The sequence below is a fragment of the Chamaea fasciata genome, unplaced genomic scaffold (assembly GCF_029207755.1).
Source record: "Chamaea fasciata isolate MVZ Bird 193981 ecotype frontalis unplaced genomic scaffold, bChaFas1.0.hap1 SCAF_1, whole genome shotgun sequence".
In the NCBI taxonomy this organism is placed as follows: Eukaryota; Metazoa; Chordata; class Aves; order Passeriformes; family Sylviidae; genus Chamaea; species Chamaea fasciata.
The window spans coordinates 75,180,232-75,294,816 of NW_027094086.1; the positions used below are offsets into that span (position 1 = coordinate 75,180,232).

Here is a 114,585-nt window from a genome sequence, read left to right on the forward strand (position 1 = left end):
CCATTTTTCCCTCTCTTCCTTTTGTTTGTCAGCAAAAGTTCAGTAAGTGACATGGCTTTGGAAAGGCTATAAAAAGAAGATAAAAATGTCAACACAGAAATGGAATGACTTCTTAGTGACAGAAAAAAAAAGAAAGATGTGACTGTAGAGAATAATAGACTGCTTTAAGAAGGTCAATCTCTTCTACCTAATCTTGCCTGAAATAAATATATAACATGACTCTTAAAAGGAAACACATCTGACATGAATCAGAATAATTTTTTTTCACACATATGTAATTATCTTGGAGAGCTGATTGTGAGTGGGTATTTCACAGACGTGAGTTTTTCAATGCATCACCTGTTTGCCTGTCTGCCAACAGCTACTGGCACGGTGGCTAAAACAGAATTACGAAGGTTATTGATTCCTGTGCTTCAGAGAGCATTGGAATTGTTTGACATGCTGGGGGTGGGAGGAGATGCCAACAAAAGAGCAGAAGGGGTGGAGAACATTCTGTAACACAGCCTCCAACCGAAGCAGTGTTCAGCCTTCTGCTGAGCGAGAGAGGAGGACTGGAGCCAAAATCCAAAGATTGAAACAGAAAGAAGAAAAATTTAAAGCAAGAAAGCATAATTCACTTCATAACAGCAGTAGTGTGGGTGGTTGGGAGAAAGAAAAAAAGAGAAGCTGCAACCAGGAAAGAATTAATTTGTGATTAGGACAGTGAACTGGAGCTTATGAGATTTACATTGAAGCACAGCTTTGCTATGCATTTCTTGAACAACCTTGAACAAATGACCTCAAGTGGGCTGAACAGAGGCGTCTGGTTGCCAAAACACAGGCTACTCTTCGCACTCCCAGACGTGTGTCCAACAGACTCCACAGGACTGTGGCTGTCACATCTGCTGTCTCTTTTGGGAACAGTGGGACATTCAAGCCAGCACTAGACTCCCAGATGTGAGAACAACTCCCTTAGTTTGGCTTATTCTCTACAGAAAACTGAAACAATAATGTCCGCTTTCTCTGTTCTTGTTCCTACCTCTTTCATTATAATATGCAACATTTTACTGGCAGATTCAGGCCATATTTGTACAGTCTTGATCTTGGCAGAAGTATCTAGACATTATAACAAGACAAATAATAAGGAACAGTGATATGGATAAAAATAACAACAAAGTAATAAGATTGTGGGACAGTGAAATGAATTGCATTTCCAGCAGGCAATGGAACAGGCAGGAGAAGTACAAACACTGAGGGAACAGAACTTGTTGCACCTCTGTTTAGCTCTGTTCTGCTCCAGGTATATTCTTTTCTCCACTACACCGCTCAGCACTGTGCAATATTTTCCTCCAAATAAAATGATGGAAAGTCATGCCATTTCTTTTACCTGAGAAGAGTCAGCTGTAGGTAGAACATCCAGGAACAAAAAAATATGGGGAAGGTTTGAATGAATGGAGGAGAAATGTTCAGGGAATAAACAGAATAGGGGATAATTTTTGGTTGTTTTGGGGCTTTTTTAAAATTATATATCAAGATAAACACTTCATGAAAATCTTTATGTACAGAAGAGGTTACACAGGAACAAGGTGTGCAGGTAATAAACTACTCAATGGGTTATAGGAATGGAAGCACTCTGTTACTGCACATTGAAAAGCCAAACACTGCTCTTCTTTATTTTCTCAAAAAATTTCCGTAACGCATTGACCTGTACCATAAATAGAGGAACAAAACAGCTCAATGACTAGTTTCTTCCTTTTTGCGGCTTCCTGTACCTCTGAGGAAAACAAGATGATATAGTCCTAAAATATTAATAAGGGAGCAAAGGGAGTAATTGCCAGTATATTACATTCAAAACAAAATACTAATTAGATAGTAGAAAGTTAAGTAGAAAGTTACTTAAATAGTAATACAGGCACATCATTCTATTTGCTGAATACCATATGTACACACCTTTCACAATGAATCTCAGGTTGGCAGACTTCACCTGTAAATAAAAATAAGGCATTTTGGCTGTAAGCAGATGTTTAATTTTAAATACATTCTGCATGTTTAATGCAACATAAAACATGCTCCTTAGTAATAAGGCCATTTGCCACATTTCCATGTCCAGATTTATTACACTAAAAGATCCCTGCAGATGGTTAATAGCTGTGGTAGTGACAGTGGATTATTTGCTGGTTCACTGAATGTGCCTGATTTTTGGTATGAACACACACACTCATCCTTCAGAGGAAGATTTTACAGTTATGTCAACCAATTCAAATCTCATGCAGGCAGAAACCACTTGTCCAATGAGAATCTTTGTTTTCACACTGCTCTCTTGTATTTTTTGGAAATGCATACCTAGTTTCCTATCCAACCCAGTATTGCGCAATACTGATACATCCCTACATAGGCAGAAGCATCCAGTCTCAGCGGAAGACTGAGGCGTTTCTCAAACTTCCATACATGTTGGGGGTCTGAGTGCATTTCCCTACCACGGAGGAAACATGGAAATTTTTGGAAATACGAAAACATCCCCTTCCTTCTGTGGCTGGGGATGCTGGGGTAGCCACAGCCCTATTTTGTGGGAGCTGCTTTAGAGCTGAGATTCTGCTGCTTGGCCCTGACCTGAGCCAGCTCCCACCATGCCTGGCCAGTGCCAGCCTCACCCCAGGGCTGCGGCTGCGCCAGTGCCCGAGGGATGCCCTGACTGCCAGATCCTACCATCACACACCTGGAGACCTCTCAGCACTCCTGGAACAGGAGCCTGTGGTGCCCTGACAGATCTCTGTAGGGCTTTTTGTTTGCATTGTCCAAGAAATGATGGTTGGCATTCTTTTCCTTTCCTTCACTAATTATTTCAGCATGCTTTCAGAGGCTTACCTGGATGATGATATAAAAGTTCTGAATTTTGATTATAATATATTTTTTTTCTTGAAATGCTATCATACCAATCATAATTGCTATGTTTTCCTGCTGGAATTCCTGTCTTAATTGCCAGTACACGTTTTTGTCAAAGGTGCTGAGTTATTTTTAAAACATTTGAAACTACCTATGATTACTTTTTCCCAGCCATGATCTTCCCGTGACATAGAGTCTCCTTTTTGATCTTTAACTGTTTGAAAATATTTTCTTAACATTTTCTCTTGTACCAGTTGATGAGGATGGAAAAAAGGCTTAGCATGGATTCCAGAATGAGGTAATCTTTGTTTGCAAATAAAATTAGCTACTTGGTTTATTTTGGAAATAGATCAGCTGTCAGGAATTCTAGAGGGCGGCATCAGTGAGTTCAGTTAATTGAAACAGAAATGACAGAACGTCAATTAGCTTTTCCATTAGATGTTATATGAGCAAAAGCTAGTGTACAAGGCCAAAGTGAATTCATTTTAGTATCAGCCGTACAGATCCTTTTTTATATGTTTACCAAAAAAATCCCACCTTTTTTTTTAAAAAAAAACAAAACCACTTTCTTTGTATTTCCTTGTCTGTTAAGCATCAGAATGACTGTAATATGTAGTACAGGCATCTATAAAATGCAGTGCAGGCAACATCAAACCTTGAGAAGTAGTGGTGAGACATCAAAAGTAATGTAACCGCTTCCCAAATCCCTACAGTTGTCCTCTAGTCTATTCAATATGTCTCCAGCCTACGTCTGACAACTTGAAAAACTGCAAACTGTCCAATGTTTGTAGCAAGGCAGTGAAATGCAGCTTTTTCTATGGAAACACCTTCTGGGGGATCCCACCATCAGCCGAACCCTGGTGTGGTCCAGCTCCTCAGTACACACAGGGCAGGGTGAGAACTTCACAACAGAGACTTTGTGACAGTGGGAACTGGAATTTGTCATACTTACACCGTGATGTCAAAACTCAAGTCAAGATACCCATTTAGGGAGAATGAAAATTTTCCTTGATAAACCAAACCACAAAGGGCAATTAAGTAAGTATTTTGCTGACACACTTTACTGCTGTTTACATGCTGAAAGGAAAAGGGCATCCACTCAGGTCTGAGATGTTAATTCCTGCCTGAAGAAGCACTGCTCTGGTTATTTCTCACACCACAGGTAGGTCTGTTTTGTCTTCAAGGGATTATTCTCAATTAAAAATTAAAAATACATGCTCCTATTATTTGAAAAAAAGACCAAGTCCTCCATCCTTGATGCAGCAGCAGTTGTTGCAGCCTGTGTGGTCTCAGCCATAGAATGTGTCACAGCTAAGATGAATCAGCGTAACCTAAACAATTACCTAATCTAGCATTTTCTGAGAAACTGTGGCAGAAAAATTGCAAGCTGACAGATTTTCCTCTGGTTGGACTGAGAGTTTTCGAGCTCTGCCAGAAGTGACCAGTGGAAGCTATCGGTTGTCTGTTATTTAACTCCTAAAAAAGAGAACAGCTCCTGCAGATGTGACTTTCCTTCCAAAACATTAGTGACATTCAAAAGAAGAGCTGGAGACAGACTTTATAATTTCAAGGATGTAGCTTGAGTGTGCTTTTCTGTGAAATTATCTCTTGTCCTCTATATCTTTCTACCTCCCAGCCCTCCCAAAAAAGAATTTAAAAAAAAAGAAAAAAGAAAAAAGAAAAAAGAAAAAAGAAAAAAGAAAAAAGAAAAAAGAAAAAAGAAAAAAGAAAAAAAAAGAAAAAAAGAAAAAAGAAAAAAGAAAAAAGAAAAAAGAAAAAAGAAAAAAGAAAAAAGAAAAAAGAAAAAAGAAAAAAGAAAAAAGAAAAAAGAAAATGCTATTTTATGAGACTGTCCATGTGTACTGGGAGCCAAAGTTCTCCTTCTTGTGATAAATTTGTAAGAAAATAAATAAAAACCACCACAGGCCACATTGGATGAGATTAGGGAGGTGTTACATCACTGAAGAGGATCTTCTAGTTCTTACAAAATCCACTGTATTTCCTAATTAAATAATATTATTTCAGAAAGACTTGTTTTGGAAAGTCATATAAACCAGAAGTGACATCTTTTGTGCTTCTTAAAGGAGAAACAGTAAATACTCCATTCTCACTGATGCCAGATTCCTGCCAGATGACTGAGATGTTGTCTAAGTTGGTTATTTAGGGATTTTTTAGTTAATTTTCTTCCACTGAAGACCCTTGCAAAAAGGCGAGGTAATGCAGGACCATGTTATCTGGTGTGGGAAAGGAAAAGAAAATGGTTGGTGAAAGCTCATGAGTGTTTAATCAAGGTCTGAAATTGATAGTAAAGGAAATGTAGGATTTTCTGTACCTTGTTAGGAGGTGATTCCTGGAGGTGGGTATTGAGTAGGGGTTTATGCAAGCTGAAGGATAGTTTTTAGGAAAGATTATTTATGGCTCTGTGATACCTTCCAAGCGAGGTAGGACAGGGCAGAGACAGAAAAGAGAACCATGGAAATGCCTACAGTGCAATAAAATCCAGGGCTGGCCTGTGGCAATATGTCTTTCATTGACATGACATCCCAACACACCAAGTACACAAAGGGTTGAGCACAAATCCATGGGATACCTACTTCCTTCATTGCACACCATGTTCACTGCAGGAAGGCATGCTAGGGATGAGTGTTCCACTACCAGATGTAGCTTCACACTTGGAGTTTGCACGGCCACTGAGCTTACTGCAAACTTGAACCTGAACACTCAGTTGAATAAAATCTCCTGCAGAGATGAAGGCATATGTTACTGACATGTGACCCTTTTGAAGAACAGCTGCAGGAAAAAGATAGACTGTGGGATTGTCCTGCAAGCAGTTTGAATAGGCCCAGACTGTTAAAACTGCAAAATATAACTTGCCTGTGTTATCCTAGACAGTGGAGGAACTGGGGCAGGAGTGGCTTCAGCCTCAGTGGCAGACACTTCAGTGAAAACTTTAAGTGTATTCATCTGAAATCTGTGTTCTCTGGATACAAGATGTGATTGCATTCACACTGAGCTTGCAGATAGGCCACAGGACCTGTAGGAAATCCGTGCCTTTCTAGGGTAGCATCTGGAGATCAGGCAGGATACATAAGGGCATTCAAAATGGAACCAAATGTGTACGCAACTACATAAAAACTTAATCACCTCAGAAATAGGAGTGGGGAAAAGTCAGACTGCATTTAAATACATCTCAGCCTCTCACTTTTTCTCTAGACTTCTCAAGAACTAAAGCATTACCACTCCCACTTCTGTTTTGTCACAGTTCCTCTTCTGCCTCTGTCATTTGGGGTGATGGCGGAGAAACAGATACATGGAAAACACTAAATTGGATGAACAGATCCTGGATACAACTGCAAAATTTTCCCAGTTTAAGCCTACTGCTAATCATGAATATACAATTTGTGAACTTGACCCTTGTTCTTGAGGTAACAAACTCTTCTTTCTGAAACAATTGCTTAGAACAGCAAGCAATTACTTTCTTCTGTACACTTGATTACTAATTTCTTACCAGAACAATAAAAAACAAGTAACTTCTCTTCTAGTCCTCACATTATAATTTTATTCCTGCTGCCAAAGCGTGCCTGGCTGCTGCTTTGTATATTTGATGTGCAGCTGTGGTCGGAAGCCACAAATAGCAGCATGGCATCTTGAAGAGCTGTGCTGCCAAGGGTAAAAGGACCCTGCAGGGCATCTCTTCTCAGGGAGCCATACTAACTATTTGGAAAATAGCAAATCATGTTGTGGTGAAGAAGACGCAGAATTAACTAGAAAACTGTTCTTTTCCCAACCTTCTCCATTGCAGGAAAGAAAGTGGCTTTTGGCCAGCATACACTAAAGAAATGGGTATCCTTTCTCACTGGTTTGAAAGGCTGCCATGTGCTGCTCTGCCTGGGTTATATATTTATGGAGGCATGGCACAGGAGGGAAGTATTTTACCATAGATGGCTGTTTGGTTTTTTTCACCTGCTGTAGTAGATGAGGGGTACTTAAAAAGCAATCAATCTGTAGGATGCCTCAGGATTAACTAAAAGGCTTTTTTCATCATTTACGGTAAGTATGTGCCTTTTACACTCAAGAAAGGAAGGGGAGCCTCGTGAAATTGTGCATAGTATAAACTAATTGCTACTTTTTATGGAATTAAAATGCATGAATATGCATGGGTGGTTGTGTCTGTCTTCAGGTAAAATAGGGCAGCCTTTATAAATCTTCCATGACTGGCTGTGAACTTCTCAAATTCTGCAGGTCCCAGAGACTCCTAGCTCTTTTTAGCCAAGTGCTGGGAGCATAGCACTACTTGAAAGATAAACCTGGGTGTTTAATTAAAATCTGAAGAAAGATTTTTGAACATATTACCTTAAATTTCATCCCTGTATCTATTTTCTTCTCATAGATGCTTCTCCTGATAGTATCACCTCTTTTGAAATTGGTCTGTCCTTTATTTATAATACACATTCCAGGTTATCTCTTGATAATAATGCAACGAATCATTCAGAGAGTGGGGTTAGATGGTTTCGTCCAAAGTGAAAAGTAATATTCAGTGATTTTTGTCTTTTTATGTCTGGATCATGTTCCTCTGAATCACAGGGAAAAGTTTTACCTTGTTTAATACGAAATGTTCCCTAGCAAAGCATCCCCAATGTGCAATGTTACACAGCTGATACACATAAGCTAAGTCATCAGATAACCTTAATTAGCACTTTAAAGCTGTAGGTCCTGGGAACAAAGTTCAGCAGTCCAACTAACTGATCATTCTGCCTATTTATGTACTTTATCTCCTCATGCCCATATACGTTCACTAGTAACTTTGTTTTCAAACAAACAAACAAACAAACCAAAACAAACAAAAGAACCCTGCATACATTCTTGTCCAATTGAATGCCATTATTGAATTTTTATCAAATTTGATATTGTGTTCTGAATAAACACGAAACTGCAGCATAAAAATCCCTAGGGGATTTGGAAGCAAGAAAATGAACAGAAGCCTGTGGTAATTTCAGATGTTCATGGGAGCATAGGTCTCAACAAACCGGAAAAGATCAAGGGTATAAATGATGAAATGTCCTGCCTCCTGCGATAGTCTGTAATTAACTTTCAAAGAAAGTTCACATGGCCTATTTCCATACTGAGTCAAGCCTACCTGAAATTTATGTTCAAATCCTAGTCGCAGGGGTGTTCAACTTGTGCCCTAAAGCATTTGATTTGCTTTCCTAAACCATTCTAGTATGACTTTGCTCTTCTTATTGCCCCCACACACTGCTCCTTTAATCTCATCTTTGATACTTAAGAGAGAAGTCAATACAAAAAATGAGATTCCTTTACCTAAGTGTTTCCATCTTATTTCCCCCTTTTTTTTTTCATTAATACACTGGCTTCACTATAGGACATGAAAAATTCTACTGACATAGAGTTTAATTTCTGTACTTTTTCTCAAGGGATCTTCATTGTAATCTGTATCACTACAATTACTACCTTAAGTAATAACTAAAAGAGGTCATGTTCTAAGTTAATAGCCTGCAGCTGCAATGAAGAGAAGTCTGCAGTACTAAATGCAGCTATCCAAATAAGCTAGATATAGCTAATAGTGCTATACAATGATGGGAAGTATTTTCACACAGATGTTGACATTAATCTGAAATGCCAGTTCATTTCACTCTGCTTGAGCTTATTGTAGTTGCAGCTACACTGAAAAAAAGAAATAGGGTTTGGAAACAACTTGACCAAATAATTCTTTCAAGCTGAGGAGTTTCTGAAGGTGTCCAGCTAGAGAGAAAGATTTTCAAAGTAACGATTTACAGGGGGTTTCAATCATCTTAACAGTTTTCACTTCAAATGCTTTTACACTCACTATCAAAACTGACTTTGTGAAGACTTCTTCACCTGTGCGTTTGATGGAAAATAAATCACAAATCCTACATTGACTTCAACAATACTTTCAGATTTTTAATAGGGACACTGACAGTGTCCAAAATTATGTTATGCTCAGTACTTGTAGAGTTCAGTAGCCAGTTTCGATTCCCTTGCATGTCAAATCTAATAGTCAAATATCTGCATACATCTGCTCAACTATCAGGAGGGGGCTTACAGTGAGAACTTGACAGAATCAAAGGATCATCCTCCTATTTCTAACATGCTCAGTCCAAACAGTCTCATAATCCCTAGCTTGCACCTTCACAATTCATTATTATAACTCAAATACTGTTTGCAACCAACTGATGTGTCTGTCCTGTTTTTTTCCTTTCCTTACGGAAATTAAGAGCCAACAAAACTATGATTGTCTTCCACCAAAAAAAATATAACAAAAATCACCCCAATTTTGAAATTGGCAGTATCCTATTTGGCAAATGTTGGTAAGGAGCAAACACTACAAGAGACTGTTTTTGTGGCATGCTAAGTAATCTAGTAAGCAATGATGGAGACTAACACAGTAGATGAGATTTTATTCAAGTACAGGCAAGAATTCTCCTTGTCTGAGAAGTTCAGAAATGCAGACAAGAGAATAAGATATCAAGAGTTTCGTTTTCCTGAGTGAAGCACATACAATTGCAGTGGATTAAAATAATTTTATCTGGCACAGAAATTAAAACATATGGCATTGCAAATTCCCCTTGCCCCCTAGATTCTAGTGTAATCTTATTTATATGAGTACATTCTGGTTGTACAAATTAGCCTGTCAATTTCCAGAATTTTCACCATATGGAAAGAATCACTTAGAACTACAGATGTTGCACAGAGCACAGATGATCAGAACAGCAGGGTGCACATTTTGAAAGTTAAAGGTGCAATGGTGGCATTTCCAAAGTACCCTCTGTTTGAAATTCCTCAGTCCATGGATAAATGAAACTCAGTCTGGCTCCATGGATCTTCTCCATCATCAGACAGCTGATTGACTTACTACTATTAATTAGCTTGGTTAGTGGAGTGGTCAGTGCCAAGGCAAGGATGGCACCTTTATGTCCTAGGACACATCTTGAACTGGCTGAGGAAATTTCAGTTACTGAAAATCACTTTTGACAATACATGGATAATAAGTGGCATTTCATCCAATGGGAAGAGTAAACATGTTGTGAGCTTTAAAAAGACTGAAAGAACATGCAGCCAATCAGCAAAGCTTCTGTTTCTGGAAACAAAAGTAATGGAACAAGTAACTATTGGACTACCTGGAGGATAACACACAGAGAGTAAAAAACAATGTAATTTTGTGTGTGAGTGTTTGAGATGAGACTATATCAGAATAATCCACTTTTATTCCATAATGGGTAACAGAGGCTGCAGACAAAGGAGAAGCAATTTCTATTGTATTATTTTACTTTAGAAAGACTTTTGATGGTGGTGGTCATGACATCAATCTTGGAAAATTAAAACACATGATGTAGATGAGTCTAGAACAGAACAGTCACAACCCACACTGGAAAGAGAGACAAACAGACTACTGAGGTGCACAGTCAGTGTGGGTGTTTGTTTTGAATGGGTTCTATGCAGGTCCAGCAGTATTCAAGTGATACTCTGCAGCAAGGTACTGCAAATCAGTTCTCTGGGAAATCTTCCCTGGCAAGGCTGAGAATAAAGACTCTAAATGCCTTTCAGGCAAGTGACATTCTCCTTAACTGAGTTTCTAAATAACAAACTAGGAAAAAAAACATGCTGAAAGTATGCAAGTAAGACACTGACTATGACAACCTCTCGACATCCATTTTAAGTGTCTGCTTTGATACTCAAAGATGTGAACAAATACATCTCAGACACTCTTAAAGGTTCATTAACTCAATGCTCAGACTCTAACCATAAAAACAAGACAAACACAGACTAATGCAAAGTCCCTGTATATGCCTCTGTTGGAGTTTCCAAATTTCTGTGAGCTGTTTAAAGTCTCTTTAAGGGTTTCTAGAGCTGACGGCTTCTAATGCACTCATGGATTTTCCAAGGCTCTCATCAACCTGCTTGTAGTCTTAGGCTGACATCAAGCAGCATTATTGAAATCTACTGTGTAGTCGTGTGTAAAAAATTATTTCTTTTTGTTTAATTTTAAAACTTCTGCCCCATACTTTTTACTGAAGTAATTTAAACCTTGTCATACACAGTGAGTAATAGAGCCATGACTTACCTCAGGCAGAGGCACTGGAGTTACTGTTACATACCCCAGACTGGCAAGGAGAGAACATCCTTTGTGTCGTTTTTGTTCAACCTTTCAAGAAATCTAAGTGCACACCTGATGGCAAATGTCATAACATCAGCTAAAATTAGCCCTATTTTTTCCATCTCACTGTTTGCATTTCTTACTCTTGTCTCACAGTTCTTGGCCCAGTGTTTGTTCAGATCGAGGTGTTACTGTTCTATGCTGCAGCTGCCTTCCTGCCTGCACTCCTGGGTCTTTGCAAAGGAAACCAGACATATGGGACAGGAAAGATATCACCCATGGCTCGTCCTGAGAGGGAATGGGGTTACTACTGAGGAGTTCACCTTGTATACCTGCCCCACATTGTCAGCACCAGTGTTTGAGGTGATGTAAGCACTACTTGCCACATGAGACAGCACGGTCTGTATGGCTGAAAGTCTTCCATCATCTACAGACAGCAGTACCCACAGTGTAGCCAGAGCCATAGCTTTTGCTCACAACACATCAGTTTGCCACATCTACGATGATCTCTTTGCATGTTTTGTACCTTGTCTTCATTGTACGTCTAGATTAAGCCTAAGCAATGTGTCTCACAATCGCACAAATGCTTCTATACATCCCCTGGAAATGCCCTTTTTCACAATGCTAAGCTGGTGTACAAAACAGTGCCTGTGCAGCTGCACATTATCATTTCTTGCAAGTAATTTCAGCAGAGCTGTACAATGGACTTCAGGCTGAGCCTCAGCCTGGTGTTTTGCTGCTGTGCCAGACGATGGGAGGCAGACATTCACATCAGTAATGCTTTGCCAGAGGCTGATATCACTCCATGTATTTTCCTAAACCATGAATTATGACAATATGTGGCAGATGTAGGACTGGTCCTATTTATATTTGTCATAACTTTTAGCTAAGTGCTAACAAACCACTATCATAATATCAAAATTTTACATTCCAGAAATTCTTTCCTGCTTGTAAGAATACAGTGTTATAATATTCAATCATGCATAAATAATCTTTATTTCTTTTTAAAAAGCTAAATTTTGCCACTGCTTCAATGAGTAGATGCTTTTCTAACAATGGTCCTCTTTGGCCTAATTTTCATGATTTTTTTCTTTAATGCTGATGGAAAAAATGTGACTCAACAGTCTTAGGAATATAAGATCACCTGGATCACTATAACTGGTAAAAAAGTCTAAGTTTATTAGAAAAACTATAATCTAGACTTGGTATCAATATAGAATTTCTCCAAGCTAATATACACTGAAAATCTCAGTGCTACTGACATTAAGAAAAATTGTACGTTTCATTGTTCCTGCATCCTTAGACACTAGTTTTGTGGAAGGGTCCCTTATAGATAGAAGAAGTTTTCCTGCACATGTGTAACATGGCTGGGTAGAGTGCTGGAGATCCTGTGTTATTGTATGGACACCCAGCTCTTAGGCATTACACCACAAAATCAGGTATTTCAGCCTAGTAGCATGAGCTACTAGCATTAAAAAGACATTACATTACTTCAATTGTTTTGGATCAGCTCTCCTTGTTAATCATCATCTGACTAAACCAGCACTATCTGCTTTACACAGCTGCTGCAGGACTAGCACTTTGAAGACTGCTGTTGTCAAATGCTGTTCCCAGACAACACGGAATAATTCAGGGAGAAATTACGGCTGAATGCCAGATGACATAAAGTGTCAATGATTTTTTATTTCAGTCTTTGTATCATGTGTTAATTGCAAAAAGATGTGTAAAATTGGTGAAAATGAGGAAAATGCAGTCTGGTGTGCTGTTCTGTACACTGGTAAAATCTATATAGAACCAAGACATGTGTCTCCATTTAATCTTGTAATTACCAAAGTCAGTTCATAGGGCCTTTTCAATTCTTTTCACTCCTCTCACAAAATTCATGACTGAAAAACCTTGCATGCTTTCTTTTCTGTCAGTTACAGAAAGACTTGTGGAACTTTCATGTTATGACTAGCAATATCATCTCATGTTACACCAAGCTACAACAGTTATTAATGCTAGAAGAATGTTCTACTGTCAGATTTTGTCCTGATTGAACTATAGATGTTGGCATGCCAAAGTGCAAGGGTGAGTTCTTCCCATTTGACACATTTGTGTCAAAAGACTTAGATTTAAAAGCTACCATTCTGGCCTGGCAGTATTTTACACAGGCAGCAAGGACTGAGGTAAGCTTGGTCTGAGCTCTGCATTCATAAGTTTTTCGCCTGGGAAGTTTTCACCCAGTTTTAGGATAACTGGAAATTAGTACAGTAATGAAGATCAAATCAGGTATCTAAGCCCGACCGGAGCAGAACAAGGTGCAGAGCAGTGGAAATCTGTGGCAAAAGTAAAAACTTTTATTTCTCCTCAATTTAGTCCTCTTAATCATCTCACTGAAAAGCTCTTCTCATATGTTTGCAGGATCTTTTTCTTTAAAGTTCTGTACCACTGACCCTTTGAAATCTGTTGTTAAATATGGTTTCAGATGAACACGAAGGATTTGCCTGGGAAAACACTGTGGGCTTTTTAATTAAAAAAAAAGAAAAAAAAAAATCTTATATCTCCTTCATCTTGTGTTTAAGTTCTATGACCTGCTGCCACCTTCTCTAGTGCTGCTTCTACAGCATGAACCATGTGTCTTTCTTATCTCTGGCACTTGCTGCTTCCTTTAATGCTTTCATAGTCAATATAATGAAGAAATGGCCAGTCTGAAAGCAGCGAGCCCCAGGAGATCACTCAAGCACGCAGACAGTGCTGTTTGGGAAATCACAGAGAAGGTAGAGAAGTGGCATCTGATCTCATGAAATCAACCACATGAGAAAATATTTCTCAGTAGTCCTTGTGGACAGAGTCTCTCCAGTTCTTTTTGCCTCCCTTTAGAGCTGCTGGCAGTATTTTTGACCATTCACAGGCTCCTACATTTTTCATTCTCACTCCAAGAACCAGGTGATTTAGTATCTAGAGCACATAGATGCTCCTGCAGTCTCCCATTCTGCCTCCCTTGATGGGCCCTCAAGCAGAATTCACTTTCTCAAGTGAGATTGAAAGCAAGGGACTGTTTTGGAATCCTAACTATGTCAGCCTGGCCTGGGATTCTTACCGAGTCACTCAATGGCTGAGGTTGGAAATGTCCTCTGGAGGTTCTTTGGTCAAGTCCCTGCTGCTCAAGCAAGTGACACCCTGAGCTGGTTGCCCAGGACTATCTCCAGACAGCTTTTGAGTATCTCCAAGGATGGAGACTCCACAACACTCCTGAACAGTCTGTGCCAGTGCTTGATCACCTTCACAGTGAAAAAGTGTTTTCTTCATTTCAGAGTGAACCTCCTGTATTTGAGTATATGCCCATTGCCTCTGGTTCTCTCACTGGGCACCCCTGAAGAGAGCCTTGCTCTGTCCTCTTTGCATCCTCCCTTCGGATACTTACCACATTCAGAAAATCCCCCTGAGCCTTCTCTTTTCCAGGCTGAACAGCCATAGCTCTCTCATCTTTTCCTTATAGACAGATAGTCCAGCCCCTCTGTTGTATTTGTGGCCCTTCATTAGATTCTCCCCACTATGTCTTAGGGCCTCTTGTACTGAGGATCCCCAGATCTGGACAGAGCACACAAGGAAAGGCCTTCCCAGTGCTAAGCAGAAGGGGCAATCACTTCCCTGGACCTGCTGGCAGCACATTTCCTGATGCAGCCCAGGATACCATTAGCTGGTCCACGCACTGCTGGCTTGTGTTTGATCCAGGTCCTGTTCTGTAAAGCATCTTTTCAGCTGGGCATCCCCCAGCATATATTGGTGCCTGGGGCTGCTCCCTCCCAGGTGCAGGACTTTATACTTCCCCTTGTTGAACTTCATGATGTTCCCATTAGCCCATTTCTCCAGCTTGCCCAGATCCCTCTGGATGGCAACACAACCCTCTGGGTGTGTCAGCCACTCTTCCCAGTTTGTGTCATCAGCAAACTGGCTGAAGGTACACTCTTTAGAATATGCCCGTCTGGATACTTCTCACCTTATCCAGAGATGATAAAAGAAGATGAAAGATATCAGAGTCCTTGAAACTGTTCCCTGACTTACATGTAATTTTGCAGCTGCTTTGATCAGTAGTTATCCTTCCCCATATTACAGCTCATTAGATCCTGACCATGGTTCCTCCCTCAAATGGAGAAGGAAATTTGGTCCTCTTATGACATTCCTTTTTCCCATTCGGTTTCTTTAAAATGCAAAAAACCCCTTTTATCTACAAAAGTACAGGCTTTATCCATGTATCATGGATAAAGGAATCCATATCCATGTATCTGTCTAAAAACTCAGTATGTAAACATGCTCTCTGAAAAGTACAAGAGTAACTTCTTAAAGCTTAAGAGACAATGTTAGGGCCTCTGCTAAAGCACTTCAATTTCAGTATGTAAGATTAGAAGAATAACTGTACTGATGGTGAAAATTAGTAAATCATATGACAATTTCTACGTATTTGCTATATGCCACCCTGCTTAATTCAGTCTAAGAGTAACATAAACAATTCTGTTAAGCACAGCTTAGCAGATGTCTAATATTTTTTCTCAGAGCAGTGTTTTGTAGAGGGGCTGTGTATTCCAGAAAGGAAAACCAATATTATTAGTTTAAGATTTGTAACTCTCTCTGCTACTTGGCTTTAAATTGCCACAATTTACTGAAGAAATAAAAGCATGTGTGGCTTCCTCAGCTTTTCTTCCAAGTTTTCCTCACCTAAAAGGAGAGACCACCATCATGATCAGTTCACCCACATCCTGAGACATGGCATCATCCTGCCAGGAAACAAACAATTTCACATTAATTATAACTGATCCCATTGTTCAGATAATAAAATCTCAAGTACTTTTCTGCAACTACTCCAAGAACAATAGGAGGAAGTAGGAAGCAGTGTAATGGACAACTCTCCCTGGATGTGACCTCTGATGGAGCTGGTCACTCAAAGGTGGCTTTTTCATGGTTAGCAATGGGTGAAACACTCCCATAGGGAAACCAGTCACTTTGAGAAGAATGAGACTAAATTAATGTAGTTTGTTAGCATTCATTATAAATAATTTGCTCTGGTCAAACCATGGTTTTACTGGTGCCTCTTGTTAGATCTATTAGAATACTGAGTTGATGAGTGCAGCACAGAGGAAGCAGTATGCCTGATTTTATTTGTAAAATAAATGCTTTCCAAAGCTCTGTATGCAAATTCTGGAAAAGAATGGTTTTGATTTTCCCTTGAGAAATGAGCTGATGCATTTTTGTCAATAGGCATTCTTTTCAGATATAAATCAAATTCATTGTGGCCCTGCTGAATGGTTCAGAGCCATATACTCTGGCAGCAATAATACTGTCAGATTTCTCTGATATTGAATTCACACTTGAGGAGCAGTAGATGATGAATTTTAGATTTCTCTAATCCTTGATGCTACTTTCAGGATTTGAGCAAACTAATGCAAAACCTGCTTGCCAAAAAAAGATGAATAAAGAGTCTGTAAATAAGGGTCTGAGCCTGGAGGTCATACACTGAAACATCAAAAAAATTACATGTATTTTTTTAATATATACATTTCAGAAATCCTCAAAACCAGCTGATGTTAGGATCGATTAAATAAGCCAAGTAGAGATCAGGACAAATAAGGTATTGAAGTAAACTTCAGTTGTAACTGTAAATTTTAGAAAAATGTATCTTTCTCTAGTCTAATATGTAATGATCTTGGGAGGAAGAGGAGAGGCAGGAAATTTTAGTGCTATGCATGTTTATACAATATCATGAACATTTAAAGAGGAAGACGTGTCCATTCAAGATGCAAACATGATTTCTTTACACAGCAGCCTTGAGCTCTGTATTTAATTTTGTGGAGAAAGCATCAGAATGAAAATCAACAAACAGAAGCTTGTTATCCAAGTAGGAACTAGCATGGCAAGCACAGCATTTCTGGAAGGAGACAGAAAAGCAAGGAAAGGACAATTCTGGAGCAAAAAAATCCGGCTCAAACTCAGTTCAGAAAAAGATATTTCAGAGAGGAATTGGTATCCTGTTTGATGCTTTTTTCTAGTGAGTATTGGCATGACACTACTAGTCCCTACAGAGCCTTTCTAGCTCAGATCGTACAAATACTCTCGCAAGTGTAACTTGGATGAGAAAACAGATAATCCCATTCATCAAGGCAAGCAGAAAGAAAAGACACATTGAGAACATACGGTTACTTTCGGTCCTGCTCAGCAACACACTTTTGTGTCCATTCTCAATACATGCCAGAAACTCTCCCAAACATTTATTATATGACTTCATCTCATCTGTCCATCAGAGATTTTTTTCAGAATGGAGCATTGCAATTTTTTACTGGGGAACAAACTTCCATCCTTGCCCCAACATAGGAACCTAGCTGGATCTCAAGCAGTTTCTACCTAGATGTTTTACTTTCCTCCTTAGGCTTCTTTCTTTTCCTAGAGATATCCTCTGTTCCTGATTAACTGGATCCAGAATTTAGGCAGAGTTCACTTTAAAGTCATTATGATGAATGGCAAAAAAAATGGTAGGCTTTAGATTGCCAATTAAGCCTAAATTGAAAAACCTTATAATAGCCACTATTTAATATGGCTTGTACAAGAGAAGACAGAAATAATTATGACAGCATCATTGTAGCATGACCGTGGAGAGAGTTATATGATTTGTTTCTGTTTTGAGGAAATTAGACTCAGTGGGAGAAGAAAAAAGCACCAGGCATAAGAACCAGCTGCAGCATTTAGACACTGACAATAAAATCCTGATTTAAAAAATACTCTGAAACATGTGGGGAGATGTTTCTTTGTCATTCAGGAAGGGAGAGTTGTACATATTTATTTGTATATCAGGAACTCCTCTGAAACGGTCTACTTTGAACCTGAAATAGGCAGAATGGATGCTTCACATGATGTTCTGGACATCAATCTATATCTTTCCTTTTACAATACTCAGTCCAAGGTATGATGCTACTTCCAGAATCACAAATCCAACATGTATCTACCCATTTTAGCCCTGACACCACAGAACCTGTCTCCTCACCAGGGTGTCAGAAATATCTGCAAGTACTGCTGAAAGATACAATGATTATTTGTACAAGACATTAAAATGGAAAACACTGCAATTCACTCAACAGAATGTAAAAAGTACACAGAGAAGACTTTCCTCAAAGCACCAGATTCAGGTAGCCATAAGCTAACCCCAAGCACTGAAGAATATCTTAAACCTGGTAGCAGCCAGGTAAAGATGCAGAGAGTAGAATCAGTTGTGTACATGCTGCACTTTCAAATCCAATAGAAGTCCTTCCCACACCCAATAAGGAAAAAAGTGCAGGGAAAAAGAAAAAACCAGAACAGGTTCCTATACACTGAGATGGCCCTAAGCAGCACCAAATGTAGGGAACTTTTAAATTTATTTTCACACTTGAGTGCTCAAGGTTTGTCACTGATATTTTTAGTACTTGGACATCAAAAAGATGAGTTTCCTGTCACGTTTAAGGTACTCCTAAAAAGCAGTGACATATAGGTACCCTGGACTAAACTGGTGAAATGCATCATTCCAGGACCAGCCATCACTACTGCACAGTGATAAAGAGTACAAACACATTGAATCATAGCTCCTGCTGGGCATTTTACAACATGATCACTCATTCCCTCTGAAGGCAATATATTTTAGCTTAATATTCCTTCTGTGAAAACAGAGGACCAGAGATTCTCGGTGACTTTCTGGAAATGAGGTCAGTCATTTGTTGGTAGGAAATCTACTCATATTCCTCAATCAGGCAAAGTAAGGCTGATGAGACAAGTATCAATAGAGACACCAGAATATATTTTGGGAGAATAATATGTCCCTGCATAGAAATTTTTCTTTCTCATTGTTTTTTCCTTCCTGGAATATTATTCTGTTTGGCATCCTTAACTCATTCCCTCTTCTCAGCCTGACTAGAGACAGACATGGAGCAGTATCAGGACAATACTAACACAACAGTTGGCTCTTGTTTTGTGGTTTTCTCCCTCTCCACATTTTAGCAGTATGTGGCTGTTTCTGTTATTTCCTGATCTGAGTCCTCTGTGTGTGTGGAGATCTTGCTAATGGCTAATTGCATTTGTGAAATTCTAGAAGGGAATGCATTTCAGCATGAAATACACTGTATATTCTTCATTTATTCTTAATTAGGAAGCTCAGCTTCTAAGGAAGTGTGCTGATACATCTTCTTTATTTTTATGTCTGGCACCTTAAAAAAAAGAAAAAAAATAAATGATTGGCAAGACCACAGTCTTTACTAGACAGAGGATTTAACTCTTTCAGAGCCTTGTGTTAAGGAAGGATGAATGAGTCTGAATAGGAGAGGCATCCTCATCCTTCATGCTGTACTTGTGGAGAAATCTGGTAGCTCTCTGGAGGTAGAATTTCAGAGCGATGGTACTCCTGATTTCAAATGCCAGCAGAAATTTGATTTCAAATGCCAGTAGGAATTTGAAAATGCAGATATCACCAGCCCACTCAAAACTGAGAGCCTGTATTGAAGGATTCTGTAATGTGCCAGCTAGATTCCTGATCACGAGAACATCAGTTGCCATGCTGAATTTGATCCAAATCTCCACGTCTCTTGGAGTAGAGAGATGCACATGAGAGAGGTGCACATGAACTGAGGAAACCCATTCTCAGCCTTCTCAAATCATTGAATCTTAAGAATTTCAGTGAAGCTATGCCACCAAATACCAGTTTGGAGGCCTCTGCTGAGAGGAGTGTTTCAAAATCAGCAGATGTTGTTATGCATGATGACATTACGCATCACTGTTGCCTGGTAAATAACTCAAAAACAAGCAAAAAAATAGCCAAGCATATCCGAAAATGTACTCTGCATCCAGAGTTAAAACAAATACTTAACTCACCCTGATCACAAAGAGTGTCTCATGAGAGTGAATTTCTTAAGGCTACTCTATTGTGTAACAAGTAGCCTGTTACCAAAGAGGGGCCAAGAGGTAAAAATGTGTATTAGAATAGAGAGTCATAAATTTAATGCTGAAAATCCTGAAGAGTTTTGTTTATGTTTCTCAGAGAGGAAAACTCTCATTTTATGAAGTCATGCAGAGTGGCAGCCAGAAGGGTTTTCAGGAAAAGATACTAACAAAATAAAGGTACAAATAATATATGCTAATTTTTTAAGACTTTCTTTAAAAAAATAGGGAAAATGCTCTTTTCAAAACTTATATACACTACATATAAATTCCAAGAAAAATACTTTGGGAACAGTAACATTCTGCAGAATGATGGAAACAACTCAGAAAATGGCCTAGTTTGGTCTGTAGTTCAAACTGTAACTCAGACCTGGAATGTGTGTGGGAATACATATGCAACTTTGCATGTACACCCAGCTGCATATAGTGCCGAACCAGAGATGCAAACTGACTGAAAACCTCTAGGGACTGGAAAGGGGGGAGATGTAACATACAGTGTTCCAGTGGAAGCCACTCCCTCAGCTGAGAAAATAACAGAAGGACATCAAGGCTCTGTCTGCCCCAGAAAAACATCTCACAACATACCTTGAGATCTTTCAACACTTAGAAGAAAATAATGGAGACATAGGAAGCAACGGCTACTTCCCTTCCACTCAGTTATGTCAGGAGAATAACTGAGCCATTCCCTTCTGACTACCCAACAGTACCGTTTCCACTGGGTGATTGGCCATGCTCCAGTAAAGCAGTCACCTTGGCTATACATGATGAGGCATTGTCACCAACTCCTCTCAAGGCACACATTTGGGGGTGGTGGGCAGGGGAGAACATTTAGACTGGACAAGTACCTGCATACAGGTACAAACTGTTCTCATAGCTGCTCCTAAAAGACAACCACAGCTCAAGATAATCTATGCTTTGGCTGATAATCTTGGTAGTATTTATGGGAATTGCTGTGTAAAGTTACACATGGTGCTCCTTGCCAAAGGATTGATTTAATGTTCTGCCCTGAAGGTGCATCAGTTGTCTGAATAGTTTCCTCTTTATGGATTTAGGCAATATGAGACTGCATTTTCAGATATTCCTGGCTGGGATCCAATCCAGGATTCACAAATAACATTGCTTCAGAGAAGGAAATGAAGGAGATGGGGAGGAACGGGGGTAAGTACAGAGCTTGATAGTCTGTGTCAGACAGATTGAATCACACTTCTATTACCTGCATTGGAGGGATTGTATAAAGCAAAGATTGGTTTAAGAAATGGCTCTGAATCATTGAGCTCTGTTTCTAAGTAACCAAGAAGCTTACATTTCTGTGATGTTCATTGACCTTTTAAAATTCTCCTTTAGAAATATGGTTGTGTTTACTACTCACCAGATAAGTACTTGTCAAAGTGAATCCAGACTGAGTATTGGAGCAGGTTCCCTTCTTCTCCCCATCCCACCCTTTCCAAGTATTGGTTTCATTCCTTAGTATTTTGGATCAGTTAATGTACTTCTAACTTCTTCCTTGGGATCTGGAATTCTGGTTTTTACATTTGCTCCACCTGAGGTAGTGCCAAGCTTGTATGTCTCCACTGAAGCCAATTTACTGTCTTCACTTTTCCCCTGTAAGTCTTTATTCAGCTAAGATTGGGATATCCAGTCTGATTTCCATCATTTGCACAGTGCCCACAGAGCTGCAACAAGAACAACAAAATTATTTTCAAATTAATAAAATTTACAAATTAATATGCTGTTATGCGCAAGATAGTGGCAGGGATGGGAGACAATTAATAGCTGCTAGACCATAAACAAGTCCAGCTAGGTGTGCTCAGAGACAGACATGGTGCCTATTCTTTCAGATAGAAATACTTTCTGTAGATTATTTCACTGGAATTTGTTAGGAATTCTGCTAGAAACCTGTCTCTGCTAGAACCTCACTGTTCTTCTGCCCAGCTTCTGTGTCTACCTCTTTGTTGGTAGGCATGGGGAGAATGGAAATGCCTGATTCTCAGTGCCCTGAGATCCAAAGTAAATTTTGTGACCATAAATCTAGGGTTTTATTTCCTTTCACAAAAGGAGAAACAGCATTTAATGGAGGCATATTGATGATGTTCATCTCTGCACAGGATCACCCAGATTCACTGTTACTCAGATCCTCATCAGATGCAGAAATTAGTTCTCTCAGCTCAGCTCCCCACTGTGTCTCACGTCTAGCTCTTCAAAATGTGAAAAAAAAAAAACAAACCAGAATTAGATGCTTTCTGCTTAGGAAGATGGGAATTCACAGCCAACCCGCTCAAGAATTTTGTATTAGTAAGGCAGAAATAAAGAAAAAACCCAACACGCCAGCTGTTGCAAAATGGCCTGTGGAAAAATGAAACCTTCAGACATGTTTGTGAGATGCAACTGAGCTATCTGTAATATATACCACACACTGCCTGACATAGTGTCAAGGTTTTAAAGAGTCCTTTGAAAATTTAAGATGATGCTTTTCTGTTTTTCTAATTCTTTTCTCACCATGTTTCATTGCAGATCAGGTTTCATAGCAGACCAGTTGATAACTTTATCCACAGTATTTGTTCCCTTAGTTCTGCTTACATCTGTATTGATGTTGCTTAACTAAAAAAAGGTACCTTGCAGATAAACACGTGCATATTTCTTGTCTGACTAATTGTTGTTTCCACCAGGTCAGTATATCCACCTTCTTCTGGAAACTGAACTGTCATTAAATTTAATCTTGTGGAACTTGATCTGCACTGTGGCTTCTGGGAGGAAAGAAACAGCTGTAAGGTGGAAAGGGGAGGACAATGATAAATAAAAATGTTTATAAACTCAAGGCCCACCTTCAGCCATATGAGCACAAAGCAGAAAGTGTTCTTCTTTCAGAAAATAAATTACAGAATCCTCTCTTTGAATGCAGTTGTTACATGTGTCTGCCATTAACTGGAATAAGCAGAATGGGACGAGTTACATAAGTTCTATGTACTGATTGCACAGTACCCCAGAAGCCACTGGGGTGGAAAAGCTGCCAGGGGGTGTAGGTGGAGGGTAGGGAGATGTGGTGAAGGAGAAAGAGAACTAGAAAAGTTATTTTTGACCAAAAAATGTTCCTATCTGTTGTTGGAGGCTCCATTTCTGGCCTGTTGTTACTGAATTTCATGAATGTAAATGTGTACTTTCACTTGTTGCTGAGTATCCTGTCTGTCAGTCCAAAGGAACTTGCTCCCTCAAGGATGATGGGCAGTCTCTGGGAGACTGCAATAGGTTCATGCCAATCTCTTCAGTAACAAGCTCAACCTGAGACATTTGAAGCCTATCTCTGAAACTGCCAATAATTTAGTGCTTCACTAACTTGGCCACGTTATCAGTGATAGTTCCATCCACTAAAGCATCTGATAATGTCCTCAGGGTGAACAAACACTTTCAGGTTTCTTTCAACTAGCAGCACTACTGCGTGCAGAAATGCTTTCTGGGCTATTTTCCTATTCCCAGCCATCTGTTACAATGCCATTCAGGCAACTCAGAAATCCTTGGGTTTGTTTCATTGGTGCATATATGCCAATGTAATACTAATAATACTAATAGGTTGACACAGGCAGACTGTCAAAATCCTTCAGGGGCCACTTCTGTCAAAAGTCTCAAGGAAAAAACTGCCAACCACGTGCCTTATTTCTCTGTAAGGCACTTTGGTACCATGGTGATGAATGCACAGAGAGGATCAAACATTGCTTTGTTATCAGATGAGAAATCAGAATTCTTTAAAGAAAGGAAAATAAAAAGTTCCACACCATTAAAACACTTATAAAGTACAAGAACATCTTTTCATTGCACAGCCCATGAAGCCCATCTACTATTATTCCTTATTTTATTTGCCAGATTAACTTCTCTAAATTCTATAGTTGTATTAAAATCCCCCCAAAATTCCTGCCAAGACTCCTCTGCAAGAGCAGGACATCAAGGACAATGACCACAGGAAAAGCACTTAATAAAGTAAGAAGGTAAGAAGAACTCTGCTTTATAAAATAGGTTCTCAGAACACAGGAATACAACCAGCTGGGAAAGAACCAGCAAAGCTTCCATAATGGAGAACCTCTGGTCCAGCCTTCTGGGCATCAGTGGGGGTGTCAATAGGCACATGAATACAGGAGATCCAGTCAACCTCATTCACTCGGGTTTTTAAAAATTGTTTTATAATTTTCCATGTGGATGGTATTCAAGGGTGTAATGAAGAAAAGCTCCTTCTTTGGATTTAAAGGATAGAATGCAGATGGTTGGCTTAATGGTGACTTCTTAGGATGTGGACTGCTGAAGGGCTCACCTAAGAACCAGTCCTGAGATCAGTCATTTTCAATGTCTTAATCAATTCCCTGGAAAAGGAACACTGAAATCTTCACAATGGGGAGGCAGTTGGAATCTTTCCAGCAGCAAAATGCCCACCTGATGACAAAGAACATGTAAAAAAGTGTCTATGTGGTGGAAGTGGGGATAGATGAGCTTCAGGATCAGAAAATATATGTCATGCATTTTGGAGGGAAAAATAATCTAATCCTACATGTACATGATGCTGAACTTAGAACCTGCAGCTATAACTCAAAAGGGGCTTTGGAGTTACCACTGACAGCTCCTGAAACTGTTTTTCACTGACCGCTGCACATTTAGCCAACAAAATGTGGGGAATCATCAGAAAAGAGCAAGAATTTTGGCCCTAAAAAGACTTTGCATAACCACAATGATCTTAAGTACAGTCTACTGTCCTGTTCACTGCATCTAAAGAAAGGGAGTAAAGCTGGAGAAGGTTTAGTAAAAAGCCAAGTGAATAAGCATGTGCCTTTGAAAGAAGACACTTACAGAGGCTGGACCTTCAGTTTGGAGATGGGGAGGTTATTCCCAGGACCTCTGGAACTCACTATAGGCAGCTTTTGGAGACACACTGGATCAGTAGGCTCAAGGACAAACTCATCGACCATGGAGAGATGCTAAAGGAAAAAAGCAGGAATGCATCTTCAGCGCCGCTATTAATATAGGTATGACTGTCGAGGGTACATGAGGAGGGATAATTGAAAATGGCCAGGTTCACAGACTCTTGATAGTGCCTCCTTTTGCCTTTGCAGGCTCCATGGATGGATTTTCCACAGCATTATGGCTGCTGCTGGAAACAGGATAATAGACTAAGTGCCTTTTCATCAGATCCAGTACAGATATTCTCTTGTTCCTAGTGAGCTGGAAAATCAAGAAAAAACATGTAAAAGCCATTGTCCAGATAAGACCAGTCTGAACAAATCCAATTGCTTCTGCCTGAGGACTCCCACAAAGAAATGCTGTGATTCACTGCTCTGAGGAGATGGGGACATGAAGAAAAACTTAGCAGAGGAGAATGTGCACTGTTTGTAAGACACTAATTCTACAGCCAACCTCACTGAGAAAAGCCAGGTCAGAGGGCGAACTCAGAAAACAGAGCACTGGATGAAAACTATTGCCCCAGCTTTATGAAGGAGCCTGCAAAGAGTCAAACTCAACTTGACCACAGTCAGACAAGGGAGGATGTAACATCTGAGTCCTCTGCCTAAGGCTATCATCATTATTCAGCTGCTTCTAAAACAGACCTTGGACACTGAGGTAAGGTGCTGAGCAAGAGAAGGAGGTCTGATCTGCGTTACAGAGTGTGAACTAAACGACTGTCTTTGCCTTAGTGTGCAGGAGTCTCAAACAGGACACAGCAGGAAGCAATACAAGTGCTATAGTCTAGCACAAGCAGCTGGCCTTAGAAAACTAGCCTTAGAAACCTCCAAAAAATTGCCCTTGGAAATGTGACCTGCTTATAGGGTATCACTAAACTATTGGACTGGGGGAAAGGAAATCTGTGCTGAGCAGCTACAGGGGAACTCACTCTTTTGAAAACAAAACAAGAAAAGTGTATGAAGTACACTTAAGAAGCTGAAGTCAAAGCTGCCAGAGTTTAAAGCCTTGAGGCTTTTAAAAGGTTTTCCATTAATTCTGTTCTCTCCTTCAATGTCTTGTGGAGTCTGTCCTTACCTTAGAGATGATGCCATTTCCAGTTATAAACTTTAGGACTTAGGAGGAAAGCCGGCAAAACTGATGCAGTCAGCTGTTAGAGTTTTGGGAGGGCATGGGGGCAGGAAGAGAAGAGAGTAGGGGCTGTTCCTTAGCTGCTCCTTAAAGCTGAAGATTCATGCACAGTTTCAGCTCCAGGAAAACATCATTATCTTCACAGAATCATAAAATACCAGGTTGAAAGGGACCTCAAGCATCACCTGGTCCAAACTTTTCTGGCAAAAGCACAGCCTAGACAAGATACCCCAGCACCCTGTCCAGCTGGATCTTAAAAGTGTGCAATGCTGGGGAATCCACAGCTTTCCTGGGGGAATTATTCCAATGGTTGATTGTTCTCATAATGAAAAATGTTCGTGTCAAATTGGAATCTCCCCAGGAGTGATTTGTACCCATTATCTTTTGGGTGTTCCATATGACTACTTGTAAAAAGAGAGTCTATCTTCTTTGTAGCCACCCTGTAAACACTGGAACATGGTTATAAAGTCTCCTCTGAGCCTTCTTTCCTCAAGGCTGAACAAACCCAGCTCTCAGCCTTTTCTCACATGGCACCTGTGGCCCTTCTCTAGATGCTCTCCATCCTATCCACATCTTATTGCATAGCGAGGACCCAAACCAAAGACAGCGTTCCAAGTGTGGCCTGACAAGTACTGAGTAGAGTAGGACAATGACTTCTTTATGTCTGCTGATGGTTTCCTTATTGATGCAACTCAGCATCCCATGGTCTTGCTTTGCTTCAGCAGCGCACTGCTCACTCATGCTGAACTTGCTCACCAGGACCCCCAGGTCCATTTCACCTGAGCTGCTCTCTAGCCAGGTAGATCCCAGCCTGTGTTGCACCCTTGGATTATGTTCTCCCAGGTGCAAGATCTTACTATTGTCCTTGCTGAATTTCATGAGCTTCTTATCAGGCCATTCTTTCAGCCTATCCATGTCTTCCTGCAGTGTGGCTCTCTGGAAGTGTCCACTTCCCCTCTCAGTTTGCTTTCATTGTCAGACTTCATCAGAATACACTTGATCGCATCTTCCAGATCATCTTTGAAGATACTAAACACTGTTGAGCCCTATATTCATCCCTGGGGGACCCCATGTGTGACAGGCTGCCAGTCTGAAAATAAGCTCTTTCCCACTCCTCTCTGCATCCAGCCCATCAAGAGGCTTCCCCACCCACCACAGCCCACCACAGGAGGCAGCTGTGGGAAACTGTACTGAAAACCTCGGGAAAATCCAGGTGGACAATGTCCACCACTCACCCCATATCAACAGAGGAGGTTACTTGGGTGACCTGCAAGTCCAGCACTGCAGTTATGTGTGCAGACAGATTAGTCTATTAAGATGAGAGCATGGAGTTCTTCCCACTAAAAATGATCAAAACCTGAGTTTTGGATGCATCATTCAAGCTGCAATACCAAAGTACTTTCAAGCAGATTGTAGTAAGAAAATTATCTTAGGGGCAGCAGGGAGTGAGGAATAGTTAATAAAAGCTCTTGCTTCTCTGCAGAGAAGCTTAAAAATACCATTCATATGGACCCTAGAAGTCCCTACTGGAGGAAGCATAGGAGGGTTGGGTTTTCCACCTTTTACTGTAGGGGAGAGCTTGATATCCTATACAGCAGGGACTGAGATAAGACTCATAACTCCTATGAAAACCTGCTTCTGTGGCACTGGAGCCATTTCTGTTCTTCATGCCTCTTTTTTTCAGTGTCCTGTATAAGGAAAGAAGTCAATCCAGCTAGGCATGAAAATATTTTAAAGGGTTTCTTGCAACTTTCTCCTAATTTAAAAATATCATTTTGGGGGGTGGAGAAGGTGCTACAGAGCTGCTATTGCCAGTACACACCTTGAGCCCAGCACCACCAAGACAAGGAACTGCACCACGTGTACCTTTGGTCTGTGCAATATCAACGTTTATTAGTCTCTACAGTGATGTGAAGGAGATGAAAGCAATCTTCTGTAGTCTCTCTTTAGAAAGGATTGAATCTCTTCCAGTACTGCAGTGATGTTTTTCAAAACATACAAAGTTCAACAGGATGAATTATTACATTAAGACAAGAGCATGGAGTTCTTCCCATTAAAAAGGAAAACAATCAAAACCTAAGGTTTGGACTCATAATTTAAGATGCATTACCAATGCACTTTAAAGTAGACTATAGCAAGAAAAATAATATTCCTTTCCCTTGCTGTGGCATGCCTCCAATTGCATATTAAGCTGGTGGACTTGTGAAAAACAGACTTTCTACATAAAGGCACATCACATGTATTTCACTATGTGAAGCTGAGTCTTCCAATTAATTAACCCCCACTGATCAATGATCATCTCTCTTGCCACTCCTTGTTATCTGTTACTCTCCCAGGAATGTTTACCTGCCAAAACAGCCATCAGTAAGCAAAATACTGCTGAAAAGCAGCAAAATGTCTTGGGCTTTTGTTCTTGACTTCAGCCTAGACCACAGAGGAGGAAACCTTTCAGTGGAGTTGAGGAGACTTCCTGTAGAACCTAAAGACAACGAAGTCCTATGCTGGATGGAGTAATTTCTCCAGTACTTCTTGGTTTCCGCTCCACTCAATAAGTGCCCTACATCTCTAGAAATGATGCAGAGGAAAAGTTTATGTAGTGGACAAAGCTCTAGAGATGAGTATGGAGTCTTTTTATCTGCCCAGGTAAAAGAAGATAGCTTCAACAATAGCAACTGCTGTAAAAATGAAATGGCACCGGCAAAAGGGAACACTTGAGCTCTCAGTCCACAATATTCTGCCTGTTCTGATCAGGTATTTAGCATAATTCCCATTCACAGATAATTCGTGCTTATCAGCTGGATCAGCATCACTACTGATGTTCTGCATACTGCTCCTCCATTCAGTCATTAATTTCTTTAAGGTTGTTTAACCAAGCTAATAATATGCAAAAAAGATTTTGAGTAACAGGGCTATTATCTTCTCAATACAGACCATTTTAAGGTTCATGTTAACTTACTGAATGTGGCTCCAAGTGAGATAAAAAGTCCAGGTCATGAATACTGCAAATAGAGCTCTGTGTGCTGATGAGTTAGGCTCCTGCCATTAGGAAGGAGCCAAATAAAATACAGGCCTAGGTAAATCAGCATATGCTGTGCTACAGGGCTATCTACATCTCACACAGTGACACTATGGATCCCTACTTAATCAGAGGACTATTAAAGGAGATACAACATTAAAAGGGAAGCTGTGAACCAAACTTAGAAGCTGTTGCATTTAAGCTGGGAGGCTGGAAAGGTGTGCTGGACAGAGGCTATCATTTCCTTTAAGATTACACAGAATTTATAACTATTGAATTTGAACCACGAGGTCCAGTTTGTTATTTTTCTGACCCTGCATGCAGCTCTGCTTGGAATGCAAAGGCTAACCCTTGCTTTCTCCTGGCTGAAAATCCTGGGAGCTTGCCACTGAGCTGGAGATGATGCATGGCTGTGGATGGGCTATAGGAGCAGAAGTGGAGTGGGGCAGATGCAGACACAGTGCATGAAAACAGGAGAGTGAGGGGGCAGCGGTGGGGAGAGAGCTTTGTGGCTGTGGAGGGGCCCACAGAGCAGGTGCCAGAGGGAACACATGAGCCACCTAAGGCACGTTCCTCCAGGTCCCTGCAGGAAGACCCCACGCTTGCCACCCATATGGTGCCTGAGCTAACATTAGAAGCATTCAGCTTGAGTGAAGTACCAGCTCAGGGAAAGGCAACAAGGCTGCTCCTAACAAATGTGAAACTCTTCATCCACATGCCCCCACATGCCATCTGCCCAGTTCATCACCCAAGCAAGGGAAAGCTGGAAGAAGTTCCAGGGCGAATAGCCTAGTGTAAGCAGGGGGAACAGAGGCAGACTGTGTCTTCAGGAGTCCTGACAGCATTGCTTGCCATGGTGTCCATGTTTTCTGAAACACCCATAGTGACACTATCAAAGATTGGTTTTCTGTTATGGTGGCAAATATTTTGGTCTGTAAGTGGAGTTACAACAGGCAGTGTGAATGGACAGAAATCTTGACACTGTCTCTCTGCTAGGCAGAACTGCAACTGCCTTGGATGAATAAAGGTGGTCTTCACCACAGTGATTTTTCCAGCTGTGATTGTTTCTTTGCATTTTTGCCCCACTCTCTCTTAGGTTTTTTAACCTACTTACCTCAAGTCTCTGTGGGAAAAATTTCCCTCCTCCAAACATTTGTTCATGACTCGGTGCTGTCTCCAAGCACAGGTTCAGGGAAGTCAGTTCTGTTCCCTTCTCCTTTCAGCACAAAGAACTGAGACCAAAACAGATCGAGTTTTAGGCCACAGCCTCCACTGGACTCTCAATGCACATGCCAGGTGGGAAGCAGAGGTGGGATCTCCTATGCAAGCCCCTTAACTTCACAGGATGCATCAGGTTTTCCCCAGGGCTGCAGGAGACAGCATTTCCCCTCTCAGGCAGACACTGCAGTGTAACGGGCTGTGAAAGAAGCTGGATTGTGGTGAAAGCCATCAGGGTACAGCACAGGAGCTCTTACACTCCTGGTAGCCGGAGTGAGCTGCTTCCAGTCAGCTGCCTGAGGTTCACATTGTGGTGGTTTCCTTCTGGAGGCAACTTATCTCTGCATCAGAAATGGTTTTGCTTCTTAATGGATATACTACAGCAACTGTATCACAGGAAGTAATGGCCTGCCTTGTCCTCTTGTGGCTAGTGTGGGCCATATTTGACTCCAAGGCAATTTGTGTGTTTGCTGTTGGATGTGGACAACAGTCTGCATTTCCAATCAGGCTGGTGTACTATCTTTAAAGTTCTACACCTCTGGTCAAGACTGTAACAAACTTCCCATGTAAGATAGCAAGTTCTGTCTCCTAAGACAGAAAAAACACATCCAATGGTTTGTCCTGTTTGAATCCATTCTGAATGTGTTGTGTCCTTGCAAAGATGACTGTCTTCCACAAGTGACTGGACAGGAGACAGTGCTGGAAGGAAGCTCAGAGATTACTGCCCAGGGGGCTGATCTGATGACTGAATCAACAGCATTTCTCTGTATTTTAGTCTCAAAATCCAGGACATGCACACATCAGACAGCAGGAAGAAGAAAGCAATCAGGTTAAAACACCCCATGTTAGCCAAAGAAATGGAACAATTAAAATCGTGTTTGTAAATAATGCAAATTATGTTATGTCAAAATATCAGCTGGAATCAGAGCCCTTACAAAAAGTTAAGTTTTGTGGAAGAACATCCCCAATGTTGTGTGGCTCTCCATGATGTAAAAGAGACCTTGGTGCCTACTGCAAGATTTCCTTTTCCTTTTGTCTAGATACATTTACCTCTTTCTTGCTGTATTTGTATTGTATTTGTACTCCAAATATGGCATGTCAGAGAGGAAGATGAACAGATGTGCAGGAATACTGAGGCTTTTTGCAATATCATCACCTTGGCCAAGGAGGAAGATGGCCTTTCAAAGCCTGCTGGGTACTCTTTCATAAACTGATGCTGTTGGATTAATGAAGGAATTCCAGTTTAGTCTTCAGTGGCCCCCAAAAAATCATTAATTGTAGCACATTAAAGAGCAAAAAGCAAAAGCCCTGTGCACATTACTAAAAAAAAAAGCAAAAAGGTTAAAAAGGAACTAAGTCAAATAAATTACATCTACTTGAGAATTCCACATCTGGAGAATGCTGAAGTGGCAATATTTTTTTTTTTTGAAGCATTTGGTTAGTTTATAAGAATAGCTCACCTACTTCTTCAATAGACTTTTAAAACATTAATTGACTACTCTGTACATATTATCCTCTAAAAGTCCATTGAGATTCCCTTACTGTGGGCTGCAACTTTTGCACATTCAGTATGCAGAGGTCTTGGACTGCACAAAACCTTTTCCCCTTATCATACTACTTCATTCTTTTCCTTCACACCCTTTAAGCTGTGCTGCAGGTTTCACTTTTTGTTCTGATAACCTTGAGAGGTGCTGTTAGGTGACGAATGAATTAAAACAGGGAAGAGCAAGGTGCATATATTCAGAATTCTCAAGTTTCCCACTGAGATAATATCTAATAGGAATGCCTGCCTTGGTCACACAAGAAGAACCCACAAGCATTAAGATATAACTAGTATACAGTAAAACCCTGAGAAGCAAAGGTTTATTAAAGGTGCAACGTCTTTGCAGGAATGGAATGCGAAGGAGGGAAGAAAGCCCATAAACTGCTCTCATGTTTTTACATAAAGAAGAGGGATCAGAGAGGGATCTGATTAAGTACATCAACACAACTACTTATGACTTTTTTTTTTTGTGTGAAGGTTTGAAAGGCCTATGGTAAAACTGCTCATAAGAGCTATTGACCATGTGGGCAGGTGGGGCACAGTTTACTTGGATGCTCCTGACATATGACTTAATGCCTTTGTATGACCTTCAGTCCTAGGCACAGCTACTTCTTGCACTTGCCACTGGACATCAAACAACCTAGTCAGCCAGAGGGGCATTATTTCCCCACAATCAATGAGCCAGTAAAACATTATACAGAATAACAGAGGATTTATTTATTCTTTCTGCTTGAGTGATTTGCTGTTAGTATCTGCTACTGTCACAGATAGGCATAGAAATGGGCTTGGAAGTTCAGAAGCCTTCATGCCGGAATGCCTCGCTTGAGGGAGCATGGGAGCTGTGATCTCCTCCTGCTGGCACAAATCGCATGAAGAAAAAAAATGTAAAAAGTTATTTTGCTATCAGAGTTACTTTGGTTGTTTGCTAGAGTTAACAAGCGGCTTCCTTTGCTTTACTTACTCAGAGCTCAAATTCCTAATTGAGGGCTGGTGTCAAAGAACAAGGCACTGATTTGGGGCTACTCTATTGAGCCCTGTGAGCTCCTAGCCAGCTTGAGACGACCCAGGAACAAGAGGAAGAGCAGCAAAACAAGGATACAGTGCAAGACTACCTAACGATGGAAAGAACAGGTGGATTTCCAAATGATTCAATGCTTCGTGACCTTCTGAGTCTGGGTGATCTTGCCGTTGGGACATGATAAATGTTCAAGGTGGGCTGACTGCAGTTTCTGGCACTGATTCCTGACCCTGAGTAACTTGGGAACGCACGTACAGCTTTTGCTGTAATCCTGCCCAAAGTACCTCAGCTATTCTTAATGGCTGTGCTGGGATCGCTTCTTGGAGCTGTGCCACAATACAGAAAAAACTGATGATTCATGGGGCCAAAAGACCAAGTCATTTAAAATAAAACTTCAAAGGCATCTGGCTGATTTCTATATTTAGCTGCCTAGTAACAAGAATTTGAACAGCTGGTCTATTAATTAAGAAAAGGGCACCCTCCTGCAAGCACTCAAACCTTCAAGTGAGTTCTGGTCAGCTATCTGAAAAGCATTTGCCTTCAGGAGAGGACTCTCTGCTTCAGATTACAGCTCAAGACAAGTGCCCAGACCTGAGGCAAGGCAAGATGTTGCATTAGATCCTGCTGATTAATTCCTGATAGCTCCTTTCTAGAGAACTGTGTGGGCACAGCAGAGCCACCTAATCTTCTCTGTGCTCTGTAAATGGCTATGGGACTGTGCCATGATTGTACTGCTCCTCCCCTCTTCTATAAAAAGCCATTTTTTCTATCAGGAACTGTGTTGCAGGAAGAACCACGATGGCTTTAAGTGGCAAAGAGTCAAGGACAAACCTAAGCACAATGTGTTCTCTCATGCAGCTATGTCAGGCATGGCTGAGTACAGCAGACAAGAAAGGAAACTAAGACAGACTCTACAATGAATTATGGGGCTTCTACTGACACCTGTTGGCAAAACCCAAATATCCAAGGGTGATGGACACAGCTCCACACATCACAGGTCACTCACTCCTTCTCTGTGGGACAATGAACCTCCCACTGGCAGGAAAGCAGAGGCAACTGCCATATCCTGTACTGAAGATGAAGAAAGACAATGCCATTTACCAGTCATTTACTTGGATGTGGGATCGATGTAACACATTATTACAGTAAGTCTGGGGTTTTTGTTGGCCTATGGCCAGTTTAAGGTAATATCAGTTGGTAATCAGTTTCCCACTAAGCTTAGCACTTAGTGGGGAAAAACCCCTTGAAACAATTCCTCATGTTGAAATGCCGTATTTTGAAAGCCTGCACAGTATAGTTTAGTTAAAATATGGCAGCTTGGATGGCAGGATCTACTGAAACACCGTCACTGCAAGAAATTAAGTAAACTAGGTATGGCTGCTCCTATGAAAGATGTCAGAAAATACCTGGATTTTGGAACACTACAGTGAATATTTTATCAAAGTTTTCACTGCATATATCATGAGCAAACACACAGTTGCCTTACCTGTTAAGGCATTAGTGATAGTGCAGCAGAACAGTGAAAGACAAATGCAGATCTTGCCTAGGAAAGCCAGGCTGCTTTCATGTCTGTAAAGTGCAGAAATTTAAGGGTGGAAAGCTACCCAAGCCAGAAAAAGAGAAGCCAACATATGTGAAGATGACTGTACAAACCTTGCAAACCATTAACAGGCATTGGCAAGGGTAGGAAATGTGAAATTGTTTTTGCATGGAGGGATTTGGTTGAGGTGGAGAAATGAAAGGCAAATTGGCCCTGAGGTTTACAAGCATACCCTCTTTTCTAGCTTAAAAGAACCACAAAAACCAGACAAAGCTGAGGCATGGACAGCACACTCAGGCTTCAGCTGGTGTTGAAGGCTGCACCTCCATGTGCTGCAAAGCCTGATGCGAGTGTGCTGCAGAGGCCAAAAGCTCTGGAGCACTGCAGCCCATGAGACACAGAGAGAATGCTCAGGAAGACTCCATCCATCCCAGCTTGCTGGAAAATGTTGCCAGAGCTGAGTAACAGGTTATCCTACTGCACTGCTCTTACACATCTGAAGTCCTTGGTTTACCCATTTGTTACAGAAATACAACTTCTGTTGGTCTTGTGACTATTTCCCGAGCCACTTAGTTTTATAAACTTCTCTCTGGGTCTTCCTGGCACACTTTAAATACTTAAGTTCTCATTGAGCTGGCAGAATGAACAAAGAAGTGTTACAAGGAAAAGTGTATCTTGCTACAAATTTAATTTTTGTAAAACATCAGGTTATTCTTTGTGGCCTCTAATGCTCATATAGAATGTAAAGACTTTTCTTTTCCCCCTCTGTAATCAATAGCATTTGCTGCTGCTAAGTCTGTTATTCAGGTTACTGATTGCCAGTCATTCCTACCCAGACCTGTTTCCTGAAGATCCTTCAGGAAAGGAATATTAAGATATGAGGTTATATGATGTGAACATGCAGCTCTTCTGAGTCCTGGTACACATTCCCTTTTGCCTATTAACATGAAGCAGGAGGAGCAAGCCTCTTACTTCCACATGAAAGGTTATGGAATTTATCACTGTAAATTGCTGGCAAATATGAATACAGTACATTAAACTACTGGAAATACAGTAAAATAAAAAACAAATAAGATTCCAAGACAACAAGTGTAAGGAATGACAGAAAACATGTCTCAGGGTTAGATGATCCTTTTCCTTGCATCAGAGAACTGTATGAAGACATACACGCTTGGTAAGGCATGGATTGCTTTTTGCTTTTAGGAAGAGTCACATAACTTTACACTGGGAAGCACTTTCAGAGTGATTCTGATTCCCTTCCTGGCCCAGCTATCACTCTGCCTTTGAGTCTGGTAAACTAGATGTGCAGAAATCCTAAACACAAAACCAGTTACAGGTGTCCTGTCACCACTTCTGTGGCTCCTGAAATGTCTGGCTGCTGCATCTCACAGTTTGGGATGCAGTGGGAGACAACAGAAATTTCCTTTGAGTCAGAAGTGGCTTTAGATGGTCATTTTAAATAACCAGGCTCTGCCAGCTGCTGAGGATTTGATGACAGTCTGGTGACTGCTATTCTGCAACTGCAGCATGGTAGACTGCTGGATTAAAGCAATTAAACATTAAGATGTATTTTTACTTTTCAGTCAGATGTGTCCTAAAGCTTATTTATAACCTTCCATCCACTGTAGGTTATGACAGTATAAACCCATTTGAGTCCCTGTAGTGCAGTGTCCCACCAGCAGCACTGAGCTGATAGTGTGGAGGAAGATACTCAAAGCCCTGAGCAGATTAAGCCATTAGCACAGGATGCCTCAGTTTTAATAGATGAAAAGTAACTCCTAAGAGCTGCAGTGCAGAATCTCCCTGAGATGCCCCTCAAGCATCAGCTGTTAGCTGGGCCACAGTCCAACACCTTTACATGTTAGGCCCTTTGCCTTGAAGAAACTAATCAGGGATCAATAGTGGACTCTTAAAGGGGCTGCTTAAATACTTGACTTGCCGCTTCAGCATAAATTAGCTGCTAATCTACTTTACATTTCTGAGTCTCCTGTGTCTCTGCCACACTACATCGATATGCTTCTCTCTCATTCCTGGCCCCTTCCTTCCAGACGACAGGTACATGCTTTTCCCTCTAGTAGCATTAGGGTTGTTTTTAGGTAACTAAACTGGACAAAACAGAAGAACTACTTCCATAATGAGACATCAGATGTGCTCCACCAGCTTCACCAGCTCTTTTATTCTTCTGCTTCATTCTGCAGTGCCTGATGCAGCACTGGGATCACTTCAATACCCAGTTGTTAATGGATGGACAGGCAGGCAGAACCTCAACCTTGTCCAAAATGAGGTACCTTTGCTATGCTTCTTACCAGTCTTTCCTACAATGAACGCACTGCCTTGAGACAGGATGACCTCCTGCCCTGGGAACAGCATGCCCACTGAATTACAATCATACCAGGAAATTCTTGCTCCAGAGTACCCACTGTACCCAAAGACAGTCTCAAATCTACTCATTGTAAGAGCTAGAAAATGCAAGGTTAGAGCAGGGGAGCACAAGTGCAAGGCTAGATCACAGCTGGAAACACAGCTCCCTAATAGGAACAAATGTAATCTGGAATTCTCTCAAGAAACAAAGAATTGCCCTCAGCTATCCCTGGTATAGGGAGGTAAAAGATGAAAGACTGAGAAGTGGGTTTAATAAATATACTCCCAAATACTTTGACACAGTTGGAATTACCTAAAAGCTGTCCAGACTGTAGCAATGTTGCTGAACCCTGCTGACATTCCCCATACACTTGCTCCAGCCATCCTATGCCAGCAATGCACATGCAGTGGTCTCCCAGGACCTAGGTAAAGATATTAGTAGCAATTCATCTCACAGAAACCTGGTGCTAATCTTGACTCATGGTAGTGGTGAGCTCTGCAGTCTCACCCTACCTCTCTTCTGCATGAATGTGCTCTTACTAGGCTTTATTTATTCTCACTGCAAACACAATTCCGGGAAAAGCTTTCCTACGCCCTCTGCTGGTGTTCCAAGGCAGCCATTTTCACCTGAGTATTACAACTCTTCCTGAAAAATATCAAAAAGTTCCCATACCTCTCTTCCATTTTCTTCTGACTAAACTGCAGCAAGATGTATAGGACTGAATCACAGGTGAAAATTATACCAATTACTTCCATCTGCTTCCCTGTGACCTGCAAAATGACCAACAATTTTCATGTTTACTTACCAGCATTTTTTCTGAATTAGACTGTTCAGGAAATTCAGGCAATCCCCATCTCTTCATAAGTAGCAGGCTTCTTTGGGCAAATCTGCACAGAGAACAGGAGTTGCCTGCCAAAGTGGGAGAGCCTGCCTGTTCCAGCCAATACAAGCCTTGGGTCACTGCATGATGATAACCAAACACCAGTACTGAGTGGGAACAACAAACAGTCATCCATGGTATCTTCAGAGTTTTAAGCAGGAAATGTAAAATTTTGATTGACATTCATCTAAATGTTAGGATAATTTTGAGCAGTTTTCAGGAAAATGAAAATTCATTACATTCAATGTAAAACAACAACACTGCAGATTATTAATCCTGAGCTGGAACATTAGGCAAGTAAAGTCAGCCTAATTCTGAGGACAGTATTAATCCTGGAGTTATGTCTTCTATCAGTGCATTTCTTCAAACAATTATTACTTAACCTTCCATGAAACTCTGCTCTCAAATTTTCACCTCAATAGTGCCAGCTAGAACTCCCAAACAACCCAGCTAACACATCTGGCACCATAACTGGAAACATTCAATACACCCCATATGAAGCATCTAGATTTAGGATCTCCTCTTGACTTCAACAAATTATTAGAATTGGAAACTGAATATATTCAGACAAATGACAATGTCAAGTGCCCCCCAGAAATGGGCTGCACAACGATAGGCAGCAACACTATGCATGCACCTTCAGTCACAGCCATGAATACTCTGCCAACATGTTCCACTGAAGGTATTTTATTAAGTTAGGCCCATCATTATTTCAGAAGAGACAAGTTCCCTGCCATTCTTTTCCCAGAAGAAGGCACACCAGCAAACACATCAGCATCTGATAGGCACCAAGTCCATTTTAATAAGAGAATTCACAACCCCAAAACCATTAAAACTCCCTTCCCATAACCAGTTGTAGGCAGTTCTCTTTGGAACTCAGAATCTGACTTGCATCCGGAAATGCATCTGCTTTGTAGCATTGTTACTCATTCCTGTCTTGAGCATCCACTTTGCCTTCATCCTCTGCAGGTACTGCATGTCACGCTGCTGAGCAGAGATGGCCCCTGCAGGGAGAGAGAAAGAAAAGAGATAGATCTGTCACCTTACTTACACCTTGTATCAAACCCGCTGACCTCCCCACGTATTTCAGCAGTTACCTATAGGTTTTCCTTCCCATACTGGCACTCTTCTTTCCACTTTTCTCTAGGGAAAGCCCAGCTCCCTCTACAAATACCCATGACTGTGATTAAGACAAATAGTTGTTTTGCATTCCAAGCAAGATTCTTATGTTTCAAAAGTGAACAGAGACCACAACACTGTACCTCAACTGGAAAAGTATTCTGTCAAAGCATGACTTATGTTTTATTATTAAATAGCAAGAGTAGTTGCTTGGACAGGCAGAATCCAAGGAATCTCAGGAAGTCATCAAGTATCACAAACAATGGAATGAAAACCTCGCATGACAAGCCGCACTGGATTTTAGAAACAAATTTCCTATATCTGCTTGGATGTCAGGAATGAAAATTAACTGAGTGGAAGACAAACTACTGCATAAACCCCACGTGTAAAGCAAAGCTGACCTCTGAAATTGCAGAGTGCTGACATCCCAGAGCCTCCTCCTCAGCAAAGCCCTGCCACTGTCACTCACCTGGCTGCCCCGTCCAGCCCAAGGCTCGGTACTGCTGCAGCACCCGGCCCACGACTTTCCTGTTCTTGGCAACAGCCACAGCTCTGGTCACGCCAAAACGCTGCTTGTAGTACCTCATCAGGGAACGGTGACCCACTCTGGCACCTGCCCGTAGGAAGGGACATCTTATTATCCATCATGAAACAGCTTCTGAAATGGAGTACTCAAGGACACTGTGAAAACTATGGAAAACTCCTCTGCTGAGATACGTGTTAAAAGGGTGCAGAACCTGAAAGATTTTAGGATTATTAGGAATTCAATATAATTACCGTAAGAGCTGCTTGAAAAAAAACCACAAAATGTGCTGCTGTTCAAGAGGGCCTTAGCTTAGATAACAAACAGGCAGTTATCAGAAAAGAAAATTTAGATTAGTGGAATGAGCAGAGAGGCAATGCTGTTTCAAGTAAACAGTAAAGCCACTTGCAGACAATCAGGAAAACTTGTGTAACTGCAGAGTTGGCAGCACTTTTCAAAATTAAAGGGTTGAGGTCCCCTGATACAAAACCACCAAACAAACAAACAAACAAAACCAAGTGAGAGTGCCAAATGCTGTACTAGAGAAAGGCTATTTAGCAATGTAATTTACTGAACTGGTTTACTGAATTAGGTAGGAGCTGGCTCTCTACAAAAAACACCTTACACTAGATAACCTAAATTATAGCCTCTCCAAGTTGCATTCAAACAAATAGGGAAACTCTTGTTGGAGTACACCACATGACAATGAAGAAGTAAAATGGGCAAAGCAATCCACTGCCCCAGTCCACACACCCACCAGAGCTGAAGAAGCTGAACTACCTGGCAGTGAAAATAATGGAAGCTGAGGACATAACCCCATTCCCAGAGGAAAATACAACACTGCCCTGTGCTGCAGGTACTGGAGGCATATATGGGAGGTGCAGGGAAAGTAAGATGCAACACAAACCCTGTGCCCACCTGATGGAAGGACAAGCTCCATGGTGTCATCATCATAATCCAACTCCTTCTCTGCCAGGTGCTTTCCAGGACCCTCCACATCTTTCCCATCCTCGTGATCAGGGTAACTGCTCCTGTGGAAAAGCAGCAATATATGGTTTAAACATGGAGAGCAGCCAGAGCTATCCAGACCCACTCTACAAAAGAACCACCATGCAAGGCACAAACATTGTCATGTTTCACCCGCCTTCGTCTGAGAGTTCCTAACAGCAGAACCCTGCCCTGAACAGAGCCTGGACACAAGGAACCCCTTTCCTCCACCCTGTTCAGCAACTCAGCACAGTTCTGCTGCTGCACATCCAACAGTGACTTATGGTGAAAAGCCTCCATAATGCAGGTCACCAGATCTGCACAGCTACTGAACGAGCGCTCCCAGAAGCTCCACCTGACCCAATAATAGGAGGTATTTCTGACCAAAATGAACACAGCTTAGGATAAGGAGCTGGAAGTTCAACAAGAGGCCTCCAAATCACAGCAGTCCTGTTCAACTCCAGCTAAACAATAAAACTTATGTAAGAAACCCACAGTAGGTGCTAAGTCCACAATCTGGTTAAAAGGTAATGGGAAAGACAGTTATGACCTTTATGGCTGGTGCACCGAAATCTCAATTCAGTAACAGCAAACACACAAAACAGAATTCAAAATGTACTTTGATGTAGGACTGGTAATAACAATCACAGAAGAAGACAACCAATCTTCTTGTTACCATTACCTAAAAAAGTGGGGAATCACCAATGCAAGAAGTACTGGAACCTGAAACACCACTAAATTTTAAGAATGAATAAATAGTTTCTAATGTAATGTTTAACTGTCCTTTTGTCTGTTCCCACCTGTGTCCCACTCAAAGAGAAATAACCTCACCTAAAATCATAGAAATCTGCAAATTCCAGGGCAGCATCTCCATCTGTGAAGAGTTTGCAGTGGCTTTTATCATTCATATGAGCCTGGACTGCTTCCGTAGAGTAGAAGGATTTCCCTTTTTCATTGCACCAGATGCAGATTTTCCCAACGCCAACTTTCTCTCCTGCAGAAAATATTGGCAATTCCATTGGTGTGAAAAAAATCTCCCTAGTCAATAATTAACACTTCTGTGACAAAGCCTTCCCAGCTTGCAGGCAGAGAGACTTAAGAGGAGCCTCGAGCCCATTATTTCCAGGATAGCCCTGCTGGTCTTATGCCTTGACCATATCGTCCCATCAGGGACAAGTCTAGCCATTTAGAGATTTCTTGTGACAAGCTGTGGGTCATTCAGTATTCCCAATAACAAATTTCACACTTCCAATACGTTTTTTCTATCCAACACTCCAAAATTATTTTATTCTCATCATTATTTTTAGACTAGAAGGATGATACATTTTTTCCTAGCTTTCAGCTCTCTCACATCCATTGTAATCCAAAGAGACAAATATTTGTGACTCACTGGTAGGACAATGCAATTCATATGCACGCTTTAGCAACAGAATTTTGTCCCAAATTTCACGTTATCTGAACAACTTTCTCAACATCAGAAAACTATGTGTGACCTACAGGGTACATGACCATGTTTGCTCATCCAAGTTTTCTCTTATTCTCCCTGGAAAGCCTGTGGTCTTGCTCATGATCAACATACTGACAGCACTCAGACAAAAAACCAGCAACCCAAACCAAAACATTTGGTGTCATATTCAAATTTAAATAAGCACTATCAGAATATATTTATCCTGACAAAAAGTTAAGACAAAATTTTGTCATACCAAGATACTTGATTAGTCCTCTGAGATCCACAAGGTACTCTATGTCTGGAATAAAGAAGCTGTGGACTTTTGTCATATGTGCCACATTTTTTGTGAGAGATCTCGAGTGATGGGCACAGAACAAGCAGTCTGTGACTGGAATGGCCCCAACAGCAGGAATGCTTCCAGCCTCTGCCTGTTGTTCCTCTTCTTCCTCTTCCACACTTTCCATCTCTTCATCGGAGCCAAGGTCTTCATCAGAATCCATATCTTCCCAGTCTATTAAAGGAAGTTTAAAAAAAAAAACCATTTTATACTTTTCCCAAAGAAAATAAGTTCCAAATAAGTTAGAAAAAGCCATCATAGAACATACTGCATTTTTTGTTCTTACACCTAAGTGCCACACAGTCACCTCTAGGTGCAAGAATTTACCATTGCCAGTAAAAGACATTTCTCTTTAAGATGCAAAGCAAAGCACAAAGTTGCTCATAAAAACCGGTGGCTGATCTGACACTTTCCCCTCTCCATTTTTCCAACTATTAACACTTAACTGCTGTTTCTAGGCATTTAATTTAATTCACCACAGGGCAAGAACACAAGGATGGCTCACTGAAAACAAGACAACTCTGGTAACATCAGGAAAATACTCATTTCCAGCAGTGAGGGAAAACACACTCCTGTTCACACATTTTAAAGAACAATTAACATTCAGAAACCTACAGAGATTTTCGCAATACAATTTATGACTAGCACATTAACACTAGACAAGTGCAGACAAGTGCCGGCTTCCTCTTTAGGTGTTATGATGTATGTTCAGAGGTAAATGCTTCTTCTCATGTAGAACAGATTCACTGAACTGCAACAGAAATTTCAAGAGCACAAAACTGCTGTAACAGACGCAGCCACATGACGTGGGTTTCAGAAGCTGGAATGGAGTTTCACCTCATTCATACCTGTCCCCTGGGCTACAGCTCACTCACCCCATTCAACTGCTCCAATACATGTGTTTGGAGCTGCACTGTCAACTACAGCACTGAAAGCATCCAGGTTAAATATAAACCTTTTCTGGAAATTCTGAAGCTCTGATCTTTTCAGCTGTCTGCTTTCCAGAGTGACCTCCAACACAGAGCTGTATTCACAGGAAAAGGCCACTGGGGTGGCAACTCGTAAACCCACTTCAACACAGACATCAACATGCTGAGAAGTGACACCACACAGTCAGGTTGAAGAGCAAACTTTCTCCTGTGGTCTTAGGGGGTAGAGGGAAACAAAACCAACCACCTCCCTTCAACAGAGCAGAAAATGAGTTGGGACAACAGCAAATGATCAGACCTGGATTTTTGTTCATTTGTTTTTCAGAAAAAGTTTTAGGGTAACCTGTTACATTAGCCTTCTTCAAAGAAAACTTCCTTTGACAATTTATGTGGGAAATAGTGCTCATACTAGTGACTATATTCAATCTTTACATGCATTAGTGTCTGTAAGTTGAACATTTGGCAGTTCAGACACTACCACAGAGACCTTGACTGCAAACATGGGCCAACCTTAACTCCTTCTGTTAAACTGAGAATTTAATCAACAGCAAGACCTTTTGGGATGGAAAATGCTGCACTGCTACAGAAGGAGGAGGAAGCTTTAGCTCAAACCATAGCTTACCCCAAGCTATCTTCTGTCAGTGTGTTTACTGCCTTACCTTCTTCATTATCCTCTTCTCCATTATCCTCTTCTACCTCTGCTTGTTGCTTGGCCAGCTTCCTTGCCTGCTGTTCAAACCACTGCAGCCGTGGAGGTATTTCTGGTCGTTCTCTGCTCTGGGACAAGCTGGCGCTTTCCCTGGAAACTGGAGAGCTACTTGCATTACTAGGAAGTAGAGGTGTCTTCTTTGGAGACAAAGATGGCTGGGCTCTGATGGCTTGCTGAATAGCTGTGTTCATTTCATCTTTATTCACACTCTCTGGGGCCAGCCCCTTTTCCAGATTCTTCTCATTTAATATTTTCACTTTCTTGCTGACAGCTTGGACGGCTTTCTTCTCCAGCTCCAGGTGCTTCTTGGACTTCAGATGATTCTCATAGGCATTGAAGGTGGAGAACCTCTTGCTGCACACCGTGCAGTAAGTGGCAGTGATTTTGTTCTGCTCCTCTGCTACTGCTCTCTGCGCCAGGACTCTCTCTTGGAAATTCTCAGCAGTGACAGGAGGCATGTCAGCAACTTTACGCTTCAGGTTGTACCTGTGCCAGTCGGTTTTGTAATGGGCACGCTGAATGTCACCATCCTGGAAAGCCACACGGCAAGTGATGCAAGTGTACGTGGCCATTGCTAGAAAGTGGGAAAAAATAAAATCGTGCTAAAAAAGCTAAGTAACAGACACAAAAAAGCCCCACCACAACATCCTGACAACCTTCTTTAAAGGCAGGGTTAGACTCACAGTTCTTGCGCAAAATAAAATTTATTAAACACCAGCATCAGTAATGAGCGTGGAGCAAGAGAGGAAACTTATAAACAAAGAACTGAGTTTACTTGTACCACAGCAGCAGCTGAGCATCCCAGCTCCGGATGCAGAACCGGCTGTGCCTGTTGGGATTGGGATGCAAGAGAGGGCCCCCAGTCACAGCAATAGTATTTCAAAAGTTCTACACTTTTCACGGAAGACCAGTGACTGAAGGTTCTTAACAAGCTCGTGTTCTGCCAACTGTAAGACTTTGAGGGAGACCAGAGACTCCTCAGAAATAAGGGTAAAAAGGGAAAGCCTGATTACAGGCCTATTTCTATTTTCCACCTTATTAAATGGCAAAAAAAAGTCACTGCATTTAAAAATAAAGCCTTCTTAGCCGCTTTGGAGCAGCGCACGTAGGGTTGACAACACTTTACCCTGCAGAACTGCTCATGTGGAGATGCAGTCAGTCATGCCTAGATCCAGCACTTGAGGTCACTAACCCTGGTCTCCCTTCACTTCCCACCACCCAGCTGAGCCATCTTACTGGGGCTGGGCAGAGCAGTGACCTACCACTGATGCTGTCCTTTCCAAACCCATACATTTCCTTCCTTCTCAGTGCTTAATAAAACTCAGCTTTTTTTTTTTTTTTTTTTTTTAAATCGAAGTTGATGGAATTTCTTGAATGCTCCAAAAGCAAAGAGCAAGAAAATCATAATCCGGAGATCACAGATCTTTTAACTGATATAGAAAAACTATGGCTTAATCTGGGGAAAAAAGAAATAATATATCAGGATGAGGAGGTCTGAAAGCAGGGGGAGGAAGAGCAGCCCCTCCCTGAAACTAGTAACAGGGAGAAGCAGTGGCAGAAATCATAAACATGCAAAGTCAAAATACACATTATGAAACGCTGATTCTCTGGAACCACCGGGCTTATTACTTATTACCGTTTGTGCTGTCTGCAGTGCTACAGTGACCGGGGGGGGGGTATGCAGAAAATAAAGGCTATATTATTTTATCTAGAGTACTGTAAGCATCTTCTCAGTGTAACAGGTACTTTTTGCATTTCAGAGAAAAACGTGTTCTCCACCCGCTGAGAGATCCCAAGTTATCCCTGAGGCATACCGCGTTCCTCTGCAGCGCTCCCTCCCCGCCTCCCCGCCCAAGCCCCAACCTTTGCCATAAACACGGAGTCAGAACCACGCTGGCCGTTAGTGACAAACCCCTTGCAGGGCCCTGAGGCAGAACACTCTGTTCTGGTCCATGACGGACAGACGGAAGCTACACGCTACATTACCACCGGGGCATTTAAAAACACCCGACCTCCTCCCGCTCCACCCCACCCAAAAGAAAGCAGCTCAGAAAATAAGGTCTGTAACTAACAAAATCTAAAGCCATAAACCTTCACCTCTGACTACTACATCAGAGTAGTCTAGGTGGAGACGTGTTTACAAGTCAAAGTACATAAAACAGGGAAATCCCATGTAGCTACACAACATCTTCCCACGAACCGCCGGCATTCCTCCTCCCCTTCCCCCGCCCCGCGTTTTAAGCCACAGGACCGAAGCCCCGACCGAGTCCTACCTTGTGTGCGGCTCAGGAAAAGGAGACCCCGGGCACTCTCAAGCCCGCAGCACACCCAAGCCCTTCCTGACAAATCGCGGCCTCCCCTGAGGCTCTTGATTACGGCTGATTTTTAAATCCTTCGGCTGGATTTAAACTGAGCCCGTGTCCGTAATCGTGGCACAAGGCAGGTGTTTACTACACGGGCAACAAAAAGTCGGGCAAAACCTATAGATAAATAAATACAAATGAAAATAAAAGCAAGAGATAAGACGGGGCGCAGATGGCAGCCGCGAATCACCAGGCCAGATGTGGACCAGGCCGGGCTCACAGGGAGCCTGCATCCCAAGGGAGCGCAGCCGGTTCGACCGGACCGGGCCACGCCGCCGCCTGCCCTCCGCCACCCTCGTCGGGCCGGGCCGGGCCGGGCCGGGTCATCCCACCCCGTCCCGTCCCATCCCACGCCGCCCCCCGCTCCCGGGACGCGCACCTGCGGCCGGCGGAGCTGGCGGTGCCGGGGCGGGGCGCGCGGGCAGGAAGCGGCGGGCGGCGTCCGGCGGAAGCGGCCCGCGCCCGCCCCTGGCGGCCGGAGGGCGCAAGGCAGGGGCGGCGCCCGGAAGGGCCGGGGCCGGGGGGGTTGCGGCTGTTTGCCTTCGGCCGGTTGGGGTTTGGTGGGGTTTTTTTGTTTTGTTTGTTTTCACAGAGTCAGTCAGGTTGGAAAAGTTGTCTTACATCATCGAGCCTAGCCTATGGCCGAACACCACCTTGTCAACTAGACCACGGAAATGAGTGCCACATCCAGTCTTTCCTGAGACACCTCCAGGGACGGTGACTCCACCCCGTCCCTGGGCAGCCCATTCTAGTATCTGGTGACCCTTTCTGTGAAGAAATTCTTCCTAATGCCCAACCTAAACCTTCCCTGTTGCAGCTTCTGACTCTGTTCTTGTCCTGTCGCTGGTTATGTGGGGGAAGAGGCCGAACCCCATCTGGCTAGAACCTTGTCTCAGGTAGTTGTAGAGAGCGATAAGGTCATCCCGTTGGTTGTTACAGGGTTTTTTTCCCATTTCTGGGAGCAAACACACAATGAGATGATGAAAGATAAAAACTAACACATATTTATTAAAACAATCAATATAATAGTTCCATGTTTACAAAACAGTGATCAGGCAGGTAAAGTGCTGCAGAATACTTAAATACGGACATTTTGTAATTCTCCAGTTTCTGGTTGCCCGGGTGGAGGTTACTCACAGACTGCGATGCTGCTTGTGCTGAGAACAGACGTGGAGACTACAGGGACTTGTTCAGAAGGCTGGGACAGCCTGGAAAAAGTGCAGAACGAACACAGAACAAGTAGAACGAGTATCTCTTCAGATCCTATTACTTTGGGTTACAATTATTTCAACTCTTCTGCATAGAATAGTATTTTTCTCCATTAACAAACAGAAGAAAGGTCAGCAGGTGTATGGTACATACACATGGAAACCCTGTGTGCTGGAAACAGGTGGTTTTGCACTGGATTTAACACACCTAAGGCCACCAATCAGATGGTGATCCTGTCACTCATGTATTGACACAAGGGGAAATTTTCCGAGTATGAAAGTGACCTGCATCCTTGCCCTGGCATACGTCCTTTTCTTCCATCAGGACGTGAAAAGCCACTGCAAGGCACAGGAGGGTGAGCCCTTTACTGCCAGGTATGAGCACACAGACAGCACAAGTAGTACTGATCCCAGGGCAGGATCACAGTTACCCCACGGCATCGGCTCACACTATGCCCTCTACGCTGCCCATGTTCCTTTTGTCTGGAAATCACACACAAGCATGCTTTCCATGGAAAAATTGCATGTTTCAAAGCTATGTACTGCCTTATACCCCCTTGCCTGTCTTCCTGCCCATGCATTCAGTTTGAAGGATGGGAAGCTGATGACAGTGCTTGGTAGGAAAGACGCTGTGGACCATTGTGTCTGGAATTTTAAAGGAACTGCTATTTCGTGGCTGCTGCTATAATATAGCAAAATGAAGTTTTCTCAAGGGATTTCCAGCTGAGGGCAGTGTGGAAGGGGTCCACAAAGGAGAGAAACATTTTCTTTGTGTTTTCCTGGCAAACTGCTGGCTGTGGAATATATTGTGTCCAAGCAAAGTATTTCTTACATGGGATTGTGTGGAAGGGAAGAGATAATTTCCTGCAGAAAGTTAGACATCTTTTCACTACCTAAGGAAGAATATGAAATGTTAAAGAATTACATCCTTCCCATTACACAGTATTTAGGGACTTGAATGTAATTGACTACCATGACAGCAGAAAAAAAAATTCTAAAGACACTCACATAAGCAACTATGTCCCTAACTTTAATGATTTACTTGTTCAAGTTTTGGTTAGTTTTTTCTTTCTGGGGAAAAAAAAAAAAAAAAGACTCGTACTGGAGAAAAATCAATCTATTTACCTATCTTGAAACCAGAAAATGGGTAATTAACAAAAAGTCTGAGAAACTCCTCCAACTGCTTTTCTTTCTGATCTAATCTATTATTCTAGAAGAGTGCCCCTGTGTTATTACATACTTTCATAACCACAAGCATTTCTCGTAAAACAACAATAAAGTGCACGCTGTTACAATGCCACCATTGACAGCCAGCTAGTCTGTCCTGCCAATCTGCTCCAGAAAAGCCTGTGAAGCACTGCTCCCTCCCTCCTGCCTCTCCCTGTCCTGCAGCCTGTTTCCTCTTCTGGCAGCAGTACTCCTGGACAAGGAAGCACACAGTTGTTTGGGTGTCCCACAAAGCTTCATCAGCAACTTGGATTTGTACTCTTTTAACTGTACCGATTGTCTTAAACATGTGGCAAGGAAATTAGGCTTTTAAGTCATCTGAGAACTTTTTAAACTCACTGATTTTTCAACAAAAGCTTTTTAAAAATTTTGGTTGGGTATTTGATTTCTTTGTTTACTCTTCCCCCCCCCCTCCCCCCCACCGAGAAGAACAGGCTGGTGAATGCAAAAGAGACTTAGCAACTCATGCTGTGGAAGCGATGTGGGCCACGTTTTCTAATGATTTCCAGAAACTCAGGTGTTGAGATATTGTAATTTTGAAAGCTGCATCTTGTGGGATCTATACCCAGCATCCACTTATTTCATAATGTATTTGATAATGAAGGCACAGGCTTACCCTTTTACTGGTAAAGAACAGCAAACACGGTCAATATGAGTTACTGACACAAAAAGCACAAGCAACAATAAAGCTAGTGTCAAAAAATCTCAGCATCCTTCCTTTCGCTATACTCTTTTTGGCCATCTGCCTATTTTTCCACCTCAAAAGGAAAAAAACAAAACAAAACAAAATGAAGTTAATTTCAAACACAGGTTTACCTACACATATATGTTAGTGGAAGATTTTTATCATCTGTTGCTGTACTTTTTGAGGGTCCTAGATGACAGTATTTACCTCTTCAAATGCCAGCAAATGGAAATTTACTTGAGTAGTCTTAGCAGCTGACATGGTCCCTCAACTTTGCTAATGGTTTACATCACATTAAAAAAATTAGCTTTATTTCTTCCTGCTCCTTGGATTACTATTGCTTGGTATTGCAATGCAGTTTTGTCACAGGTAAACAAAAAAGCCCTAGAAAAATAAGTTATCTTCTTGAGATCCCATGCCATTCACTCAGCATGTGTGGACTTCAAACTGGCAAATAATTCAAACAAGTTCTTTTTTTGTTTTAAATTACATGCCAAGAAGAAGATTCTGAGTGTCTTCTCTAGCAACTGACCTCACCAAATGCATCTAAGTAGCTTAAAATGATCAGCTCACAATACAACTTTTGTACCAAGTGGAAGCAGCTATCATGGGAAAAAAAAGCCAAACCAAAACCTACAGAATCTCAAATTAAGGAAGTGGCACATAAAAAGCCTTTATGCCTTTTTTTTTTTCTTTAATCTCTACCCCAAACAATAACTACCCTCACCTGCTCCCAAAAAGGTTGTTCAGTTTACACAATATTAACTTTTAAACATAAAGATTCATTGGCTGACTTCACATGGGCAATACTGCCGAGGACCAGACTCCATCAAGGAACACAGCAGGTGGTCAGTCATATAACATGCCACTTTACAACTCTACAAGCCTATACAGCAAAAAACTTGGAAATGCATCACCATATCCAAAATAATCCAAAGATTTTAAGTATGAAATCTAGGGGGTTTTATAGTGTTGTACATATATTTAAACTCAAGTTGTGCCAGTGAATGTGTTTCATATATAGTAGATGCACTACACATAATGCTAACTGCAGGGATCCATACTTGTTGGTAGGATTGAAGGAGGTGAGATGCAGTTAATCTCACTGCAGCCCTCTGATAACTTGCCCTCACATTATGAGTCATTTATTTTACTACATGATTGGAAAACTAGAGTAAATAAACTGCTGATATTGAAATTTTGGCTCAGGACCCCAAAATACATGGTTGGCAAAAAGATAAAAGAAACCTCTCCCCCAACTGTTTTGAACAACTGACTTCCACCACGCATCTGCAACCAAACAGTGGATAGATAATTCATTTCCATGCTATTACATTGAGGTATAACTACCAGAAATATTAAACTATCAGTATTAGCTGATATTTATCCAGTTAATTCATTCTGCATAAGGGAAATTATTACAACACATCTAAAGGGATAGTTAAAGCTTACAGCTCAGAATTTTCTTCTCTCTTTTTTTTTTTTTTCCTTTTTTCTTTTTTTTTTTTTTTTTTGCATTTGATCGGGTTTTTTTTGTATTTTATGTTTACTTTCTTCTGTTTTACCAGCTGCAACTTCCAGGCTAATGACTTCCAAGCAGATTTGAAAGGAAGCCTGAAGACTTTTTCTTTTCCTGGGATTCTGCTTCTTGACCTTGTGAAAGTCCCAATTCTTTCTCAATCTGCTCTAGCTCAGACTGGTCAAGCAGTTCAAAATCATCAGCTTCCTCTGTGTCTGTCTCCTCGCTCAAACTGGGCGCTGCCTGTGAGGGAGCTTGCTGTAGGGACTGCAGCTGGTCTTTGATGGCAGCAGACACCGCAGCCGTGATGACATCGCCAGCAATTCCACTCATTAAATTAAAGGTTTGGTCACTGCTCAAAGGCAAGGACAACCCTGCAGTGGATGGTCTCTCTTTACTCTGTCTCGAAGTGTGATCCGCCTTGACATTGGTTTGCTCTTTCCTTCGTTTTTGCTGGGTGGGCAAACCGATGCTTGAGTCATCGTCATCGTTTGTGCCGGCACCGTTTTCTAAAGAGGGAAACTCTAAAAGATCTCTAGCGAAAGCTTCTTCATGATCACTAGGTCGGTCAAAATCTATTACAGGGTTAACAGAAGAAAACAGTGTTAGCACTCACAAAAGGTTTCCCAAAAAGGCAGCAACATGTAAAAATGCAAGTAGCAAGTGTTACTCTGAATACATTTCATAATCCCTACTCTAACAGTTCTCTGCTAGAAGGAGCTTTGCATAACATGTAAAACAAACTGGTTTTTAGGTCATAAATCTAGCATCACAAATCAACTGGTATCAACCTAACTATTTGAACAAAGAAACTTTTTACAGCTATCTTTTTTAGGTATCTATCTGTAATGAAAGAACCCATGCAATTTTTTAGCACAGCTATTTTTAAATATACCAACCACATGAAGTCCTAAAATTTATTTTTCTTCACAATATATATAAACTACAAATATGTAAACATGTCAGGATGTGTTACAAGCTTTTAATATGCATGTGGAATAATAAAAAGAATGTTTATCTTTTAAAATAAAAATATAAAACCAATATAAAGCCTAATTTCTTTTTCCTTTCTTGGCCAATCGTTGTATTAAAAAGGAAATAGAAAAAGGAAACCCTAAAGATGATCAGAATTGTTTCATGTTTTCAAGAGGATAAAAAACCAGGATGTAATCTAACATTAAATTTTAATGGCTGCATTAATGAATGACACTGCATTTGTTATTAGAAATGTGTAAAACATACCGTGGAGTACATGGCCTGTGGAAGAAGCCTAAATAAGGACAAGTGAATAGTTTCATCAAGTATTTGAATGAGAAGATGAAAAGTAATCAGTTTGAACTTACTTTCTATGAAAACAAGCAATAGGAGCTTGTTTTTGTAGGAGCATTCATAAGGGTTAAGGAAATAAATCCTAAAAATGATTAATGTGTAATTTTTTTCCCATTTTCTTTAGGAAAGACAAGCTGGGAAGGTGAGGAGGAAGGGTTGTGCTGCATGCAGAGTGGTGGCTCAAATGCACAGAGCTTTGACAGGAGATGAGCCAGTCCTCAGATGCATCCCATTTGGTCTTCCACTTTTGTGTATGTCCCATTTGCTGAAATGCTCCATGGGGAAGAAGAGTGGATGTTGTTATTTTTCACTTAGCAAGGCTTTGAATGGAGTTTCCCACATGATCCTTACAGCCAAGCTGGTGAGCAAGCACGGTAAGGTAACTGTAAGGTGCGTGGAAAAGTGGCTGGACTGCAGAGGTCAAAGGCTTCATCAGCAACACAAGGTGCAGCTGGAGGCTGGTTATTGGTGTTGGTCACAGGGATTGAAACCATCACTGTTCAAGGATTTTATTAATGACTTGGATAACAGGCTGGAGTGCACTCTGCAAGTTCATGGGCAGAAAGAAATTGCTGTGGGGCAGGTGTATTTGATATTCTGGAAGTCAGGATGCCTTCAGAGGGACCTCGACAGGCTGGAGAAAGCACCAGGCTGAAAAGGAACACCGTGACATTTAACAAAAGCAAATGTGAAGTCTTGCATCTGGGATGGAATAACCTGTGCAGCAGTGCAGGCTGGGGGCAACAAGACAGAAAGCAGCTTTCCAGAAAAAGATCTCAGGGCAACAAGTCAGTGGTATGCCCTCGCAGCAAGGAAGGCCAACCACACACTGAGCTGTAGTAGCTAAATTGAAGGCAGAAAGTCAATGGAAGGGATTTTCCTCCTCTATTCAGCACCTGAGGGTACACATTGAAGTACATTGCCCAAATTTGACCTCTCCAGTTCTAGACAGACAATGGCATACTGGACTAAATCCCCTAGATGGCCAGCATGATTATTTAGGGGCTAGAGAACAGGATGTATGTAGATGCTGAGAGAATGGGCCTCATTCGGCCCCAAAAGAAGGTGGCAAAGAGAGAATTCAGTTTAACTACTGAATGGGAGGGTAGAGAGAAGATGGGCCTGACTCTTCTAGAAAGTGCACAGTGAAAGGATCAAAGTAAACTGACACAAATTAGAACATGGGAAATTTTGACTCACTCTAAGAAGAAAACCTTTTCATCATGAGGGTAAGCAAATATTGAAAAAGGCTTCCCAGAGAAGTTGCTGAATCTCTACCACTAGAGGTGTTCAGAATTCAAGTGGTCACAGCCCTGAGAACCTTCATAAAGCTTTAATGAAGAGCTTTGAACCTGCTTTGGATAGGAAGATAGATGAGATGAATGACAATTGCTTTTTACAACTTATGGTTCTGTGATCATATAAAGCTGTCTATTTACAACTTGAAATATTAGGAAAATAACTGAATGTATTAATTTGGCCTGTAGTATCATCCTGCTTGTCATTTACAGGGAACTTTTCCTAGGAGAAATGCGAGATGAGCAGAGCAACAGATCCTCAGGTGAGATTGTACCAAACTACTGTTGTCCTTAATCTTTATTCCAGCAAAGTGTTTACTGATAGCCTGGTCTGTAAAAAGAAAGAACTTTTTTCTGGTCAATATCAAACCAAGTGCTTGAGAATCTTTTCCAAGTCTTAAGTCTTCATAGGCTCATTGCTGGCTGTTTTCATCTCTAGTAGTAAAACCTAATAATACCTTCTTTGATTGGCTGTTTAACAAGTCAGCATATTCACTGTTTCTTCCTCAGCTTTTATTTGCTTAGCTTACCCACAAAAGCACTGGTAGTAATTTTAAAAGGTATACTTGCTTAAAAGGTTTTGTAGAAGAGAGTGCTACATCTGGCACTTACTGAATGTATTGGTTTTACCCAGCATTACTTATTTATTTAGACACTTGCAGATGCACTTTAACATTTTTAAGATGAGGACAGTTCTTATACAAGATGCATCCAAAACTATAAAAACCACTAAGAATAAACTTAAATTCGTTTCAGAGAGAAAAGTAACAACCCCAAACCCTTCTGTCCTCAAACTAATAATTTTGAGGTAACTTGCATGTCTGGAATGCACTGATGATAAAGATGAAGCTGTTACATACCGTCAGATGTGTCTGTCTGTGGAGAATACCCCTCCGATAAGTTAAAGGTCCCATTGTCAGTCCAGGATACTTCTGAGACATCTGTGTCAGACACTGACAGCTCTTTGGCAACAATTGCAGGACTAACCTACACAGAAAACAGACTCATGCATAGTATTCTTAGTTTAAAAGAAAAAAAAAAAAATCACACTACAGAAAGCCAACGCTTAGAGACGGAAAAAAAAACAAACAATCCTCTTGCATTTCATAGCAACATAAATCACTTCCTACATAAGCTGTAATTGAAGAAACATGAAAATACTGTACAATGCTTAGAAGTGAAGCATCCCTCTTTGTAATAACTAAAGACTGTACTATACTAAGAAAGCGTAGAAAATTCCAGTTATTCATTCTGAAAGCAATCCTACTGTAATGAACGCACAATGTTAAGCACTACTCGAATGAAAATGAGCCTGAAAACACAAAATATGCATAATGTAACAAAATTAATAAACTTGGACCAGAAAAACCAGCCCAATATCTATAAGATCATCACAAATTAGCTGAACAAAAAAATCATAATCCTTTACCAATTTATTGAACAATATTTAGTTATGTTGGCTACAAATTCTTATCCCATGGGATATATTTTTGGGGTTCATTTTTCCCCCAGCACAAAACCACCTCCAAAGCAACTGCTGTTGAAGTCAGGCTTTATACACTACTGATTAAATACTACATAATAATTTCTATTAAGATTATTTTTTAATATCAACTGGTATTCTGATTATAACAGAAAAAAACTTTGCCATACAGTCACTTAGAATACTAAGAGAAAAATGAGAAATTTGAGTGTTCTTATACATATCTAGAAAGATTTTATACTTAATATACCTATTTGCACCATCATTGGAAATAATAAGACAAGTGATTACAAAAATATCCAAAAAAATATGCAGGTTTTCTATTAATGTTTCCCTTTTGTATTTTAATTTGATAAAAATCAACTGCAATTTCACTGTTGGAAATAAAAGTAACCAGCTTTGCTTTTAAATATTAATGTAATCATTCTACAGCCAATACAAAATAAACACATTCTTAGCTCAGTACGCAATGAAACCATTACCGTGAAGGCCAGAAGTCATAAATGCAGTAGGTTAATTAGTATAGGGCTAAAGGTGGAGACTCTGAATCACTTCTAAAGCATACTGCTTAGTTCAGGAACACAGCCTCCTGGGGGAGGTCAAAGTCCTCCACAGAAGAACAGAGACAGCAATCTAGAGAGCCTCCCATTATCTATATAGATTTTAAAAGCAAGACAGGGCTGACTGAAAAAAAGTCACCTTAGGACACAGAGCTGATATGTCTAATTCACTGTCATCTTCTGTGGGTTTTGTTTTTGCTGTTTCTGAAAGAAAAAAGATATATTTTTTATCCTACTCATGACAATGGATTTCCAGGTTCAGTGCGTGTTTTCTGTTGCACAACTTGTGTAGCACAGTAACTTTCCACCTGCTGACACAGTGCATCATTATGTGCTATGCTACCAGGGAAACAAGCCTGACTGGAGACCAGCTGCTTATCAAAATACACCAACTGAAGTAGGAGAAAGAATGTTATTCTGAATACATTCCAGTAGATCTATTTACCTGCATTGTACTTCCTTCAGGAGTCTCTGTTGCTCACTAGAATGGCATCTGCCCTGGCAATAAATATCTCCCTTTTAGACTACACTGCCAGTAAAATACAATTTACTTGATAATTGCATGTACTCTTCTTTCACAAACCCCTTCTTCTACCAACACCCAGCTACCCTGCATTCACAGTCATATGCAAATATGCATACAAAACATCCCCTGAAGTCTGGTAGAATGTTGCTCTTTACAGATGAGCAGAGATACAAATTTTGCCTCCTCTGTCTGAGAATCTTTTAAACCAATATAAAATGAAAAGCACAGTCATAGTGTTGGTTGCTTCTTCCTGCAACTTGCCCTTTCCTCTCTTGTGCCAACACAAGGTTTGTGAGCCCATGTGGTGAATCCAAGGGGCAAAGCAAGGTAGGGAACTTGTCTCGGTTATATTAAACTGGAGGATGAGATGCAAGAAAGAATGCATCTAACCTCAACCATTTTCTCAGCGCTGGCTTATGAAGTTTATTAAACTATAGTCTGATCTTTTTCTCTGCCAGGTTCACTTAAAAACTGAACAAGTAGAATAATACATGAAAGAAAATTTCCAACACATTATTCCATATTTCCAGTTACTATCACATTACATGTAAGAGAAGGGGAAAAAACACATGGTGGTTCTCCTTGGGTCTAGAATAGCACATGGTATAATGAATTTTATAATGGTTACAAGAAATGCCATGTTTTAAAGCAGATATTAAGTCTACTGATGTAGCACTAATTAAAAAGAGTAGGCTACCTGCAAGTGGTGTGACTCCACTACAAATATTTAATTACCAAAACTGGAACACACACAAAAGACAAACTAACACTATTCATATACAGATTTTCCTTGAAATAGCTTTATTGCTTAAAATCTAAAAGTTTCCAGTATTTCCCCTTTCCACGTAGAAACTTGGATTAATTTGTAGCTGCTATCCTGTGGCAATTCTTATATACTTTTGGAGTATTTGGAGAAGCAAATAAATTCTTTTTGCTGGAGGGAGTGAAAACAGGTGGAACAGAGTTTGGTCTGTTACTGAAAAATTTGTTATGTACTTATTTTGAGACTCTTGAGAGTGAGTCTCTCTGCTGGGCAAGTTTGCCTTATCTAAAGAGATCAGCATTGCAAGCTTATAGCAAATAGTTTTTCCTGAAAACTTATAAGCAGTACGTCTAATTACCGTGCCTTGTTTCTTTCCTTGAAGTAATAATTTCTTTATTATCATACCCATATGACATTTGACATACATTGTCACATACAACAGTAGCCAGGTTCAAAGCAAGAAATATCTCTACAGCTGGCTTCTCATGACAAACCAAACTTTCTGCAAGGTGAATAAAATGCTCTGCATACAGAAATATAATAATATTATATAATAATACATGGGACTATAATTAACTACTCACCAGATCTCTCTTTTTTCTTCTGGTTGATATATTCTACTATTCCAAAATCTAGTTTCATCAGAACAGTCTTTATTTTGCTGCACAGTTTCTGTCCAAATTCATTGCACTTAAGGAAGGGACATAAAAAGGCACACAATACTGTGATAAAAATGAAGACAGAGAAAAAAATTGTATTGAAACACTGCTGTACAAGAAGTTACTCAATAAAGCTTAAACAATGCCTTTGCATAAGATAACTACTAATTTTACATAATACAGTTAGTTTTACATAAAAAATGCAGTGTGAAATGCCCATGCCAGACACTTTTAAGGTAAAATCCAGTTTTCAGGAGCAATTCCTACTCATCACAGAATATACCACTATATTCATATCAATTGACATCTTTTTTACTATCAGTAAGACACAATTTCTGGTCATTACAACGTTTATCATTACTTTGACTTAGCCTGATTTTGATATCTCAACTTGATAAACATGACTATGCAACATTGTGCCAGAATCAACACACTGAAAAAACTTGTAAGCTGACTTCCATATGATAAAAAATTGTAAAAAATTTCTTCCTTATATCTAACCTAAATTGACCCTCCTTCAGTTTAAAACCATTACCTCTTGTGCTATTGCAACAGGCATTGCTCAGATGTTTGTCCCCAGCTTTCTTATAACCCTCTTTAGGAACTGAAAGGCCTCTCCCCAGAGTGTTCTCTTCTCCAGGTTGAAAATCCCCAACTTGCTCAGCCTGTTTTCATAGGAGGGGTGCTAGGGCCCTCTGATAATCTTCATGTTGTCCCTCCTTTAGACTAAAGAGGTCCATGCCATTCCTGTGCTGGGGACCCCCAGGACTCCAAGTGGGGAGTCACCAGAGCAGAGGGGCAGAATCCCCTCCCTCCCCTGCTGCCCACGCTGCTTTGGATTCAGCCCAGGACAAGTTTGGTTTCTGGGCTGTGAGTGCCCATGGCTGGGTCATGTCCAGCCTCTCACCTCCAGCACCCCCAAGTCCTTCTGGGCAGGGCTGCTCTGGATCTGTTCACCCCCCAGCCTGGGTTGATACCAGGGTTTCTCCTGACCCAGGAGCAGCACCTTGCATTTGGTCTTGTTAAACCTCATGAGGTTCACATGAGCCCACTTCCTGAGCTTGTTCAGGTCCCTCTGGATGGCATCCTGTCCGTCAGACTTGACAACTGCACCACAGAAATTGGTGTCTTCTGCAAACTTGCAGGAGTGTGTAAACAGGTATATAACTAACTAACTAACTAACTTAGTCCCTATACAGAGACCAAATAAGGAACAGTACACACATACACAAATCATGACTGGAAGAGACCATACTTACACAAGACATAGGAGAGGACAACTCCAGGAATGTAACTTCCCAAGACAGTGAAAAATGTACATATGCTGCAGACTAGTAGGCAAAACTGGCAAAGACATTAAAATTCACCATTAACACTTTCACTTAAATTATTAGATAATTTTGCAAAAGAAAGATGTTGCATGCTAACGAAATCTAGAATGCAGTGCAAAACTGAAGTTTGTTTTTTAAAACTGGGAACTACTTTTAACACTTCTGGTGAAAATAAGCATCAAACAGTCCATTTTGGATAATTAGGGTGCATCGTCTCTTCTACCCTAAAAGCATGCTATTTTTATTCATTTACTGTAAAGCTTTTAACAAGCTCATGTTTATTGCTAAAATTACTAGAAATTATACCTTCATTGCGTGAAAATAGACTGGACAATTTATATGCAGGAAAAAACCCAACTCACTAATTGCAATATTACAATGCATGCTTGCTGCATGCTTACAAAAGCAAAACATCCTTCCTCCAGCTACAGCTCTCTCCCCTGTTGTGTTACTTTGTGAAACTGTTTTCTCTCATATGCTGGCAAGCAATCTCTTGAGGGTTGCTGGCTGCTCTAGCACCCCTGTTAATGACAAGACTGAGCCGAATTTTCCATATAAAATTTGAGGTTTGGCCTTTGTGGTGACTGAGATCTAACAGTGCATCTTTCACAAGTGCACAATGCTCAGCTAATCTGTTGAAAGTTTGCAGAAAGGATCCATTTGCTTTTGAAACTGAATTGCAATAAAATGGTTAATTCAAAGAAATTTTGCACACAGCATTACTCCCTAATTTGCTTCTAATTATAGCAGTACAATAATGACATGGATTAGAGAATGAGGTCAGGGAAAAGAAGGGAAAACATGGTATCAAAATTATCTTTTCTAAACTAGTATTAGATATCTCTTAACATACGGTTACTGTCATGTTACCACATTACTGATGGCACATTTCCTTACTTCACTATAAACTTATTTCTTTTAAATATAACTTTATTGTCCAAACATACAACTGCTCTTTATATAATTAATTCATTTTTTCTAGATAATTTTCATTCTTCTATAATTTTCATTTTTTCATCCAAAAAATCTGTATTTTCAGTCTAAACTGCTAATATTTGAGTGTGATACTACATACTTTCTATTTGCTAATTCTGAATGGCCTGTTTTCAGAAAAGATTTTCTGGCAAAATTAAGTGATATTAAAAGAGGAGAAAAACCCTTTTACTCTTCTTTTAACTTGTATTTAGCAAGACAAATATAAAAATGCAATCTATTATCATCATAATGTACATTTATGTTATTTATATTTCTCTTTGGAAAAAAAGCCTGCTTCACTTTTGACTAGAAGAACTTGGGAGAAAAAAAAAAGCCTTACTCTTGCTTGCCTCTTCATGAACTGGGTTCTCCAGCTCAGTCTTTCCAGTAAAAAAAAGGGAAAAGCATCAACTATTAGTGTATAGAAGCAAAACTGCCACAATAAAGTATGAGGAACTCTTTTCATGCAGCTATTCCTGAAGACTACAGTTATTTAAGAAAAACCCTCATGTTTATGTTTAGGAACATGCATATTTACTTTTTTGCTTTTAAAGTTTTTATTAAATTGTGTTGTTTTAAATTTTCTTTTAAAAATTCCATGGAATAACTGATAAAGTTCCAACAGTAAGGGGATGGACTGTATTGCTGTAAGCTTTACTGTGAACAGCTTTCCTTACTGACTACCTACCCATATTCTTCATAGCAAAAAAAAAGTCAGCAGAAACTCATGACTGAATGTGTCAGAATGTACATTTTATGTTGTGATTTTTTTTTCTGCTTGATCACTTTTTTTTTTCTAAATCTATCTTGCCTTTTTATTATATCATATTGAACTGTTAATCTTACTGGGGAATGCTTACCTTGCCAGGGTTTTGTTCCTTAAAGTGGGACATTTCTTGAAGAAATACAAATAAATTCAATAGTGTTTCTGAAATGCACTGATTTATTCTGGGTCTGTAGTCTTGACTGGAATCGGTGACTTTCCAGCTGAGTAAAACAAACAAAAATACCCGACTTTGTTTACAGCTCATATGGAAGTTGAAACCGGTTGAAAACATCATGTAAAGCCTTAGCCTCTGACTAACATCCAATGGCTGTTGCTATGCTAGAAACACCTGTGCTTGTTTAAATTTTATTTTATATTGAGCTAATTTGATCTTTTTAAAATATTCTGTTCAGTAGTAGCAGTTTTCAGTCCATTCTGGTCATATGAAGACATTGAGTTCAAGGCACAGTTATCATCTAAATCAAGCAACTGACCTCAAACTTGTTTTTTAAGATTATTTTTTCTTTAAAAAATATACCACTATACTTTTCATTGCCACAAGATGGCCACACATATTAATACCTTTCATTTTATGCATATAATCCTGGTGCTTTTTCTTTTCTATTTTTATCTTGTTCTGCAAACTATGATGATGAAATTGCTACCCAACCTAGAAAAAAGGAAATTGCTCTTGAAGTCTTGCTGTTTACATACATTTTCCTACAGAATTTTAATTTTTCTATTCTATTGAAAGGCCTGTTTCTAATGCTTATCTTATGACTGTTCAGTACTTTTAATAAAATAACCCCCTCAAAAAAACCTGTACAAAAGATTTTTTGGAAAACCATGGGATAGGATATGTGTCTATCACATTTGGGGCTGATCAGTTTATCCAACATTGAGCTTAAATGGCCACATCATTTACCTTTGTGGAGTAAACAGAGCATCTACAACAAAGCTGTTTTTCGAAACAACAAATAATAATAAAAACACAGGCCAGTCAATGTCAAGTCAAACTGGTACAAAGAAAGGACGAACCACCGTGCAAACACTGAGAAGCTGAAGTAAATTCTACACCAGCTTTATTGAGTTACTTTTTTGCATAATGCACTGCTGAGTACACACAGCTTTGACCACAGTGAGTGCAAGCCAGCCATGAGCACCTCTGGTCATTTCACTGACATATATAACCCATTACATGTCTAATCCATCACTGCATTAATAGTAAACATTTTGTCACAGGTAGATTTAATTACAACATAACTAAAAATCGACAATGTGGAAAAATGACTGTACACAGGTCGGTGCACAGCCAAGGGGACACACAGACGGTCAGATCAAACTCCCAACTCCTGTCAGCTACACACGGTCTCCGCAGCCTCGTTTTGGTAAAAAACCCCCACAATTTCGGTCAAAAACACTCTGAGGAGACCCTTCCCTGCCTCCCGGCTGTCCTCGTTGGCCACGAGGTGGTGGCACACCCGGGCAGGCACAGCCAGGGACGGGAGGACACGGCGGGGACACAACCAGAGTGCCCGGCGAGCACAGCCAGGCTGCCCGCGGCACTGCGACCTGCACCGAACAGCGGCTTCAGCCACGGGTAAGGCTTCTAAAAGTCTAAACCCCAAAACCGGAGCCCTATTCCTCACTGCATTATAGTACTTACGTTGTTGCAGTGGTGTGATTTCCTCTTACATTACAAAATAGTCAGGTGTGGTGAGGTTTTTTCCCTCCCCTTTGAGGAAAAAAACCCCAATGAACTATTTAAAACAGCACACCTGAAGTGCATAGGCTAAGAGCCCTGTTTGGACTAGGTGACTTTTGCAATTTCCCAGCCATACAAGGCACTGAACACAGATATTTGCTCGTGACAGAGGCTGCCAATAAAACCATAACAAAACTCACAGAGATCACTGCAGGAACCCAGCTGGAGGGATGAGCGATGTTACGCAGAACTTTCTGTCTGCATCCCACTCACAGCAGAGATTTCAATTTCCATCATCTCTGGTCATTAGCAGCTTCCGAAAAGTATTATACAAGGGTTTTTGCCTACGGGAACTGCAATTTTTATGGATAGGCTACACCCTCTAAAGAAACTGTTTCCAGCTTCTGTAAACCATTCTACATCATTAATAATAAGTATTTTAAGAGCTGCCCATTTATTACAGTACTGAAAACTACTATTAAGACAGTGCTCTGAATAACAAAATCATTTCACAGACTTTTACTCCTACTCTTTATTTAGAACTGTTGACAATCAAAGTAGAACTTTGTGGGAGCATAAGGCAAAAATGAAAAGACCTGATGCCTGCTATCAAATTAGAGCTTTGAAATACCTAGGACAACTATAGATACTAACTTTAATAATATTAAGCTAATAGCAAAAACGGGGGAAAGACGAAAGCATAAAGTACAATAAAAATGGAAACTTTTTTCATATATGCTAACCACTAATAGAAAGACAATATACATTAAGGGGAAGAAGCTATAACAAGGCACAATGGGATAACTAGTAACAATTAAAAAAATGTAAATTATGAAGGAAAAGTGCACATTTGCAGGAAAAGTTCTCTGTAGTTCCCTCGCTTGGTGATAGTGATGCTTACTTTAGCCAAGTTGTTGAAAGCATGAGTTGCAGTGCAGATAAAATATCTGGCTATGTGCTTTGGCCCTGTGGTCCACATGTGGTGCGTGGACAAGAAGACAAGAAAGAGGAGTGGAGGGTACAAGTGAAATTTGCTTCAAAACTTTGCAAACCCACTACTGAGCTCCACAAAAGAGTACTCGGCAGTTGCTTCTGAGCCACAAGAAATCCTAAAACACCTTTATCAGTTCTACAATAGCTAAAATTTTCTATTTTGCAAGGAACACCAGGGACTATTTTGCGGCCTTATTCTGATCTTAGGGAATTAGAGGTGTAAGAAAGTCAGCTTGCTGATCTTCAGCGTGACCACCAGATGCACGTGCTTGCTGCCTTTTCTTGTTCACACCTCCCAACAACTACCAGCCTTGGTGATGTCCATCTTTCCGTCTTTTTACCCAACTTAAATAAATGTTACCCACAGTCAAGGGTTGGAATAAGGGGGAAGCAACAGATCCTGGTGAAGGGGGAGTGAGAAAGAAAGGCAGTACATTATATAGTTGCATGTACAACATATATGTGCACAAATACAGAGAGGTTATGTCATGGCCCTGTAAAAACAAAGATAACTATTAAGCCTGCATTAGATCGAAAGGAAACAGGAACACAATGATGCATACTCCAGAGAAATTAATTTTCCAATGGTCACATTTAAAGATAAAAAGGGAAGAAGAAGAAGCGATGTAGATGATGAACGTGGAGTGCCTGACTATGACATAAGTCAACCAAGAATATAAAACTATTTCAGCATAATATTAGTGGAGTTAATTAGGGTACTCACAGCACCTTAATATATTACTTAAATGTGAACCCTATATTTCCTGCCAAAATAACTTTGGGGACTGCTGTCTGGGTGCTCCTTGGGGGATAAGCAGCCAACTCTGAATACTTTCAAAGGCTTTTATGGATCATTTAGAAAGAATAACATTTTATGCTCCCATCACTTATCCTTAGTTTGATGTACAGTGCTACGCTTCCATTCTAAAATGACCGCCAAAAAGGTTGAGAGTGTTCAGAAAAAATAAATTACTCACATCTTTCTGACTGCCTATTGCATCATTTCTATAACTGAGCAAATATATAAACTGTTGCCTAGTAATTGTAAAAAAAACCTACCCAAAACACTCTACGACCCAGATGCTTACATTGATCACAGTCACAAACCCTGGCTAGAGGAGTCAGTGGCATTACGTTCACTAAAAGTGACTGATGGTGTCATGCTCCCATTTCGTAGCTAGACATCTGTTCAAGCAAAGCCCCATCACATTTCCCTCAGAAAGGTCAGCAGATCTCATGTTACTGGTTTAATGATCTCTTCGTGATGTGCTGGATTTTTTTAAATTATGCGCACAGAGTTTTCTATGTATCTTCATGCAGACACGCTACCCAGAACTGCAGCAGTGACAAGAGAACACCATGATGTGATGCATCGGAAGGACTGCACCCACATAAACATAGAGTTAGTAATTACAGAGCTTCTAAACCCTCTTGATTTCCCAACTGCAACCACACATTTGAAGCCTGTGCACTCTGTAATTTTCAGGGTTACTTAGAGTGTAGTAGTCAAGGTGGAAGAACCAAAAGTCACATTCCTAAAGGAAAGTAAATCAAAATATAGGTAATATGATTATTTGGTAGTTTGGCAGTTTGGTAGTTTTTAAAAAGGTAATCTATAGAACTTATAGAATGGTGCAACTGTAAGGGATCTGGATATCAAAGGACAAACAGGCAACCAGGAGTTCATAATGAAACTTATGAACAAATTAAATCCAGCATGTAAACTGTTAGCAAGCCCCAGTCAAGTACGTCTACCTTTTCAGAGCTTTCACAGGTTTCTGCTGTAAGAAGAAAGTCACCACAGTGCAGAAGGGAGTAATCATAATGATACAGTTTTTCTCTGAAGCAAACATCTTATACCTCATGACCTATACAAAAAAAGTAGGTTTTGAAATTTTTCTTCTAAATTATCAAGGTACAGAGATAATTGATTTAAAATAATGTCTATAATAAAAAGGTTTGTGTAGTTTTTTCTTGTTTTTGTTGGGTTTTTTTTTTGTTTTGTTTTGTTTTGTTTTTTTTTTTTTTAACATAGAAATTTCAGGAGGATATATACTGCAAATGAAAATAAATATCCCTTTCTCTTTCCAAAATATAAAATAATCTTAAAATGAAATTTTACAGTTAAGTATATTAAAGTACCAACGGCAAAATCTCTAAAAGCTACTATTGAACTGTTGTGGAACACAATGCACTATTGATTAGCCTTACAGATACACAATGTAACACATTTGTGAATGCTATGTGCACTATGTGGAAAGGCAGAATGGCCAGCACTACTAAACTCACAGCACAGCATGCTAATGACCTATGTGGCTAATTTTAAAGGTGACTACATAGAACTGGGCTCTATCCTGTGCCATTTTTGGATCCTATGCAATGGTTAAGTATACTTATAAAATAATTGTATTTGTGTCATGTGGCCATGACCAAGTCAATAACACCTGCAATTTAAACGAATCACTGGGATACCATGTGAAATCATCCTTCCATCAAAGACTTCCAAAAAAGAAAAAGCAAAACCAGGAAGCATCTACAAATATACTCCAGGGAGAATTTTAATCTACAACTTTTTTGCTCCAAATATTACAAAGCTTTTCTAACAGAAATCTCTTCAGCTTGTAGATATTCGTATGCACTCTCTACCACTGCTAATCCACAGGTGCTGCACAGATTTAGGCTCACTAACTGATGTTAGTAATCTGTATGTAGTACTGTCACTAACATTCTTTAACTGATCACATTTGATCATCCCTTCAATATTGAGGCTTTGGCACCCTTGGAATCTCTAGGATATAGACACAGATCTTGTTTTTAAATTGAGGCTGGAGAATGTAGTTATCAGCCCTAAAGAGTAGCTAACATTTCCCAATCCAAAAATCTCCTTTAATTATCATACCTCCAGTAGTTCAAATACACTGTAAGAACAAAATTATTTGTGTCAATACTGTGTAACATTGCTTCTCAAACTCTTAAAGTGTTTTCTTTCTGGCCTCATCTATCTCCATCTGACACTTCAATTTTGTGTTTTTTATTAACAGTGGATCAGTCTAATTTGCTGTTCCTGTTTTGGTTTTTTCCCAAGGGAAGGTGTGGAATAAAAAGCTGAAAAAATATCTTACTACACAGCTTTCCCCTTTCATTTCCTGACCAAGATGATTTTTTTGTAATATTACTGCACATGAATTATGTTTCACACATCAGCACTTGATGAGGCTGGACGTGCCTTTCTCAATGGACTGTACAACAGACTGGTGGGGCCATGTGACAGATAGTCAACTTTCATCCCTGACTCTATATACTCCTTGCACAGAATGTTAAACTAAAGCCATAATTATATTTTCTTCTCTTCAACTGACACGGGAATATTTTACCACTGGTGTCCTGCTAAACAATATCAATCCAATAAATTAAGGTAGTTTTTTTGCTTATATTACTAGTTGAGAACAAAGCTTTCTGAAAATGAAAGCAAACTCATTCTTATGAAAATACACTGAAGTGTTCTGCAAAGAGATAGGGGAATTCATCTTGTCCAACAGACTGCTTAAACAAAAAAAATGACTAACAAGATTTTATTTTGGAGGGCATGTGTTCACCTCTCCTTTTCAGGTATAATATATCAGTCATCTTATGAAGTCTTAATAAGGAGCTGCATTATATTTCTTCTGCTGACCAAACACAAACTGGTTTATTCCAGCTTTTTTTAAAGGCGATTCCAGTATTCGAGTTCCTCAATACAGCAGACAGTATTAAATGTCGCCACTTTTTGCTGAATGTCCTGCTAAGACAAACAAAATGCACTGCAGCATTTCATTGTTGAGCTTGTTTCAGCAGACTCTGGTGAGCAGACTGGTAGGTCAGCTCTCACAGGAAACCCTTCCTCTGACCTGTACTACACCTGCCCAACTCCCCTGAGGAGAACACCAGCTACTACTGCAGTTTGAGGTCATGCAAAGCCTGATCTGACAGTCATGTGCCATGAGTCCAAATTCATTACTTAGTCATTAAGATTTTTAAAACGCCTCTTTACATGAAAACGGAGTGTTTCGGTGCCACGTAAATACTATTGTCTTGCTTTCTGTTTAGCGAAGACTACAATGCTATTTACTGTGTGCTGTTGTCCTTTTACCAAGATGGTCCAAGGTCTGGGACCTTTCAGATCAGGTTTCCATTTGCAACTGTTACAAACACAAAAGAGATATTTTTGTTCAAAAAAGTAAGGAAACTCCTTACTAAGCAACAAGACCATAAAGTTCCATTTGCAGAACTTTAAACAGATCTGCCCGGCTGTTGAAAGCAATTATTTTGGAATTATTTTTCTCTTGTAAAGACATCTCTTTTAGTGCTTTTTTCACAAAATCAATTGATTTTCCTCCTTCACAGCCTCCACATTCTTCAGCTGGGATATTCCTAGCTCAAGGCCTTTCAAAGTCAAACAGCTAGGAAGTGGATAACAGCTGCACAAAAAAAAGTAAGGAAAACTGTATTTTCAAGTGCCAAAGAATATATTTTTAAATTACTTTTTGTGTTACCTAACAATATGACTTTTTCTGTGCACAACTTCATTTTGACTCTTTTCCATGGGTTTTAATCTATTTTGTACAAGTAGCTTACCGCTTACTACTCTAAAGCATTACTGAGAGTTCCTAAAGCCATGTGTTTCCACCACTTCAGGACCGATATTCGCAGTGCCTTTTATACATTCTTGACTATCATTAGATTCCTCACAAATAGTCAATTAAAAAAAAAAAAACAAACAAAAAACCCAAAAACAAAACAAAACAAAATTATACTGTCCTACACCAAAACTATAGTGGACCTGATGATAAAGAATTACTCAGGGGAAAATACCTCCTTATGTTAAATGGTTTTCAGTCCTCTCTACCTGTGGCCATGTATTTCCTCACTGTTCTTCATCTGTTACCACCCATGATCATGTACCAAAACAAAACAGAAGATACGAGTGGGTACCTGCTATTCATAACTCTTTGCTTTTTGGCTAGCCTTACTAAGAAGTATTTCTGCATCTGTTCCTTTGCTTATTTTTCATTTTCATTTGCAGTATGACTAACAGAGTATTGACCAATGCCACATATTTAACTATGGTGTAACAATGTTCATGAAATACACTTGTGACACAGTATAACATGTTTTCTGAAGTAGGACGTGAACTTGAGAGGAGAGAGGATGTAAGAAGTATCTGCATCTGAGAAGGGCCTACAAGGAGGGCAGTGCACTGAAACCAATCAGGGATCAAAGCTCATTCTGCACCTTCCACAAAAATAGTACTGCTCTCCTTTTAAACACATACAAGCTGAAGCTTTGATTCAGTATGCCCTTAAAATTACACCATTATCTGTACATTTACATTACGATTTCTTCCTTTACAATTTTAAGATAAATTGGTCCTGTACAGCTCCCACAGCTCTACCTTCTATTCCCTCTTGTTTAACTTGGACCAAAATATTCTGACCTCCACCAAACCTCATTAGCACTTCTTTAGCAATGTTCTCCAGTTATATCCTATTTGGTATAACCAAGACAAAAAGGCAAACTAATTTCAGGAAAAAAAAATTTGGAACCTTTTGATTAAAGTACTTTCTCAAACTCTTTTGCTCAATAGCAAAGACACAAAAGGAGGAGGGATGAGCTTCAGGGCCAGTTAATTTAATGGTAGATTCAAAAATGATAAATGGGCAGAGAAAAGACTCTGTTATGTTTTTTTTCAGGTTACTGCTTTAGAAAAGCTCATCTTTTTTCCCAAAAGAAAAACTCCAAACTTTGATAGAAAAAGAGATCTTACAATCTTAGGCCTTCTGTTTAGTTGCCAAAGCTTGCTGCAAGCCTTTATAAAGAAAGAATTGTGAACAAAATAAATTAAATATTATTACAAAGCTGACAACTTTTTTTAAGTGGTCACACATATTTCCATTTTTCTTTATTGAAAAGTAAACAAACAAAGTGGAGACCTCACCAAACATTTTTTAAAGAATAGCAATTAACGCTTTGGTGGTTATCAGTAATAAGTCAACATTTCCTTAAGAGAAGCAAAAATGCTATCTGCAACTGCAATTAGTTGTAATCTGTGCCATATATATATAGGGCACAACCCAGATATTCCTGCAAACGGAAATGTGTAGGTGACCCCACCCCTGCAGAGACCCAATTGCCCCTGGGGATCCATCCACCCACGCTCATCCAGTTAGGGGACTGTACTTGAATGTGCTACTCTACAACAGACAACCAGAACTATCTATTTCATCTCACAACACACTGACAAACATACTGGAAAAAACAGCCACATAAATGTTCAGATTTAAATTTAACTAGAAGAAATCAAACCCAAAGCCACAATAAAATGCCTAATTCTGATCCTGTAGTTGGTTAATTTCTTAGATTTGCCTCTGTGTTCTGGCTTTTTGTTCACTAATTTCTAAAAAAAAGAAGCATCTATTTCTGCATACATGACAAAGACTCTTTTTACAACATCAAATATTTCATTAACACCATTTTAGACCTAACATTTTGATTAGCATCAAGACTATGGAAAAACCATGTGGACTTTAAGAAATCTAGATTAAACTCTGTCATAGCCAAACATTAATAACATCTACTTTTCAAATACCTATTTTAAAAACTAGCTGGCTAAATTTAATTAAGACATTTATTTCATAGGAATGTGCTGGATCATATTTGAGAAAACAGTATTTTTTAAATTGTTATCAAGTTTTGGATCCAATTACTTTTTTTTTGTTCTGACTGTTGATTTTATCAGCTAATTAAAATAAAAGCTGAACTTCAGAAAGACAGGCATACCTCAAAGGGACACAGTGCTCTCCCTATCTCAGAGAAATGAGTTAGTGTTCTGTAAGTAGCATGGCTCCAACTAAACTATTTTCATGCCTGACATATTGAGGCTTTGATGGAAAAAGTGACCAGGTAGAAACCACGCAGTATTTTCTTCCCTTCAGTTTACGAAGTATGTCAGAGCTGTTCCATTTACCCTCTATCAGGCATTGAGACTCACACTTCCCTCCTGAGAAGGTTTGCATTAGAGGCAGAGCCCACGAGAAGCAGAAGATCGGTTACAACACAGAGAAAACTGATCTCAGGCTGAGCACTCAGGAACACACACAGATTAATTACATGAAGCCTCAGTCCTTGCTGCACTGCACGGGAGGGCCAGCACAAGCAAAGTACAGTACCTGTCATCTTGTCCCAGATCCTCACGGTCTGGCATTTCAGATGTAAAAGGGAATTCTCAGTCTCTCTCTACCAATCTAGATAATCCAGGCAATGATCTTCTAGTCTGTTTTGTGTTTTAGGAGCCACCAGCCAGGCACCTGTGCTGCTTGCTGCCAGGAAGAATGCTCCTTGCTCAGAGAGCAAATGTTTACAAGACATCCTAAGTGCTGCTGGTTTTGAATGAAGTTCAGAGCGGTCGGCTTTGATTGGCCGTGGCTATAAATAAACAAGTCGTGACTCACCTCACACACTATGACAGGGTGTTTAGTAGCAAGCGCAGTCAAAAGACAGACAGTTTGTTTTCCTTCTGGTCATGTGAGGGAGAATCACCACCCACTTAGTACTTTTATTTTTCTGCTTCTACTGGAAATCTTCCTCAATATCTACCATTTTTCTCAAGGTGTAAGCAGCAACAGAAATGATGAGAAGCTAAATCATTCAAACTTTAATAAAGTTACAGGCTTGAAAATATGAGAGCAAAGAGTTTACTCTTAAAACTACAAACTATAATAAAATCCTTTTTTTCCTCCCTGCAAAGCATCAGTCACAAGCTGTAAGAAGTAGTCAAATTATTCTCCAATGACTAAATTCACAGATGAAAAAAATCCACAAAAACTTAGTAATTCTTTTAAATAGGAAGACAAGTTTTCAATAATGATTAATTGCATTGCTTGTAAGTTCTCATTCCAAGCTCATCTGCCACAACTAATCTTAGATGGGAATACCAGAACACTGTGCTGAAAGAGTCCTCAAAAACTAAAGTACGCTGGCAGGAGGAGGCTTTCTGCCGGAATACTTTGATTGCTTCTGTGACGGTGAATTGAATATGGATTTCCTCCTATGGCATCTCCTCCTATTGCTGCATGCATGACAAGGATTCTGTCACTCCAGCTACACCAGCTATGTCTCTATTAATTTTCAACACCCCCGCGACCTTATCTGTGCTGGTGAAGCTTTGTCACACAGTCCAAGACTCCAAGGATCCCCTATGTCTGTCGTTCAGCACGTGGCTCAGCACTGCTCCTTCACACAGCTTCCTTCCTTCCTTGAACAGGTTGACCTGTTCTTCTTAATATATTTTCAAATCCACATTACATCCAGAGATCTTCACATAAGAAATCTGTTTTTCTAGGAAGGAACCCAGCAAGATTTACACCTGCCTGTCCTGCATGAGACAGTGAGAATTGTCCTGGGGATGTCACATGTTAAAAATAAATTTAAAAAAAATAAAACAAATCAAAGCTGGAAAAAAGGTATGTCATGTATCTTTGATTTGCTAAGCTATATAAGATGCACTGTGATTAATACTTAATTTCTCAAAAGCTGCTTAACTTCTTAACTTTTAGCTTAACTTTTAACTTCTTTATACCCTTTCTTCTTTTTTTCATCTATATTTCTTCAAAAGGACTAGTAAGATCTAAAAAAACCACGAGTAAAGTTCTCTGACTAAATTATGCAATGCACTATATAAATAAGCACTAATAAGTGTCCTGCCTATAACTGAGACTTTCCATGGTCACCGATACCTGCAAATTCCAATGCAATATTTTTTTTCTTTTCTTTCTGTTTCTTTTTCTTTTCTTACTTCTGATAGTTAGAGATGAAATAATTAAGAGTTGAACTTCTTTAAGCTTACACTGAAACAACAGAGCTGCTAAATTCAAAACTCTCAATTAATGAAATGATTCTGTGTAACAGTTTCATCTTAAGACCAAAGTTGTGATGTCTTCTAATTAGGAAATGAAGCAAAGGAAATAACTGAAATCTGCAAACACGTAGGAGAATCATTCAAAATGGAAATGTAGCATCAAAAATGAAAGCAAATAAAACGGAACCCCTTATGCAACTTGGGCTGCTTTAGTTTCCATGCATTGCAATATACTCTTATGCAACCACATACATTTACTATGTAAAATGCCTTTTTATGAAATATTCCATTTTAATGCATTTGATGATCACACTCCGAAGTTGGAAAGCTTTCAGTATCGTGTATCCCTGTATTTCTGTATTTCAGCCTTGGAACTTGATGTACTCTAAACTCTTCAAGTGCAGCTTTGGACTTTATTCCTTCATAACAGTCTGCACACAGAGCTTATCGCTACAGCAGAAAAACTGTTTACTTTTACAATTCCTTACAACTCTTCCCAGCCGTCACTGAGGCAAGGAGGATAATATCACCTTTACTGTTTCATAAGGAAGATCTGGAAAGGTTAGATTCAAAACTGTCTACTAAATGAGCACCTATCTAAAATGTCAAGGGCCTGTTAGCTTGGAATTAGAGCATTTATAAAACACTTCAATACTCAGACTAGTTTCTACTGGTATCACTGCTCATCACTTTTGAAAATCATACTTGAGAACAGCATGAGTGCATAATTAGTGGAACAGCAATCACACTGAAGTATTTTGCTTGGTACCACACAGAAGACTATCTAGAAAAACCATCTCTTTTTTTGGATCATTTTAAGTTCTTCTGCACCCAAGGGAATAAGAATTTCTATTGGCCCATCTGGAGGTTTCCATCAGACTAGGTTCCAGATTATTTCATAGCAGCATGAGATGGAATGACCTCTCCAAGAACACTTGGGTGGAACAGCAGGAGGTGAACAGAAGTACTGTACTGTACTCAATCAGGCCAAAGGGCTTTGGCATCTTCTACTGTGTTCAAAAGAACAGCCAAAGAAAAAATATATTGCTGCCTTTTACAGATAGTCTTCCAGACTCGAGCTTGTGGAGATTTGAGCAAGCAGTGATGCCTATTTTTTAGCTGAGTGGATTTCCATCCTGTGATAACACCTATAACATCTTGTGGCAAGGGCATCTGCAGCTTAACTGTCTGGGAACAAAAAGCCAGCCAAGCTCCACCCAATATTGTTTGCTCTGATCTAGTCACTTCAACTGGTTTCCCAGAAGTCTTATACTGGAACAGGCAGATGACAGTTAACTCTCTTTAGCTTTTCACAGCGATTTACTGTTTCTGCAGACCATTACAGTTTGGGCATTTTTTTGATAGGACTGCAAAATTGAAAGATGAAGCTATTTAGAACTACTTTTTATCATTGCTAAAAGTCAGTTTTAAACTTTTCCAAAATGGAAAACTCAAAGTGACTAGAAATGACAGAATGCGAAAGGAAAGTCTTTTCCTACCCATGTTATTTTTCAAGGAGTTTCTTATTTCCTTGCTTAGTTGCAGCTAAGCGCTGCATTAACTGCACTGGAATTGAGTCACCCTTCTCTGTCCTTCTAAGTTCCTTCTTGCCACTTTTGAGGCATCAATTCACATGACTAATCCATACTTCTCTGAGCAACTTCTTTGTCTGAGCTGCTACATTCCCGCCTTGCTGTGTCTCTCTCACTTCTTGCAGCATTTTCTGAAATTTTCCCTTCCCTTAGCTCTGTTGGTTCTTCAACGGAAAGAACAACCCCTTCCACCTTACAGTGAATTACTCCCCCTTGTGCTACTACTTCTGAAAGGAACATGGAAGCCCTTGGTTTTGTAATCAAGAGGAAGAAGATTCTAACTACAACGTCCTCCTCTTGGTCAGCTCATTCAGCTTTAAAAGCCCTATTTTGCTCACCTGTATCCTGTGTAAGCTCTTGCATGCCCTCAAACATCCTCACTAGTCCTTTGCAAATTCTTCCTGTGTTTACCATAACCAATTTAAGGTAGGAGAGACCAGAAATATAGTTATTCCCAGTGAGAACATACTATTTACACATTTTGACTACTTTTCTAAGTTGTTCCTCATGCTCTGTTGGCTGTCATTACCACATTTTCTTTTACACAGGGCTTTCCAGAATACCTGATCTTCTTTATGTTACTTGGATACCTTTAGGAATATATTATTCTTACTTCTGCTTCTCTCCATTATCCTGTTTTCAACTAGGCTGACCTCTTCTAGACCTTTCTGAAAACTTCCTTGAGAGCTGCTGAGTAACAGCTCTTTACTGTCAGGTATGAAGACACCCCAAAAGATGTGCTGGCATGCAGATCAGATGCCAGTATGACATATTGCTTGATCAGGGAATATTACCAGTTTTGCTCTTGCTGAGTACAGACTTGGACTGAAAATGTATCATAATTATCAAATAAATGGCCTTTTCACTAAATAGGATGGACATCTATGTAAAAATTTTCTTTTACAGGCACGCAGCAAGGACTGCAGAAGTCTTCAGCAAAAGAAGGGAAATAAAAGCTGTGCTCTTGCCAGAGACAAGGAAGCAGCCTCACTGAAAAGCTAAGGATTGGAAAGGATTGGAAATAGTGTCACATACACTGTTTTAAACACTCAGATAGATAGTGACAATGCTCAAAGGTTTTAGGAGGTAGGTGGTGTGTATCACCCAGGCTGCAAGCTTTCAACGATTTAATTAATCGGCCTGTGGTATGCTTTAGCTGGACAACCAACTCGAGAACTACTAACAATCACTGTGGCCTTCTATGTCTCTCCTCACCTAAAAGGAAACAGTGCTTTCAATGTATAATTCTGTTCTAATTATTCGGCTATGAATGAGTCTCACTTCCAATCATGTGAATGAAAAAATAATGAACTCCCTATTGTACACTTGAAGATACCCTAAAAATCCTCAACCAACATTAAAAAAAATGAAAAAAAAAAAATATAATCCCACTCCCAAGAGAACATCTAGTACAGTTTGCATTTCCAGAACGAATGGCAAAATCTAGCATTTTACTTAAGGCAGATGGTTTGTAGTGAAGCTATCTTCAGCAAAAGCATGGATTTGAAAATTACCATCATTGTCAAGCACATGTTTAGGATGAAAATTATTGTGAAATGACTTTTAATGCTACTGAAAAAAAAATCATATTAATAACATACATGAATTCCCACAAAATGGACTATTTCCCCTCTTTTTCAATACGGGAAACTGAATAAAATTATCACATTAGTGTAAGTGTATGCAGGCATGCATACGTTTATATGTTTATGAGCACAAACATACAGTATATATTTTACCATATTTCATCAATTTGAAGGGCATGCCCAATTTTTCCATATTTTCAACCAAAATTTTTCTAGAAGTTCAGAAGGAGAAGTTTACTTTTCTAGCAACCAAAATTTGCTAAAAGTTTCCTGTCACGATTTTTTCTATGTAAAGCTGACTTCAAACTGCGAATACTTATTTTATCTACTTAACTTTGATGTCTCTTCATACACTGTTAAATATAAAGAGGAGGCTAGTTTTAAAGGAGAGGAAGCCTTTCATTCAAGTGTAAATGAGAAATCCTCAAACTGGACCTGCTAAACACGCTCAGTTCTTTGCTGGGGTATTACACCAGGTGTAACCGCAAGCCGTAAGCAGTGTACTAAAAAAGATGAAGACATCTATTACACACAAAAACATAGTCTGGTATTTAGCTGTACCAAGGTTCAGGATTGGAAAAAAAAGCTAAAAGAAAAAAATAAAATCTTTCAACAGTTGAAGACCAATAAAAGCAAAAAAGCAAAGAAAAAAGTGCTTAAGAAAATTTTTCTTTCTTCATGGAATTCTGCATATTATGCAGGATTCTTGTTTGTACCTGGATGAAATAATTAATTGTTAAACATTTTTAAGATCACAAGCTGCATTTTCAAAAAAAACACCCCAAACAAACAGCATTCCACTTTGACAAAAAAGAAGTAGTGCAACATTCAGAAAGCTAAACAAGATACCACATGCAAGAAATATTCACTGGGCAGAACAAAGCACATGAATATGTATTTTTAGGGAATCATAAAAAATTGAGTATGAAGGCAAACTGACTATCAACAGACACCAAAACCTGATTTGTATCAGCAACAAGGAATTGTCACTATGAGGTTTTAGTGTTTCTCACAAAGCACGCAAAATAATGCTCCCTGGTGCATGACAGTCTTTCCAGGTTTCAAACACAAGCAGAAAGAGGAGTTAAAGGAAGTAAGAGACACTTCAACTGCAGTTTTAAAAGCAGATTATTACATTTTAGTCACATGAAGTTAACAAATCTTGCTCTTCACAAATATGACAGATCATGCTGGATTTTTGTGACAAACAGAGAGGAGCTGGAGACAGGAAGGTAGATCTTACCACTAAGGGTGAAAATCTCAACTGCTCTGTGACTTTTTGGCCATGGAATCTTGTTAAACAGCTATAAAAGAAACAAATATTTGGAGGAAAAAAAAAAGACTAAACAAAAAACCCAAACCCACCTAGCAATGATCTCAACCCTTTCTAAAGATAACAGTATGTTTTCAAAATTTTCAAGAAACCTTTTACATATTGTTTCATGAAATTATTTGACTTATTATGCTACATTTCTACAAAGACACTAGTTCATCTCATGATCTGTAATTCAGTCAAGTCACATTAAAACATATTTTTGTTCCCTATGCATACATGCTACTCAAGATTCTGAAACCTGCCTATCTGCCCAGCTCCCTGTGTCTTTGTTTGAAGTACTCTGAATCTGTTTCTTCTCAGCAGTTGTTTTCTTTTCTTACTGGCAAAAAGGTGAACTATGTGAAAGGCAGACCATACAGCAAGATACTCAGACCACATACTGAGAGAACCTATGTCTAAAAGATGTTGCTGGTATGCTCACAGTTTGCTTAGATGACCCACCATTACTTCAGTGCTGCAATCATCCTACGAACATGAGGATAGAAGCCAGTTTACCACCTAATCATATAATTTCTTCTTTTGTGCAGCGTAAGAAAATCTCTCCAGAGAGAGATGAGTGCCATTGCAAACCATAACTAGATCCAAGTCCAGGTCACCAGTTCTGAATTAGACCTTAGAAGCTTAAGGATGAATAACTGCAGGACTTCAAGTGTGTTATAATGTAAGCACAGCACACAGTTATATATCATTCATCATTTTCACTGACACTAACCCTATTCTTCTGTCCCAGCACAAAGAGCCAAAGTTTTGATTAATATTAAGAATTGCTAGCCAAACATTTTCATGGTAGGTATGATTCATTTTGATTCAAACTTTTTCAATGCCTGTGTAGTGAAGTGAGACAGATGACTAAATGACTGCAAATTTATCAACTTACTAACAATCAGCCTATCTGTTTCCTCACTATGTGACAAGAGATGAACTCTCCAGTGTTTACACATCCCATGGTAAAGTTACAATCTTTAAAAAGAGTTTTTTTTCATTAGAATTGTCTTTCTTCAGTCTCAGTGTGGTAGTTTGTAAAACTGCAGCTATGGCAAAAGAAAAGATTGTTAAATTGTTACTATCATAACTCAGTTTCAAGGCTATAATTTCATGTGATGAAGAAACAGGTAATCTGTATGCTACATCTGTGCGCTACTTTCCAACTCCAATACTTGTAATAGCAAGTTAGCAATTCTGATATAAGAAAAACAGTAACATTTATATAAGCAAAATTTAAAGTATTTACAAACTAAAATCAGGGAGAAAATGTCAAAGTGCATGCCACTTTGGAAGGCATGTATTTGTGTACACTGATCAACAAGCTGGTTTAAAAAACCATATAGCAGAACTAACGGTTCATATTACGTTTTGACCTCACATTACAGCCCTACCAGTGAAGAGAGAAAGCAGACAAACTTCTTAAATGCTAACACCAAAACTTAAGGAAAATAGTTCTACATAGTATCACTTGTGACAACATAGAAGGGTAAGATAGTTAATAATGAGAAGCAGCAGGAAGAAATACATTATACAAAGCAACAATATGTTTCACATGATGGCAAATCATACACATCGACAATTAGAAACTGGGCAAAATGGTTAATTCTGAGTGCACTGATTAAAACAAAGCTAACTATCCTGAAGTGACTGGGTACACCAATTTCTTCACAGAGATTCTCTAACATGAATACTTGTCAAACCCAACCATTCTGCACTTTTAATATCCAGCCCTCCGTGAAACATCTACAAATTTGAAGCAATGGGAGGCCAGTGCAACACCGCACAGCTCCACAGAAAAGGCAAAGGGGCAGCCAAGACTGCATGAGAGAACTCAGCGCTCTCCTGCAACCACACCTACGCCCAAAACACTACAGTCAAATGGCGCCTGGGCCAGCAGGAGTCAAGAAGGGCTCTGACAAGGCAGGATGATCAGTGAGGACCTGCAGCTTAACCCGTTTGTCAGCAAGGGCACCTGCTGAGTTGAGACTGAGAGGAATCCCCCGAGCTGGCTGGGCAAGTGCTGCCAGAGCACTCAGCCAGAAGGCCAGAGCACCCGATAACCTTCACCCTGCCTGGAGAGGATGACAGGAGGCGTGACATTGTGCTGAGGGGCTGACAGAACTGCTGGGAAGACAAAACTCACTTCAGTCAGCTAGGCTTTTGTCCCAAAGACAAATTTGCCAGTCCCTACACCTTTACTATTAATTTTTACTTAAATTCAGTGCATTTCATAAGGTGGTTTAGAACACAAGTATAGACCATTTGTATTAGACAGCATGACAGTTGCCCTGTCATTGCTAAAACTTCTTTTTCCCTCATTTTTAAATGGACATCAAAAGATGTATAAAGAATCTTTTTATTAAGCAGTATGAAATACATTTTGAAAGTACAATTTGCAGCTAAAAGACTGAAAAATTAGGTTTTCAATTTAGAAGTTACTTATATATAAATGCGTACATATCTATATGTCTGTAAAACACACTATTTTATCACAGCTTTTGCTGTTTCCTTTAGAATCTTGAATAAAGATCATTGAACCCATCTCCCTGGATGTTCCTATAGATGTTCCTATAAAGAAGGGAGGCAGGAGGGTGGGAAAAACCCCTCTCTACTCAGACTTTTACTTTAATTCAGTGAGGTATTTTTTTCATATTAAAAACCGAACAAACAAACCACAAAAAAACCCCAAACAAAACTAAATCCAGAATAAAAAAAAAAAAAACCCAACCCCCAAAATAATTTATTTGGAAAACATTCAGAGCCCTTTAAATATGTAATTTTTCAACTGCTTTTCAGGTAACCTGCAGTGCTTTTCACCTCCTTTCAGTGACTAAGAGAGCCCCAAAAGACTAATTTCCAGCTGCTAAAATTATTCATTACCAAAAAAAAAAAAAACCATCACCAAAAAAACCCCCCCAAAAAACCACCAAAAAAACCCCTCTTCAGTATGTTTTGAGTTTGAATACTGATTGAAGAAGTAAGTATTTTCCAAGGTACATCTGCAAGGATTTTGAGCAAAGTATTTGAAACTTCAGCAAAAACCTTCTATTTATGTGTCATTTTCAGAAACTTCTATTTCTGTGTATCATCACATTGAGTTTCTAGCTAAATTCCCACACTTTGAGACTTCGGTTATAATAAAAAAAAATCTGAATCAGCTAACCAGTTAGGACAGAAGTTGTCAAGGTAAACATTCTAAGAAAATTGTCTGCGTATGAACACAATGGAAACAGTTTGTTCCTGTACAGCCCTGACATGAGAACTTCATACAGTAATTGTTCAGACACACCTCAGTTTGTGTTCTAAGGCAAGCTACACATGTTTAGAACAGTATTTTTTTAAAGATCAGACATGAAAACCTCTGATATTGTTGCTCTGATTAATTATATTACTCTGATCTCATGCCTAAATGCATAAAAGCACAATGTTAAGGTACACACTGACCTTGCAACTTCCTTGGAATGTGGTGGTAGCAACTGACACTCCATCTAAAATTGAGCAACAGCTATCTCACGTGCCCTTCTCGGATTTCTCAGAGTTTAACGTTTATATACAATTTCTATACAAATGCAGATATAAATAGCTACATTTATTTCAGTCTTACTGTGTCATTTAACTGAAAAAAAAGTCAATGCTTGTATGACCAAGACCAGCTAGACTGGGTCTGCCAAAGCCCTGTGCCCTGTCTTTAATGCTTGCCAAAACTGAATACCTGGGGATACCTAAGCAACAGAATAAAAGCATGGGATAATACATAATGATAGCTCCATAAAATACAACAGAGCTTGTTGTATTTTCTATTAAAAAAGTCCTGTAATTTATATTTAAACTCCATCTATAGTTCTAATATTCACAGCAATCATGTGTCAAGGATTTCTGAAACTTATTACATATTTTTATTTCTCCTCAGCTTTCTGCCTGCTATTTTGATGCCTCCTCATTCCAAAAGTGTGTGAGAGAAGCATGTTCTGTGTGGTATTTTGAGAGACCTCTACTGTATTTCTCTTTGATTATTCATTTTTTCTTTCCAAAAGTCCTACCTCATTTACTTGTTCTTCATAAGGAAATAGTTCTGTGTATTTGATCTGCCTTATTGCTGTGCTCTGGATTATTTTTTCTCCTGTACTGTTTTCTGGAAGGTAGCAGATCAGTCCTGCACAGAGTATTCAGGATTTGGACATACAGTAGATTTACGAGAGCAGCACGGGACTGTCACTGCTTTTTCCCTGCATGTCTTTTTTACTGATACTTAACAGTAGATTCTGTTTGTTGTTCAGTGCTGGTTTTGTGAGACCCCTCTTATTCATGAGTGGTTACAGTCACCTTCAGACACTATTATTTTATATGTGAATTTAGTACTGGCATTTATGCATAACTTCACGGTTATCTACACTGAATTTCAGATGCTGTTTTACTGAGAGAACCCTGTAAGGATCTTCCGAAATTCTTCATAGTTGGTCTTTGTCTCAATTTTCTCGAATACTTTGGTACCTGGCCATCCCACTATTCACTGCCTTTTTAAATCCCTTATGAGTATGTACATTTGTCAGAATAGATCCAGCACAAATAGCTGGTATTTTTTATTCACTGTGAAATTCTCCTAAGCATCACCTCTCTCTATAAACTGACCTAGAGTAACCTCAATGGCCACAACTACATCAGCGATCTATTAATCATACTACTAATCCAAGCACTTGGTAAAAAAAAGGCTGAACTTCTGAAAGAGGAACCAGGGAAAATCTAAGCTAGGGAAAGGAAATGCGTGTCATATGGTGCTGTGGCCATCGCATACAGGTTGACTTGGGAAAACGTGATTTTGCGCTACAGCAAATATTTATCTCTGAAATTGTTAATTAAACTGTTCACCTTAATATGTCTGATCATCTGTATTCATTGAGTGCGGAAACTTGCAGAACACACAGAATATGAGCACATGTTACTTTCTGTTTCCCTTAGTGTAAATATAAAATACCAATAGCTGACTAGAATTTATCTTCGGTGTTATTTAGACTCTAAAACATTAGGAATATTAATTAAAGAAATGTTTAAAGCATGAAATATATTTTAGTAAGTAAACATGAAATATGTCAATAAGAAATAAGAGAGGAAAAGGAGACTAGGAAGGAATACCATGGAGTTTGTTTCAGGACAGCTGAGCTGTTTTACTTAACTGTATGTTGAAACACCTAAAAGAATATAGTATGTTGCTCTGCTGATAGGCTCACATGCTTCAACAAAACTGTGCCAGGACATTCCTTACTAAATTAGTGACTAATCAGAGGCTGGGCTGGGAAGCACACCCTCACATGTTACAACCACCCAGATGTCTGCAGCATTAAAAAAACAACAAAAAAAACCCCCCAACTACAACTATATGTTCTTGTGTACCCTATAAATAATTTCCATCATGCGTTTTGTAATCTAATGCTTGCATTTGGCAAACCAGATGCAATTAAAGGTCAAAACCTGACTACTATAGAAACTACCTAACTACTCCTGATCTTTCTCTTGACTACCACCATTCTAAATATTTTACGTAAGGATGTCCTCTTCCCTCCAGGTCAATAACTAGTATATATTTCTAAATACCTCCTTTCATTAATCACAAATGTTTCTTGCTTCTTTTATCAAGTTCTCAAATTAATCAAAATTGCTTACTTCTTTTTCTTTCTTATTACCCTCAGATTTCCATTATCCTTTAAAAATTGCTTAGAATTTGAAAACTTGACAGAAGTTAACTCCATAGGCTGTTGGGAGACCAGCACTTTTTCTTTGTCGTTTGTGCGGAACAAACCCTACTCTTCTAAAAAAAAAAAAAAAATAGCAAAAGCAGCACTTCTGCCTACAGGAAACAGTTAATATTGCACAATATTAAGAGGATAAAAGCTACTTGTATTTGCAGGAGAAAAACATCTTTTTCACATGTTTAGCATAAGCCATTCCATTAGCTTTTCACGCAGGGTTTAGTGATAATATAAAAATACAGAATATGGTTAAGCTTGCTACCCATTTTTATGGAGTTTTTAATCAACCATTATTAGACTTACATTTAAGAGAAGCCATTCCAAAATGAATTAGTCCAATTTTCTTCTTAATCCTAAAAGGAGTCTCTCTATTTAAGGTAACACTGGGAGCTCCCTGAATGCTATAGTTTATAAATACCCTTTAAGATGACAAGTCAAATGACTTCAGGACTGCAAGTTATCTCTCACAGTTGTTCAACTGTTAAAATGGAAAGTGGTAAGAATAGAATAAAAACACCGATGGCAAAAATATTACATGTGCAATGGAACAAACACAGCGCACAGGACACGACCATTTTAACATTACTCTTTTTGCTTAAATTTACTCTCCACCCTTTGAAAAGGTCAGCTTCTCTCCTCATGAGCAATTTGAGGCCTGTTGTTCCATTCACACTCTTACACTCATCAAAAATGCAGTCACCCTTTACTTGTGATCTGTCTGGTACTTGTTGCAACAATATTCTGCTAGTTTAGGCACTAATTGGATGCAACCCACCTAATTCTGTAATAATGTACATTTTAAAATACATAAAAAATGTAAAAAGTAGCAACATTACGTTTGCAAGCAAAACAATGCTCTGAAGCGGGCAAACATATCCAGCAGCTCTGCAACAATCTCACAGGCTGCTTCTGCACTAGGCAGTAGTTACATTTATTTTATGGTGTAAACCTACAAAGAGTTAGAAAAAGGATATTTCAACTGTATGTCAGGCTTCTGTTCTCTTTAGCAAGGCTTTGCACCTTGGTACTCTAAAAGTACTACTGTCTGTTAACAAATTCAAACTTACAACAACGTGCAGCTCAGGTCTGACTGTCTAGACATCTTACTACGTTTGCCTAAGCTCTTTGAAGTCTTTGAACTAGAAGAGATAGCCTTGCTAACTCAGAGGATTGCCCTAGAAAACAGATGTCCTTTACAAGGAACTGACCTTTTCCAGTTTGTGCTGTCTGCAAAGCCTTGGCATACAGTATCTCCACTTGAAAATAAGGAATTAAAGATTGCACTCCAGTCAATAACAGTGTCAGTTCTACTGTATTGATATGAAGCTCCTTCTGCATAGTCAAAACTACAAATTGCAAGACACGTTGATTCCGACCAAAAATTAGAAAATCTCAGAATATGGAATACTTGTTCATAAATCTTTATGGATTAGGGATAAATATTCAGGGTGAGACCTGACAGAGGCAGTGACCAGTTGTTCTGTTCAAAATGATGTGACTGAATCCAAGTCATCTCCTTTCCCTGTCTGAGCCAGTTGGGAAGGCTGTTGCCACCCTTCAAGAGGCAGTTCTTGTAACTTGAACCTAGTAAGTTCAACACGTGCGTTGAAGTACATGACGTTACTTCTTGGCTGATATTTTGTAAGACTATGTCCAAGCCTCTTGGATCCTTCAAATGGAAGAATTTTTATTTAAGAAGGGTCTTTGTCACTTTCTACCACATACACTTGATTCCAAGTTTCACTTTCTTGTTGACAGAATGCCCATCAATCACATCCCTGGACAGGTTTTCCTGTAATGCCATTTAGGCTGGCAGCCAAATTAAGAGTGTATCCTTCAACACCTCACCACTGAAGCATTCTATTCATAATAACAATTTGTAAATAGAAACAAGCTAAAAAAAACTACAAACAAAACAAAAACAAAACCCAAAGCAAAGTATTTATACTAAAAGTGCACTAATACTCAGAACTGACCACAACAGGTAAGTGTGCCTGCCAGTACTGCCAATTTCCAAGCATCTTTAAAAAAAAAAAATAGGGAAAGAATAATAGTTGCTATGGTTAGCATGACAAAGATGACCTGCTCAAGAATAGCCAGAAAACAGCATTTCATTTGATTCAGGAGGTAACCAGATATAGCCCCTTGTATTCATTTGATCCTCTCTATGGGGGTGTTGCACACCACAACAAGATTAATTACTTGCTTCACAAGGACTCCCTGAAAACAGAAAAAGTAATCTGAGATGGATGGTAACAGCACAATTCCTCTGCAGTTTTTCAGCTAGATTTTCTCTACAGAGATGTTCACAGACTTAAGTCAACACATGAAGATGGGACAGGCAAGTATTACAAGAGAAGCTTGTAGCTTTCATTGTATAACCAAACTGTGGCCTACATCTCAAAACAGAAGATAGTATGGTTTGTTTTCTCTGAAATTCACATTTTTAAAGCTTTAGCTCAGTTGATAAAAAATACTGGTGTCAATATTGCTGTATAAGTAAGAAATGTGAAAGTATTAAAAAGTGAAAGACACCTCCAAACTCCCTTGCTGAAAGCTGGGAAAACTTGCCAAACAGCAGGCAATCACACCGTGTAAGTCTATAAATTCAAATACAGCAGCTGCCAGCCATACTTGCTCATGTCTAAGATGGAAGAGTAGATCTAAGCACTCTTTACTGAGAAAGCACAAAGCTGAGAAAGGGACAAGTGGCATAGGAGAGCTTCAGAGTAAAACTAACTGTTTTAGCAATTTTCTACTTGCGAATCCCTCGTTCGTTTCTCCCCTCACTGCCGTCTGTGCAATTTTCTGTATTTGCTTTATAACTTTCCTTTCAACTCCATCAGCCTTAAGAAGTTCTTTCATTTTCAAACTGCTAGAAAAAAGCAGAACTAAAAAAAAATCCAAATACCTTAAATTCTACGTATCTTCTACCTAGTGTTTGGTTATTGCTGTGATCAAAACAAACATTCCACCATTACAACAAACACAGTGACAGAAAAAAAAAAAGACGTGAGAAAGCTGAGAGGATGGCAGGCAGCAGTGGGGAGGTTGCAGTTTTTCCTCAGTGATGACAATATGGGAGGCACATCACATGCCAGTGAGCATGTCAGAACTGGGTCATCTCAGAATTAACAGCTCTTAGGCTGTGCACAAGGGGCAAATCCACCTGCCTGTGCTCACAGACAGCTTTAACAGAACTGCATTTTAGACAAAGTGGATCCAGAAACAAAACTCTCACAAATAACTGAACAGTGACTGCAGCTCCATACTTCAAAATATCAAACATGGAATAGAGCTGCCTTTACTATATGTTGAAAACTGCTGAAGAAAAGATGCACTATATTTAAACAAAAATGACAAAAAACAAAGGCTGTATATCTATCCACCCATCATCACAGACTATGACCACATTTTCCAACTGAGTGTAGCACTTAATTTTTACCAATGCGTAACAAAGGAAACTAATTTCTGAGCCACTTTTGCACAGGATGCAGCCCACCCTGCAGTTTGAACAGACTGCACTTATATCAGGTATTTATTTTACATATATAATCATGGATTAAATGACTTCATTTGAACAAAATATTAAAACATTAAAAAAGAAGTATTTCAAGCTTAGTTTATTTAAATATAGTAAGAATACACATCTCACAGTACCCAGATGAACTTTTTTTTCCACCATGGAGGCAAACTGGTAATATCAAAGAATCATTTAGGTTGGAAAAGGCTTTCAAGATCATCCAGTCCAACCACAGTGCTAGGTATAAGGATCTTTTGAAGCCTCCACTTGAAATTGCCTTGAGCTCTTTAATAAAATTAATCCTTCTGGCTTAATAAAGGAATAATATTTCTTTATCCCTGAGAAGATACAAAGAGAACACACACACTCCCCAAAAAGCTTTCAAACAATATGCTTAGAAATTGTAACTGAAATCACTTGTTTGTGAGATTAGCAAGACCAAAAAGCAACTGTCAAATCAGACTATGTGAGGTGCTCTTTTAAATCTTAAAATTTTAATTAAATATGTGTATAAGAACACTTCTGTTACCAGAACAGAAGAAAAAAAATTCCCAGAGGTACAAAACAGTGGTCTTCCAAATGATTCCTTAGTATCTCAGTACTGCAACCCCAAAATAAACAATACAGGATGCTTTCAGAGCTCTATAAATAGAAGTTTAAAATAATTTTGGATGATTTTGATTACAGAGAGCCAGTGGGGTAGAGGAGAGGACAGGATTGTGGGACAAATAAGTAGAGGAATACCTTTCTGTAGGAATTAAAATTAATGAAGCAAAACTAGGAAAAAAAAAAGGGCTATCCAAGCAATTTTAGATCAACTGCTTTCACTTGGATTTTAGAAAGATACTAAGCAAGTTAGTAACAAAGCTAAGAAGCTGTTAAAACAATCAAGAAGGATTATTCAGTATCCAAAAAAGTAAAATGAATACACTTTTCTTTTTAAAAAGTATGCAGCCTGTCCTGAAGAAAAGATGGAAGCATACATCTCAACTGATACAATACTTTTGCAATTCTGCTATATGACACTTAAAAGCAAATTGCAGAAATACAGCATATATGCAATCCCCATAACTTCACATTTAATTGAAAAGCTATACCAAAGGGCAAGGGCAGGGTATTAGATGTGCCTTGTTATATGAGACTGGTATGTCCTTAACATTTTCATTCAGTATATGCCTTAATCCTTCAGACAAGTGAGCTGCTATATCCCAGGGGGAGTGGCAGACACTGCAAAGGACAGAATTAGGGTTCAAAATCTATAGGAGCTCAGACTGGGAAATGGCACAAAATCAGCTACCCTAACTCATCAGGAACACACTATATTTGAGAAACCAGGTGCATAAAAGTAAAATGGGAACAACTTATTGAATAAGCAGTGTAGTGGAAAAGGAGAATGTTTCTACTTGAGTTATTTACAAGTCTTAAAAAAAGAAAATCTATGCCTGAGATGCATTTACAAGACATGTATCATATACAGCACAAGCCATGTCTTTTACATAATACTAATAAGTGTTTACTGATATTGCTTAGTTTGAGCATCACGCTCAGAGCAATACAGATACTCACCCACAAATAATGACAGTTTCTGAAAGCATAACTGGGTTAGAATATATCCTTGTATAAAAACAGCTAAAGCTGCCCCAGTACAATTCTGCTGGTCTTTTGTTTCTGCCCTTAATTCTTCAGAAGTTGCTCTTCTTGCAGCCAAGATAATGTTCAGCCTTTATGTTTAGCTAATAGGGACAGGAGACAAGTAAGGCTTACAGAAAGAAGAATGCAATATTTGTTTGCTAATTGTAAAGAAACAGGACAATTCCAACATTTTCCCCTCATCTCTTCTGTGCACCCTCCACAATGAAAGGTGAGTTGAGCTTCTGGTGACAAGGAAGAGAAGAAAATGCCTTGTGATGGCTAATTCAGAACTGAGCTATAACCAAATTACTAGAGAACCACAGAAAATAGGTCTGACTTCAAAAGTTTGCAAACCACTCTATGGGAGAAGAAATTGGTTATATGCACTACATATTATTTCTGTCAAATATAAGAAAAATAACAAGCCAAACAAGCCAACTATTTCTATCATTGAGATAACATGACACCTACAAATGCTGTGCAACATTCCTCGTTTCCTCTCCCCTTAAACAAAAAAAAAAGAACCAACCAACCAACCAACCACCAACCTTTTCCTGTAACTGTATAGAAAAAGGTATTAAACAGTTTTTAGACTAAGTGTGACACTTTTGCCAAAGTTACAGCATTTCTACTGAAGTATTATTTTTTGCTCCTGTAAGAAAAAACTTTACCAATATGTTGATTTATCATATATCATTATAAAGCAAACAAACCCAGTAGAATACATTACCTGGAAAGGTAGCTAACAATTTGGAAATAACTAGCCAGAAAGCAGGAATAAGCATCAAGAGGTTTTTGCAATGTAGATAATTCTTTCTGAAATCTGCAGAAGGCTTGACAATTTAGAAAACCCCCACACACACATACTTCTGCCTATCTGAGTTGTGGCAACACATTATATAAAACAAAGGACAGTTACAATCTGGTATTTGAACAGTACAGTGGCTACTGAAAAAGTACAGGTTTAGACTGCAAATAAAACTCAATTTCCATTTGCTTTCCACAAGTACGCATCCACTTCCTGAAGGACTGCAACAGCTTTTATATATTAAGAACATTTGAGGGAACCATATTTGAAGCAGAATTGTTTGAGGTATGTTATCCAGCCATATATATCTTCCAACACAAACTCATATGAATGTATGAGCCAAAATGAACAGAACAGCAACGACTATGAAATACCAAGACTGGAAGTCCGAGTACTGAAAATGCCTTCAGATTACATGGAAATAACTAAAGAAGTAAATATTTGCTCTCTAAAGTCTATTTGCATCTATTTATCTGTTATACTATATTCTGCCCTCTGTCTTGCTGTAGGTCCACAGGAAGTATTTTGTTCAGTCAGTTACCAGATTTCATACAGTTGTGTAGGGCCGTGTGAGGAATGGATCCTGCTTGGAAGACCAAAACAAGACAAAGAGACTGCGCAACAGAAACTGGAACTGATGGTGCCGTGTTTTGGTACTGACTGGCCCACATGACTGCCCTTGGCTTACATTAAGTTTGTTCCTATCTATAACATCAAGGAAATGGATTAGCAAGTGTAATACAGAAACACTTCTGCTACAGCCTTGATCTCGTTGGAGTTCCTAATGGAAAAAGACCTCTTATTACCTAATCCACTCATGTGCAAAGATCTCTTTGCAATACCCTGAAGGACAAGACTTTTATTTTGAGATACAGTGAAGCAACATAATCCTTGGTGTCTCAAGAGTGATCTGAATACACAACCATACTGTGCCTGGGACTCATTTCAGCAAAACTTTACGTACACAAAGAGGTAAATAGGTCCTGGTGCCCTGCAGTCGTTACTGCTGTGGATTGGTATTCCCACGTGTTGTGGCAAGAGTCAGCTTCTTTTTGTAGCCACAAGCAGCAGTCAATGGCATCTCCAAAACAGACAGGCCTTCAGATCAACAGGGAGCCATGACACAAGGGTTGTAAATGCCCTCACTTGTCTCACAACCCTAGGCTTCCTGTATATATTCAAGGGAAACAGTCACCATTAAGACACAATATACCTGACCAGTCTACAGACATTTGTTTGGGAAGAGACAGATCAGGATATATATCTCATTAAGTATTTCAAATCTTTCCCCATTGATCATGAAATTAGACTAAGCAGACTACATCAGAAATATTTAGGCACATGACTTGCAGATTGTCTTAAGCAAACCCAGAAGGCATAACATATGCAAATCAGAGGAATGTAAAGTCTGACATAATAAACAAAGCATGGTAATTAGATGAAAGGAGCCACTCTGTCATATATATGAAGAGTTTTTTTCATTGCTCTCAGTGACATATTAGGAATAATTTTGCACAAGTGCATTATGGAGTTATGATTAGGTTAAAAAGATTTTTTTCTTCTTCTTGGAAAGAAGCCCAATAGCCATGCATTACGTGAAGTCTGTCAAGCTCTGAATGGTGCTAGCACAGAATATTGTTCTTCAGAACACACTGACTATTGTAATGCATACAAATGTCTATGAGCTGGGTTGATGCAAGTGTGAAATCAGTGTAGCTCAAAAGATTAATTTATGTCTGGAAAAGCTATGACCTGAATTTGAAGCTGATCTGTCACATCAGCTGACCCAGTAATGACCCTACCAAACAGTAACGCTCGCCTGGAAGCAGGCAGCAAGTTTAATGGCTCTGGGAGTCCACAAGGATCACCACAGCTAACTCATAAAAGGAATCCACTGGAGGAGGGAGGTGGTGAGGAAAAGGAATGTCCTGGGCTCAGAAAATAACCTCTGTGTGTCTGTTTGTAACCTTCTATCAGTGCAGGCTATTATTTCAGAAATATCCCAGTTAGCTTCAAGAGCGCCTCAATACTAACCCTTGGTTTTCAACACTAAGTCCTAAAGCACCTCAATAAAGAGAGCTGCCAGTTAAAAGCTTTAACCAAGAAGTGTCCTTCTTCTCTTGTAAATGTTACTGTTTTTTCTTACGGAATTCCAAATCACCATTGACCTGATTATATAAGCAGCAGTGGATGTAATATGCTGTTCAAGGTGCTGCACTTGCTTATTTTTCCCTCCTCTTGGAAGCAGCGGAGAACATGTGCTTTGGGAATAAAAAAACTTTTCTTTTTACCTACAAGGCCAGGAGAACCCTTTCAGGATTTCCTTTCATAGCACAAAGGTATGTATTCAAAACATTCAATGCATAATAATACAGCAAGTACTGCACACCTACTGCAGTCTGTGTGGCTGAAGCGGCCATTAGTGCAGTAGGCAGCTTAACACCATGACTGGTCAGGCAAGGCTCTTCTCAGAAATCAGCAGCTTTGATTTGAGAAAATGATAAAACATAACAGGGGACTGAAAACAAGCTATGCAGAGCTGCTGGTCTTCACAGCATTAACTCCTTTCTTTCTGGCTTATTCTCTTCAGTCACTCTCTAATGGCCATTTAAAAGGACTGTTGCTTAGTGCCTTCTCAGGCTGCAAATAAGGTTTTTTTTAGGCTTGCTATAAAAGAATAATTTTGCTTTAGTATTAATTTGACCTTCTTAAGTTTGACCACTCAAGAAGTGAAGGTGTGCTACAATTCCTGTGGATATTCTAATACATCTACTGACTAGAGAAGCACCAGATTTCAAAGAAATCTCACTAGGATAGGAAAAAATAAAACAACTTTATAATAAGGAAGAGTAATTTAACAAGTGACCTTTTCAAGTACTCCTTTAACAGCTGTCACCCATTTTTTAAAAAGACAAGATACCGGTACAATTGTTCCTCAGAAACAGAACCAGATTTAGGGGGAAAAGAAGTGCTACAGTGCTACTTCTCTAAGGAAGGTTCAATTTATATTCAATTTGAAATTTTAAACTTAAAATAGCACAAAATTATTCCATTTGAAATATAATCACAGGTCTTCTTACACAGACACACTTTACATGTGATACAGCAAGCATTCTGCATTTAATTTATGACAATGAAAAAAGTGAGGCTATGCTTGCTTTGACTAGTCAGCAGTGCTCAACAAAAATGAAGGAGGACCAAAAACAAGTGTCACAAATTAACAGCACTTTCATTGAAGTACTTCAATCTCTAATACTTTGAATGTACATGCGTCAGAAGAAACACACAATGCACATGAATGTTAAAAAAATGCAAGTTTCAAAACAGTCATAATCAGTAATTCACCTTCCAGCTACCAAAAGTTTACCATTTCACTATAGAACTCATCAGAAATCAGTGCCACCATTTATGAAACATCCTACTGTGATAGTGACTGATTGATATTAATTTTCAAAACCAGAATCATATAACAAAAAGGTAGGGCAGGAAATGAGTCTGTCCAGATAATTTTTGGTACTTTCTATCTACATCTGTTTTGATAAACCAAACTGCGTGCGGCAATTCTGTCAGGCACTAGAATTGGTCAGTTCTGCAGTTAAATCATTAAAATAGCTCTTAGCACATTTTTGGCAGATGCCAACTAACACCTGCCAAAACAATCCAAAGGAGTTTTAAAGTTGGCACAGACCAGAAATCCTTTCCTGCCTGTACACAGCCATTCTGCATGGACCTTAAGGCAGTTACAAACAATGGATGCAGGGCTGTAGGACCATGATGTCCAAGAAAAAATCATGAAAACATTTAATTTATTAGAATAGGTATTTATTAGAATATTAGAAATTCTCTCCCTGAAAGTATCACAGGTTTACCACATTTTTTCTCTGTAAGTTACTTTAGAGCAGGTGATTCTCTGCTGGATACACTTGGCAAGTCTTGCTCATATATGATAACATGAAAACAGTTTTTCATATTCAATTTTGAGTAAAATGAAAAGGAACCATGCACCCAGCCTCAACATCTTACAGCAGTTCTTTCAATTTCAACACAATCAACAGGCACATTTACACTAGCACTCAGAAAAAGAAAAACTCACCAGCAGTGCAAACAAATGCAAAGTTTTTATGTGAACGTATAAAAGCTATAAATGAAAGGTTGGGTGCAACAGTCGAAATTTCATTTATGTTAAACAACATCTCTTAAAGCTGCCTTAAGGCAGAGGACTGTGAAGTGTCTAAAGCAATATCTATTTTTAGGGAAGGTACACAAGAGCCAGAGAAATGCAAACCACTAAACACTCATCTCTGCTCTGTGCAAACTGTCAGGAAAACTAACAAAGGACATGCATGCCTGCCCTAATGTAAGCTGTAAAGGACATATCACAAACCTTCTGTCCTTTCAAAAAGTGAACCTGCTTTTAGATGAACACTGATGTCCCTAAAAAAATCACCTGGATTTTTTGAGAAGGCTTTCAACAAAGTCTCTCATCAAGTGCTTTTATGGAGCCTGAGAAGCCATAAGAAATGAGAAGAATTATTCTGCTAAAGACAGAGACCAGTTGCAAGGAACAGCAGAATTTAATCAAGTATTACATGATTTCTTGCAAAAAGGCAGATGAAATGTGAATGAAATTCAAAGAGAAAAAAACCACAAAAACTCTTAAAGTCACATGGGCTTTAAACTGATCTTTACTACTCAGGACATTACCTTGAAATGATAAGATATCCACAAAAACATCATCTCAGAGCTCAGTGGAGGTTAAGCACCCTCCCTCCCCACTCCCCTCCCCCCATGACGTGTTGGGATTTATTATGAAGAGAGGGACAATGTATAGTTCAAAGATCTCCCTGACTGCTGAATGCTATTTGTAATTCTGTCCCCCCAGTATAAAGGAGGACAGAAATGGAAGAAAACATCAAAACTCAGATAACCCATATTTTAGGAACAATTAAGCAGTCGTGAACTGAAGAGAACAGGACAGAAGTTTATAAAAGTCACAGCTTGCTGGAGAATACTAAGAGAGAGTAATTGCTCAGTATTTCTTCCAAGAAAAAAAGTAAGAAAAGCTTGCAAACAATTATAGAGCAGTAAACAAACAGAAGACTGCTCACAAAGCACGTGGTTCAGCTGTGGATCTCTGTGCTACAGGATGTTGCCAACAGCAGAAGTTTGTAAAAACAAAAGCAACAAGACAAATTCACAGAAGGTCCACCTAGAAGAGCTTGGGGTGGGGGTGGGGCTAAAGTTCAACTGGAAGCAGCAGGGAAAGTACACCAGGAGAACCTTGCAAGCTTGTTTTGCCTTAATGCAGGACATTACCCAAGGTCATGTTTCTCCTGGCTGGATCCCTTCAGAGAGCAGATGCTGGGCTAGATGGACACATACAATGCTTGTATTATATTACCCAAGGGCATGAGATATGGTGAACTCATCAAATTCTCTTTTCCACTCTCTGCATTGTCTCCCCACAGAACAACAAATCAAGTCCAGGATTCTGAACAACTGAAAATCTGAATCCAAGAAATTTAAAGTACTATTTATAGTCTTCTCATTAAAATCAACTATTCTGGTTTGAGGACCTGACAAACTGGGGAATAAGAGAAAAAAAAAATGTATCAGACTGCAGAATTATTTTTCATGGAAATAAAAAGACAGTCTAAAACCTATGTTTCCTTTCACTTCACAAGAAATTTTACTTTCTTTTTCTTCCCCTTCTAAAGTGTAAACAGACAGGTAAAGTCAGATTCAAAACCTCCAAAGATAGTAAATTTTATGCAAATTTCTCTCACAAACAACAGGTGGAAGAAATGAAACATAAACCACACTAATCTACTGTACCACAGCAATAGCTTCTCAATTAAAATTTTTAAAGCACTGCCACTCTACACAGATGCAAGAAGTAGCACCAGCTATGGTAAAAGAAGCATTTTACTCTGCTCAGTTCATGAACTAAGCTGTCATCAATTCCATATCGCTCCATTTCATGCTTATAGGAAAGCCTGAAGAGATTTCATACCTGTGGAAGTTTAGAGGTATGAAACTGAACAGGAGCTGCACATCTGAACTGGTTTCTGTAATCGCTGTGACACTGGTATCTGTCTCTAGAAAGAGAACAAAACCCGACATCTTCCCTTTTTTCAACTCTGCATTACTGTTTCTTCAATGTCAGGCTATAATACAATAGTGTACCAGTGGATATGCTTTCAAATTATGTCAGATATATAATATATCCTGGTGGTCTGTTTAGAAGAATAACGCCTTAAATATGCAACCTTTTCTTCTGGAAATGGATGCCTGCAAATCGTTTAGACACCGATTATACTGCTGCTGTGGTTAAGGAATGATGTTCCCCACTTCAGTTTTCCCACTGAAACACTCAAAACCATACACTGCTGTTCACTCCCCCATCACCCCTTCCCCTGCGGAGGGCTGGACAGGAGAACTGGAGATTTAAAAGGTAAAGATCACGGATTGAAATAAGAACAATTTATGGGAAACAGCAACGGGAAAGAACAACAAACAGTAACAGCAACAATACCAGAGCGTGCATGCCAGGTGAATGATTCACATGCCATGCATAAACCCCTGGCCACACCTGACTGTGCTGCCACACTATGCGACCTGGAATGAACTCCTCCTACCACCCCTGGAAAATAGAGGAGATGTGGTAGAGAAACACCTCTGGGTCCTGGCCATGTCCCTTCTGGCTACTGCAAAAATTAATCTTGTCCTGGCTGGAACCAGGACAACTGCCAACAAATTAAATAAATTATATACTCTACACTAACATGAAATAAACATTTGCCTAAGACAGGTCAATGGCATGTCAACAAGCATCAGAATTATTAATTTCTATTCATATGGAGATCAACTAATATTTATTGGCAATGATAATGATCAATTACTTGTGTTGATTTAAAGAGTAACCCCAGCAAACTTACCTACTTCTGGTCAGCAGCACTGGTATAATGAAGCTCTAAAAGCTACCTCCTTGACCAACACAGTACTATTCTGCTTTTCAAAGAAAGCATTAGTTCCCACAAAACACAGAACATGATAATCGTACTGTAAGAAAAAGCACTTGTAGAAATATTCTGATATGTTACTCTAAACTTTAATATAACCCAAATCAGAAGAAAGAATTTATTAAAAATTATCAACAAGCAGCAATAAACTTAGAAAACATTTTAAGATCAAAATAATTCAGCAATTTATTAGAGGAAAACAGAATTTTTAAAAATCCAGGCAAACTATAAAAAGTAATAAATAACCATGCATTAAAAATAAAATACCTACTTGCCAGTGATGGTCCTCCAAAGCTGCGCACCTGCAATTGTAGGAATGTAAGATGAAACACAGTGCACTAAATCAGAAAGAATTTTTATTTTTATTCATAGAACGCGTTCAGAATTGGGACAAAATGACCAAGGAATTCTCAGTATCAGTCAAACAGGAAAGCTATATTATCTAACAGTAACCATTCCTGAATTGCTTTCTGTAAACTTAACATCCAGTTAAAATCATAAATGGAAAAAGTCTGGATCTTCTATGGCTACATTTCCACATGGAAGGATGTCATGAAGATGATACTCAACATAACTTTTACATCAACATACCCTTCTACACACTGACGACCACTCCACATTCCTCATGAATCTGTAATAGTCTTGCCATCTAGTGGCTGGCTGGAAGTGTGAAGCAGCTACACAGAAGTGTTATACTGGGAAGATTTTTTTCTGCTTTTTGGAGTGGCACTTCATTGATTTCTATGAATTACTACAAGACTCCTACAGTATTACTTGGAGAGCCTGATTTTTTTGAACTCTGTCTACAATGGCATCAAAGGCAATAGTAAAATAAATGAGTTTAGTACAGTAAATAATTATTCTATAAGCTAGGAAACAGAGTTCTTCCTAGCCTCATCTCTGAAATGAATGGTTAAATAATCACATGAACATGAGAGTGGTCCATCTTGGATCTGGTCACTACAAAAAATATTAATTACAGGTATGAGTGAATTTACCTAAATCATTGCCTTCCAGCTAGCAAGGTGTTCAATATTTGTGGTGATTTATACAGCACAAAGCTTAAAAAAATCAAATTCTGCTTAGCTTTATAAATTGGCCTCTGGGCTTAAGTAGGAAACCGAATGGTAACCAAGACTCCCAGAAAAGGGAATAACAGTAAATGATACTTCAGAAAAGGCAGCAAATACCTGCTGTAACTTAGCAGGGAACAACGGGCTTCAGCAGTCAGAAATGATGTGTTAGTATATCACAGAGGAATACCATGCTTCTCTGACACCTATTTCCTGCTTTTGTACTATGTTTAGATGGTTTTTCAAACTTTGCATGAGATTTAACAATAAACAAAAGGCAAAATAAGGATTTTGAAAAAAATAAAACTTCATGGCAATGAATATTAAAACTTAGGATGAGCAGTTTGTCAAAGAATTTTCAAGATGGTAATAAAGTACAGGACAGGAACTGGGAAAAAAACAAACAAACCAAAACACTAGACCAGCCAACAAACTCAAAATCCTTTTCAAAATTGGTAGTATTCATGTAAGATTTTATGCATGCTGGAAACTAAGTGCTACACCAAGTAAAAAGAACATACTTCTTATTTCAACTGTGCTAAGATGGGTAATTTCTCTATCTATTCACAAATTTCACTGATTTACAGTCCATGTCCCGAAATTTCCAAATATTACATGATTAACGTCAGAAGAAGTATGAATGTTTAGGAAAACTTCGAATTTTAGCAAAGAACGCATATTCAGACCTAGCAGTTAAGAAACAAAAATGACTGTCTACTCATAAGTATTACACTCCTCTAAATGCTAAAACAAAATTTCCTAATGCCTTTCCAATAAAAGACAGCAAAACTTCATTGAAAATAGCAATAGACCATCACAGATCTACTATCACTTTCTAAAATTAGCTGATACTTTTACAATAATCATAATATTGTCATGGCTTTAGGAATGAACTAGCATGCTCCAAATTGCAGGTGTTTAAGCATGGAACTCTATCAGTACACTTACCCCTTATCTTTGAGAATACCAAATCCTTCATTATCTGAAGAATTAACACTCCAAGTATTATAAGGGAAGTCAGATGATACACTCTCCAAGGGGTCAGTGCAACAAACCTAGAATGTCAAGAAGAAATAAATGTTGAATACTTTAAAACTCATTGGAAGAATGCAGAAATTGACAGCTGCTACTACTACTGAAAACAAATAGGAAGAAATAGACTCAGATTGCAATAATTGATTTCAGTTTTTCCCCACAACATTTTCATGAGAAGAAAATATTGAGAGCTCCAAGCATGGCATTTAAAGATACAAAGATTAAACACTGAGTTTGTAGTGGATTTTTGTCCATATTTTTATTTAAGCACAGAGAAAAATAAGGAAAACAAAATATTTAAATTATTGCATAAAAGATACTATTTTTAAATTAACTGTGATTTCATTAAAATTAATTGTCTTGGCACAATGCACAAAGAAAAGGTTAAAAATTTTCTTTTGTTTCCTACAGAACCTATGTTGGAAACAAGATTTTTATACAAATCTTTCGAACACAAAGATGAGGTAAATCTATATCACAGCATAACACTAAAACTTGTCTTCATAACAAGCCTTCATAAGTTTTGTTTTTAATTACATAATTTTTAGAACATGTCTAGTCAAGTCAAACAGACCTAGACTCAGAAAGTATGAATTATAATCTCATGCACTGCTGACTTTGCTATCCAGGTGTGTTTGGAGATTAGCTCTTTTATCTTTTTTACTGGCAATTATCCTAACACACAAAAAGAGGGTGTGAAGTAGAAAGAATGAAAATTAAACTAACTAAATAAAAAAGCTGATTTAATAGCTGATTTTGAGCACCTAAAATCAGAGGCCTGAATAGAAATAGTGAACAAGTTAATTTTTCAAAGTAAAAGCAATTGTCTTTAAAAAGTTGAGGTTAGCCAAACCCAGTATGAAGCCACTGTCCAAAGCAGTGGATCAAATGAGAATACTAACAGAAACAAAATCATATAAAGCTGGGATGTTTTCAAGAAACCTCAGATTTGAAAACAGGGCAGCTGACTACCCTGTTTCTGCTGCAGAGCTTTTGTGCAAGAAAGAGGGGGAAGGGGAGTGAAAATAGTAGCAAACATGGCCACTGCAGGAAGCCAGGAGACAAGCTGTGAGCACACTTGGATTTTTTAGAAAGAAAATTGACTTCACAATATTTGTAACAAGTTCAGAACATGCTGCTGTAGTAGCAAACTACTTTTGAGGTCCTTAAAAACCTCAAAAAGGAAGACTGCTTTAAAGAAAATGTCCTTGCTGCTAATTTTCACATTTAACACTAACTCGTAACACCGATCACCCTGAGCAGACCAATATATGAATTCCAATGCAAACACATAAGCTCACTCTGAAGGTTTTATCCAAATATAAAGGGGTTTTATATCTGTAGAGAATTTGAATATGAGACTATTCTATAAAATAAATGCATAAAATCAGCACCTTTAAATAATTCAGCCAGCTCAAGGAAACCAACAGAGACGTGTAGAGAAAAATTATTACAAGGCAACGTGTATCAAAACTGCCCAATCACAGCTAAGTAAATCAAAACTCGTAATAATAAATCATGTTGTCCTCCTGTTTTTCTTGGTAATATTATTCAGCATTAAAAATCTTTGTATTTAAGTGTTAAGTTTCACTGCACAGAAGACTTGTTTAGCCTACTTAATTTGTTGATAATGGGCTGGGGGGAGAGATGTGATGCTGTATAAAAAAATCAAATGAAGATTTTTTTATTCAACTGCTAGGGAGCAGAAGTTTATAACAAATGCAGACTCTTAAATTGTTTGGGCTTAATACCATGTCTATTCTATTAGGGTCTTCATGGTGCTTGTGCATGAATGTTTATATGCCCTGACATAGCAATTAACCATTAGTCACTCTTTGATGGTCTCAAATACATACATCAATACCAAAATTTATATATAAATGTGTGCATGTGTGTAGGTATACACACATCTTACTAGCTTTTCAAGGCAAGATCAGATGCTTACTAAGAAGGCTTAGTATATCTTTCAAAGAATACACAGAACATGTTTGACCTACTTTATGCTCTCAACTAAACCACACTGTTAGTTTCACTGCAATCACAGCTGTCACCTGCTGTTAAAAATAATTGCACTAATGCAGACTAGGATTAGCAAACAAGGATTAACAAGGTAGCATCCTTTCTGAAAGATGCTTCCAAGTCATGTCATTCTACCTTCTCGATACTGCAAGTCTGTCTGTTCCAATGTTTGAGAAAAAAAAACTGTTATCTAGTTGAAGCAGCTTATGTAGTCACCAAACAAGGATTCTTCACTTATTTGAAGAGCTTTGAATTGTTCTGACTGAATTTCCCATGCCTTAACATTATTAGCTCTTTACCTAGACTGTGATCTTTGCACAAAATACCATCCCTTGTAAATTTACTCAGAGCCAGTTTGTGTCAGCCCTCAGGTGCCAGAGCAACACAGATTAGGAAACTGTTTGTAAGCCATATGTCAGAGATCTGTGTCCTTGAAGCCCTTCCTGGTGAAAAGCTGATAAGGTCCCCTTTTGCTTTTTTGGCATATATCTATCCTAAGCGTATCAAAAGGTTAGTTCAACATGCTGAGATCTGAGAAACATTTACTATGCTACCACTGTCAGGAATCAAAATTCTTCTAAGAATTATCAACATGATGTATAGCAACCAGACTAACAGTTTCTGTGGTTAGGGCATTCCCCCCTTCTTTTTAAAGAAAAATAACAGACTTTACCCTTAAGCATTTCTAACACACATATCTGACAAGAATGAAAGGCTCCAGAATGACATCTTCATATACTGCACTCCTGTTTCATAGAATGCTATGTAGAGAAGCTTACTGAACATGCTCTCTTTTTTTAAGCAATAAACAAAACCAGATTGAAGTTCAAACTGTTTAATTTTGTCTCAAGTGGTATGGAAGTAAAAACCATTACCAGAGCCATCATCAAGATGGTTGAACTCTGCAGTATTTTGTGGATGTTTTTTTGGGGGAACAGGGGGTTAAGAAAGCAAAGGTTAAAATGAAGTTCAGAATTATGCATTCCAGATATCCACTTCAGCAGTTAACAGGACAGCTTGCACAACAAGGGGACAAGAAATTCTGCTGTAGGCAGCGCAGGACTGCAAAAAGCCCCAGTCATGAGGTGCCCAGGACTCAGTCCCTGTCACTGACTGAAACAGGCACTCCCTCACTCAGACACAGCCCCAGGGGTGGGATACGGCCACCTGGCCTTGAGGCTGCGAAAAATGCCTGTCCCCTGCACTGACGGCAACAGTGGCCTTGCTGTGAGGGATGTCCTCTGGTCACAGCACTCAAGTGAAAGAGCTACTGCAGGTGCTAAGCAGGTGGCAGACCACTATGGAGCAGGACTTTCAAAAGCTTAATTGTGTAAGAACCCGAGCTGTGTACTCCAACTGGAGCTCACTGGAGCAAGCCAGACTAGCTGATCTCCGGCTGTCCATCCAACCTACGCTCTTCTATGTAGGAAGAATGTAAGTGTGATGGAGCCAAGCTTACCACTGAACTCCACTGTGGAAGATTGAGAAACTATTTTTGTGAAATAAAATAGGACTGATATCAATGGATAATTAAGCAGTGGTTGTCCACAAAGGTTGTGGAATTTCCAGCCTTGATGGCTGTGAAAACAAAACCCTTAGCAATCTGATTTCAACTAAGTACTGATCTTATTTTGAGTTGCAAATCATACTAGAGACCTCATGAAGTCCCTACCAACTTGAATGGTATTTTCATTCTGTGACTATTTTAGGCTATTAGAAGTGGTTGCCAATATTTTTCGGTAAGATGCTGACCTTAGAACTTGAAGGCACAACAGTTCCTGTTTCAGGGCTTGGTTATACTGCAGCTGTACTGAAATGGTTCTAAACTGCACAAGTAAGAATCAAAACTTGACAACTTCCACTATTAAAAGTGGAAATTCTTCAGCTGCACAACAGTGAACCTAAAGATAGAAAAGTAGCTTAAGGTACCTCCTCCTTCTCATCTTTTGTCCAGTTCTTTCATCCAGTTATGGGATGGCCATTTGTCAATACTGTCAATTTGTTGTATCAAAATGCAGGTATTTCACAGTGCACCAGAAATGACCCAGAGTACCTGGGACAATTAACTGCACAAACCGGATTGTACAAAGCTATTCAGGTGTCATAAGCCAGCTAAGAAATTTTGAAGGTTAATAATATCATACAATATTACAGTCAGTAAACATAATGAAAACTTACAGGGCATGACAAAAGCTATTTTTAATTGTATCATGAGATACAGGGAAGGCACAGGCCTACCACCTTGTTTCAAATGTTAAATAAATCAATTTGATTCTTTCGTTTCAGCTGTTAAGGTTTTGGGTTCTTTGCAACACATTCTAGAACTATGAATGAGTTGCACTTTGTAAACATAAAATGTAAGAAAACATTTAATCAAAAATTGAATTATTTTGACTATCAACAGCCAGCGCTAGTTATTTCTGGAAAGCCTTAGCAAGTACATTTTTAATAACCATGTATCCTTAGACGAATTCCAGAGATAACCACATAAATAAATGAAAGCTGTCAATAACACAGATGTGAGCATGGAGCTTTGCTTCACTATAAGCTTTTACAACACATTTATTGGCTGCATGAGTGACTTCTAGACTTCAGTTCTGCGTTCCCCAAACTCATATTTACGTCTTAAAACCAAAGGCTAAACTCTTCAGAGTAATTCTGTGGAGTTCTAAAGAGCACAGTTTGGTATATAACTGTTTCCTCAAAAAATGTTTAGGTGACAATCTGACATCTTTCAGCCAGAGTTGGTCTTCTTCCAATTACCCACTGGTATGCAAGACTGGCCTATGACATAAACCACATAGAGAATGGCCCTCTCCAGTGGACAGGAAGTATTTCTAGTACATTTTGAGAATACTGAACTGCTAATTTCAAAGCTATGTGTACTTTGCTCTTACAGGGGACCACCCAACACTGTTTCAGACAAACATCTACAGTGAAGTCCTTTGGGTAAGGAAAAGATGTGGTAATAACTGTTTCCTGGTGGTAACTGTTTCCTGCTTGGAGCTGAATGTAGACCATTCTTTCCATGCTTACTGCAGGAGTGATCAACACCTGTCTGGTTGCAATAAATTCTGGTGACTGTCTCAAGCAAGAGCTCTGGGGAAGGGGAAGACGGCTTCTTTTCTTCTAATTACAGCATGAAGTGCAGTACCTAAACAACAGTTTCAAAATACATGGTCAAGGTAGCATCAGAAGTCTTGTGCCCTTACTGATCACTGGGTCAATCATTTTGCTTGCCCTCCTGTGAACCAAGAAGGAAAAAAATATATTCAAATCTATTTTATTTACAGGTAATTTAATGCTTAAACTCTCCTAACTGAAAAAAACCATTCCAAAGCAGGTTTGCGAATCCTGCTTTTTATGTCTATTAAATTTACCCCTTTTATGTGAATTGCTCTTCTATATAAATGATTTTCATACTTAGCCTCTGCAAATATCAAAATTCTGAATCCACAAATATGGAAATCCAAGACTTGAGCATTCAAAACATTGGAAGTCAGAACTCAATAATCCAGTATTTTTCCTATTGTTCCTTTAGTACATCTTGTGGTATAACACTAGTTGGCAATTAAGGTTGCTCACTTTTCTCCTGCCCTGGTGAGATGGGAATGAGAATAGAAAGAAGTAAAAGCTGGGGCTTAAGAACACTTTAATAATTGAAATGAAGTTAATAAGAGTAACAATAATAATAAATGAAATGTGATGCAACAAAAAGAGAGAGGAATTAAATCCAGAAAGACCAGTGATGCACATTACCACTGCTCACCACCCACTGACCATGCTCAGCCCAACCTGATCAGGGATCGCAGCTCCAGGCCAGCTCCTCCCAGGTTGTGCACTGGGCATGACACACGGTAGTTTGGAATATCTCTCTGGCCAGTTCAGTTCAGCTGTCCTGGCTGTGCTCCTTCCTGGCTTCTGGTGCACCTGTTCACTGGCAGAGCATGGCAAACTGGAAGGTTCTTGACTTAGGGTAAGCACTGCTCAGCAACAACTCAAACATCAGTTTAGTATCAACTTTGTTCTCATACTGAATCCGAAATACAGCACTGCAACACTGTACCAGAAAGAAAAATAACTCCATCCTAGCAAAAACCATGAAACCTGGTCTGAGCCAAAGTATTTAGATAACTGTTCAAGATTTACAGTGCAAAAATCCCTTCCCAATTCCTATACAAAAAGTGTAGATTTTCACTTAAGGCAGAGTAAGTTATGAACAATTTTTTTTTTGGTAGAATCTCTTTATAGAATAGAATTTGGTACAATTTTATTAGTATTAATATCCTAATATTTAATTGTCAACCTGAATGTCTGAAAAGTACACAAAAACTGGTACAGCACACTCTGTGTTGAAGAGAGGGAATTACATGTAAAAATCCACATCTTTATATGTGCTGTCAAAGATTCTAGAAGGAATAAAGTCTTAAATTCAGTCTAAAAAGCTTACCCAGCCTTCCAAAAAGCACAATTTGGTGAAAAAAATAATTTCAAAAGCATTTACTCCACATCTTATGTTAATTAAAATATAAAATATGCACACCAGCACTCTGGGTGCCTGGCATCTTGAACTTAGAAAGCTGCATATCTGTTTAACTGAAAACCTGAGAAATGTTGTAACAGAACGCTTCTTAAAAACATGACATTAAAAATGTTTTAGGTCACATCTAATTTAGGGGAGAAAAACTGTCGGAAAAGACATAAATTAGAAAGAAACACCATTTTTCACTTCAAGTTTTTCTCTGACTGAGTTTTATCCAAAAAACTTAGGTATTTGAGATATATCAGAGTAAAATGAAGGACTGAAAAGCAGTTGATTTGTAACCTATATGCCAGTTAGCAAAGAGTGTTCCATTGGATAGCACCCAGAAATTTAAAAATTCTATCACTAGGTACACAAAAAATAAACAAATAATTTAAAAAAGTAACACTCAAACAGAAAAGACATGCTTATTATCCTAAATCTTGCATCCTTTTTTTATTATTATTCTTTCTTTGTTAAGACAAAGAAAGCTCAGGCATCAACCTTTTATTCAAAGAGTTTATTTGTCAGGTTTCATTGAAAAGATTAGAATTGTTTTTATTCAGCCAGAAAGCACAGACCAAATGAGGTTTTTTTAGAAAACCTTCTAGAACTTACTAGGAAAAAAAATTGAATAATAAATAAACCTCTTGTCCTAAGAAACAGACTACCAGAAATTTAAATTACTGTTATTTTGACAGCCCCATCTGTAAAAGGTAAGTTCTTTGAAAGGTCTGTGCACAGGTTTCAGGGCAAAAGCAAAGACAGCTGGAAAATGCTAACTTAACACATAAGATAGGAATTCAAATTGTGTATTTTCTCTACCTCAACTCAAGAAACCAGCTCCTAAACTTAAAAATAAGTCTAAATAAAACAAAAAATAGTATGTCTCCAAGGGAAAAAAAATAGAAAAATCATTCCAATGCTTTGCATTTAATCACCAAAGACAAATGTGCTTATAAACGGGTACATTGGAAGTATACTGGTGGTCTGGGAAATAGGATTAAGTTAATAATTTCACATTGCAAAATTCTCAGACTATTTGCAAGGAAACCTCTTGAGGAATGCAGCAGTTAGAATCATGTTTCAATATTTGTGCTTTTGGATCAGATTTACTGCAACCTGTTGCATTCAGACACATAAAAAACAATTGAGAAGGAGAAGGTTTAAATGACCTACATTACACACCTTCTATCATGACATCAAATTCTACTGTTACATCAGTGAAAACAGGGTATGATATTTCCATGGAAGTTAAAATTATTTTGATTTAAACACATAATATCAAATAACCTTGCTTCCTTCGTTTTTGCAGACAAATGCCCAGATGACCTTAATTAACCTGTGCTCTGGCAAAGTACAGAAGAAATCTTAATCCCATTTTCTCATACAGTAGCAGCAGTTTGAGCAGTAGCACCTCTCTACTGTGCTGCCCTAAATCTCCTTTTCTTTAATGCTCTCATTAATCCTGTAACATCTACCATGGAGCATGGCATATCCCCCTAAAATGTCCATTGTTCTCAAAATTCTACTTACTGTTTGAAAGGTCTCATTATTTTGAAGCAATACACAAAGAAATTATATTTTCTCTCTCGAAACAACTAGACACAGCATATGTACGTTTCAGCAAGACAGAACAAACACAAGCCATGCTGCAATTCATTTCTATTCTCCTTTGTTCTGGATTTCCATCTTCCATAAAGTTCTCATGCTAGATTTGATCTTAAATTGTTCAGAAATGCTCACTTTTCCTCAATTACCCCACTTGATTTCTTTTCTGACTGATTCTGATTTCACCTTATTGGTTGAAAAATGCTGTCAGCTGTCCAGGTTTTTATGTAACACTGTCTGGCTCTTAAACAATGTCAATTTTCATTCCTGTAAACTAATCTCTCAGCCAAAAGTACGCAAACTGTCACTAAAAAGCTGTTAATGGCTTTTAATTATTTTTGCTAACTAAATCAAATGAATTTAACTTTCTGTTCCACTTTTCTACCTTCAAAGCCTTCAAAAGTTTTCATAATTTGTATTGGAAAAGTGAACATAAGCCTAAAACTGCCTGGGTAAAAACAAGTAGACCCTAAAATTGTATCAAAGTTTGTGCTGAGGTTGGAATTTTAGCTTTACTTGAGGAAGAATATTTTAGAATTCCACCTTCTAGGAAGCAAAAAAAACAACAAACCACAAACATTTTTTTAAGCTTGAAGAAATATCAGCAATTTGCTGTACAATAGCTAGGTGTAATAAAATAAATCTCAATACCAGTAAGTTACAAAGACTTAGAAAAAGGCAGCAAATTAAATATGTCAGGACTATCAGACTAGAAGAAACAAACTAGTCACCATATAAGAAACCCATTCACATGAATGCAAAGTGAATTTCAAAACTGACTATGCCAGAATTTTTTTCTTCTCTTTTCTGATAATGAATGTATTATCATTACAAAAGAATAACATCAATACTTAACCTACTCTGCTATTCCTACTTGAGTGATCAGACATAAACTCTTATTAGAATTTAAGGCAGGAGTATTTGCTTGTGTGTTATCCTGATATTTTGGATTTCGGGAAAGTAATCCCAAAACAACTATGAATGCAGCTCTAAGATTTCCTGTAACAAAGACAGCCAAAGGCCAAAACTTCCCACATTCAAAACCATATTTAACTTCTGGGTGCTATAAGGAAAAATCCATATATGTTCTCCTGATTGGAAGATACTACAAATTTAATTCAGTGGTCTGAAGACCAGCATACTACAAATTGGTCTCAGAATATCAACACCCTGCCTTACTCCAGCTCACTTAATTTTCACGTATTTTTCTTCATGTTTTGATTGGAAAGATTTCTTTTATTCCAGTTCTCACTTAATTTGACATTTTGTGACCAAGAATGTCCTGTCTGAGTAGTTCCCCTAGACAACATTTCCAGTGATAGCCACGGTCAGTGCCAATAGTGAACAAAAATGTACAGTCCACAAATATATAAAATGGGGCTGCTGCATCTCTTAAAGGTCAGTTTCTTTCTTGTAACAAAGAATAAAAATGCAAGCATTTATTGTGCTGCACACTGCTCTCTAAAAGGGCAGAAATCTTACTAAATAGGCAAGCATCGAGGCATAGTAGTAGCAGTAGCATTTACAAGTCCTGTGCAAACACATGCAAGAAATGTTTAGCTTAGTACTGCTTTCTTACACAGAAAGAATAAATGAGTGAATGAAAAGTACTTTGAGATCTCTTCATGGTATACTTTTTCACTGCCAAGCAGAGATTTCAAGTAAGAAACACTTAAGCAACAAATCTTAAAGTGAAATGGATACTTTAAAACAAAACAAACATTTCAATAACAACTCCTAAAACAAACTGGATACTTAAAAACAAAAAGCACCAAGCCTCCAAACTCTGAATTGGGTGTTTTGTTACTAACATTTAAAGAGTAATTAGATTGTTTTGTCTGGAAAATACACAATCTTTACCTAATGCAATGTACACAGACAATTCAGATATAAGCAATATTGTTTTCTCTCTTGTTTCTCTCAGACAATGGAAATATTCACTAGGTCTGAGACCAAACAAAAACAAAAAATATGAGTATGGATGATGACAAAAGACTATTTTTAATGGCAAATTAGGCCTGCACACCTGTCTAAATCAAGGACTGAGACTTACATTTTACTCAGTTGGTCAGTTACTTTGTTGAGCCAGCACAATAACATCACGTAACATTGTTAAAAACAGACCTGCAGGAACATGCGAATATACCTTCTGAGGTCAGTCAGAAGGTACACTAAAATCCTCAAAGAAAAATGTGGATTTGGGCTGGTGAAGAGAATAGCAAATAGGGTAATGTAAGAAATTCGTTCCACAAGGAGACAGGAAAAGAAAAAAGATCTGTTACATCTTAGTATTTCTGAGGCCACCCTTCACAAAAAATCCTAGGGAAATCAGGAAATTGGGCAGTTGGTGAACAGATGCAACTGGTGTATATAGGGATGACCTTGCAGACATGAATGTACCTAGGTTTGAAATATTTACCTGCAGATAGAAAACACATATTTGAAAAAGATATCTGCAAACTACAAAACACATGAACAGTACAGAAGTACTGAAAATAAACTTGTTCCTCTGACCTTGTAGCAATTTAAAATTATAGACTGGGAGAACAAAAAGTTGCCACTATTCCTTCTATTCCATGCTTAAAAAAATAATAATTAGGATAGAATGATAGCTTAAAAATCTAGGTCTGAATGTTAATATTTAGCTAAGATTAAACCTAAGACTGAAAGTTATCAGTCAACAGCCTAAAACTTAGAACACCTGGAGTGAACTTCTAGCACCAGCACAGTTTCTGTGTTCTTGGGCCAATCACTCACTTTTTCAATACAATGGGTGTAAAACAGTGGAAAAAAATCTTGTTTTCCTGTGTTATTTTTTTCTTCAGACTGCAAATTATATACAGCAAAAGAATCTAAATCATACTTCAGATGGTTAGGTGCAAAATAGTATACATATTTAACCCTTGTTCATTTTAAAGATTTTCAATCAGGTTTATTTGGGGCAAGAGGCTCAAAGCTGTTCATAGTGAAAAAATAATGGAGGTGGTAACTGAAAAATGCTTTTTCAGTAGCCAGATTTGTGTCTACTTTTACTACTTTCTTATTAAATAGAGTTGACAATAAATCAAAGAAATCAGAATGAAATTAGGTTAGTAAATTTCTTGTACTTACAAGAACAATATCTTAGTAGTAGCCATCAAAAGTGCATTTATATATTGCACAATGGCTAAGAGATTTTTAACACAAAAGAGGCTACAATGGAATACATTAAAAAAAAAATCCTGGGACACCAGAAAAGCAGTTCACTCTCAGAAGCTTTAACTGCAACAGTTTACACATGAAGTATTTTGATGGGTGTACATACAAGAACTAAACTAACCGTGAGGAAAACAGTCCCAACAAAATTAAATGGATGGGAAGAGGACCTGGTGTTGCTTTTCCAAAATTCAGAAAACTGTAAAATTAAACCTCACCTCCCCTATCTCCCTCTACCTCCAACGCTGCTGCTGCTATAGTGGGAGAAGCCTCCCATCCAGCAATGCAGACTTCTCAACTCCAAGATATCCTGATTAGAGACTGCAGGCACTGAGAGTCCCCCTATGGGGCAGGGATACTTGTAGACACACAACAAAGAAAGAAGGGGCACATGAAACAGCAACTATGAAATGCTCCTTCTACCTACAGGCTCCAGCCAGCACGAAGCCCTGTTAAGAGAGACTTCACAAGGCACCAGGGGTGGACACTTGTTCCCAGTCCTGAAGGCATAGTGACTGTCTCACTCATCACAAACCAGGCTGACCAGCTGGATCTCAAACAAGAAAAGGAGAAGCAGCAAACACACTGTGCTACAAACACTCACGGATCCCAATACCAAACAGAGAAATGTGACCTTAGATTTAAATGACTGTTTAATTTTCAAAGCGTGAGATTTCATGGGTTTGCTAATGAGATCTTTCCTGATGTTCTCAAACCACAGAAGTTTACTGGTCATCATTCCCGCTTCTATGCATTTCCTAGTTTGTCTACACCTCTCAAAACTCTCTGGCACTAGTACAACAAGCTTCCTTCTGAGGTACAATACCACCAAATTAAAATGAGCAATCCGTGCCCTGACTTTTGCTGTTTTGACTTACCTTGAAAGTAACAGAGTAGAGTGAGCTATGAAATTTTGATAAAATAACTTCAAATACTGGTCACATACCAAGATGCCAGTAAGGGTACCAAAGGAGACTTCCTACAGGCATTGAATAATGCAGGCATTGTGTACCTTGCTTTTGATCAAATCTGGCAAAATAATAGCCAACAGGTTGCCCAGCAGCTACTATTCCTTGAGACATGGAAATGTATTCTGCTAGATGTTGTCCCTGAAAATTTCATCAGAGCCACGTTGAAAAGCAATATAAAGCATTATGACTCTTCCATATGGCTGAAAGAACAAGTGACCCTTGAAGTATGCAAAAAATGAGAGCAAAACCGTGTAACTTTCCCAATGAAAGAATTTGCCATGGATACCTAAGAGCAAGATGGATAATAAAAGTCAACCTAAATTAGATGTCACGCACACTCTGCTCCTGGGATCAAAGAGGATAAAATCATTTTGAAAATATTTGCAGAGATTTTCTTGTGCAGCACAAAGCTCCAGAAAGTTTTCTTTCTATAACTTGGACCTCATGTTTAAACATCACACTTGTTAGGGTTATAGAGAACCAAGAGGAGTTTGCTATTAATCAACTGCACTGATTGTTTACCTCTTATTCGCTTAAGAGGAAAGGAGGCAGTTCTAGCCACAGGAAACACTAGTCAGCTGTAAGAGCCTCTGCAGTATTATTAGACAGTGCACTAACTTATAAACAGCTCTACATGATCAAGCAGGCATACAACAACATTTCAGATCAGAAAGCAAAAATCATAGGCATTGGCAAAACCTAAGATCATGGGAAAGCCCTGAAGTTTCACATAGAAAGACAACTTTTTTTCCTAAAAAAATTAACAGAAGAGACATGACAAACACAACAATGAACACATCCCTATGTCAATCTCTGGGGTTTATACAACGAAACTGTCTCCGACTACAAAAAGCTTAGTCCAAAACGAGAACTGGTGCACTGCAGTAACATTCCGGCTGTGCCCACTTCACAGACTCCACGAAGTAGGCCACCAATCTGGAAAAGCACATATTCCCAAAGTGAACTCTAAAGTACCGGACCAGGGCATCGGCACAGCACTACCGATGGGCTCGGGCCCGATTTCAGCAGGTTTTAAAACTCTGAACAGAAATGTGGGCCCGCGGCTCATCTCGGCTGTGACAAATGCGAGTTCTCGGCGGGGTGTCCTGCAGCCGCCCTGCTCAGCTTCCATCTGAGACTCCTCCTCATCACCATCATCATCACGCATCATGCTGCGGGATATGGGGGAGAAGGTGTGTGTGTGTGTGTGCGTGTGTGCGAGGCTGGGAAGAACCCCACGGTGAAAGAACCCGGCCAAGCCGATGCCCTCAGCCCGAGGGCCATGGCCGGACCCGGAGCGGCGGCTGGGGGCAGGGAATGCCGTGGCGCAGGTGAAGCGAAAAGCGGCACCTTCCTACGCCGGGGGCGTGGGTCAGCTCCCCGCCAAGAGCGGTCGGGAGAGGAGGGCAGGGGGGCAAACGCTGCTGCCGGGGGCCAAGGGAAGCGCGGGGCGGGGGGAGGAGACGCCCGGTTCGGGCGGGGCGGTGCGGGCCGGGCGGGGGCTTTCCCATCCCGGGGGGCGGTCCCGGCCGCGGCGCCCACCCCGGCCCGGCTGGCTCACCAGAAGAGCAGGTTGGCGCAGACGAAGCTGCCCAGGCTGCGGAGGGGCCGCTCCCAGCTCAGCGCCGCCGCGATGCAGCAGCCCACGGCCAGCCCCGTCTCTCCCAGCACCGCCGCCGCCCCGGCCCCGCCTGACACCTCCGTCGGCTCCGTCTCCCCGGGCGCCGCCGCTCCGCGCTCCTGCGGGGCCTCCGCTTCGCGGGGCTGCGCGGGCACCGCCGCGCTCGCCATGGCTCGGTGCGGCCGCCGGGCTGCGGCTCGGCCGGGCGGAGCTGGAGCTGAGGCTGAGGCTGGGGCTGGGGCCGGGCGGGGGCGGCGGAGGCGGGCCCGGGGCGGAGCGCAGCGCTGCCCCCGCGTTACCCCGCTCCCGCCTCCGCGCAGGTGCCGCGGGGGCGGTGCCCGGCGGGCGGGGACGGGGCGGCCGCGGCGGCGGGCGGGGGAGGCGCCGGGAGCGGAGGGTGCGGGGCTGCCGCCCCTGGCGGAAGTTTCCCCGGGCTGCCGGAGAGACCGGCATGAGCATTCCGATTCCCTGCTGGGGAAAAGCTGGGAAACCCGGTTGCTTCCTAGATTTGGGAAGGTGAAGCCCACCGGAAGGTGTTGCCAGTGAGACTTATCCTCCATCTCCTCCTCGCGTATATGTGCCACAGCCAAGCACAGCTGGAGCACGTCCAGAGGAGGGCCGCCAAGTTGAAAAGGAGACTGGAGCACTTCCCCTGCGAAGACAGGTTGAGGAAGTCGGGGTTGTTCAGCTTGGACAAGAGGAGATTGTGTGCAGACCTCATAGCAAGCTTCCTGAATCTGAAGGGAGCCTGCAGGGAAGCTGGAGAGGGACTCTGTCGGGAGCTACAGTGATAGGACAAGGAGTAATGGGTTTAGATTGAAAGAGGGGAAATTTAGGTTAGACATTAAGAAGAAATTCTTTACTGTGCGGATGGGTAGACACTGGAAGAGGTTGCCCAGGGACGTTGTGGATTCCCCATCCCTGGCAGCATTCAAAGCCGGGCTGGATAAAGCCTTGAGCAGCTTGGTCTAGTGGGAGGTATCCCTGCCCATGGCAGGGGAGGTGAGACTAGATGATCTTTAAGGTCTATTCCAACTTCGTGACGTTCCATGATTCTATGATAAAATCCCCCAAAATCCTAAAAAAACAAATGGAAGTAAGTTGCTGTTGTCACAATGCTGGAAGCTTCTAAGACCACAACGGAGCCTATGGGAATTTGATGGCTTACATCTGCATCTTAAATATCCAAGAAACATACTTAAAATCTATACCATGCTGTCCTGTCATCTGCACTACTACCTAGCTGGCCAGCCCTAGGCTCCAGATGGAAGTGTGGCACTATGTTCGAGCTGGTGATGTGTGTAATAGCTGATGTGACTGCTGGGAATCTGAATTCTGGGGGGCATGCCTGGTGAGAATTGTCACTTGGGCATCTGTTGCTGAATAACAAGAGCCAAAAATTGGAATCGTTGAAGGTGTTTCACAGGATAAAGTGTGTAAAATAAAATATTTTTTTATTGCAAGAGCAAGAATAATAATTTTGAATTGGGATTTGACATCTGTTTCAAACTCGAGTTACCCCGTTAGAATGTTTTTTTTTTTGATGGGAAAAGGAGTCTCATTTGAAGGTCAACGTGTCTTTTTATTTTTTCTCTGAGATTAAAGAAGACAAAATTATGGCATTAAATTATAACATTGACTGTGGATTGCAAGTCTACTGTATGTTTTCCCCAAATAGCCTTGGAAAGGAGTTACTTTATTTTTCTTATTCCACATGCTCTCTCTAGCACCTGAGAGGAAACATTCAGAATGTTATTCTGCATAGGCAATTAACATTTTTCTAAAGGACATTTTAGTTTTATGCTAATTAGTGATATTTCTATGCTCTTATGTATAAAAACCCAGAGCCAGACAGACCTACCTGAATAATAAGCCCAGCTTAAACGTTGACTGAGTGCTGTCTCTGAAAGTCTGAGAGAGCAAAAGGTAAGAGACAGGCTCCTCTAGTAACCTGAAACACACATGGAAAAGAAAGCGAAGTAGTTGCAGCAAGGCTGGAGAAATACTTTGTTCTCTTGCTTTAGTTTTGTGCTGCTGAATAAAAATTTGTCCTAAAAAGGCTTGGTCAAAACTGGGTGTTCTCTGTGTGCTGGAAAGCAGGTATAGAAAGCTGTCTCCCACGTGTGCAAGCAGCTGCTCACAGTGAATGAGCACTCCTCCCACTGTCACTTGGGCATCTCATGCTTTCCTAGGCTGAGTAGTAGTGGTTTGCTTCCCTGGTTTTGACAGAGCCAGCAGAGGGAATCCTAACAGGAAATCTAAACAGTCCACAGGAGTAAAACCAGCCTTTTTGCAAGGAAAAGGAGGTAGAGAGATGGGCACAAATGAGAGAGTTTCTCCTATACTCACCCTTTTTACAGGTCACTGCAGGATGCCAAGCTGCTGCTCTAGTGAACACTGCCCAAAACTTGCGAAAACCATGCCCAGCTTAGCCAGTGGCAATTTGCTTTCCCTTGCTAGCATTCAGTTATTTCAGCAATGTGGGCGGTCCTGTCCAGCATCCAAATCTAGCTAAGTCCAAACAGTTAATAGGTAACCCTGGGAAGGAGTCAGATGTTGCTCATGCACTTTTAAAGTGACCATGGGATAATAAGACTCAGAAAGCACACTGGAATTAAAATGTTAAAATTTGGGTTTAACCAGCTGTAGGATAATGAGAATATAATCCCACTCCCCTAACGATTACAGCCATGGCAGGTTTGAGGCAATCCTCCCTTACCAATATTCCACTTCTTTTTTTAAACATTTGAGGATGACTGTATGTTCACCCTGCCCCAGATTCTTACTCTCTGTGACACTCCCTTCAGTCACTGTTCAAAAATTCCCCCCTCTCCTCAGAAAAGGGAAGATGGAATCTAGAAGTGGGGGGAGGATGAGGTGAGGTTTCAGTGGAAAGGATAAACTACAAATAAGGGAACTCTTTTGGATTTTGATTAAACTTGAATCCATTCTAGATTACTCCTCTGATTTCCTGTCATATACCATGAAGGATATGAACAGAAATTGATGGAAAGCTCTTCCCGAATAGGTTTTGTAATTTAGCTAATGGAAAAGAAGAATACTCGATGGATGCCAGTTCTCCTTTTTTCACTGTTGATTTTTCCTGAGCTTGGTTTATATGAATGATTTTACTGAAAGCACTCTGGTATAAACATTAATGTGAGAGAAGAAATGGATGCTTCATTCCCAGCCATTGAAAGTTCAGATGTCTTTTTCAGAAAAAAAAAAAAATAGTAGTAAATAGGTTTTCTGGCTTTGATCTTCCTGTACTTTGATGTTTTGCCTGCCAGGGTTTAAAAGGTTTGTGTGCAGTTTGAGTTTGGGATGGGAAAATCTAGGACTAGCAACCAATGAGCAGTTGAATGTGTGAGCTGTAATGCACATAATTAGGTTAGGGACT

The 114,585-nt window shown here is 39.5% G+C and overlaps 2 protein-coding genes and 1 long non-coding RNA gene across 3 annotated transcripts; all 3 read right to left on the bottom strand.

Annotated features, from left to right (window-relative positions):
- Positions 1 to 38,352: 38,352 nt before the first annotated feature.
- ZNF622 (zinc finger protein 622) lies at positions 38,353 to 46,416 on the bottom strand. Its single transcript, XM_066186383.1, has 8 exons — positions 46,370 to 46,416; positions 45,901 to 46,107; positions 43,578 to 44,201; positions 41,906 to 42,163; positions 41,034 to 41,196; positions 40,134 to 40,246; positions 39,162 to 39,305; positions 38,353 to 38,577 (listed from the first exon to the last, which is right to left on the bottom strand). Exons 3-8 carry the CDS (start codon positions 44,197 to 44,199, stop codon positions 38,450 to 38,452), a joined length of 1,428 nt encoding a protein of 475 aa, XP_066042480.1. The 5' UTR covers positions 44,200 to 44,201; positions 45,901 to 46,107; positions 46,370 to 46,416; the 3' UTR covers positions 38,353 to 38,449.
- A 555-nt stretch (positions 46,417 to 46,971) lies between these two features.
- On the bottom strand, positions 46,972 to 111,745 carry RETREG1 (reticulophagy regulator 1). The gene is given in 11 exon segments (XM_066186397.1): positions 46,972 to 51,204; positions 54,117 to 54,243; positions 55,439 to 55,503; positions 57,173 to 57,310; positions 58,507 to 58,591; positions 60,414 to 60,540; positions 95,410 to 95,440; positions 97,160 to 97,266; positions 111,126 to 111,523; positions 111,526 to 111,672; positions 111,674 to 111,745. Coding segments are annotated over 11 exon segments (1,809 nt in total). The 3' UTR covers positions 46,972 to 50,692.
- A 283-nt stretch (positions 111,746 to 112,028) lies between these two features.
- LOC136291380 (uncharacterized) lies at positions 112,029 to 113,618 on the bottom strand. Its single transcript, XR_010721509.1, has 3 exons — positions 113,535 to 113,618; positions 113,047 to 113,136; positions 112,029 to 112,263 (listed from the first exon to the last, which is right to left on the bottom strand). It is a non-coding gene; the product is annotated as an uncharacterized lncRNA (long non-coding RNA).
- Positions 113,619 to 114,585: the final 967 nt, after the last annotated feature.

Excerpts from the sequence above, each read along its gene's own strand:
- ZNF622 (XM_066186383.1), bottom strand. The coding sequence starts at position 44,199 with ATGGCCACGTACACTTGCATCACTTGCCGTGTGGCTTTCCAGGATGGT. Across the intron at positions 42,164-43,577 it reads AGAAGAGGATAATGAAGAAG|ACTGGGAAGATATGGATTCT; the intron begins GTAAGGCAGTAA and ends TTCCTTTAATAG. Across the intron at positions 40,247-41,033 it reads GCAGATTTCTATGATTTTAG|GAGCAGTTACCCTGATCACG; the intron begins GTGAGGTTATTT and ends GCTTTTCCACAG.